The sequence below is a fragment of the Chlorocebus sabaeus genome, chromosome 6 (genome assembly GCF_047675955.1).
Source record: "Chlorocebus sabaeus isolate Y175 chromosome 6, mChlSab1.0.hap1, whole genome shotgun sequence".
NCBI lineage: Eukaryota > Metazoa > Chordata > Mammalia > Primates > Cercopithecidae > Chlorocebus > Chlorocebus sabaeus.
This window is the reverse complement of record NC_132909.1, coordinates 17,515,663-17,645,146: the sequence shown is the minus strand read 5'-3', so window position 1 is coordinate 17,645,146 and position 129,484 is coordinate 17,515,663. Positions and strand designations below refer to the sequence as shown.

The window sequence follows — 129,484 nt, the reverse complement described above, 5'->3', positions numbered from 1 at the left end:
CATTCAGTGAGAAACACCGTGACAGATATCAGCACAGGCTTCTCTGACCCACCTCACCAATGCCCTGTGAAAAATCTCCCACTCTTGGTTTTCTCACCAGGTTCCATGCATACATGGGATCATTTCTGAGCTGAGATTTCGTCATTTCAAGCTCAAAGTGAAAAAGAGAATGCAAATGTCCCCGAAGGTCCTTTGTGTGGTCACAGCTGGACCCAGCATGTTCTCCTGGCTAATCCAGGGTGCTCAGGGCTCCCACTTCCTTCTGAACGTCCTCTCTCCTATGGGAGCTCACCACATCTGCACCTGCAGCAGCCAGGTAGCTGCACACTAACAGAAAACCCAGCAAGTCAGGAAACTTGATTTACTCCTGTAACTTTGAGGCTGGTGACCTTGTGACATTGAACTAATCCTGTAACTTCCCTGCACTTTAATTTCCATGTCTGTAAAGCAGGGCAGGTGGATTCGGTCACCCTAGGTGCAGCTGTATAGTGAGAGCTCCTCAGAGACAGCAGCACACCTGATCTCAGCCTCCACCATCTAGCAAATACCAGGCGCACACTAGGCGCTCAAAGCCTCACTGAATGTATGTGTGAATAAATGACTATATGAGAGCCATGCGGATCATGGACAAAGTCAACAAATATTTTTGAATGTCTACCAAGTACACTGTAGAATAGGGAAATAAGTAACCCAGGCAGGGCAGTGTTTTCTCCCAACTTCCCCTTACCTCCTTCCTGGGGAAGGAAGGGCCTCTGTACATCAGATAGACTCTTGACACAAATAATGTTCTCAGGATGCATTAGAAGTAGTCATGTTAACAAGAGGAAAGTCCACTTGTCTTGGGGATGTTTTAATCAATGGACCTGCGGACCCGAAGCCCACCCTCCTCGATGAGACACAGGATGTGACACCCACCCCAAGTGCATGGAGGGGAAACCAAATGGAGTGAACTGACAGGGAGCAGGACCTGGGAGAACAGAGGGGTAAAGAGACTGAGGCACCCGGAGGAAGGTCTGAGGAGGAGCTCCCGGCCCCTGCGGTGGCCTCAGTGTGGACTCATGAGAACTCAGCAGCATAAGTAAAGTGGCCGCACCAGGCTCTATGCATACATGGGATCATTTTTCAGTAAGATTTTCTTTCTGCTAATGGGCTGCGCTTTTGTACACTTTCTAACACATCAGGACAAGTTAACAGGTTACAAGCCATCATTCCATGCAACAGTCATTTATAGAATACTCCCAAAGTGCCAGGTCCTGTGTGAGTTCAGGGAATACAAAAATGAACACAAACAGCTCCTGTCCTCTAAGATCCCCATCCATTGAGCTCCAGGGGGCACCTCTCCTACAACACGCCCCTGCTCTGCATGGCCCTCCTCTCTGCCCTCCACCAACCCAAATTGTCCCCCAGCTCCAGCTCAAGTTCCACCCGACCAAGTTCCTCTCAGTCCCCCTGCACACCTGCCACTTTGAGAGATGACTGCACTCATGCTACTAGGCTTTATGAAGTGGATGTCATCTCCCTGGTTAGACATAAGCCTCCTGAAGGCAGAGACCATTTTTAGAATTTTCCAGAAAAAAAAAGCCACATCAGTAATTTGCATCAGAAAAAGCTTAGACTCTGCTTGAGCCTTCAACTTAGAGGCTCCACTGCCTAGCACAGTCCCTGGCCCCTGCAGTGCTTTATAAACCCTGCAGTAGCAAAGTCTACAATCAACTCTGTGTCAGTCAACAGGCTGGGATAATTTGAAAATGCAGAGAGAGAAGAACAGTCCAACAAAAATCAAAGGGCTTTGACTCATGCCTTGCCTCTTCCCTTTTCTCAGGGAAACGGTCATGTCACCTGTTCTCACTCCTGCCTGGAGGCTTCCAAAAAAGGGCTCCCTTGTTAGCCTTCCCTTCAGCACCCACGAATATCATCCAGCGTTCAAGCCCAGCATCTCCTCTCCCTTTGAGCACATTTCCTGAAGTCTCAAATAACTGTCAAGTTTAGTGAATGCTGATATTCTATGCCCCTAATGTTTACTTAAAGTATTATTACCTTTCTTCTTTTCCCTGGGGCCATTTCCAAACAAGGGCTGGAGCCAGGCACCCCAGCAGCTGGGCAAACACCCTTCAGGGCTCCTTCCTTCCTGTCGCTCCTGTTTCTCAGACCCTCTGGGACCTGCAGCTCTGGGTCTCTTCCCCTAACTCAGGTTCCTCTCCCTTGGACCAGAACGACTAAGCCAGACAACGGAAAGGAATTGTGAACAGAGCCGGAACAAGGCAACTTTCCAGGTAACAACACTACTATTGCCAATATTTTGCCAAAGATGGGAGCAGGAGCATAGAAGGGAAACAGACCTTGTCAATGTCTCTTCTACCAATACATAGCATCACTTTCCTGCCAAATACTCAGCTAGAAAGGGTCATTGAAAGGTATAAGGTGGGACCGGACACAGGGACTCATGCCTGTACCCAGCACTTTGAGAGGCCGAGGTGGGTGGATCATGAGGTCAGGAGTTCAAGAGCAGCCTGGCCAATATGGTGAAACCCTGTGTCTACTAAAAATACAAAAATTAGCCAGGCGTGAGGGCCTGTACCTATAATCCCAGCTACTTGGGAGGCCGAGGTAGGAGAATTGCTAGAACCCAGGAGGAGGAGGTTGCAGTGAGCCAAGATGGCACCATGGCACTCCAGCCTGGGTGACAGAGCAAGACTCTGTCAAAGAAAGAAAGAAAAGAAAGAAAGAAAGGAAGGAAGGAAGGAAGGAAGGAAGGAAGGAAGGAAGGAAGGAAGGAAGGAAGGAAGGAAGGAAGGAAGGGGCCAGGCGCGGTGGCTCAAGCCTGTAATCCCAGCACTTTGGGAGGCCGAGACGGGCGGATCACGTGGTCAGGAGATCGAGACCATCCTGGCTAACACGGTGAAACCCCGTCTCTACTAAAAAAATACAAAAATTAGCTGGGCGCGGTGGCGGGCGCCTGTAGTCCCAGCTACTCAGGAGGCTGAGGCAGGAGAATGGCGTGAACCCGGGAGGCAGAGCTTGCAGTGAGCTGAGATCTGGCCACTGCACTCCAGCCTGGGGGACAGAGCGAGACTCTGTCTCAAAAAAGAAAAGAAAAGAAAAGAAAAGAAAAGAAAAGAAAAGAAAAGAAAAGAAAAGAAAAGAAAGAAGGAAGGAAGGAAAGAAAGAAGGAGGGAGGGAGGGAGGGAGGGAGGGAGGGAAGGAAGGAAGGAAGGAAGGAAGGAAGGAAGGAAGGAAGGAAGGAGGAGAAAGAAAGAAAGGAGGAAGGGAGGAAGGGAGGAAAGGAGGAAGGAAGGAAATCCAAATGAGAAAAAAGACTTGAGGAAGAAATCATGAGGCACCGGGGTGTGGGGAGGTGGGAAGGAGTACAGGGAGGAAACTGGCACGGCTGCCAAGTTAGTCACCTTATTTCTTAAGAATGCTTCATTTCTTTTGTTTAACAAGTTTCACCTCCCAGATTTTCATAAAGTACACAGTCTAACCTGTTACCTAACAGCAAGACAGCGTCACTTCACTGCTTTTGCCCTCACATGAAAACAGTGTTGTGGGACTAAAGCACAGACTACCAGGCCATGTACACTGGCTTCAGCCATCCCCAGAGATCAGGAGCCTCCAACTGGACAGCTTCCATACAATCTCCAAGCGACGTACAGCTGCACCAACAGTCACAATTAAAGTTCTAATCTCGGCTGGGCATGGTGGCTTACGCCTATAATACCAGCACTTTGGGAGGCTGAGGTGGGCAGATCATGAGGTCAGGAGCTCGAGACCAGCCTGACCAAAGTGGTGAAACCCCATCTCTACTAAAAATGCAAACATTAGCCGGGCATGGTGGCATGTGCCTGTAATCCCAGCTACTCAGGGGCTGAGGCAGGAGAATCGCTTGAACCCAGGAGGCGGAGGATGCAGTGAGCCGAGGTCGCACCACTGCACTCCAGCCTGGGTAACAGAGTGAGACTCTGTCTCAAAAAAAGTAAAATAAAAATTAAAAAATAAAGTTCTAATCTCTTCCCTCCTTCTGTTGCTGCTACTAATGCTGATGTCCATGGTCTCTAGCAGCCTGAATCCAGGGAAATAAGACTGTCTGTGAAGGGGAAACTGGGGGAGAAAATGGGGCAAAACAGGCCACATGTGCACCAAAATGTAGCCCTTTCAGCTACAGGGATCTGGAGCAAGTGAGCCTCTCTCAGTGCCCGTTTCCTCACTTACTAAAAGAAGCAAACTGTACTTACATCCAGGGTTGCGAGGGTTGAATGAGATATTGTATGTGACAGTGTCTGCAACTACAGTTGGCAAATATAGTACATACTGGTTCAACAAAGATTTGCTTCCTTGCCTTCTCCCCCCAGCTTTTCCCAGAAGAGTAATGCATTTCCCCAGGGTCAAACTTGGTGGCAGTTGTGGGAGGATGTTAAAGGCAACTGCACATTCATTAAAGAAAAGGAACTCTTTGCTTTCATTCCCTTTTTGTAAAGACAGGATCTCAGTCTGTCACCCAGGCAGGAGTACAGTGGTGCCATCACAGCTCACTGCAGCCTCAAGCAGCCTTCCTGCCTCAGTCTCGCAAGTATGTGTAATTAGAAGTGTACCCTACATGCTTGGCTAATATTTTTTTTCTGTAGAGATGGGGTCTCACTAAGTTGCTCAGGCAGATCTCAAACTTTGCATATATATATATATATATATATATATTTTTTTTTTTTTTTTTTTTTTTTTTTTTTTTTTTTGAGACAGAGTCTCGTTCTGTCACCCAGGCTAAAGTACAGTGGCGCAATCTCGGCTCACCACAACATCCGCCTCCCAGGTTCAAGTGATTCTCCTGCTTCAGCCTCCTGAGTAGCTGGGATTACAGGTATGCGCCACCATGCCCAGCTAATTTTTGTATTTTTAGTAGAGACAGGGTTTCACCATGTTGGTCTGGCTGGTCTAAAACTCCTGACCTTGTGATCCACCTGCCTCGGCCTCCCAGCTGGGATTACAGGCATGAGCCACCGCGCCTGGCCCACTTGAATTCTTTAGAGTGTGCCAAGCATGCGCACATTTTAATGCTATTTGAAGGTAATGTAATAAACTGAAGAAAATCCTATCACCAGATGGTGTCCATATTTGAAGCTTTTGCCACACCAAACCCGGCTGCAACAGCTCACCCTTTGGGAAGCAGACTTTTGCTAAAAGGTTTTGAATCTACTCCAGTTTTCACTACAAGCAAAGTGGCCCAGACCTTTGCAAAGAAACCACCTAGAAGAGAGCTCAGCCCGCCAGGTACAGAGGCTCACACCTGTAATCCCAGCACTTTGGGAGGCCAAGACAGGCAGACGATTTGAGGTCAGGAATTCGGGACCAACCTGATTAACGTGGTGAAACCACATCTCTACTAAAAATACAAAAAAATTAGCCAGGCATGGTGGCGCATGCCTGTAGTCCCAGTTACGTGGGAGGCTGAGTCAGGAGAATAGCTTGAACCCATGAGGCAGCGATTGCAGTGAGCCAAGATCACGTGCCACTGTACTTCAGCCTGGGCAGCACAGCAAGACTCCATCTCAGAGAGACAGAGAGAGCTCCGTGTATATTTCCACTTGGGAGCACCATCTCCCCAAAGGCCACTTTGAGGTGAAGTGGCTTTCTTACATACTCTGCATCAATTTGGTCCTAAAATCAGGAGACATTCACCCTTCTCCACCCCAATTTCCAACATTCCCTCCTTTGTAGAAAGAGCACTCTGGAAGCTGCTGAGCCCCACAGCCCTAGGGCCTAGACCACTCTTCCAAAAGGGAAGACTCTTCCATCACTTTGACAGACACCCAGGCTAGAGTCCTCAGATTAAACTCAAAGCTCTAACTGCAACCTCTTTTTCCAGTGCAAGCCCTTCTACTCATTAAAAATTTCTCTCCACTCAAACTAGCCTGTTTGCCCTTCCCTGAATGAGGTTTGTGTTTTCCCATCAGCTCAACTTTGCTCACACACCCAGCTCAAAACCACCTTCCCACAGGCCAGACAACTGCTCCATTCTTCCCACAGTCAGATGAGCGCTCTCCCTCCTGAAAGCCTGCTTAGCCCTACTGGACGCTGTCTTGTTGCACTTACCGTCTGCTGCCTTATATTGAAGGCTTTCATATGACTCTCCTGCCTCCACCCCCTGCCCTTCTAAACTTCACACTCCTTGGCAGCACAGACTGGTGCACTGTTTCTACATCCCTCACGCTATCCACTCAGCATTTGGCAAACATTAGCTAACCGCAAGAATGCATCCTCAGGTTTCTAAGTCAGACCAGGGCTTCATAGCAGTTCTGTTGACATTGGGGCTGAACAGTTCCTTGTGGTGGGGGCTGTTCTGTGCATTGTGAGATGTTCAGCAGCATCCACGTGGCCTCTTTCCACTAGATGCCAAAAGCAGCCTTCCCTCTCTCCCGTCCCCACCCCGGTATGAAAACCAAAAATATCTCCAAATATTGCCAAATGTCCCCTGCGGGGAAACCACCCTCTGTCGACAACCACTACTCTATACCAACAGTTCTCCACCTGGCCACACATTCAGACTCACCTGAACATTTACAATCAGCCTGGAAGTCAGGGGGACCTAGATCCAAATCCTGGCCCTGTCGTTCCCTTTGCAACCCTGGACAAGTCGCTTCACTTTTTTCATCCTGTCTTATCGTCTTAAGATGAATAAATACCCCTTCTCACACCGACTTGTTGTGAAGATTAAATGATCCGCAGCGTGACCTAGAAAGGGTTTAATAAATAAACTGTGTAGAATTTCTAAGTCGCTCCTAAAGCACGAGGGTGAGGAACTGGGGAAAGCTCACTGTGCCGCCAGGGGGCGCCATCACAAACCATGTCGGTGGGCGGCGGCCAGGCTCAAGCCTTGTTTCCCAGCCAAGCAAAGTTTGCAATGCGGGCCTGAGTCTGAGCTACTCAGTGGCTGGAGGAAATAATAGCTCCTCCTCATCCCCGACAATAATTCTGAAAATAAAATCGAATCCTATTTTATCTTTTCATGACATACATGCTCAATATGCTTTTCAAAGGGGAGAGGGAAAAAAAAGAAATGGGTGAAAATATATGAGGATATTATGAAATAAATCGTATTTTATATGATTTATAATAGATGACTCATTACTTATAATATTACTTGTTAATCATAAAATTACTTATAATAATAGCTGATATGTTTTAAGAACTCTTGTGTCTCAGGCATTGTTCTAAGCACTTCACATTTATCTCATCTTATCCTCACAAAAATCTTATGCATTTTACATTTTTTTAGTTTTCATTTTTCAAATGTTCAAAAATACTGTAAAAACAGTCAGAGTTTCAGTATATCCTTCATCCAGCTTTTTCAAATAACCTGAACTCTAATGCAATTATCAAAATCAGTCAACTAGCGTTGATACAATAAATTTAAAAATACAGAAATATGGGGCCGGGCGCGGTGGCTTACGCCTTTAATCTAGCACTTTGGGAGGCTAAAGCAGGCGGATCACAAGGTGAGGAGATAGAGACCATCCTGACTAACACGATGAAACCCCGTCTCTACTAAAAATACAAAAAATCATCCGGGCGTGGTGGCGGGCACCTGTAGACCCAGCTACTCGGGAGACTGAGGCAGGAGAATGGCATGAACCCGGGAGGCGGAGCTTGCAGTGAGCGGAGATCATGCCACTGCACTCCAGCCTGGGCGACAGAGCAAGACTCTGTCTCAAAAAAAAAAACACACACATATTTATACATACGTGTGTGTGTGTGTGTGTGTGTGTGTGTGTGTGTGTGTGTGTGGAGAGAGAGAGAGAGAGAGAGAGTGTAATATTAAAATTTTGGACCGGGCATGGTGGCTCACGCCTGTAATCCCAGTACTTTGGGAGGCCCAGGCAGGCAGATCACCTGAGGTCAGGAGTTGGAGATCAGCCTGGCCAACATGATGAAACCCCATCTCTACTAAAAATACAAAAATTAGCCAGGCGTGGTGGTGGGGACCTGTAATCCCAGCTACTCGGGAGGCTGAGGCAGGAGAATCGCTTGAACACGGGAGGCAAGTGTTGTAGTGAGAGTGAGACTCTGTCTCCAAAAAAATAAATAAATAAAATAAAATAAAATTTTCCTAATTATCCTAGTCCTGTCCTTTTTCTGCTCCAGAGTCCAACCCTGGATCCCACACTGAGTAACATTATCACATCTCCCAGGTCCCTCCAGCCTCGGGGAGGTTCCCACTCTTTCCCTCTCTCAGGACCTTGACGCTTTTAAGGAGGTCTGGTCTGTTGTTTCATAGAATGCCCCTCAATTTGTGTTTGTCTCATGTTCCCTTGGGATGTTTCAGGTTGCGTATTTTGGGCAAGATTGGCACAGAAGTGATGTGTCTTTCTCAGGACATCCCAGCCAGAGCCCCAGGATGTCGGTATCTCTCATTACTGATGGGGTTCACTTTAAGCCCTTGGTTCAGGTGGTGTCTGCCAGGTTCCTCTACTGTAAAGTTACTATTCATCTCATTGTAATTAATAAGCATCTTGTGGACAGATACTTTGGAAATACACAAACAGCCTGTTTGTTCTCAGCATACTTTTACCAATTAATTTCTAGAATCCAGAGATAATTGTAGCCGATAAACAATTCTTACTGTAGTGTTAGCCAAACAGTGATTTTCTATTTCCATCATTGCTTCTACATTGATTAACTGGAAAGCTGCTGTAAGAAAGAGCTATTTTTTCTTTCTCATTTATGTATGTATTCACTTATTTATATATATCAGCATGGACTCTCAAGTATTTATTGGTTGGACTACATTACTATTATTATTGATTATATTGCTGTATTGTCCCCAAATTGGCCATTGGGAGCTTCTTCTAGTTGGCATTTGTGATATTTTCCACACATCTCCATCATTTTTCAAGCTGTGCCTTACTCTCAGGCCCCGCAAGATGCTCCAGTCTCCTCTTGTACTTTCCTGCCCTAGCCCTGGAATCGGCCATTTCTCTGGGGAACCCTGGTTCCTTTCGTGGGAGAATGATGTTTACAGATCATAGGCACCTATATGCCCATTGCTAGTAGGTGCCGGTGCTTCTATGCCCTCTAGTGGTCAGAGCTGGGAAATCACACACACACACTAGTGTATTGTTACCCACATTTCACAAATTAGGTAAATGAGGCAAAAGAAAACTTAGGCAACTTGACTAACATCACAGAGAAAATAGGTAGCGGAACTGGGAAATGAAAATAATGACAGATACAGCACAAATCCTAACAAGCAAAAGTAGCTTTTTCACACATCCACATCAGCAGAAAGCCACAAGCTCAATATTCCAGCGTAGACACTCTCTTTGAAAACTAGAATTCCACAGCAATAATCACAATGATAACCATCATGTACTCAACATCCGCCTGGGCACTGGGCTCCCACAGCAGCTCACTTATTCCCAACAACTCTGCAAGGAGGATTTTACCATCCTCCTTTTACAAATCAGGGAATCGAGAATCATAGAAGCCAAATGACTTGTCCAAGTCGACATAGTTAAGTGACAGAACCATAAGCTGTCCCCAGGTACATCTAGACAAAAAGTCCATGCTTATGCCACTGTGTCAGCATTTCCAAAAACTGATTTTAGGGGAAATGTAAGTAAGCTTTTTAAAGCCTTTAATACTTATGTGCTTATTTTAATACACGTTGAGAAAAAAATTAAGCACAGATCAAATCTGTAACTTCATGGACAATATTGCATAAGACAAGGATGTTTTGTCTCCATCTCCTGGCCTCAAGCCATCCTCCCACCTTAGCCTCTTGAGTAGCTTCAATCACAGATCTGAGTCACCGATCCCTACTAGGACAGGAGGTTTTGTAAACTAAATGTATTTAGAAAAAATTATGAAATATATAATAATAAAGGTGGTACAAGCTGGAGAGAAAATCATAAAGTCAGCCTAGAAATGTCTGGTGTGTGGATGACATAAAGCTACAGCACCGTGCAGCTTCATTCTCGGTTACTCCAAAGAAATTAGAGTCACATAGCTCTGCAGAAAGAACAACTCAGAATCTTAGACCCGGGCTTCAGCCCTAGATGGGTCAATTTCTAGGACCCCGGACGTCTCTGTGACCTCCTTGCTGGGAGTAAATCCAATCTTCCCAGACATGTGAGAAGACCCTGCACACATAAAGGGGTTTCTCTGTCACTGAGAAAATAACACCACGTTCAGGGACCCCAGGGACTCTCCATGGTGCTGACAGACCCACAGTCAAGGCATAGCAGAGGTCCACGCTGGGGAGGGAGGATCGTCCTGTTACGAGACAGGGGTCCAAATAAGCCTTGCTTCTCAGAGCCTGATCTGAGGGGAACTCAAATGTAGACAGAAGGGAAAAAGGAAGAACAGAAAAGGAGGCAAAACTGAGACGGGAGGGGACAGAGAAGTGACCGGGGCAGAGCTTCACCCATGACCCTGGAAAGTACTCCTGCCCTGGGAGGAGGCTCAGCACAGAAAGAGGAAGGAAAGCAGAGCCTACAGTCACAGCAGCCCTGACGGAGCATTCCTGGAGCCCAGGCTCTTTTCCACAGAGGAGGAAAGAGCAGGCAGCAGAGATCATGGGGCCCTCCTCGGCTCCTCCCCACAGAGAATGCATCCCCTGGCAGGGGCTTCTGCTCGCAGGTGAGTGGAGGATTCCTGGGAGTGGGCAGGAGGAGGGATCACAGAGAATGGCTGGGGTCTCCTGGGGAGGACGAGGCTCTGAAAGGGGACAGAGGGCTTCTGCTGGAGCCTCAGGGGAGAGAACATCAGAGAGGGACACGGGTCACAACAAGACAATCACATTGAACTGGGATTGATAAGACGGAGGAAAATCAATTGATCATGTTTTCCAAGTTAATCATGACTGGTCACTACCAGTAGAAAATGATGAGAATAAGAATTACATCAGGGTGACACTTTAAATAAAAATATAATCAGGGCACTAAACCCTGCCCTTGACCACCAACCACAAGTTGCAAAATAACCACCACTCATTATCTCACCCGCGAGTATCTGCAATCAAATTTTAGGCACTGGCATACAACAAATATCAGACAAGTCTCTGTTCAAAGAGCTCACACTCTCACGGGGATGAAGATAGACACCCAGAGAGATCTAGAATGTGAGGTCAGGTGTTGACAAGAGCCCTGGAGGGAACAGAGCAGAAAAAGGTCAGAAAGGGAAGACCCAGGGTCTCTAGAGGAGGTGTCAGGGGAGGGGTCTCCCTAAGATGCCCTGATGTGAGCAGGACCTAAGGGAGTGGGGAGGGAGCCATGCAGACCCCTGGGGAAGGGGATTCCAAACAGGAAAATGCCAAGGTCAGAGGTGCTGAAGGAAGAAAGGTCACACTACTGACCTGGACCAAGTGGACACACGCACTCTCCTCAAGGCTGAGGGGTGAAGGGACTCTCTCAGGACTCAGGGCCCCATCTTTCCATCCCAATACGTAGGTCCTAATACTGACCGAGGCTTTCTCCCTCCTAGCCTCACTTCTAACCTTCTGGAACCCGCCCACCACTGCCCAGCTCACTATTGAATCCAGGCCGTTCAGTGTCACAGAGGGGAAGGAGGTTCTTCTACTTGCCCACAATCTGTCCCAGAATCTTGTTGGCTACATCTGGTACAAGGGAGAAAGAGTGGATGCCAACTGTCGAATTGGATCACATGTAATAGGAACTCAACAAACTATCCCAGGGCCTGCGTACAGCGGTCGAGAGACAATAGACTCCAATGCATCCCTGCTGATCCAGAACGTCACCCAGAATGACACAGGATCCTACACCCTACAAGCCATAAAGGAAGATCTTGTGACTGAAGAAGCAACTGGCCAGTTCCGGGTATATCGTGAGTGATTCCCCATGACCGCTGGGTATTGGGGTCAGTTCTACTTCCCACATACGGGATTGTCAGGCCTGGGCTGTGCCTGTATCCCCTCTGCATTACATCCTGTGTTGGGGTTTGGGCATTTAGTGCAGAACACACACAGGGGAGATAAACTTCAACAGATCAGAATTCTTTTCCTGCATCCAGACCCTGCAGACACTCGGGGCAGAAGAAGGACAGTCTGATGGGGGGACTCAGCAGGGGGAGGTCAGTGTCAGCCAAGCACCCCGTGCCCTCTCCATGAACCTGACCCTAGGAAAGACCCTGGAGAACTGGGTCAGGGCCTGGCCTACGGGGCCCCCTAGGATTGTCACAGGGAAGCTCAGCTCTTCCCAGAGCTGAGACCCTGTGCAAATCCCTGTCCCAGATTCCTGACTCCAGGTGACCCTGGGAACTCTAGAGATCCTGCGCCAGGGCTGGGTGAGACCTCCTGGGCAGGACTGACTGGGAGCAAGATTTTACCACCTGTCTGAGGGTCGTGGCTCCTGGAGTTGGTCACCAGCCAGGGTCCCGCCCCAAGAACCTCTTCTGGGCAAGGACAGGGCCTCATCCTTCACCTTAGACTCAGCATGGAGTGAACAGATGGACAAGATGACTAGGGCATGAGCCCACTGCCCAGGGGAACTTAAGTGACTCCATGGGAAGTTCAATATCCCCAGGGGGAGAAAAAGAAGAGAGAAGATGCTCCCAGCAGCTCCTTTTCCACAAGGGATCAGGCCCAGGGACCTCTCTTTTGGAGGCAAATAAGCATAGATGCTGTTCATTTGGGCAGCTCCTCTATACACAGCTGAGGTCAAGTAATTCTAAATATTTTGAGATTAATTCACAAACAACCTCACAGTCAAATAGCACTTATCCTACTTATTGAAAAAAAATTGAGGAACAGGGAGACACAGTCACCGACTAGGGTCACACAAGTCATAGGTGTCAGATTAGAGTCACACGAGGTCTCTCTGCAGCCACAGCTGCCCCTTCTCCACCAGGGGATGGCTGGAGCTATCGTTAGACATCTGCAGACCTGAGACCTGTCATAAGTCCTCTTTCTTTTTTCTTGGGCATCCACAACTCAGAGGGGGAGATTTTGGTCTGGAGAGTGAGGGGCAAGTGGAAAATTAATCAGTTTTTCCTGATATAGTTTGGATGTTTATCCCCTCCAAATCTCACATTGAAATGTGATCCCCAACATTGGAGGTGAGGATGTTTATCTCTTCCAAATCTCATGTTGAAATGTGATCCCCAACATTGGAGGTGAGGATGTTTATCTCCTCCAAATCTCACGTTGAAATGTGATCGCCAACGTTGGAGGTGAGGATGTTTATCTCCTCCAAGTCTCACGTTGAAATGTGATCCCCAACGTTGGAGGTGAGGATGTTTATCTCCTCCAAATCTCACGTTGAAATGTGATCCCCAGCGTTGGAGGTGAGAATGTTTATCTTTTCCAAATTTCACGTTGAAATGTGATCGCCAGCATTGGAGGTGAGAATGTTTATCTCCTCCAAGTCTCACGTTGAAATGTGATCGCCAACGTTGGAGGTGAGGATGTTTATCTCCTCCAAATCTCACGTTGAAATGTGATCGCCAACGTTGGAGGTGAGGATGTTTATCTCCTCCAAATCTCACGTTGAAATGTGATCGCCAACGTTGGAGGTGAGGATGTTTATCTCCTCCAAGTCTCACGTTGAAATGTGATCCCCAGCGTTGGAGGTGAGGATGTTTATCTCCTCCAAGTCTCACGTTGAAATGTGATCGCCAGCGTTGGAGGTGAGGATGTTTATCTCCTCCAAGTCTCACGTTGAAATGTGATCCCCAGCGTTGGAGGTGAGGATGTTTATCTCCTCCAAGTCTCACGTTGAAATGTGATCCCCAGCGTTGGAGGTGAGGATGTTTATCTCCTCCAAACCTCACGTTGAAATGTGATCCCCAGCGTTGGAGGTGAGGATGTTTATCTCCTCCAAACCTCACGTTGAAATGTGATCCCCAGCGTTGGAGGTGAGGATGTTTATCTCCTCCAAACCTCACGTTGAAATGTGATCCCCAGCGTTGGAGGTGAGGATGTTTATCTCCTCCAAACCTCACGTTGAAATGTGATCCCCAGCGTTGGAGGTGAGAATGTTTATCTCCTCCAAGTCTCACGTTGAAATGTGATCCCCAGCATTGGAGGTGAGGCCTGGTGGGAGGCGCTCAGATCATGGGGGCTGTTTCTCACCATCCCCTTGGTGACAAGTCAGTTCTCACTCTGAGTTCACAGATCTGGTTCTTTAAAAGTGTGTGGCACCTCCACACTCTCTCTTACTCCTGCTTTTGCCACATGACACCACCTGCTCCCCCTTGTCCTTTCACCATGATTGTAAGCTTGCTGGGCCTCACCAGAAGCCAAGCAGATGCTGGTGCCATGCCTGTACAGCCTGCAGATCCCTGCCCCAGTTAAATCTCTTTTCCTTATAAATTACCCAGCCTCAGACATTTCCTTATAGTAACGAAAAGTATCCTAACACATTAGCCTAACCTGGAACTAAATCCCTTGTGTCAACAGAGTCAGTGCCAGGAATGTCCGGGCCTCCCTCTCAGATGCGCACCACTGCCCTCACTCGACCCGAAATCCTGTGTTTCCTGATGTGTCAGTGTCACTCCTATGAGAGGATAAAAGAAACAACCTTGCTTTCACTCCCCACTCACACCCTGCACCAGCGCAGGGCCCAGTGAGAGACACACACTCAGTAGTTCTCTGATGAAGGAGGGAAGGAATGAATGATGAATAATTCATAAACTCTTCAGAGACTGGATCTTGGATGCAGAATCCTAGAAGGTTCTGGCCACACCTGTTTCCTGTCCCTCCAGGGGCCAGGATCCTTGTTGCATTCCTCTAACCCCTGCCCCTAAATCTACCCCAAGAACCACATCTCATGGGACTCTGGCACAGCTCATCTGTGGGAAGGTTTTCAGGGCTTCCTGGTCCTGGTTCCAGAATCACCAGGGGTCTCCTGGCCCCTGGGGTCCGTGAGGTCACTGTAGTCCTCACAGCTCACTGCCATGTAATCTCTGACTCTCTCTGCTCCCCCTTGTCCCTTATCTTCATCCCCCTTCACAACAGTGAGGATACCCCTGCCCTGCGCAGCTTCCTCCACCATTAGGTATTCCCCAGTAACTCCCTCTAACAAGACTGGCTGTTCTGTTCCCTTCCCACTCACACTATGGCCTGGCCCAACTCCGGGACAATAAAAAAAAAAAAAAAAAAAGGCACAGAAATCAGCTGGATCAGAGCCCCTGCCAGGCTTCATCATGAGCCAGTGTCCCCAGGTCACCAGGAGAACGAGCTTCCACTGTGTCCCCACCCAGGGCTCCATGAGGCCAACACATGGAACAGGCCACAGGACAGGGACGAGTGACTCCTCCACCTACTCTTGTAATTGCCCAGCAGGTTCTTCCTGCCACTGCACTGACAAAACCAATTCACCGAGACCACGATATTGCAGTCAAGATAGAGTTTAATTAATGCTAAGTGAGCCAAACAGCAAGACAGGAGTTTATTATTACTTAAATCAGCCTCCCTGGAGGCTTGAGGTTAGAGTTTTTCATGGATAGTTTGATGGCAGGGGACTAGGGAATGGGGAATGCTGATTGGTTGGGGATAAAATCATAGGGATGTGGCAACTGATCCCGGTGTGCTGAAACTGCCTCTGAGTGGGGGCCACAAGACCACTGACTGAATCATGGGTCTTGGTCCAGGTGGAGTCAGTCCGTTGCCAGAATGCAAAAGTCTGAGAAACATCTCAAAAGACCAATCTCAGGTTCTACAATAGTGATGTTATCTATGGGAGCAATTAGGGAAGTCACAAATCTTGTGACTTCTGGACACATGCGTCCTGAGGAATTAGGGACCGCAGAAACTATGCCTACATTTTAGCACAATTCGGGCCCCTCCCATAATGCTAATCTCGTAATGTTTCATTAGTTTTACAAAGGCAATCCCTGACAAAGAGGGAGTTAGTTTTAGGGAGGGACTATAATCATCCTTGCTTCAAAGTTTCACCGTGTTGGCCAGGATGGTCTTGATCTCCTAACCTTATGATCCACCCACCTCGGCCTCCCAAAGTGCTGGGGTTACAGGCATGAGCCACCATGCCCGGCCTGAAACAGCAAAGTTTTAAAAGAGTGGGAAAAGGCCAGGCGTGGTGGCTCATGCCTGTAATCCCTGCACTTTGGAAGGGTGAGGCAGGTGGATCACCTGAGGTTGGAAGTTTGAGACCAGCCTGGCCAACATGATGATACCCCATCTCTACAAAAAATACAAAAAATTAGCCAGGCATGATGGCAGGCGCATGTAATCCCACCTACTCAGGAGGCCGAAGCAGGAGAATCGCTTGAAACCAGGAGGTAGAGGTTGCAGTGAGCCAAGATCGTGCGATTTCACTCCAGCCTGGGCGGCAAAAGCGAAACTCTGTCTCCAAAAAAAAAAAAAAAAAAAAAAGAGTGGGGAAAAAATGTGGAACAGCATATCCAACTTCATATTCAATATTTTGTATTGACAATGGCATGTTTTATATTTTGTAGTTGTGGGACAACTATAAAAGCTGTAACATACATGTAATGGGATACTGGTGGTTCCTGGGACCAGGTGGAGCTGGCCAGCCCTGTGCTGTCTGATGGGCTGTGTCCACACACACCTGTGTCCCTCATAATGATGCCATTATCATAAGATGGGGTCTTCATGTGGGGAGATGCACAAGCCGCTGGCATCGTACTTAGACTCTGCCCAATTCAAGATAATTTAATCAAACTCTAGTTGTGTTTCCTGTGGTCTAGAGAAAAGGAGGAAGGCGTTTCATATGACTGTTTTGGACGCCTTCCCATTTTGCCTAACTCTGCACAGGAAACTGAGATGAGTGTTCTTTCTAAATTTACTGACATAACACACATCACATCTCCTAATTTGGGATTATTCTTCTCTATGTATTATTGAGATATCTCAGACGTTCCCTCTGACCAGTTCTGTCTTCCTAACAGGACTCACAATTCTCTCTCTACCCAGAGAGTCACTGATTTCAAACCAAAGTCAGCATCTTTCTTTGAGCTTAACATGATTATGCTGGTCTTCAGCGTTTAGCAGACCAAAACCTTACTGTGTTATCAAGAGAAATACTATAGCCAGCAATTGCCTTAGATCTTTAGACCGTTAATTTCCACTGATAGGTAAAAGTTTAATGTTTCCCCCAAATTTCTTTTTTTTCACTACAGTAAGAACATAACTCCTTTGTTTAAACTCCTGACAAATTTTTAAGGGCAAAATGGACTATTACAGATGGGGAATCCCAAATCCAAAAATCCAAAATGCAAAATGCTCCAATATCCAAAACTTTTTGACCACTGGCATGATGTTCAAAGGAAGTGCTCACTGGAGCATTTTGAAATTTTGGATTTTCAGATTTGAGATGATAAACTGATACTTGTAATACAAATATTCCAAAATAAAAAATAATCAGAAATCCAAAGCACTTTTGCTCTTCTGCATAAGAGATACCCAAACTCTATTAACTATAGACACCAAGGTGTACAGCAGATCTCCAGAACCTCCATATCTTACATAGCTGAAACTGCACACCCAAGGAACAACTTCCGCCCAGCCCTTGGAAATCACCATTCTGCTCTTTTATTTTTTTCTCTTTTCTTTTTTATTTTTTATTTTTTTTAATTTTTTTTTTTTTTGAGATAGAGTTTTACTCTTGTCACCCAGGCTGGAGCACAATGGTGTGATCTAGGCTCACTGCAACCTCCGCCTCCCAGGTCCAAGCAATTCTCCCTTGCCTCTTAAGTAGCTGGGATTACAGGCATGCCACCACATCCAGGCAATTTTTGTATTTTTAGTAGAGACAGGGTTTCACCATGTTGGCCAGGCTGGTCTCGAACTCCTGACCTCAGGTGATCTGCCCACCTCAGCCTCCCAAAGTGCTGGGATTACAGGCATGAGCCACCGTGCCCAGCCTTCTACTATAACTTTTATTTACTCACTGTATCATCTCGGTCACCATGACACACCTGGAAGGAACAACCTCACCTTGTAATTCTGAGACCTCAGCACCTGTGTGTTCCAGGTGAGGACCCCAAGGTCAGCCAGGCAGTCAGCCATCAGGGAAGGAACAGGAGAGGTGCCAGGGGATGTGACTCCTGGTCCTTGTCTGTCCCCCACCCAGTGCTGCTGCTCAATTCACAACTGGGAAAGTCTCTGCTGCTTTCACGGGCAGGCAGCCTCACAGGTTCTGAGCCCTCAGACACTCATGCATCTGTCTGTGACACACATGTCTGTCTTGGTCTTTTTTGTTGTTGTTTCTTTGTTTTGTTTGTTTTGAGAGACAGAGTCTCGCTCTGTCACCCAGGCTGGAGTGCAGTGATGCAATCGCATCTCACTGCAAGCTCTGCCTCCTGGGTTCACGCCATTCTCCTGCCTCAGCCTCCCAAGTAGCTGGGACTACAGGCACCCGCCACCACGCCTGGCTAATTTTTTCTATTTTTAGGAAAGATGGGATTTCAGCATGTTAGCCAGGATGGTCTCGATCTCATGACCTCGTGATCCACCCGCCTCAGCCTCCCAAAGTCCTGGGATTACAGATGTGAGCCACCGACCCAGCCCTGTCTTGGTCTTTTAAGGAGTGGGGTTGGCCGAAGAATAGGAGATGTTGATTCTGATTAAAATATGCCTGTGGAGGAATCACGGGTGCCACACAGGGCAATCTTCTCTCTGTTGTCTGCACAGCGGAGCTGCCCAAGCCCTACATCTCCAGCAACAACTCCAACCCCGTGGAGGACAAGGATGCTGTAGCCTTCACCTGTGGATCTGAGGCTCAGGACCCAACCTACCTGTGGTGGGTAAATGGTCAGAGCCTCCCGGTCAGTCCCAGGCTGCAGCTCTCCAATGGCAACAGGACCCTCACTCTACTCAGTGTCACAAGGAATGACACAGGACCCTATGAGTGTGAAATACAGAACCCAGCGAGTGTTAACTTCAGTGAGCCAGTCACCCTGGATGTCCTCTGTGAGCATCTTCTGTTCCTCTGTGGCCCGGGCCACCAGCCCAAATCCACACAGCCAGAGGTCAGGCCTCTCAGTCCCTCTCAGCTCCAAGGACTCAGACTCTCACCCAGGTTGGCCATGACTTCCTGTCCCGAGTAAACCTGGGCAGACCCAGCCTTGACCAAGAATAGGAGAGGAGGGGCTACTCCTGTCCTGGGAGGCTCAGGGTCCACAGCCTGTGATGGGAGAAACAGGTGAATGTCTCAGACCCAGATTCAGTGGATACAGTGGGTTTCATTAGGACTTCAAGGTTGTGACTTGGCTCAGAGGGACACTGTGGCTCTTCCACAGACCAGCAGCTTCCCCTTCCCTCTGATGATATCGTCTATGGCTTTATTCTCTTTGCTCCAGATGGACCAGGCATTCCCACCATTTCCCCCCCAGACTCCTATTACCACCCAGGGGCAAATCTCAACCTCTCCTGCCACGTGGCCTCTAACCCACCCACACAGTATTCCTGGTTTGTCAGTGGAATGCTCCAGCAACACACACAAAATCTCCTTATCGCCAACATCACAGTGGATAATAGCGGATCCTATGCTTGCCTCGCCCATAACTCAGCCACTGGCCTCAGTACAATCACAGTCAAGACAATCACAGTCTCTGGTAAGTGGATCCCTGGAGCACAGGCCCTAGGCCCTTGGTAGAGGCAGTCAGCTTTCTGAAAGAGCCTGGAAGCTTATTTCCTAGCCCATGTCTTGGACACAAGCAAATTCCAAACTCTACCCTGAGCCCTCTCACTCCATCTCTGCAGGACCCCTCCTCCCCTTGTTGTTCTGATTTCTCACAGCTGACCTTGGGGCCAGCCTGGAATGCTGTACAAATTTTGTTGTATCACTTACAAGTTCTGTGACCTTCCTTGACTTACTGAGGTGCTATAAGTCTCAGATGCTAACTCTGCAGCTGGGGGTGATGCTCCTCTCCCTCAAGGTGATGGGAAGATGAGATGAGCTGTAGGTACGTTGGTACCCACTGTGCGTGGTACATGGAATTCCCCCAAAAACAGTCAATGAACATCATCCCCACTCATCAGCATTGAGTTGATGGCGAGGGCCTGCCCTTTGTGAGTGTTATGGGATGGAAAAGGAAAAACAGAGGGAAGAGGCATGATGCGAGAAGAAGGAGGGACTAAAAGGCACAGGAGCAGGGTGAGGTGTAAGCACATCTGGGAGAATGTATGAGTTGGTGCTGCCCAGTGTGTGAAGCCCGCTGAAAATTGTGCCACTGTGGAAAGCAAGGGAATCCGTGATGAGGACAACACAACAGACCGCACTCAGGCCCCGTGGCATCTCCTTCTCCCCTGATCGCACACCTTCCCCGCAAGGCCCCTGTGGTTTCCTCTGGGATAGACTTTGCCTTCTTCTTTCTGCAGAAGAAAATGCCCCAGGCCTTCCTGTGGGGGCCGTCGCCGGCATGATGACCGGGGTCCTGGTCGGAGTGGCGCTGGTGGCCGCCCTGGTGTGTTTCCTGCTCCTCGCCAAAACTAGAAGGTACCACAGCTTTTTCCCATCCTCTTCCCACCCCCTAGGCTGACTCTAGGCCAGGAGAAAGGAGACCTTGTCCTGTATTCACGACCAGGCTCTCCATGGCCTCCCAAGTCCCCAGGGATCCTTCCCTGTTATTCCACAGCTCCCCCCTCGTCAGCTCCTGACCCTAGGTTGCTGCCTCGACAGCTTCCTCCTCTGTGAATTCGGCCTAGTTAAGGCCCCACCCCTGAGTGTGGCCCTAGTTCCCTCACACAGCAAAGCCACAGCTGCCTGGAGGGAGGGAGAGAAGGAGGGAGGGAGGAAGGGGGGGCTCTGTAATTGGTACCTCCCGCTGTTCATTGAATCCACCCACACAGTGAGGGGGATTTCCTGGTTCCAGATCCTGGGCATCGTCACACAATGGGGAGTGGACCAGCCTGGACAGGCTGGGTGGGGTCAGTGCCCCCCATGGCTGATGTGGTAACCATAGGCCCTGAGGTGTGAGATGGGAGAATCTGGGTCTCACACCAGCATGTCCTGGAGCGTCCTTTGTGTCTCTTGCCAAGCGGTTGAGAGAGAGGACAAGGACACTGTCCCATTTCAGTATCACCACTCAGGACACTGAGTTCCAGGAGAATCCAAGACACTTGCAGTCCCCTCCGTGTCCTGCACAACTGGCCCTGTTTTCCCTCTGGGGCCTTGACCCTTCCTCCCAGGCCAACCCTCATGGTCTGGTTCCTTCCTTGGGTCCTCAGTCCCTTTCCTGGGTCCCTGGGTCAATGTTCTCCTGGCCCAGCATCTGCCTGAGGGTCCTTCCCCTCTGCTCAGGACAGACGTGGCTTCCTAAAGCCTCTCCTCAGCTACCCTCTGCTAGGCTCCTCCTAACACAAACCTGAGGGAGACAGGAGGTCTCCATGCCCGTCCTTGAAAATGGGGTTCCCTTCTTGTCCCCTGTTCTAACTCCAAAATTGTGGCTTTTAACCCGGCACCCTCCCAAAGGACCCTGACCTTTCCTAGAACCAGCATCCAGCACGACCTCAAGGAGCAGCAGCCCCAAGTCCTTGCCCCTGGTGAGTGTCCTCTCAGCCCAGGTGTGGCTAGGAACCCCTAGGTCAACCCCACAGTGTCCGCTCCTGCCAGTCACTCCCAGGGAGGCTCTGATCCTTTCCCGGGGGCTGCAAAGAGGATCTCATAAAACATCAAACAGGGGGCCCCAACTGGCCGGGTCAGCCCTGACCTGTGGGCTCTGGGTCAGGGGTCACCTCCCCAACCTCAGCTGCTCAGGTATCTTAGAGCTGAGGACACCCCACGCCTTCCTGGAGAGGGGGAAAGGCTCTCCTCCCACCCTGCTGCTCACGCCTGTCTCTGTTTCCAGGCCGTGGTCCCTCCCACAGCTCTGCCTTCTTGGTAAGCCTGTCCCCTCCCAGCCCCTTTCTACTGGGGTCCCAGCTGTGCAGGCTCTGGGCAGAGGAACCATCAGCCCCCGAGCACAGCACAGACCCACCTTCCCCAGAACACACAGGGCAAGGCTAGCCCTGCCCTGCCCAGGAGCTCGGCCTCCCTATAGGGCCGGGACCACCCACGCCCTGTGCTGACCCCTCCCTGGGACCCTCCATCGCCTGAGGAGACCCCTGGAGTCTGGCAGGTGCAGAGTGGACACTGGGACCGTCAGTCAGGGGCCCACATTAACAAGGGTGCGGGGTGGGCCCAGCCAGGAAAAGGGTCAGGGTGCTGTGTCCACACTAGGAGGCTGAGCTCAGGGGCAGAGCTGGTCACTCCTGAGGGGAAATGACCAGAAATAGACACAGGGAAGTAAATCCTGGTCAATCAGAGACAGGAAACTTGCAGGCTTGGCCTCCATGACCCTCCATCCCTGTCCACAGATGTCCTCTCTCTCCGCTGCCCAGGCCCCCCGACCTGGCCCCAGGACAGCCGCTCCCATCTATGAGGTGAGTGTGGGCCACGGATGTTCTGGTCCCACAGGCCCCAGGGGACCCAGGATCTGTCCCGACTGGCACCGGCTGAGCTCTGAGATCTAGGAAACTGCTGTGAAAATAAGAACAGGGGGTGGTGAGCAGAAGAGGGAGGGGCCTGGGAGCAGGAATCCCCTGAGCACAGCCAGGTTCAGCCCCAGAGCAGCCCTGGCTGGGCCCAGAGCCTGGGAGACACCAGACCCTGTTCTGAGAAGGCTACAGGGGTTTAGGCCTCTTCTCTGTTTTTGCAGGAAATGCTAAAACATGACACAAACGTTTACTGCCGGATGGACCGAAAAGGAGATGTGGCTTCTTAGGTTCCTTTGGGAGCTGCTCCTGTGGGTTGATGGAGCATCCCGACCCCCCAGCCCTGGGGATGGGGAAGGACATGGAGCCTGAGTCAGAGAACCAGCTCTGAGTCCTGAAAAGACACTGGGGCCTGGGGACAGGGAGGGATGGAGGATCCCTGTTGAATATCCGAGGACCCCGACAGGCTGCCCTGGGCTCTGGGTGGGCCAGGACAAAGGCCTCCCATCACCACAGGAAGCAGAGGCTTGCAGAGAAAGTGAATGGGCCTGTGGCCCACCTGGGGTCACCTGGAAAGGATCTCAATAAACAAGACCCTTCCTCTCATTGGCTCTTTTTCTGCTCATGGGAACTTTGCAAAAATTCACCTGAAACTCCATATCTATTCTCTCCTGGTCACATGTCATCTCCAACTTATTTCAATCCCAGTCTCTCTTTCCCTAGGAGGCAGAAATAGGGGGTTGGGAGTCAGAATGGGGGGGACCCTACACAGGAAAGGGCGGGATTCACAGGAGCACTGCCCAGCCAGCCGAGCTCTCGGCTGTCCTCACACTGCCCCAGGGACCTACAGTGCCTAGCCCTGGCCACTGGGTTTACTCTCTGTCAAAAAGGCCAGCGCTCAGGACATCTTTACTCATATTAGGGGATACACAGAGGGGCTGTCAGAGTAATCAAGGGGAGGACAGACCCAGAATTTAGTCCTGGAGTAAGATCCAGACACTACCTGGGACTCTAGCCCATCATTTCCCATCGGTTCCCACTTTACCCCCTGGCATGGATCTCACTGAACAATCCTCCTGTCCACACAGGAGCTTCCAGGTCAGAGACACAGGGCTGTCTCACCTAAAGCTCACGCAGTCTCCTGTGGCAATGGGACCACCTGTCTCCTCTTCTCCTTGGCCTGCAGGGCCCTCCACTCAGGCCTCACCTGCAGCTCCACCACATACCTGGGCCAGAGGTTCTCTGTCCTTCCTGAGGGCCCCGGGGAGTGTAATGATCTCATGGAGGTTCACTCAGACCAGGTGCCACCTTCCCACAATCAGGCTGGTCCCTGCACTAAAGCACAGAGCCATGGTTCCTGAGGATGTTCTGCCACTGCCCAGGATTGTTTGCCATGAGATGGGAAAAGGAAAAACAACCTGTAAATTTACATGAGGATTTAGCTCTAAATGATTCCTTAGCCCGCCTGCACACGTCGTCAGATGAGACAAGGTGACATCTCTTGTGTCAGTTTCCTGTTGATGCTGTGACAAATTCCCACAGGCCAGGCATGTTGGTGTGTGCCTTGGTCCCAACTACTCAGGAGGTTGAAGCGGGAGGATCGCTTGAGCCCAGGAGGTTGAGGCTGCAATGAGCTCTGATCACACCACTGCATGCCGGCCTGGGCAACAGAGATGACAACTCCATTGCTAAACTTAGTGGCATAAAACAACAACAATGTGTCCACTTGGCTGTGTTCTTCCTGGCAGCTCCAGGGAAAAGTCTGCTCCCTCACCTTTTCCAATTACTAGAGGCTGCCTGCATCCTTAACTTTGGCCCCTTCCTCCATCTTCAAAGCGAGAAGTACAGCATCTTGAAACCTCTCTGTGCTGTGCCTCCATCCTCACTGACTTCCCTGCCTCCCTCTCTCGTAAGGAAGGGACTTGTGGTTATTTTGGACCCACCTGGATAAACCGCAATAATCTCCCCATGTCATTATCCTTCATTTATCTGCTAAGTGTCTTTTACCATGTGCCGTATTCACACATCTTGGGATGAGGATGTGTGCATCTTTGAGAGGTGCTTGTTCTATCCTTCACTCCTCTCAAGGCCATTTTATCATGATTGTTCACTACAAACTACACATGGGCACCTGGATAGGGTTATCCTGACTGTGGCGTCAGTTTTTGTAGTGACATCCCCAGCACCATCCAAGTCCTGAGAGAGGGAGACAGAGGGCTCTCCATGCCCCTAGTACCTCTCCACCTTCTCCTCAGTGACAAGCTCAGTTGTTAAGAATGAGAGATGTGGCCAGGTGTGATGTCTCACACCTGTAATCCCAGCACTTTGGGAGGCCGACGGGAGTGGATCACCTGAGGTCAGGAGTTTGAGACCAGCCTGACCAACATGCCGAAACACCGTCTCTACTAAAAATACAAAAATTAGCCAGGCATGGTGGCACATGCCTGTAATCCCAGCTACTCGGGAGGCTGAGGCAGGAGAATCACTTGAACCTGGGAGGTGGAGGTTGCAGTAAGCCAAAATCATGCCACTACACTTCAACCTGGTTGACAGAGTGAGACTCCATCTCAGAAAAAAAAAAAAAAAAAGGAAAAGAAAAAAGAAAACAAAAGAAAAGAAAAACAAACAATAAAAGAGATGTGACTGGAAGATCACAACTCACCAGCCCTTCAATAGTTCATGGACATCAGCACCATGGATAGTGACCCTGGAAGGGTCATCTGCAAACACTGCTGCAGGGAGCACACAGATGGGAAGAAGAAACTGCCAGGAAAAGCCACCCAGTCTGTTCTGCCTGAGAAAGACGCAATGAGGGAGAACCTGATTCTTTTATAATGTGTTTGTCGTGAGCCCTGTGCACATGACTAAATGTTAGGGTTGTTGGCGAGGGTTGTTGACACCCCTGGCAGGACTGTTTTCTGTAGCCAAAGTATGACCTTGGAGAGGCTGAGTCTGCTCCAGCTTCACAGTGAATGTCCCTACCTCTAAGACTCAAGCCACTGTCTCTGCCTACAACACAGTGGGAAAAAGCAAGTTACTCCTGATGCTCCATTTCTTGGGCTAGGTGATGAGTCCTTGGGATTTGTTAAATCACACTCTATATCCAATATTTTTGTTACATATAACCCTTTGTATGTAGTTAATATGTCCTGTCCCTGGTATCAGGATTAAGCCGTCCATTTGGGACACGTAGGACACCATTTCCTTTGACTTGTCCATTCCCTTTGAAGATCATTGATGTCTTCAACCACCTTGGCTAGTGGGTTGAAGACAATCTGTGAAAGTATACCTTGGCCCACCCAGGCCTCAGCTCAGCCTTCTAAAACTAACAGGCCAGTTGGTCAGATGTTAGGAAGAGGTGGGCGAAGCCTGCTGATAAAACTCATCTACTAAAACCTCCCTCTGTGACCTAAGGCCTCTTGTCATAGGCTCACTGGTCTCCACCCAGCCCTATCCCACTTGCTGTGACTATTCTGGCTTCCTAACCACCCCTTCCAGAACCTAGATTGGTCATGGGGGTCATGGAGGTCCATGGTAACCAAAACCTCATACCAGTTCCACTTCTGAGGCCAGGTGCAGGCCACCTGTGCTTCAGACCCCACTTGCTCAAGCCACTAACAAAGGTGGGCTTCGTGGCCTTGAGGGGTTAAGCCTGTGTCCTCGCCTGTAAAATGCAAACACAGAGGCGACAACATCTATTTAATAAGGTTGTAGTAAGGATGAATGAGGTAATGCACAGAAAATGCCTAACCCACAGTAAAGGTACCCTAAGTCACCGCCTTTAAACCTCACAAGATAGTAGAGAGAAATAAACTGAGTTTCCACACATAAATGGCCTGACACAGAGACTCTGCATTCCCTACTTCCCACCCCTAAACACACAAACTCACACACACACACACACACACACACACTCACACACTCATTAAAAGGCATGAAGTTGCAGGGTGAGTGTATCTGCTGCCCCCTTACGGCCAGAGACAAGAATCACACTGTTCTCCTTTCCTAGGAGCCCAGAACCTGAACTCCGGGTAAAAAACAACCACGCCAGCCCTGCTCTTTCCTCTCTCTTCCATATTTCCCAACTTACCAAAAAAAAAAACTACTGAGCAGATAAAATCATCTCAGTTCTCCAATCTCTCAACGAAATTCCCTCAGCAGGGACAGAAATCTGCAGGGGAGGTAAGGGAGATGCTACTTTGAGCAGGTTTCACCTCCTAGAGCCAGTTTCCTCTTTGCAAAATAGAGATAAAAGCTGCCTCACGGAGGTCTTGTGAGGATTAAATGATATCCTGTATGTAAAACACTAGCACAGATACTAGCACAGTGTCTGGCATACAGAGTAGCTACTCAATAAGTAATCCCAGATAATAATCACCCTGGTGGCCAAACACAGTAGCTCCCATGTGAAATCCCAGCTACCAAGGAGGCTGAGGCAGGAGGATCACTTGAGGCCAAAGATTCGAGACCGGACCAGGCAACATAGTGAGACAGACCCCCATCTCAAAAAAAGGAAGAAAAAAAAATTGGCCTGAGGAGACTCTTCTCTAACTCATAAGACCCTTTCTTTTAAAGAGGAGGAAACTGAGGCCCATAAAAAGGGAGAGATTTGGCCAGGGTCTCAGAAATCAGACCTTGATCAGTAGCTGAACCCAGGCTGGAGCGCAAGCCTCCAGAGGAAGGGGAAGGAGAAAAGGACTATTTCAGCTCCCCTAGCTGCTGGGCAGGACACTGTCACTTTGCCAGGCTCCTCTTCCTGGGTCCCCAACTCCCTGGACATGCTTGGCCTTCCTCACACCTTCCTCACCTCTGCACTCTCATGGACCACAGGACAACGCAGAAAGGGAACTCTGCTATTTTATTTGTTATGTGAAAGAGTCTGTGTGCTTGTCGGGTGCAGTTAGATGGTCAGTCCCTGAAGGCAAACAGGAGGCCTAAGAGGACACCCCAAGCAGGACCTTGCCTGGAGGATGCTGCACCAACAATCTGAGACTTCTCTAAGATGTTGAGGACCTCGGTCACTTTGATGCTCCCAATATGATGAAAATCCGCTAAAAGCTGGTTATGTTCACGAGCACAGCCCATGAGGAGGAAGGTGGTATTGAGAAACCCTGTAAGGAAGAGAGGGAGAAGTCAGGAACACTTTCAAGACTTAAGAGCCCTGCCTTTAGCCAGGTGCAGTGGCTCACCCTGTAATCCCAGCACTTTGGGAGGCCGAGGCAGGTGGATCACTCGAGGACTTGAGGCCAGGAGGTCCCGACTAGCCTGGCCAACATGGCAAAACCCCATCTCCCTTAAAAATACAAAAATTAGCCAGGCATGGTGGCACATGCCTATAATCACAGCTACTTAGGAGGCTGGGGTGTGAGAATCACTTGAACCTGGGAGGCAGAGGTTGCAGTGGGCCGAGATCAGACCACTGCACTCCAACCTGGGCAACAGAGCAAGACTCCATCTCAAAAATAAATAAATAAATAAATAAATAAATAAATAAATAAATAAAAGACCCCTGCCTTCTTCCCAGAGGCCCCTCACAAACCAGAACACCTGCTCTCCCATCAGAGACTTAGGCACCAGGCACCTTCCCCTTCTTCCTTGGAATTCATACGCCCTGTCCCTTGCAACCCCAATCCCACCTCCGGATCCCACCAGCCTCTCTGAGATGTGAAGGTGCTGGACAGCACCTGGCAGAGTAGGCATTTGATAAACAAAATTCCTTTCCTCTCACCTGCCTGAAGTTTTAAGGTGGAACTGTAACACGTAGAGGCAGCCAAGGGGCAAGAATCAGTGGTGACAAAATTTGGGAGGCAATCCCTCGTGTGCTCGCCCACACAGGTCGGGCAGCTACGGGAAGCAGATATGATAGACTTAGGAGCGCTGGCCTTGAGTTTCACAAAAGGCTGCAAACTGGTGAGGTTGTTGCAGAGATAAGACCGGCAGACGCGACTATAGGAGGCAATGGACACTCCGGGTGGGGAGACAAGGTAGGAGATTTGTGCAGGGTAAGACGAAGATGAGCTGCAGCCTTTAAAGCCCACAACTCCCCTTGCAGTCCCTGAGGAGCAGAGGATTAAGAGAGCTCGGATTAGTGTCACTGGCCTCACCCAGAGTCCTCCCTCCCCCCAGCTCTTTCTGCACCCACCCTGCCTGTCACAATCTTTGCCTCCTTCCCCAACCCGTGTTCACTCAGTGCAGCTGCACAGGGCTCAGATGCTGGGGTCTCCATCTGGATCTCCTCATTCTTCCTGTGCAGGACCACCCCCCCCCACTCCTCTCTCCCTTGTGCCCTCCTCCAGGGATCTGTTCACCTCCACTCTACCCACTTATCCAGTCCACACCACAACCAGTGGAGCTGTGCTCCTCTCCTGCCAGTGTCTGACATTATCCAGAACATAAATAATGGCCAGGCACAGTGGCTCATGCCTGTAATCCTGACACTTTGGGAGGCCAAAGTGGGCAGATCACTTGAGCTCAGGAGTTTTGAGACCAGCCTGGGCAACATAGTAAGACTCCCCATCTCAAAAAAAAATTGTTTATATATTTAGTAACTATGTGGAATTCCAGTCTAGAGTCCCTGGGTGCTGGGAGCAGAGCTGGGGGTCAGAAGAGCAAGCAAAAGGAAATGGATCAAACTTAACCTGCTTCACCTGTCTCAATGAACACTAGCGTCTCCTCGCAGCCCTCTTGCAGCTTACACACCATGTTCCTCATCAGAAGCCACTTCCAGTTATGGAAAGCAACAGCTCTGAATCTTGAGGCTGTTGCTTCATAGCACAAAAGAGCTCCAACCCCTAAAAAGAGAATGCTCTCCCAGTCATTGGCCCCTCACATCACCTTCTGAGCCCTTGAACTGCCAACCAAGAGTTCAGTCCCCATAGGTCCTGTCCCCATCGAAACCTAGATACCCAGCCCTCCTTCCACCAGTGACATGAATCCAGCCTCCCACCTTTCTGGGTCTTATAGCATCCAGCCCCACAGGACATACGAGGCAGAGTGGAGATGGCCCCCAGAAGGCAGAACACAAGTCTCAAATGCTGGGGTCCCATGGTCCTGTGTCTGGGTCCTGGGTGCTAGAGGTCAGTCTGAAATCAGTTTCAGTCTGGATCCCAAGCTCAGTTCCTGTCAGTCCCCAAATTCTTTGTCCACCTGTCTCTGGGTCACTGTTGCTGGAGCAGAAAGTTGATTGCGTCAGCTTCTGGGATATAGGCTCCCTCAGACCTTCTGGATCACAGGTCTTCCCATCTCCACTATCCGCCCTCCAGTCTAACCTGCACCACCCACCATGTTAGCTTCTCAAAGCAGGACTCTCACTCTCCCACTTACGTCCTCCCATTGGACAAGGTGCTGAGCAGAGAATCCTGGCTTATTGATAATGCAGGCTGTTCTCCAGCCAGAGGCAATGAGATCAGAGCAACAAATAGATGCTTCAAACTCGTGTGTGTGTGTGTGTGTGTGTGTGTGTGTGTGTGTGTGTGTGTAAGTTAACATATCACTAAATAACCCTTGGTTCAATATGGAAATTTAAAAGTATTTAGAACTGAGGTCAGGAGCGGTGGCTCACACCTGTAATCCCGTCACTTTGGGAGGCTGAGGCAGGCGGATCACCTGAGGTCAGGAGTCCAAGACCAGCCTGCCAACAAGGTAAAACCCCATCTCTACTATAAAATATAAATTATCCAGGGGTGGTGGCACGAGCCTATAGTGCCAGCTACTCAGGAGGCTGAAGCACGAGAATCGCTTGAACCCAGGAGGCGGGGGTTGCAGTGAACTGAGATCGCGCCACTGCACTCCAGCCTGGGCAGCAGATAGGGACTCCGTTTTTTTTAAAAAAAGTATTTAGAACTTAATAATAATAAACATACTACATAACACACACATTCACACACAGACATAGACACAGACACACACACACACAGACACACACACACACAGACACACACACACACATACACACACATAAGTGCATGTAAAATCTGCTGAAAACTGAATAAGGTCTGAAGTCTAGTTAAAGAGTACTGTACACCAGCCCAGGCATCACGACAAAAGGCCATCTTTACAAAATATACAAAAATTGGCCAGGCGTGGTGGCATGCACCTGTGGTCCCAGCCACTTGGGAGGCTGAGGTGGGAGGACCACTTGAGCCCCGGGGATGGAGGTTGCAGTGAGTAGAGATTGTACAAACAGTATTGTACAAATGTCAATTTCTTGCTTGTATACTATGGTTATATAAGATGCCCCTATAGGAAAGCTGGAGGAAGGACTCAAGGGACTCTATGTACCACTTTTGCAACTTCCTGTAAGCCAATAATCATTTCAAAATTAAAGGGTTTTTAAAATATATACATCAAAATTTGAGACACAGCAGCTAATGCAGTATTTAGAAGTAAATTTATACTTTTAAATACATGTATCAGGAAATATGAAGCATTAAAAAATAAATACGTTCACGAATTAGTTCAAGAAATTGTATAAGGAGCAACAAAGCAAATCTCTCCTACCCGAAAAAATAATGGAAATAAGGATGATAGCAGAAATCAATGAAATAGTAAACAACAACAAACATCATTACAAAAAAGATCCATTTTATGAAAAGATTGAGTTAGTTCCCTGGCAAATCTGATCAAGGGAGACGATGCAAGCTGGCACAGTGGCTCATGCCTCTAATCCCAGTGCTTTGGGAGGCTGAGCCAGGAGGATCCCTTGAGGTCAGGAGTTCAAGACCAGCCTGGGCAACACAGTGGCTCATGCCAGTAATTCCAGTGTTTTGGGAGGCTGAGCCAGGAGGATTGCTCGAGGTCAGTAGTTTGAGACCAGCCTGGGCAACACCCTGTCTACACCAAAAAAAAAAAAAGTTTAAAAATTAGCCAAGCATGGAGGTGCCTGTATTCCCAGCTACTCAGGAGGCTAATGTTCAAGGATCGCTTTAGCCTCAGATCACAAGGTCAGGAGTTCGAGACCAGCCTGGCCAACAAGTTGAAACACTCTCTCTACTAAAAATACAAAAATTAGCCAGGCATGGTGGTGCGTGCCTGTAGTCCCAGCTACCATGGAGGCTAAGGCGGGAGGATCGCTTGAACCCGGAAGCTGGAGGTTGCAGTGAGCCGAGATCATGCCACTGCACTCCAGCCCAGGCAACAGAACAAGACCCTGTCTCAAAAAAAAACAAAACAAACAAAGTGAAGAAATGCACAAACCCAACAATAACCAGAGAAATGCAATCCATCAAGTTGTACGTCTATCATACTGCTAAGGATCAGAAAGCTGGGAAAAAACAAGTGTTGGCAGGAATGTGGAGATAAAGCAATCCTTGGCCCCTGCTGCTCATGGGATTATGTGGAGGGCTGGGGAATAAGACACTATTTCTGGACTCTGAGAAACACAGGAGCTGAGAGTTCTGACCAGGATCTCGGGCCCAAAGCAGCATTGTAGGGGTCTGACACTACATGGTCAAATTGGGTTTATGAATACCCATTTCTAGTATACCCTACATAGGTATTACAAAAATTTCCACCTTCATCTACAAAGGAACATGCACAATAATGGAGCATTTTCTTTTTTCTGAGACAGGGTCTCGCTCTGTTGCCCAAGCTGGAGGGCAGTTGTGCTCACTGCAGCCCCTACCTGCCAGGTTCAAGCAATCCTCTCACATCAGCCACCCAAATAGCTGGGACCACAGGTGTGCGCCAACACGCCTAGCTTTGTAGAGATGGGGTTTTTCCACGTTGCCCCAGCTGTTATCAAACTCCTGGGCTCAAGCAATCCACCCACCTAGGCCTCCCAAAGTTCTGGGATTACAGGCATGAGCTCCTGTGCCCAGTGAATGCAGCATTATTGTGGTGATGGTAGGTTGAGACAATGGGAGCTTCCCTCTCTGAGACCAAGTGGATGCAAAACATGCTGGGGATGTACACTATGGAATATCACACAGGAGTTGGAAGCAGTTGATTAGATGTACACAGGATGTAAGGCAGGACGCAGCGGCTCACGCCTGTAATCCCAGCACTTTGGGAGGCTGAGGTGGGCCGATCACTTGAGGTCAGGAGTTCAAGACCAGCCTGGTCAACATGGCAAAACCCCGACTACTAAAAATACAAAAATTAGTCGAGTGTGGTGGTGGGAGCCTGTAATCCCAGCTACTCAAGAGGCTGTAGCAGCAGGAGAATCACTTGAACCCGGGAGGTGGAGGGTGCAGTGAGCCGAGATCACACCATCACACCCCAGCCTGGGCAGTAAGAGTGAAACTCTATCTTAAAAAAAAAAAAAAAAAAAGTACGCATAATGACAGAATGACAGAATGTATACATGGATAGATTGTAAAAGCAGAGTGCTGATTATTTTAAATAGTAGATAACACAGTATCACTTGCATAAATTAAAAACTCAAACACAGGTTGGGTGTGGTGGTTCATGCCTGTGATCCCAGCACTTTGGGAGGCCGAGGCAGGCAGTTCACTTCAGGCCAGGAGTTTGGGGCCAGACTGGCCAATATGGGAAAACCCCATCTCTTAAAAAAAAAAAACACTACAAGCATCCTGGGAGAACACACACATAAACCAAAAGATACATATTATTAACCACCTCAGAATGAGAACTGCCTATAAGAAGGTTAGGGAATGAAAGCGGGGAATTGGTGGAAAGTAACAGTGCAGGAGGGGGTACAAAGATCATAGACCTTGGCCTCGGAGACCCAGGTTGGAATCTTTACTCACTTCCCTTACTAGCTGTCCAATTTGTTGAACTCAGAGCCTACTACCTTGTTTATAAAATGGAGTATAATACATTTCATAGGGTCATTGTGAAGATCAATAAAATTATTATCATAAGTGTTAGGCAAATGCTAAGCTCTTTATAATTGTTGGTTACCCTGTTCCTCCACCACCATCCCTCCCTCCCACACCCACTTCCTCTCACTCTCTCTCCACTACCTAAAGGATCAAGTTCATCCTCTTTAGCTGGCCTTTAAGCCTCCCCCGACGCCACCCCACCCCAGATCAGCGCCACCCAACCTTTCCAATTTTATATAGGACAGCTCCCCTGCCCAGCAGTCCAGCTAGAGGTCACGTCGGCCACCCTTTTCTGTCTGCAACGCCTCAGACACACGTGCTCTGTAACCCAGAAATCTGTGGCCAAGAAAGGTGCTAAGACCCACAGAAAAGCTGGGACACAGGTAAGAGAAACGAAGGCTGACAAAGGATCTCACGGCGGCGGGGACTAGGCCAATCAGAGAAGATGGCACACGCCAGCCTGAGATGCAAAACAACTGGACTCAACGAGCTGAGTACAAGTGGAGACGCAACCAGAAAAGACTGAAATGAAATTCTCAAGCAAAAAAAATAAAAATAAAAAAAAGGATGGAGCAGTAGTCAAGAGGGGATGCCACCCCTACAAAAGACAAACAAATTGATGGAATGAAACCTTGCAGGGAGACAGAGGACCAGCAGAGAGAGGGAGGCGTAGGAAAATGAGGAGTGGGGCACAAAGGCGGGGTTCTCAGGGAGAAGAGGAGTCGATCTCAGAGGGGGGAAAAAGGGACACAGAGCGGGCTGCACAGAGAAAAGGGGCCAAGGCAGAGAAGATGGCGGGATGGCGTGAGACGGAGCTCACAGAGATACCCAGAGAAGGCGACGATTACACAGAGGAGCCCCTAGAGGGGTGAACTCTTGAGGAAGATGAACGCGGAGGGTGGAGCCAGCCAGAAATTCAGAAAAACTAGAGGCGTCCCGGGTAGCGAAGGAAGCGGGGAAGGGGCCAGGCTATCAGGGAATGAAGCACGGGAGAAAATAGGTCCGAGAGAAACGGAAAATCAGAGATTGGGAAAATCAGAGATTAGGAAAATCACAACTGACACAAAGGCAGCGTGGGAGACACAAGGAAAGGGGTGCAATCTGAGGAAGGAGGGCCTGCTAAGCAAGCAGGGAAATCACAGGGCTGGGAGAGAACGCATAAAAGAAGGGTAGCTCAGGAGTTGTGGGACACCAGAAGAGAAATAACAGAAAACGCGGGAGTCCACGCAGCAAAAACAAGCCACTCGCGAAGTCAAGGTAGAAGGCACGCAAAGGCCAGAAGCGAGGCTACCCGTGGGCAGACCGGGCTTAGTCAACGCCCCGGGGGCGGGGCCAGGCGGGCCGTTCCTGGGGGGCGGGGCCAGCCTCGGTCCAAGAAGGGGTACTCGACGCCCCATTGGCCACCTGCCTTGAAAGAGGAAAGACAGTCTGGCCAGGCATGACGTGCGGAGGGAGGGGCAGGGGTGGTGCGAGGCTCAACTCGAAGCGCTATTGGCAGGACTGATAGTCTTGCGCGCCAAGAAGCTGGCAGAAGGGAAGGGGCGGGACATCAGTTCAGGATCTCAAACCGCATTGGTCCTCTGCCTGGGCGGACAGAGGCGATGCTTGAAGTTCATTGGTCCTTGTGAGATAGGGCAAGAAAAGCAGCGCGAGCTTGGCCGTTCCTCTGGCCACTTTCTCGCAGTGTCCTTGGCGTCTTCTTGACTGAATCTGACTCCATTGGAGGCTGTGGTAACCGTGAACCAGCTGCACGAACACGGCCCCTCCTGCCTTTCCATCCTCCTCCCTCTTAGCTGGACTCCCTACCCCAGGCATCCCCTCGCCTCCTCCTCGCGCCCCTCCCGCCCTCGCGCCCCCTCTCCCCTTCCCCGCCTCGCGGGCCCCTTGGCGCGTTCCCCGTGCTCCACTCGTTCCCTGGGGCACAGGAAGGGGGGAGGGGGAAATGCATGAAATTAATTGTTGGGAGTGGGCACAGGAGCAGGAAGTGCTGGACACAGCAACCGCACGGGTTTACGCAAAAACCTGAATAATGTGTGGGCGCAAGAGAGACATTAGTGCCCCGAGGAGAAGGTTTTTGGCCCAGATCAGGGCCTAGCACATGACAGGGGCTCAGTAACCATTTGTGGAATTAATGAAGGAATGAAGGAAAATAACTCGAAAGTGGGGCAGGTGGCGGGTGTGGTGGCTCACGCCTGTAATCCCAACACTTTGGGAGGCCGAAGCAGACAGGTCACTTGAGGTCAGGAATTCAAGACCAGCCTGGCCAACATGGTGAAACCCTGTCTCTACTAAAAATACAAAAATTAGATGGGCATGGTGGTCCAGGCCTGTAATCCCAGATACTTGGGAGGCTGAGGCAGAATTGCTTGAACCCAGGAGGCGGAGGTTGCAGTGAGCCGGGATCGCACCACTGCACTCCAGCCTGGGCTACAGAGCAAGACTCCATCTCAAAACAAAAAAAAAGAAAGTGGGACAGGGGAGCCGAGCGCAGTGGCTCCAGCCTGTGGTCCCAGCTACTCAGGAGGCTGCGGCGGGAGGATTGCTTGAGCTCAGGAGGTACAGGCTGCAGTGAGCCATGATCACGCCACTGCGCTCCAGCCTGGGCAACAGAGCGAGACCCTGTCAATTAAAAAAAAAAAAAAAAAAAGACAGTGGAGCAGGGAATCCATGAGAATAATGTAATTATTGGGGGTGTAAGAGAGGGTTCTGATTTAAAGGGGTACAAGAACAAAAGACTGAAGGAATGCAAGGAGGCAGTTGCTTTGCAGGGCATAGATGAGACTAAGAATTGAAATTGAACTAAGAATTGAAAGGGGCATAAAACTATTGGTAGGCATTGGATAAATGCATGACAGTGGGGTGAGCGTTATTGAAGAGGATGCCAGGAAACACTGTTGGGATGGAACAGGGTGCTTGTGAAAAGGGGGTGTAGTACTCGCTGAAGCGGTATGGGAGGACATGAGTAGGCCAGAACCTGGGATGTGTGTGTGGGTGGGAAGGTGTTTGGACTGAAAGAAAAGAATGTTTGAATTGAAAGAATACAGAAGGCCAGGCACAGCAGCTCGTGCCTGTGATCCTAGCACTGTGAGAGGCCAAGGCAGGAGGATCACTTGAGCCCAGGAGTTCGAGACCAGCCTGGGAAACATAGTGAGACCTTGTCTCTATGAAAATAAAAATAAACAATTAAAAAAAAAAAAAATTTTTTTGAGACGGAATCTTGCTCTGTCACCGAGGCTAGAGTGCAGTGGCACAATCACGGCTCACTGCCAGCTCCGCCTCCCGGGTTCATGCCATTCTCCTGCCTCAGCCTCCCAAGTAGCTGGGACTACAGGCGCCCGCCACTGCCACGCCCAGCTAATTTTTTGTATTTTTAGTAGAGACGGGGTTTCACCGTGTTAGCCAGGATGATCTTGATCTCCTGACCTCGTGATCCGCCTGCCTCAGCCTCCCAAAGTGCTGGGATTACAGGCTTGAGCCACCGCTCCCGGCCTAAAAAATTTTTAATTTAAAAAAGGGGGAGGCGAGTGCAGTGGCTGTAATTCCAGCACTTTGGGAGGCCGAGACAGGCAGATCACTTGAGGCCAGGAATTCAAGACCAGCCTGGCCGACATGGTGAAACACCATCTCTACTAAACATACAAAAAAAAGAAAAAAATAGCCGGGCATGGTGGCTCATGCCTGTAATCCCAGCTACTCAGGAGGCTGAGGCAGGAGAATCGCTTGAACGGGGTGGTGGAGGTTGCAGCGAGCCAAGATGATGGTGCCACTGCACTCCAGCCTGGGAGACAGAGTGAGACTCCATCTCAAAAAAAAAAAAAAAGAGGAAGAGGAGAAGGGTTTCTGAAGAAGGAAGATACCTGAGAAAGGTCATGGGGTAAAGAGGGGAGAAAGCCGGGGAAGAAGCCAGGATCAGGGCGGGGTCTAAAGAGGGGCAGGATGGAGACCTGCAGGTGTGGTCTCCAAGGCAGGAGGGTTGTTGGGGCGGGCCCACCTGGCTATGCTCACCCTCCACTCCTGCCCCTAGATCCATGGAACCCAGTGACATGCCTGCTGGCTACCACTGCCCGTCAGACTCTGCCCCCCGGAATGAGACCAGAGACCCCCAGGGCACAGAGCTGATCCCCAGGAGAGCCATCAGCCGCTCTCCAACCTGCGCCCGCTGCCGCAACCACGGTGTCACCGCCCACCTCAAGGGCCACAAGCGCCTCTGCCTCTTCCAGGCTTGCGAGTGTCACAAATGTGTCCTCATCCTGTGAGTATGAGGTCTGGGAGGGGAGGAGGATGGGCCTCCTCCAAAGGGTGACTGACCTTTGACTCACAACTCCCCACTTTTAGGGAGCGCCGCAGGGTCATGGCTGCCCAGGTGGCCTTGCGTAGGCAGCAGGAGGCGCAGCTAAAGAAGCAGCTGCTGAGGAGAGGGGAAGCCTCTCCCAAAGCTCCCAACCACTTCAGAAAGGGAACTACTCGACCACAGGTCCCCTGTGAGTGTCTCTGGCCAGCGACGGGGCAGGGGTTTGGGTGTAGGAGGCAGATGTGGGAAAAAGAGGCCCAGCCCCGCCGCTGAATTAGTGTGCGACCTTGAACTAAGGGTTTCTACTCCCTCAGCCTCGGCTGTCCCAGCATTGAGAGAATGCAGCAAGTTCTGTGGGTCAAAAATGAGCTAGAGGCCAGGCGCAGTGGCTCACGCCTGTAATCCCAGCACTTTGGGAGGCTAAGGCAGGCAGACCACGAGGTCAAGAGATCGAGACCATCCTGGCCAATATGGTGAAACCCCGTCTCTACTAAAATTCAAAACTTAGCTGGGCTTAGTGGCGCACACCTGTAGTCCCAGCTACTCAGGAGGCTGAAGCAGGAGAATCACTTGAACCTGGGAGGTGGAAGTTGTAGTGAACCAAGATCGCGCCACTGCACTCCAGCCTGGGCAACAGAGCAAGACTCCATCTCAAAAAAAAAAAAAAGGGCTAAATGGGGAAGATGAGAACTGTCTGGGGTAGGATAGGAGTCAGGAGAAAGGGCTTATTAGAGCTCTCCCTGGTCCTTCACAGCTGGAAAGGAGAACATAGCACCCCAGCCTCAGACCCCCCATGGGGCAGTCCTGCTGGCACCAACACCTCCTGGGAAGGTAAGGAGAGGCTGGGGCCTGAGAAAGTATCCCCCACCCTAGTTCCTACCCAGACCCTTTCTTCTGTGCCCTCAACACCTGGGTTCTAGCCCCAGCCCTGGTTTGCCGTGTAATCTGGTCAAATCACTGCTCTTCTCTAGGCAAAATGAGGGGAAAATGAGGGCCTCCCAGCTCTAAAGTTTTGGGGTTCTGCCCGCATCCCAGAATACACTCAATCCTTCTTCAGCCTTGTACCCAACTCCAGCGTGTGCCCTCTGCCCCTACAGAACTCCTGTGGGCCTCTGCTGCTCAGCCATCCCCCGGAAGCCTTGCCCTTGTCCTGGACTCCGGTGCCTCCTGGCCCTTGGGTTCCTGGACACTGGCTGCCTCCAGGCCTCTCCATGCCACCACCAGTGGTGTGCCGCTTGCTATACCAAGAACCTGCTCTCTCTCTGCCTCCCTTCCCTGGTAAGATGATAATTCAACATTCATTCAACAGATATTTGAGTGCCAATCTGCTACTTATTGGAGAGGGAAGAGGAAGAAAGCACACATGGGAAGAGGGAGGAAAGAAACTATGACCTTGACCCCTATACACTCTGTGTTCTTTTATTCTCATTAGGCTTTGACCCTGGCACTTCCCTCCAGCTGCCCACTCATGGGCCCTTCACCACCTGCCCAGGATCTCACCCAGTACTGACAGCTCCTCTTTCTGGAGAGCCCCAAGGGCCCCCTAGCCAACCCCGCACGTGAGTAGGGAGAGAAGGATGTGTATCATGAGCCTAAGCCTGTGCTGTGTCCAACCACAGTGCTGGTGTCCAACCACAGTGGATAATAAAGATGAAAAGGTCTCTGACTAATAGGCAAGGCAGAGCTCTCCTAGTACTGCCATTTCCTAGCCATGATGCTTTGGACAATTATCTTTACCTCTCTGAGCCTATTTTTCTATCAGTAAATTGGAGACACTATTACTTACCTCTCTGGTTGTTGTAAGAATTAGCAGTAATGGACTGCGCTCGGTGGCTCAAGCCTTTGTAATCTTTGTAAAGTAATCCCAGCACTTTGGGAGGCTGAGGTGGGCAGATCATGAGGTCAGGAGATCCAGACCATCATGGCTAACATGATGGAACCCTGTCTCTACTAAAAATACAAAAAAAAATTAGCCAGGCGTGGTGGCGGGTGCCTGTAGTCCCAGCTGCTCGGGAGGCTGAGGCAGGAGAATAGCGTGAACCCAGGAGGTGGAGCTTATAGTGAGCTGAGATTGCCACCTGCACTCCAGGGTGGGCGACAGAGCAAGACTCCATCTCAAAAAACAAAACAAAACAAAAGAATTAGCAATAATGTATGGAATAGACCCTTTAATGGTAGCTGTTATATCTGCTTAGACAGATTTGATGGGGTAAGATTGCCTCCTGATATGGGGGCGCAGTGATGACGAGAGCCTCAGAGACCCAGGAGAGGGGCCAGAGGACATTAGGGAAAGCTTCCCAAAGGTGAGCCAAGCTCTCCTTCAAGTTCTGTGGGGATTGGGGAACTGGGGGAATGGGACCCAGACTCTGATAGGGCAGGGACAGTAATCCCAGTCTTCTAGGTGTTTTTTAAAAACTGACATCAGGTGGGGAGTGAGCCAAAGTTTCATCATATGGAAATGTTAGATGGGGTGGGTAGGTCAATGAGGGAGTGGTTGATTATTTTTATAAGTGGGTTGGATTTGGGTGTTGCGGTCATTAGTGTTTTTGTAGTTGAAATACAACGGGGCCTAGTGGCTCACACCTATAATCCCAACACTTTGGGAGACTGAGGTGGGAGGATTGCTTGAGGCCAAGAGTTTGAGACCACCTGAGTAACTGCGTGAGACCTCGTCTCTACCAAAAAAGTAAAACAGCCAGGAATGGTGGTGCACACCTGTTTTCCTAGCTGCTTAGGAGGCTGAGGTGGGAAGATGGTGTAGGCCCAGGAATTCAAGCTTATGGTGAGCTATGATCACACCGCTACTGCACTCCAGCCTAGGTAACAGAGCAAGACCTTGTCTCAAAAGAAAAAAGAAAAAAAGACACCAGTGATTTCCCATAATCGTCACAGTAGCCCTGGGAGGAAAAAGCTGGCAAGGATTTTTACTTTACTGAAAATAAAATAAATCAAGACACAGCTTAATGGCCCAGCAGGCTCTCAAATTCCCAGATAAAAACATGGCAAAACCCTGCCCCTCTTTCAATGTGTGCATGTCTGTTCATGTGTTTAACCACCCTGGCATCTTCTCTCCTTGTTTCTAGACACTCAACTCTGATACTCCAGCCCTGTGGCACCCCAGACCCTCTTCAGCTACAGCCACAGGTCCTGGGAAAGAAGTGGGATCTAGGGTCCTGGGAGGAGGTTGAGCCTGGGGAAGGGAAAAGCAGGAAACTGAAGGAAGCAGGGGCTGAGGAACACTTAGAGGGTAGGCAGAAGGTGGGGTTCCCAGTCTGCTTGTCTCCCTTTCCCTTGCAGGCCTCTGGAGCCTCTCGCCTGGCCCGGACATCTGCCCCCTCAGAGCGGCAGCTGCAGCAAGAGGCAGCTGAAGCCCTCGTGGGGCTGAAAGATTCATCCCAGGCTCCTCGTGTGACCCCTTCTGTGCCCCCTAACCCTGCCTGGATCTCCCTGCTTCACCCCTGTGGCCCACCAGGTAATGTGTTCCATGAAAGGAGAGGATGGGATAGGGATGGCTGGGAAATGGAGGTCACTGAAGTACACAGGGACTAACCAAGGAGATGAGGGGGTCAGCAGGTTGAACGTCTTCAGGCCCAGGACCCCAACCAAGCTCCTCAGCATGGCCCCTGGGATTGCAGTTGAGAGTTATTCAGCGAATCAATTTTATCAGTTTGGCACTTGACAGCAAATTTCTTGATATCAAGGAAAGTGGGGCCCTGAGAAAGGCAGGGACTTGCCTAAGGGCATACAGCGAGACAGTGGTAGGGAACCCAACACTCTGTCTCTGGACCCAGGCTGCCTGCTGAAGTCTGGAGTGGGGTCTGGCCTGGGAGGAGGTCTGATAAATGCCTTCAAGGAGCTTCCGTTCTAGTTGGGGAACCTGGATGCCTTCACAAGGCTCAGTGACAAACCTGGAGAAGACTGGAGGAACCTTGAAGAGTGAGAAACACCTAGGGGGACAGACAGGGAAAGCTGCGAATTCTCCTGTCCAAATAGTGAATTGGACAAACTGGCTTGGAGCAACTGCTAGAACAGAGGGAAAGGAGGCTGGAGAGGCTTCTGATATTGGAGACCCGGCATGCCAGGCTTAGGTGTCTAGACCAGCAACTGTACATGAAGGGGAGCCAGGGAACATTTCTGAACTAAGCAAGGACAAACTCAGAGACCCTGAGCTTTAGAAAGACAAGCAGATGGCTTTGATGAAGGGTTTGGAGGAGGCAAGACTAGAGGTGGAAAAATTAGCAAGGAGGTCTGTGAAATCATCCAGGAGAACAATGATGAGGCCTGGATTGGATTCGGTAAAAAGAGGGGGTTGCTAGGAGGAAAAACGGATGTGACCTCATCCTGCCCGTTCCTTCTTGCCTGTAGCTCCTGCTGGAGGAAGAGGATTCCAGCCTGTTGGCCCCTGTCTTCGACCCAGCCCAGCCCCCTCCGTTGCTCTGCATATTGGCCGTCTGGGGTCCATCTCCCTCCTGAGCTAGAAACCTGGAGATGGAGGCTGCCTTGCTGTGGCAGGGAGGTGACAGCCTGCTGGCACTGTATATTTAGTGCTTTACTTAGAGATTTATGCATGGAATTTAATGTAGTACAAGCTTCGGGCTTTTTTGTTTATTTAAGCTTTCAGGTGCTTCATTAGCTTTCAGTTCCTTTGGTAGTGTGGGCATTTCCTTGGCTGATGGTGGATATTCTTGTACCCTTCTTGGGTCCTGGGATCTCTTGAAATCCCCAATAAAGAGAGAGTTGTGCTATTTAGGCTGACCAGTATCTATAAACGTGTTTGCATGAGTTTATATCCCAGGATTCCATGATTCTGTACGTACCTATGCACTCATGTCTGTCTCCATGCATGTGAAAACAGTAGAGTGTTTTCATTTTGTGTCTAGGTTTGTGTGAGTAAGCAAGAAATAAACCTTTGTTGTTTTAAGCCACTGAGATTTGGGGATTGTTACCACAGCCTAACCTAGTCTATCCAGACTGACAGAAAGGACTTGTTCAATTCACTTCTCAAAGTGAAAAATCAGTTATCCAATAGCTACCATAGATAAAGGCAAACTTGGATTTTTTTCTTTGTCCAAATAAGAAAAAATGATGTAAAGAAATAGCGGGGGATTCACTGATTAATTTCTAGTTCTGTGCCAGGCATAGACAGTTTCCAGCTGTCTAGAGGGGCTACAAATCGAAATGCCTACAGGGCTAAGCAGATCAAATAAATGAGTAAAGAAGGCCAGATGGACCCTGGCAAACTGAGAATGGATGCCTTGACTAAGGAGCACCCTCCATTTGGCCCTAGCAGATTACTGCCAGGCGGGAATGTGGGCTCAGTGTTGTTCCATCTTCTGATTTTTTCAAGAGAAACCGGAAAACTAGATTTCCATGTAAAACATCTTAATTTTCAAATGTGGGCTCAGTTTTCTTCTTTAAATTCTGTACGTGGCAAATAAAACATATTTTCAGGCTAGCTTTGGCCAATGGAATACCAACTTGATACTAATCTAACATGACATTTTCTGGATGGGGAAATTGAGGCTAACCAGAATAGAAAGAACGAAGTTAGTCTTTATCACAAGTTTTTCCTCAACTAGGGAGGTTCATGTGTCTTAAGTTTCGAAGGATCCATAAAAGGTTAAGAAACACTTACTACCATTTATTGAGCACCCACTCTATTTGATTCACATATCTTCACAGCAACCCTGGAAGCTATGCATGATGTTCCCATTTTACAAGTGAAGAAACAAGCTTAAAGAGGCAAAGTGACTTGCCCAAGTGTTTTAGGGGAAATTTCTAGGCAGAGATCGGAGGAGTGTTCCTTCTCTTTGCCAGGTTCCAAATTAGTTAATAATGTTTATAAAGCTCTGGGCCGGGTGTGGGCTCACACCTGTAATCCCAGCACTCTGGGAGGCTGAGGCCCGAGGATCGCTTGAGCCCAGGAGTTTGAGACCAGCCTGAGTAACACGGGGAGACCCTGTCTCTATAAAATAAATAAATAAAAGCATAGAGTGAAAGATACACCACTCCTTTCCCCAATCAGGACTCCAGAAGACAGATACAAGTCAAGAGTTTTTCAAAAAAGTCTTTCACTTTTCTCCTCAAGGATATATGAAGAATAAGATCTTACCTGCATTTGTTTCTTAGTCCTCTGGTATCAAGTCCTTCTCCTTGAACCATTCCGTACACAGGAAAACCAGTTGAGCTATTCCAAAGATGTGAAGACCTGGAGACCCCCTTCCCACCCTTAGAAGGGGCTCAAGGGATGTGCTTGATCACTGATTCGTTTTCCTGATGTTACCTACACCCCTTGTTTTACTCAAGATGATTGATGGTGATGACATCCAATTACAACTTGTTCTTTCTTGTTTGGGATTTTGAGAGGGTGAGTTTCTTCTCCCTAACAGATTACAGAGTAACAAACCTGCAGCGCTTCTCAGGAGGTACTGAGATATCAGGAGACCAAAGTCGTCTTCACACCCTTCTTCCCTCCCCTTAGCTGTAACTTAGACATATGATTGCTCCTTAATAGACCTGCCTAAGACTTGGTGTCCCATGCTTTCCTAGTGACAGATGACCAAGGCTACAAAGTCACAGAGAAAGGAAGCACTGGAACATGCAACATGGTTGAGACTCTGCTACTCAGCACTGACCAAAGGTCCTCTGTACACCAAGGTCACACAGCTGAGAAGGGTAAAAGAGAAAGTATAATTTGGGGTTAAAGGATGGCATGAAAAGGGGAGGAAAAGAGGAAGTGATGGAGATTGTGGGAAGGAGTAGACTAGAGAGCAGGCCCCTCTTTACAGGCCCTTCTCATTTCTCTGCAGTCCACCTCTCCTTCAGTACCTGGTCTGGGCAAGGCTTTTCACACCACTGGCCAGGCCAACTTTGTCTTTCAAATTGTTAGGGACCCCCATTAGTGCCCGAGGGAAAGGACCAGAGCTTCTGCAGATGTCAGTCTTAGGGAAAGGGGCAGATTTAAGAGTTGCTCATGCTTCTAAGCTGTTGCCTGTTCAAGTGCAGCACTCTTCACCTGTGGTTGTAGGGAGCCAGTAGGCTCCTGGCCTCTTCTCAGCTCTGAGAGATTACAGATAATAGACTGTGAGCACTGTTTCCTATATCGCCCCCTTTCCCACTTCCCAGTGCCAGGCAGGGAAAGGTATTGCCATGGTCCAATAAAGCACTGAGTAAATCATCTCCCTCCTAAGCCTTCTTTGTGTACCCTCTTGGCACTCTGCAGACTTAACCAATGAGGTCCCAAATATGAAGCACCGTCCCTGTTGCTCTCTCTCCTCACAAGACTCCTCCCCACAGCCACCCAGGTTTTATTTCAGGAGCTTATTTCACATTCTGCCCTTTGGGAGTCCATGCGCCTATCACTTCAGCCCTATGTTAACTTGCTCCATTCCTGACCTCAATTCTAGTCCAACGTTGAACTGACATCATACACTTATCCCCATCCAGCCTATACGTAGACCCTCATTGCTTGGTCCACATAGGCCTCATTCTGCACCCCTGTTCCATTGCGTAGCTGGCTTTGCAGCCCTGACACATTTGCATAAATACAGTCCTATAAACCCTACCCTGCATGGGCCTTCACAAGATCCTGAACTCTTCACAAAAGCAAGGTTCATCCTTTTCATCCAACTCAAAATAATATGTTAACCCTCTCAGGCAGAGTTCCCTATGTTCCCAAGAGGCCATTGGTCCCTACTTCATAGCCCTGATCACCCTGAGCTGTACCTATCTATGTCTATCTATGTCTCCCCCTCAGAGAATAAGCACTCTCAGATCAGAGGGCCTGCCTGCAGCTCCTCCCTGGGAGCTCAGAATAAATGACTGAGTAAAATACATTGTCTGATTCCTTAGGAATTGTTTTTTTCCTCCTGAGTTAACACACTCCAATGCTGCCCCTCTGCTCATCAAAATGTGAACTTTCTGACCTCAAACCATTTTTTCTAAGACAGTCTCTGTCACCCAGGCTGGAGTACAGTGGCACAGTCATGGCTCACTGCAGCCTCAACCTCCCAGGCTCAAGTGACCCTCCAGCCTCAACCTCCTGAGTAGCTGCGACTACAGGCATACACCTCTATGTGAGGCTAATTTTTATTTTTTGTAGAGACAGTGTCTCACTATGTTGCCCAGGCTGGTCTTGAATGTCTGAGCTCAAGCGATCCTCCTGCCTCAGCCTCCCAAAGTGCTGGGATTAGAGTTGTTTTGTTTGTGTGCGTGTGTTTTTGTTTCTTGTTGTTATATTAGGATTAGAGTTGTGAGCCACTGTACCCAACCAAAAAAAAAAAAACTTTATTAAAAACAACGGGGGCCAGATGCAGTGGCTCACACCTCTAATCGCAGAACTTTGGGAGGCCAAAGTGGGAGGATTGCTTGAGCTCAGGAGTTTGAGACCAGCGTGGGCAATGTGGCGAAACCCCTCTCTGCAAAAAATACAAAACTTAGCCAGGCATGGTGGCATGCACCTGTAGTCCCAGCTACTCAGGAGGCTGAGGTTGGAGAATAGCTTGAGCCCAGGAGGTTGAGGATGCAGTGAGCCATGATTATACCACTGCACTCCAGCCTGGGTGACAGAGCAAGACTGTCTCATATATATGTGTGTGTGTGTATATGTGTGGAATACATATAAACACACACATATACGTGTGTGTGTGTGTGTGTGTGTATATATTACATATGTTCATAGCAAAATTTAGTGGAAAGTACAGAATTTCCATATTCCCCATGCCGACACACAGGGATGGCCTCCCTTTCTATCAACATTCCACACCAGAGTGGTACCTTTGCTACAATCAAGGAACACAATATTATCACCCAAAGTCTGCAGTGTACATCAATGTTCACTCTTGTTGTATGTTCTGCAAGTTTTGGCATATATGTAATGACACGTAGCCACCATTACAGTTTCACAGAGAATAGTTTCATTGCCCTAAACAACACCCATTCATCTCTCCATCCCTCCAACCCGACAATCAACTATCATTTTATCATTTTATTGTCATCACAATTTTGCCTGTTTCCACAATGTCATATAGTTGGAATCATACATTTGGATTGGCTTCTTTCACTTCGTAAGGCATTTGAGGTTCCACCATATCTTTTTTTTGGCGGGGTGGTGGGGAGGGGAGGCGGACAGGGTCCTGCTCTGGAGTACAGTGTACTTGGCTCACTGCAACCTCTGCCTCCCAGGTTCAAGCGATTCTTGTGCCTCATCTTCCTGAGTAGCCGGGATTTCAGGCGTGCACCACCACACCTAGCTAATTTTTGTATCTTCTTAGTAGAGACGGGATTTCATCATGTTGGCCAGGATGGTCTCTAACTTCTGACCTCAAGTGATCTGCCCACCTCGGCCTCCCAAATCCACCATATCATTTCATGGCTTAATAGCTTCTTTTTTTTTTTTTTTTTTTTTTTTTTTTTGCAATGGAGTCTCACTGTGTCACCCAGGCTGCAGTGCCGTGGCGCGATCTCAGCTCACTGCAACCTCCGCCTCCCGGGTTTAAGCGATTCTTCTGCCTCAGTCTCTGGAGTAGCTGGGACTGCAGGCACAGGCCACCACACCTGGCTAATTTTTTGTATTTTAGTGGAGACAGGGTTTCACCATGTTGCCCAGGCTGTTCAAGAACTCCTAAGCTCAGGCAATCCACCCGTCTCAGTCTCCCAAAGTGCTGGGATTACAGGCATAAACCACTGCTCCCGACCAGTTCATTTCTTTTCAGTGCTGAATGATATCCCACTGTTTGTAGGTACTACAACCTCAACCCATTTTTAAAACTGTGTTTAAAGAGTTTATTGAGGCCGGGCGCGGTGGCTTACACCTGTAATCTCAGCACTTTGAGAGGCCGAGGTGGGCGGATCACAAGTTCAGGAGATCAAGACCATCCTGGCTAACACGGTGAAATCCCGTCTCTACTAAAAATACAAAAAATTAACCAGGCATGGTGGCAGGCGCCTGTGGTGCCAGCTACTAGGGAGGCTGAGGCAGGAGAATGGCATGAAACCGGGAGGCAGAGCTTGCAGTGAGCTGAGATCACGCCACTGTACTCCAGCCTGGGCGACAGAGCGAGACTCTGTCTCAAAAAAAAAAAAAGTTTATTGAAAGAGCTTGAGCATCTTCAGTTGTGGCTTCAAATTCGAGCTCAGGCTTTAACCTTATGTGACCCTGGACAAATGACTTGATTCTAAGGCTCAGCTGACTGGTCTATAACCACCTTACAGAGTTGTCAAATTATGAACCTGTAAAAACTAACATACAAAAATTAACACCAGGGACACAGTGCTGAGAAATTGTGTTCTCTAAAATCACAGACTGCCAGAATTTTGCTCTTTAAAATCATAACAATAGTGAGAATGGGACATCTCATTCTTACCTGGAAAGTCTAAGTCACTTTGACACAGAGAAGCAATCATGATCTCTAACTCGGGTGAGAGCTTCAGAGAAGTGGTTTTTGGAAACGACATTGTACATTTATCTAAACTTTCTAATGTCCAAGGAAACAGAATCCTGGGTCTGCTCCTAGCCCAGGCATGATGTTAACTCCATTCCATAAATACATGCCTGCTTTGCCTTATGTCCATCAAAACTGTGCTTTATATAAATTTTACTTCACTCTTCCCAAAATCTTGTATTCACCGTCTCTTCCCTTGGTCAGGCACTCCAGAGTTCCTCTGGAGAGCTTTAAAAAAAAAAAAAAAAAAAGGCCGGGCGCGGTGGCTCAAGCCTGTAATCCCAGCACTTTGGGAGGCCGAGACGGGCGGATCACGAGGTCAGGAGATCGAGACCATCCTGGCGAACACGGTGAAACCCCGTCTCTACTAAAAAAAATACAAAAAACTAGCCGGGCGAGGTGGCGGGCGCCTGTAGTCCCAGCTACTCAGGAGGCTGAGGCAGGAGAATGGCGTAAACCTGGGAGATGGAGCTTGCAGTGAGCTGAGGTCCAGCCACTGCACTCCAGCCTGGGCGACAGAGCAAGACTCCGTCTCAAAAAAAAAAAAAAAAAATTAATGAAATGACTCAAATGAATTATGTGTAAATGATTCAGAACTGACATTAGAAATTATTAAAAGTGGGGGCCAGGCACAGTGGCTCACACCTGTCATCCCAGCACTTTGGGAGGCCGACGCAGGTGGATCACCTGACGTCAGGAGTTCTAGACCAGCCTGGCCAACATGATGAAAAACAGTCTCTATAAAAATACAAAAACTAGCCAGGTGTGGTGGCAGGCACCTGTAATCCCAGCTACTTGGGAGCCTGAGACCAGAGAATCGCTTGAACCTGGGAGGCAGAGGTTGCAGTGAACCAAGATCACATCATTGCACTCTGGCCTGGGCGACAGAGCAAGACGCCATCTCCAAAAAAAATTAAATAATAATTAAATTATAAAAAGTGAATATAAATTACCCAAGTACATGGAGATTTCTAGTTAGACATGCATATATTACCCACTTTGAATACATATGCAAATACGTATGTGCTGGTTCTGGAAAAATAATTGAGATAATGAAAATATTTTCTCGGTTTTAGAAACAGTATGTGATAGGTTTCAACAACAGTCTACATGAATGTAAAACTCTGATTTAAATATATGATCTTATGCTAGAAGCATGGTTGGTTTTAATTTTTCTAATAGATATGAGTATTGGCTTATTAATAATTAACACATTTTGCAGCCACAGTATCAGTGTGGGGGAAAATTCTAATATTTGCTCTGATGTTTTAAATTCTCAAAGTCTTTCCAACATAAGAAAATAGCTACACATTTCAGTGTTTCCTTCGTGCAACAAGTTAACATAATTTTATTGGACTACATGTTATTTATTTGTTGGGCCTTGTAAGGATTAAATGAGATCATGCATGTAGCACTACGGGAACAGCCACATGATAAATGTCCCAATAATATGTACCTGTGCCTGGCACTGAACAGGCACTCAAAAAATATTTGTTAGAGCATGTGATGCGCCATGAACCAGAGCAGCGACTTTAAATGGGCAAATGGGGATCTCCCTCTTTTTTTTTTTTTTAATGGTGAGGCAAGCCGAGAGGGCAAATGGACCACCTAAAGCTACACAGGTCAGCAGCAGGGCAGGTAAATCTAAATTGGCAAAGTTAGACTAACGGCTGAGCGAACAGACTCCGACACTAGAAGGCAGAGCTGAACTAACTTCTGCTAAGGTCCCGCCTCTGCCACTTTGTCCCGCCCTTATCTGCTCCCCCAGTCCAGCGCCTCATTCCCCTTTCGCTCGCCTCGGCCGTGCTGAAGCAACTTCCGCCCTGAGAAAGGTGGGGCTTCCGTCTCCCGCTCTCGCGACTCCTGGCGGTGAAGGATGGAAGATGACAGCCACATTTCTTCCTCGCCCTTTCCCTAGGTTCCTTGTCACAGTTCCGCCCTTACTACTCCCACTTCCGGCCGGGGAACAGCCACTTCCACCCGGAAAAGGGGTTGTTCCTCTGGGGGCGCTGGCTGTGGCCCACCCAACCTGCGCCGTATTTTCGCCTTCATAGTCTTCTCCACCATTGTTCCTTCCAGCCACGAACGACGCAAACGAAGCCAAGTTCCCCCAGCTCCGAACAGGAGCTCTCTATCCTCTCTCTATTACACTCCTGGAGAAGGAAAGGCGGGAGGAAACCCAGGCCTCCACGCCCGACCCCTTGGCCCTCCCCTTTACCTCTCCACCTCTCACTACACACCCTCTCCTCTAGGCTGGGACGAATCCACATTCGCCCTGAGAGAGGCGGAGCCTCAGCTTCTACTCCCACCACCCCCGCTCTCGCGAGCTTTCGGAACTCTCGCGAGATCCGACGCCCGACTTGTGCGCCCGGGAAACCCCGTCGCTCCCTTTCCCCTGGCTGGCAGCGCGGAGGCCGCACGGTAAGCGGGTGCTCCGAGTTGGACCGGGTGCGAGGCGTCAGGGCCGGACGCCGCAGTCTCAGAGCGCGTGCCTGAGGGCCCGGAGGCGCCCGGCGCGGGCCCGTCCCGCCCCCTGGAGCCGCGGCCACGTGCGAGCGGCAGGCCCGGACATGCCCGGTCAGCGCCGTCCGGGAACCGAGCGTGGGCCCTGGGGGGCAACGGCGGGGTGCGTGAGGCGTGCGGAGTCCCGGGGCTGGAGAGTGGGTTCGCGCAGGATCCTCACACGTAGGGGCTGGGCTTTGTTAGTGCGATCCAGAGCGGCCGTGGGCGTCGGTGAGCTCCTTCGGACCCGCAGGAGCCGGGGCCCGGCGTTGAGGGGGCTGTGGGAAGTGACGGGGGTACCCCGGTTTAAGATGCCTTGGAGCGAAAGGAGTGAGGTGGGGTCGGGTCCGGGTCCTTGGCAGTCGTCTCCGCCAGGCTTGTGTTCACATGCTTGACCTTCTCCCGCAGATGCCTGGAGTTACTGTAAAAGACGTGAACCAGCAGGAGTTCGTCAGAGCTCTGGCAGCCTTCCTCAAAAAGTGAGTTTGGGGATTGAGGTTCAAAGCGGGTGGAGGCTATCGCCTTGGCCCTGCCCGTCGGGCCCCAGTGTTTGCCGGTCCTGGCAGGGGAGGCTTGTTTGGGGCCTCCGTGGCTCATTTCAGTTTCAGGCCTGGCTTGTGTTCCGGTTCCAGCCTCTCTTTGTACTCTGGACACACCATAGTTGTGTTGAGGGGAGGGCGTTTGAGATACAGGGTAGTTTGTGGAGATGACTGAGTCGTGCTTTTTCTCGCTGTTTTGGTCTTAGGTCCGGGAAGCTGAAAGTCCCCGAATGGGTGGACACCGTCAAGCTAGCCAAGCACAAAGAGCTTGCTCCCTACGATGAGAACTGGTTCTACACACGAGCTGGTGAGGAACTTGGGTCTTTGGCTGGAGAGTGGGGAGCTGGGTGACCCCTGGCAGAAACCATACTTCCCTGTCTCCTCTGTTCTTTCCTGCCCCAGGAGGGAGAGAAACCCTTGGTTGGGTCGTCACTTGCTTTGTGTGATATGACATTCAGTAACTTGATGACTCCAAGTTTCTATTACATTCTAAGAGCTTTGTTAGAGGAGGACCTGTGGCTTTGAGCTTCAGGGAAATCCAGAGACAGATGAGTGTTCATATTTTGCTTATAGATGGTTTAATCTTTCCTATATACGTGGAGTCAGACTCCCTGGGTGTGGGTCCGTCTTTTACATCTGGCTGTGTGACCTCTGGCAAGTTGGTTAACCTACCTGTGCCTCCACTTTCTCATCCCCAAAATGGGACTAATTATTGTACCAGTAAGAGAGTATTGCGAGGATTGAGTGAATTTAAAGCAGAGTGTTTAGAACGTGTCTGTTGCATAGCAGTTATTCAGGAAAAAGTCATTTATCTTTACTATTGCTCATATCATCAAGTTGGCCTTCTCCATGTCTCGAACAGGTTGTTGCTAACTAAATGGTTGGAGATCTGGCCGGGTCAGTCTTCGCTTTAAATCTTGATTTCTGACCTTATGGACACCCTGCGCTTTAAATCTTGATTTCTGACCTTATGGACACCCTGCCACCTCGTGCCAGCCCCGTCTCTTTTCGATCTTCCAATAATAACACTAGTCCTTGACTAGTGTTAGTTTTCACGTGTCTTGACATTTCACTACTCACTAAATCTTAACTCTCAGGAGGACCCAACAGCGTGGGCAGTGGTAGTGCTGTGTTATGTCAAAGTGACAGCTTCAGCGCGGACCTCCACTGAGGGGCCTCCACCTCTGCAATCTTAAACCCCTCTCTGTGAAGTGGGGGCTCCATCCTGACCACGGCTTGTCTCTAGATAGGTGGAAGCAGGGTTTGGAAGGAGGAGTAGGTGAGAAGCAGGGTTTGGAAGTCCTCAGTGACCCTGAAGAGTTGGCCTTGGTACAGGTTGCTTGGCCCCTCAGAATATGAAGCATTTTGTAGATTGGTGGTACACTTGTGCCTCAAATGGCCATGCAGCCCACTCTTTCAGGCAATGGAGTGGGCACAGAGGACCAGCATAACTTAGCCACGGTCTCTGAGGACTGAAAGATGAACTTGCTGAGGTGGGTAGGGTTGCTGGCATATCACCTACCCACCGTTCTTTTCAGACAGAAAATGGGGCTGATGAAGAGAAGCTGACTTTCCTGGGCACACAGCAGTGACAAGGCCTGGAAGAGACATATCCCTTCCACCTGTCCCCTCATCTTGCTTTGGCACGGCCTCAAGGGTCAGTAGGTCATAGCAGCTTTGGATCTAGGATTAGGAAAAATAATCTCATAGCATTTCTCATTTGCTGGGATGAAGACACATTCTGCACATACCAAATACCTCCATAGTAGGACTGCATATGTCTTTTGTACTTTTTTTTTTTTTTAAACCTGGGGAGGGATTAACAAGAGATGGGATTAAGACCTTGGATAGTAAACATAGTTGTATCTGCTGGTCATGGTAGAGTTGCTGTGGTCTATTGCAGCCCACAGTGGCCCTGCCTGGAAACTTCAGGCAGGATGTGCATCTTCTGCCTGCCTACTAGTCTCTGTTACTTGGAGTACCCCAAAGGCCCCTTTTTCACCTCACTTGCCCAAGCTGTCCTAGCAGCATAGGATGGTTGTGTGGTAGACCAGAGGCTTATCATATATATTTTTGTTGGGATATAGCCACCCCCGTGTATTTATATACACAAAGGTAGAATTGTTGTTGTGGCAGAAGCTGTAGCCTACAAAGCCTGAAATATTTCCTACCCGACCCTTTATATTTTCAGGGACAGGGTCTAGCCCTGTCACCCAGGTTGGAGTGCAGTGGCACAGTTATAGCTCACTGCAGCCTCCTGGGCTCAAGTGATCCTCCTGCCCCACCCTCCTAAGTAGCTGGGGCTGTAGGTGCCTACCAGTCACCATGCCTAGCTAATTTTTTTTATTTGTAGAGATGGAGTCTCAGTATGTTGAACTCCCAAGCTCAAGTAGTCCTCCCGCCTCAGCCTCCCAAAGCACTGGGATTACAGGCAGTTTACCAGCCTCTATTCTAGAGTTTAACATGTTCCACCCAGTTTGGCAGTCAGCTTATACTAGTCGTGGGAGTGATCCGTTTTACCAAAGAGGAAGGTGAGGTGCAGACAGGCAAAGTGACTTGCTGCAAGTTACCCTGGGAGGGCTTGGCAGGGCGACTCTGTCCAAAACTAGGTTCCCTGCTATATTCCCTTTTTTTCTACTTACAGAGTCTGGCTCCCTCAGATTTGAGGCTAAAGTGTGTGAAAGCTGTGGCCCTGCTGAGCAGGGCCAAATTATATAGACCTGTAGGAATGAGTGTGAGGTAGACAGGTCTTAATCCTGGGGTTTGGGGGTAAAGAGGCCCATGGCAGAAGATGGGGCCCTCCTGAGGGTGGTCTGGATATGGAGCAGAGCTGTAGGGGCAGGGCAAGGTAGAGGAAGAACCGCAAAGACTTCCTCTCACTGGACGTTCAAGGGATGGCCGCCATGGGTCTTTATGAAGGGGGTGGTGCAGTGTAGCCCTGGGATAGCCTTTTTTGAGAGAGAGAGTGTCTTGCTCTGTCACCAGACTAGAGTACAGTGGCGCCGTCTCGGCTCACTGCAACCTCTTCCTCCCAGGTTCAAGCAATTCTCCTGCCTCAGCCTCCTAAGTAGCCGGGACTACAGGCGCCCACCACCACACCCAACTAATTTTTGTATTTTTAGTAGAGGCGGAGTTTCACCATGTTGGCCAGGATGCTCTCGATCTCTTGACCTTGTGATCCGCCTGCCTCTGCGTCCCAAAGTGCTGGGATTACAGGCATGAGCTCCCACATCTGGCTGGACAAGCCTCTTGCTATCTTAATTCTCTGAAGGACCTGCTGAAGATGGAGACGTTTGGTGTCCTGGTGTGCGTCTGAGAGCAGCCACTGAATTGGGATGCCTGAAAATATTTCTTGTAGGTTGGAGGCTGGTCCATCTCTGGCTTCTGCATGGAGCTGGACACCCACTTGTGCTGTGATAGTAGAAATAATGAGATCTGGAAGGCATCGCAGAAGTGAGTTAGGAGGTGAATCAAGGTCAGGAAAGTGGTTTCTTACAAGTCTGGCAGAGAAGGGTCAGCTAGACTGTGCTGGGGGAGTTCTTCCCTGCGTTTGACTCAGTAGGTCGGGATGGGACCACGGTCTGGACTTTGCTGAGCTGTGATGACTCCTGAGAAGCTGTGCTTGGTGGTTGCCCCATGCTCAAGTCCAGAGGGACCCTCCCTCTTGGTCTAGCAGGAACACAACTGCTCTCCCTCGACCGTGAACTCACAGTAGAATGGAGAGGGGCGACCTCCTTTACAGTTCCAGGTAGGGGGTGATTCCTGGACAGGGGTTCCTGAGAGGAGTGGGTTGCCATCCCAAGAATGCACACTGCAGAGGAGCAGAAGGCCTCTAGTGTGACGGAACTGGAGGAGAACCTATTTGTGACAGCACCTTGCTCACAGTTGGCCCTCATGAGTACCAGCTAGGGTGGCCTGGATTTGTGCAGCTCCACTTCAAAAGGTGGTGCTGGAATCTGGGTCTCTAGGGGTTGAGGAAAAAGGTCAGTGTTTTAATAGAACGCAGCATTTCAACTCTTACATTTTCCAATTTGTGAAGTTAATAACCCTTCCTCTCCCTTCTAGTGGGTCAGAAAAAAATAATTAGCATGAACTGGGATAGCAAGGGAGGAGCTTGTACTATCTGACCAAGGTTCTCCGTGCTAAAAGGTTTTTATACAGCCTTAAGAAAAATTTAAGCCTCCATTAAGGAACCTGATAGGCCTTTGGGAGGCCGAGGCCAGCGGAGCACTTGAGGTCAGGAGATCAAGACCCTCCTGGACAACATGGTGAAAGCCCATCTCTGCTAAAAATACAAAATTTAGCCGGGTGTGGTGTTAGGCGCCTGTAGCCCCAGCTACTCGGGAGGCTGAGATAGAAGAATTGCTTGAACCCCGGAGGCAGAGGTTGCAATGAGCCTGAGATCGCACCACTGCACTCCAGCCTGGGCAACAGAGCCAGACTCTGTCTCCAAAAAAAAAAAAAAAAACCTAATAGGCTTTATGAGAGCTTATTCTCTGCCAGTCACTATGCTCAAGCTTTAAGTAAAGTGTCTCCTTTAGTACCACAACACAAACCACCTGGAGGATGGGTGGGTCCTGTGTCCCTCCTGAGGAGGAACAGTATTAGTATTCAAGCCCCTGTCTGACAGCTCTGGATGCTGTTCCAACCCAACAAGACTGAGGGTGAGTGTCCCATTTCTGGTGCACAGCTTCTTTGGGCATCTCTGTGTTTAAGAGTGTGTGCCTTACTCTTAAAAAGCAAGATAACGGGCCAGGTGTGGTGGTTCATGCCTGTAATCCCAGCACTTTGGGAGACCAAGGCAGGAAGATCATGAGGTCAGGAGATGGAGACCATCCTGGCTAACATGGTGAAACCCCATCTCTATTAAAACTACAAAAAAAAAAAATCAGCCGGCCGTGGTGGCAGGCACCTGTAGTCCCAGCTACTCAGGAGGCTGAGGCAAGAGAATGATGTGAACCCAGGAGGCGGAACTTGCAGTGAGCCTAGATCATGCCACTGCACTCCAGCCTGGGCAACAGAGCAAGACTCCGTCTCCAAAAAAAAGGGGGGGGGGGGGGGCAAGATAACAGGAAAAGTTATCCTGCTTTCCCCAGTCCTGGGTACTGTAGTTCAAATGGGAGAGCAGCTCTCCACCCAGAGCCCCAGGGCACAGTCAACCAACTACAGGGCCCAGAGGGATGGCAGCAGCTGCTGGGCATTTGAGCTGGTCTGAAAGGGTGGAGGTTTCCAGTGATGTCACTCTGTGGCAGAAAGATTGTGGGGGGTGGCTTATACCAAGTGAATCTGTCTATTGGTCCTGGCGATGGGCACTTACTACCAGGCAGTGGCATAGGGAGTAGGTCCTGGAAGGGAGGTGGGGATTTTAAAGTGAGCAGATGCTAGAGATAGTGAGACAGCAGCAGGGCTGTGCTCTTGGCCCCCAGCAGAGCATGGTTGTACTGTCTCAGCTGGGGCTTGGTTCCAGGATGAACCCCAGTACCCAAGTCCACTGATGCTCATTCTTAATACAAAATGGTATAATATCAGGGTTGGAGGCCGGGTGCGGTGGTTCACGCCTATATTCCCAGCACTTTAGGAGGCTGAGGTGGGCGGATCACGAGTTCAGGAGATCGAGACCATCCTGGCTAATACGATGAAATCCTGTCTCTACTAAAAATACAAAAAAATTAGCCAGGCATGGTGGCGGGCGCCAGCTACTCTGGAGGCTGAGGCAGGAGAATGGCGTGAACCCAGGAGGCGGAGCTTGCAGTGAGCCAAGATGGCACCACTGCACTCCAGCCTGGGCAAGAGAGCGAGACTCCATCTCAAAAAAATGATATCGGGGCCGGCACAGTGACACACACCTGTAATCCCAGCACTTTGGGAGGCCAAGATGGGCAGATCACTTGACTCCAGGAGTTCAGCCAGAGCAACATAGCAGAACCGGGTCTCTTCAAAAATTAGCTGCGCATGGTGGCGGCCCTGTAGTCCCGACTATTCAGGAGGTCAAAACTGCAGTGAGCTATTATGACTGCACTCCAGCCTGGGTGACAGAATGATGCCCTGTCTCAAGAAAAAAAGTGTATAATATTTGCATATATCCTATGTAGATGTTTTACTTCTGAGACAGAGTCTCACTCTGTCGCCCAGGCTGGAGTGCAGTGGCATGATCTTGGCTAACTGCAACCTTTGCCTCTCAGGTTCAAGTGATTCTCCTGCCTCAGCCTCCCAAGTAGCTGGGGTTACAGGGGGTATGCCACCACACTTGGCTAATTTTCTTGTAATTTCAGTAGAGATGGGGTTTCACCATGTTGGCCAGGCTGGTCTTGAATTCCTGACCTCAGGTGATTCTCCCGCCTCAGCCTCCCAAAGTGCTGGGATTACAGGCATGAGCCACTGCGCCCGGCCTGGTCCCATATATTTTAAATCATCTGTAGATTACTTACAGATTAATACAGGCCAGACATGGCACACACTTGTAGTCCCAGCTACTTAGGAGGCTGAGGCAAGAGGATTACTTAAGCCCAGGAGTTCGAGGCTGCAGTGAGCTATGATCACACCGTAACACTCCAGCCTGGGTGACAGAATGAGGCCCTTTTTTTTTTTTTTTTTAATTTAAGAAATAAAAAGCGCCGGGCGCGGTGGCTCACGCCTGTAATCCCAGCACTTTGGGAGGCCGAGGCGGGCGGATCACAAGGTCAGGAGATCGAGACCATGGTGAAACCCCGTCTCTACTAAAAAATAGAAAAAAATTAGCCGGGCGCAGTGGCGGGCGCCTGTAGTCCCAGCTACTCGGGAGGCTGAGGTAGGAGAATGGCGTGAACCCGGGAGGCGGAGCTTGCAGTGAGCCGAGATTGCGCCACAGCACTCCAGCCTGGGCAAAAGAGCGAGACTCTGTCTCAAAAAAGAAAAAAAAAAGAAATAAAAAGCACTAATGCCGTGTAAATAATTGTTACACTGTTTTTAATTGTAGTGTTTTTCCCCTGAATATTTTTGATCCACCCTTGGTTGAGTCTGTGGATATGGAGGGCTGGCCATATCTGGACCTGATCTCAGGGCAGGAGGCGGCTGGGAACAAGCGGTGTGCAAGAACCGTTTCTGGGCAGGAGCAGCCCACCCCACACAGAATACTGCCTGGCACTTGGCAATTATGGAAGCACCCCCAATTTCCCCCACTTGATCTTTAGAACTAGAGGACAGAAGTCACTTGAGCAGACTCAGACCAACTTGCCTGATCTCTGGGTCCCAGGAACAAACCAGACTGCTCTGAGCTCCAGACCTAGGCAGGACCATGTGATGGCTGAAATCTGGATGCTTCCTGCATGTGGGCCCCAGTGCCATCACAGTGGCAGGACAGGGCAGTGCCTCCAGAGCTGTGTGACATGGAGCCAGTGAGTACCCTCTGGCGCCTTGGTTTCCATCTTTAAAGGAGAGAGAGTAGCAGTTGACACACCCGTTGAGTCCTCACGGTAACCTCCTGGCCCTCAGGTGAAGCGGAGTGGAGAGATTGAAAAGCACTTGGCACGGGGCCTGGCAGATGTGTGCTCCAATTAATAGAAGCTTGCAAGCGTTTCTGAGGGGGCTGGTGTCTCAACTGGATTTTACAGAGCTTTTTTTGCAGGCAAGGAGGCTGGCTGGGGTGGACCAGGGACTTGCCCAAGCCAGCTTTCCCTGTGTCCACAGAGGGGCTGGTACACATTCCAAGCTGGGGATATCCACTGCACGGAGTGTCTGCCCTGCCCTTGTTATCTTGAGCTCTCCAGACTGAGGTGGCCCAGAGAGTGGCCATAGATCCCTTCACTCCTGCTTCTCTGGGGCCCATGGAGATGATCACAGCTAGGCTCCACCCCTACATAACCTCAGGTTCAATTCAATAGCTGTGCTGCTGGGACAGTAACCACTAAAGAAGTTGGTCCTGGAGATGGTGGGAGTGCCCGCCCAGGGTGCAGGGCTGCTTGTCAAGGAAGAACTAGCTGGGGGGTGGGTGAGGAGAGGGAGCTGTCAGTTTCTGGGTGTTAGTGTGTGTCTTCAGTTTCTCTTCTTATAAAACAGTGAGAATTAGCTGTTTATACACAAGGAATTGTTTACTTGAGACCTTGATCAAGACCCTTAACTCAGATCTGTCTCTCACACTACCCCCAGCTTCCACAGCGCGGCACCTGTACCTCCGGGGTGGCGCTGGGGTTGGCTCCATGACCAAGATCTATGGGGGACGTCAGAGAAACGGCGTCATGCCCAGCCACTTCAGCCGAGGCTCCAAGAGTGTGGCTCGCCGGGTCCTCCAAGCCCTGGAGGGGCTGAAAATGGTGGAAAAGGACCAAGATGGGTAAGCAGGGTGGGGAGGGCTACACTGATGGAGCAGCCTTGGGGCCCGGTCATCACTTCCCCAACGAATGGTCCTGCATAGTCTGCCCAGCCCCTCAGGCCTCTCCTATCAGAGGCTGGCAGCAGGGGATTCTGCAGAAAAGCGAACAGCGAGGGGCCTCACCCAGACCTCTCTGGCTGACTAGCCCAGGCTCCAGGAAGGTAATTTAGCGACTGTCTGCTTTCATTAGCCTGCTCGTTAACTTTTCCCAATTGATTTTTCGGGGCTTTTGATCTAATGCTTGCACAAACGACACCCCGTCAGCTCCCAGGGGGGCTCCTACTACTGCCCCCAGCTCGTTAGAATGCACTTGACTAGGGCCCTCACTGGGACTTGGCTGGCGGCAGGTGGCTTCTTGAGAAGCCTGGCTCACAACCAGGAGGGAGAGGGCTGAAAACAGGACCTGTGCTCACGGGGGCCTGCATGACCCTTCCCTCCCCACAGGGGCCGCAAACTGACACCTCAGGGACAGAGAGATCTGGACAGAATCGCCGGACAGGTGAGGCTTACGTTTGGGGCGGGGTTGGGTCCCTTAGTCGCTGCCCAAGCGTTTCCAAAGCCCATGCTTTGTCAGATAGACTCCTCCGGAGGGCACTGCCCAAAGACAGGAGGAGAAAGGAGAGTTCTGACTTTCCTGCTGGTGCTGCTTAGAAACTTGGCGGCAGGCTGGCTGCGGTGTCTCACCCCTGTAATCCCAGCACTTTGGGAGGCCGAGGCAGGTGAATTATCTGAGGTCAGGAGTTCAAGACCATTCTGACCAACATGGAGAAACCCCGTCTCTAGTAAAAATACAAAATTAGCCGGGCATAGTGGCACACGCCTGTAATCCCAACTACTTGGGAGGCTGAGGCACAAGAATCGCTTGAACCCAGGAGGCGGAGGTTGCGGTGAGCCAAGATCACGCCATTGCTCCCCAGCCTGGGCAACAAGAGCAAAACTCCGTCTCAAAAAAACAAAAAGAAAAAGGAACTCGGAGGGAACTCCAGCCGAGGTGCCACTGGGCATAGCTGTACCCGCAGATGACTCCCCCTCCCTGGGTCAGCCTGCGATGTTTCCCCTTAGTCCTCATGCATACTGAGCATCACATGGGCTGCTTGGGAGAGATGGAGATAGTGGGGCAGGTTCAGAACCCAGGTCTCCATTCAGATCCTGGCTGGCTGACACACTGGGGCAGAGTGGCCACACCCCGGTGCCACAGTCTCTGTCTTGGCCTCCCTGCGGCCAAAATCTACCCTTGGCTGCCTCAAGCATGGTAGTGAGGAGTCAGCGAGGTATAGTACAGCAGGAGTACCCAGAGCCTGGCATGAGCTCAATTCTGTATCACTGACTCAGGCATGCTACAAGCCTTGGAGTATTTTAGTCAGTCAGGTGTCACAAAAGAATGGAAGCTGTCAGCTCTCTAGGAGTTGGGGGTGGCCTAGAAGGAGAAAGCTCTCCCAGTGGACTCCACTCCGCTACTCCCTTCTCTTTTGAGACAGAATCTTGCTCTGTCGCCCAGGCTGGAGTGCGGTGGCGCGATCTCAGCTCACTGCAACCTCTGCCACCCAGGTTCAAGCAGTTCTGTCTCAGCTTCCCGAGTAGCTGGGACTACAGGCACACGCCACCACACCCAGCTAGTTTTTATATTTTTAGCAGAGAGGGTTTCACCATATTGGTCAGGCTGGTCTTGAACCCTAGACCTCAGGTGATCCACCTGCCTTAGCCTTCCAGAGTGCTGGGATTAAAGGTGTGAGCCACTGTGCCCAGCCACTCCCTTGAGACCCAGTTTCCGTGTCTGTGAAATGGGGAAATACCCACAGTGAGAATTAGATGACATAGATGCATTTGAAACCACAAATCGGGGTGCCCACCTCTGGTGGGTAGTAGGTAGCTGTTACAGAGTGCCCCAGCAGAGACCCCCTTGACTATTATTCTTCCATCTTTTCCCACAGGTGGCAGCTGCCAACAAGAAGCATTAGAACAAACCATGCTGGGTTAATAAATTGCCTCATTCGTAGTCCTGGTCTGGGTGTCTTTTTTGAGTCTCTTGCTCTATTGCCCAGGCTGGAGTGCAGTGATGCCATCCTCAGCTCACTGTAATCTCCACTTTCCGGGTTCAAGTGATTCTCCTGCCTCCGCCTCCCAAAGTGCTGGGATTACAGGTGTGAGCCACTGCGCCTGGTCTGGTTTGGGTCTTTTGATTGTTCTTCAGGGGCATGAGGAAGAGGCGCCTCCTCCCTTCCCTTGGGTGAGAGGGTGCAGGGTGATTGGGTGGCTGTGTACCCGGCAGCCAGTAGGGCCTTCCCAGGTCAAACAGTTCCCATCTGGGTTTGGAGGAAGGACTCAGAGGCCTTTGTGGCTCACTCCCCCACATCCTGTCTTTGCAATTCTCAGAAAGTGAGAAACGAAAGGATGGCTGTGTAAGCTGTGACCTCAGCTGGGCCTGGGCTGCAGAGGTGGCTTCCGCTGGAGTAAAGCAAGAGAGCCCAGGGTTCATGTTCTTCCCTGGGAGGTGGAAAAGGACAGACCACCAGGGAGCCTCTACTGCAAACTGACCTGCGCTACCTGCACACTAACTTTCCTGGGCCTGCACTGGCTGGATGTTCCTTGAGCTTTCACCCTGCATCTCAGCGGTCTTCCGGCCCCCTGAGAGTGGCAGTGGTAGGATGCTGGTGGAAGCTGATCCCTGTGCATCAGTTGAGTTCCTAGGGCGGCCACACGGGGGCTGCCCAACCTTGGCAGTCCTGCACGCAAGTGGGATGTGGCCTCCGCCCGTGATTGGGCACCTAGTCAGGCTGGCAGATCCAAATGGTGCCCAGTGGGCAGCTGTCCAACCCCTGGGGGGACAAGCCAGGAAAGAACCTCTTAGGGCCCGCTGTGACCAGATGTCCCTCCCAGCTGGGAAGACTAAACTGGTTTGGCCAATATCTCCCAGGATTCCCCTGTCCAAATTATTCCTGGGATCTGACCCATTTCCTGAAAAGGGCCGAGCCTGGGTTTTAAAGTTCAAACTACTTGAGTTTAAATCACAACTCTGCCCCTAATCCCATGTAACCCTGTGCACCTTACTCCCCCCTAAGCCTTCCTCTCATGTGTAACCCTGCTAACTCCTGAGAGACTGGACAAGATGCCATGGAGAGCTTTGGCTCTGAGTAGCTCTGCTGCTGGACAGTCAGTTGGCAGTCCCCAAATGTAAGGCGTAAGAGTTTAAGAAGTATTGGCCAGGCAGTGGCTCACACCTGTAATCCCAGCACTTTGGGATGCTGCGACGGGCCGATCGCCTGAGGTTGGGAGCTTGAGAACTGCCTGAACAACATGGAGAAACCCCGTCTCTACTAAAAATACAAAATTAGTTGGGCATGGTGGTGCGCGCCTGTAATCCCAGTTACTCAGGAGGCTGAGGCAGGAGAATCGCTTGAACCCGGGAGGCGGAGGTTGCGTTGGGCTGAGATAGTGCAATTGCACCCCAGCCTGGGCAACAAGAGTGAAACTTGTCTCCAAATAAAAAAAAAATACAAAAAATAAATTAGCTGGGTATGGTGGTGCACGCCTGTAGTCCCAGCTACAGGGACTGCAGGAGGATCAATTGAATCTGGGAGGTGGAAGTTGCAGTGAGCAGAGAGAACGCCACTGAAAAAGAAAAATGTTGAAAGCATCGTTGTTTACACTCAGCAACTCTGTGAAGTAAGTGCCTAAAAGTGCTTTGGAGGTAGGTAAAGTAAGCCATAGGCTGGGTAGCTTGCCAGATGTCCCACAGCTGCAGCAGCCATCGTTTGAACCCAAGCAACGCAGCTGCAGCCTGGACCTAGCCACTCCAGGGCTCTGTGCCTCAGAAAAGAGGCCCAAAGGGTTGCACTGTAGCTGCAGGCCAGTCACTCCTCTTTCTGGGCTCTAGTTTCCTCTTTTGACCATTAAGGATGAAAACATTTCCCAGAATTGACATGAGAACTCAATGCCAAGCGTCCGATTTGCGCAGCAGCGGGCACTGCGCATCCCAGGTAGGTAGCAGGGTGGAGGTGTCCGCAGCAGGCCTGCAATCCCGCAGCCGCACCGCTCCAGCCACTGGGGGGCAGTCGAGGGCCTAGAAAGGCTCAGCCACCTAAGGCTCTTGAAGGTGAATTCCTAGGGCTTCCAGGTCTGGAGCCAGGCTTATTCCTGGGAGGGGGTGGTAACGGGGAATTGAAGTGCAGAGGGTCTAGTGACCCCAGCAGAACACCTGGGGTCCTGGTCCCCAGGGCTACTGTGCCAAATGCACTGCAGAATATTCTTACAGTCTTACCAAGTGGGGGGGTTGTACCCACGTTACAGGAGAAGAAACTGAGTTTCAGATGATCAGTCAGTTGGCAGAGCTGAGATGTAAAAGAATCCTGGAATCTTGAGGCCCAGGCTCTTCTGCGTGGGTGGCAATTGCACCTTTTTAAAATTCTGCACTCTAGGAAGCTGAGGTGGGCAGATCATTTGAGGTCAAGAGTTCGAGACTTTGGCCTGGATCGGTGGCTCACACCTGCAATCCCAACACTTGGAGAGGCCAAGGCAGGTGGATCACCTAAGGTCAGAAGTTCAAGACCAGCCTGTCCAACATGGTGAAACCCCATCTGTACTAAAAAATACAAAAATTAGCCGGGTGTAGTGGCAGGTGCCTGTAATCCCAGCTACTTCGGAGGCTGAGGCAGGAGAATCGCTTGAATGCAGGAGACGGAGGTCACAGAGAGATTGCACCATCACACTCCGGTCTGGACGACAAGAGTGAAACACCATCTCAAAAAAAAAAAAAAAAAGAGTTCAAGACTAGCCTGGCCAACATGGTGAAACCCTGTGTCTATTAAAAATACAAAAAAAAAAAAAAAATTGGCTGGGCATGGTGGTGCACACCTGTAATCCCAGCTACTTGGGAAGCTGAGGCAGGAGAACAGCTTGAACCTAGGAGGCGGAAGTTGCAGTGAGCCAAGATTGCACCGCCACTGCACTTCACCCTGGGCAACACAGCAAGACTCTGTCTCAAAAAAAAAAAAAAATTCTGAAATACTTCAGGCATGCAAGTATTCAGCATTCAGTATTCATAATGTAACAAAAACCTATGAAGCACCACCCAGTTTAAGTAACACGGGCAGGGCAGGGTGCAGTGCCTGTAATCCCAGCACTTCTGAGGCCAAGCCGGGAGAATCACTTGAGGTTAGGAGTTTCAGGCCAACCTGGGCAACACAGACCCTATCTTTACAAAAAATTTAAAAAATACTCCGGGCGCAGTGGATCATGCCTGTAATCCCAGCACTTTGGGAGGCCGAGGTGAGCGGATCATGAGATCAGGAGATCGAGACCATCCTGGCTAACACAGTGAAACCCCGTCTCTGCTAACAATACAAAAATCAGCTGAGCGTGGTGGCATGTGCTACTCAGGAGGCTGAGGCAGGAGAATCGCTTGAACCCGGGAGGCGGAGGTTGCAGTAAGCCAAGATTGTGCCATCGCACTCCAGCCTGGGCTACACAGTGAGACTCTGTCTCAAAAGAAAAAAAATTAAAAAAATAGCCGGGCATGGTGGTTGGTGTGCACCTGTAATCCCAGCTACTTGGGAAGCTGAGGCAAGAGAATCACTTGAGCCCAGGAGTTTAAGGTTATGATTGTGCCACTGCACACCAGCCTTGGCGACAGAGAGAGGCCCTATCTCTTAAAAAAAAAAAAAAAAAAAGGCCGGGCGCGGTGGTTCACACCTGTAATCCCAGCACTTTGGGAGGCCGAGGCGGGTGGATTGCGAGGTCAGGAGATAGAGACCATCCTGGCTAACATGGTGAAACCCTGTCTCTATTAAAAATACAAAAAATTAGCCAGGCGTGGTGGCGGGCGCCTGTAGTCTCAGCTACTCGAGAGGCTGAGGCAGGAGAATGGCGTGAACCCGGGAGGCAGAGCTTGCAGTGAGCCAAGATTGCGCCATTGCACTCCAGCCTGGGCAACAGAGCGAGACTCTGTCTCAAAAAAAAAAAAAAAAAAGTGGCCAGCCACAGTGGCTCCCACCTGTAATCCCAGCACTTTGGGAGGCTGAGGTGGATGGATTACCTGAGGTCAGGAGTTCGAGACCAGCCTGCCCAACATGGTGAAACCCGGTCTCTACAAAATTTAGCCAAGCGTGGTAGTGGCCGCCTGTAATCCCAGCTACTCAGGCTGAGGCAGGAGAATCGCTTGAACCCGGGAGGCGGAGGTTGCGGTGAACCAAGATCACACCACTGCACTTTACCCTGGGTGACAGAGTAAGACTCCGTCTCAAAAAAAAAAAAAAAAAAAAAAAGTAACACAGGAAATAAAACCAAGACAAGATGAGCTCTCTGTGTGTCCCTCCCCAGACCCAACCCTGGCGTCCCCCAGAGGTAACCCCTCCCAGGAACTGGGCGTTTGCCACTCCCCTGCACGGGTCTACACCTCTACTACAAACGTGTGTCCCTAAGCAGCGCATGCCTTTTGAAAACAACTCAACTGTATCATGCTACAATATTTTTTCTGATGTTTGTGCTGTTTCTGAGACAGCCTTATGACGCCTTCCCCTATTCTGTAGCATTCTGTTGGCTCACTTTGCCACAGTGTATGCACCCATTCTCCCATGAATGGACTTTTCATTTGCTTCTCAATGTTTGCTACCAAAAATCTCCCTGCAATGAATTTATTTTATATATCCCTCGTAAGTGTGTGTGAGGGTCCCCTAACTGCTCACAAATATCTCAGCAACTCCGCCCTCCCCACTCAGACCTCATTTCCCTCCTACCAGACATGCTCAAAGGAAACTGGGAGCAACACAAAGACGACTTTGAATCTCTGTTCACCACCCTTAGACTGTATGACAACAGCAAGTAACAACCTCCCCTCTCTGGCCTCAGTTTCCCCCTCTGTAAATGGGGGATGGCCTACCTTGCCCAGTCATGGCAGGTCAATATAAAACAACTTCTGGCTGTGCACAGTGGCACACGCCTGTAATCCCAGCACTTTGGGAAGCCGAGGCAGGAGGATTGCTTGAGGACAGGAGTTCAAGACCAGCCTGGGCAATATAGCAAGATTCCATCTCTCTAAAAAAAAAGAAGAAAAATATATGTTATTATTATTATTATTTGAGATGGAGTTTCACTCTTGTCACCCAGGCTAGAGTACAATGGTGTGATCTCAGCTCACTGCAACCTCCACCTCCTGGGTTCAACTGATTCTCCTGCCTCAGCCTCCTGAGTAGCTGGGATAACAGGCATGTGCTGCTACATCCAGCTAATTTTTGTATTTTTAATAGAGATGGGGTTTCACCATGTTGGCCAGGCTGGTCTCAAACTCTTGACTTCAGGTGGTTCTCCCACCTCAGCCTCCCAAAGTGACTCTTGCTCCTGCCTGCCTCTGTGAGGCTGTAGACGCCCCTTCTCCTTCGCTGGGCTCCCTACAGTCCCACGTTGGCCCAGCTTGGCACAGATACGATTTATATAGGCATCTTCCCTGGCTCCCCTACCCTCTGCCTCCTCTTCCCTTTCCCTGAGCCCCCTTCCCTCTGCCTGTGCCCTCTCTGCAGCCTCCACATCTCTCCCCACCTCCCGCCACCATACCTGGCCTGAGCGTGAGCCACCATACCTGGCCTGTTTTCTTAACAAAGAATTCCAATAAAGAGCTGATCGTGGCTCTAACTCCTTGAATACCAGAAACACCATCTCATATCACATAATGAGACAGGGAGACATTCTGGTCCTCATCTCACAGATGAAAAATGTCAAGGTTCAAAGGATCAAAGTGCCCACCTAGTCACACGGGTACTCAGCCACAGGTCAGCCTGCCTTATTTATTCTTCATGAGCATTTATAGTGACTAACATTTACTGAGCGCCTACTATGGGCCATTTCTGTGCATGCAACAACCCCTTTAAGTCCTTGTTTCTAATCAAGAAGCAAGGAAATGGGGTCAGGGAAGGGACAAGGTTTCCCCAAGTCCAGGCAGGGGCAGAGGTCAAGCTCAGAACCATCACCTGCCCACGGCACATGCCCAGGACTCAGGTTCCCTAGGCTTCCTTCCAAAGGCTCAGCAGTGACGAGCCAGCCCTTGAACCAGCCTCTTCCCCCACCCAAGCAGCCACCTCTCAGGGGAATTGTGGCCACCACAGGTGCAGGGAGCAGTTCCTCTCCACTCACAGCCTGAAGCCTACCCGGCAGGGGCTGTCCCCAGGCCCAACAAGCAAAGGGCCCAGCAGCGAGGGCCACTGGAGCCCATCTCCGGGGGGCTGGGCAGGAAGTAGGGTGGGGTTTGGGGTAGGGATCTGGTACCCCGGGACTGCTGCAACTCAAACTAACCAACCCACTGAGAGAAGATGCCTGGGGGTCCAGGAGTCCTCCAAGCTCTGCCTGCCACCATCTTCCTCTTCTTCCTGCTGTCTGCTGCCTACCTGGGTATGTGGCCAAAGGGCAGGAACTGGTGGGAGGCGGGGGAAGATGTGGAGGCTGCAGAGAGGGCCCAGGCAGAGGGAAGGGGGCTCAGGGAAAGGGGAAGAGGAGGCAGAGGGTAGGGGAGCCAGGGAAGATGCCTATATAAATCGTATCTGTGCCAAGCTGGGCCAATGTGGGGCTGGAGAGAGCCCAGTGAAGGAGAAGGGGCGTCCACAGCCTCACGGAGGCAGGCAGGAGCAAGAGTCACCTCCCCCACCTCCTGCTCCCCACAGGCCAAAATAAGGAACTAAAGTTGCTCTTGACTGAGCACCAGGGCTGGGGGCAGGAAGGGGACTTGAGGGTAGTAGCATTCAATGTCTGTCAAGGGGAGAAAAAGCTTTATCTGCCTTAAACCTCAGGTGCCTCTCTGTGTTGGGAATCCCTTCTGAGCACTGGGGGAACAGATGTCTCATAGACTCCTCCTCACCCACTCAAGGACAGCTGGCAGGGGCTGTGGCCACGCTAACCCAGGAGTTCAGAGAAAAAGTTTCCCCACCCAAGCGGACACTGGGAGCAAGGATTGGAGTTCACGTCTGAGTCTTAAGCCCATGATGATGAGGGTGCTCGGCCCCTCTCCCCACCTCTTCCTCCTTCTCTCTTCCTCACTTCCCTCCTCCGCCTACCTCCAGAAGAGGGGGCCAGCCATGTGGGAGGCCTGGCTGAGAGCTGGGACTTCCCAGAGGAGCCCAGATTGCACACTGCAGCCAGCCTGAGCAGCCCGGTCTCACTCAGAGACACCCCCAGTCTCCACCCCGCTCTGAACCCCTTCGCTCACCAGCAATCCAGCCCAAGAACTGAACTCACCCCTGACCCCTAGGTTGACACATACAACTTACAGAGAATGAGGGCCAGGCACAGGGTCACAGGCCAGGGCAGGCCACAGACTGGCTCCTCAGCCCAGGCAGGGAGAGGCCAGGGAGCCATGAGTTTGAACCCAGTGCCACTCCTGACTGTCTGGTGATGCTGGCAAACCGCCAGCCCTCCCAGGGCCTCAGCCATCCCTCCTGTAAAATGGGGCTAAGGAGATAACCTACTTCTAGGGTTCTGTGAATGATTACACAAGAAAAAGTGCCAGGTGCAGGGCCTGGCTGAGGCTGGGGTGCAAAAATAGACTGGGAAGGCTGCGGGAGGAGGGGATGCCTGCACTGCTTCTGGAAGGAGCTGTCTGGACAGCGGTCCTCCAGTGCCTTGAACAAACATCCAAAATCCAGAGAGTTCACAGGGCCCAGAGCACAAAGTGGGTATGTGGGAAGAGGGCAAGAGATGGCGCTGCAGAGGTGAGAAGGGCCTCCCAGGGGTCTCACCATCCCAGGGAGTCTCATTCTCCTCCCCCAGGATGTCCTCACCCACCCCAACCAGTTCTGTCCTCTCTCCCTCCCCAGGGGCCTCTTCACTTTCCCGCATCCCCCTCTCCCCAGGATGCATCAGCCCCTGTCAAGGGCTGTCCCTCTCCCTCCCCACCCAAGAGAGTTCTCACCCTCCTCCCCTCCCCACCCAGAATAGTCCTCACCCTCCTCCCCTCCCCACCCAGAATAGTCCTCACCCTCCTCCCCTCCCCACCCAGGAGAGTCCTCACCCTCCTCCCCTCCCCACCCAGGAGAGTCCTCACCCTCCTCCCCTCCCCACCTAGGAGAGTCCTCACCCTCCTCTCCCCCCACCCAGGAGAGTCCTCACCCTCCTCCCCTCCGCACCCAGAAGAGTCCTCACCCTCCTCTCCCGCCACCCAGGAGAGTCCTCACCCTCCTCCCCTCCCCACCCAGGAGAGTCCTCACCCTCCTCCCCTCCTCACCCAGGCATGTCCTCACCCTCTTCCCAGGAGTGCTGGAGCTGCAGGGGCCACGGCTGGAGGCATGTGTCGCCATCCCTAGTCCCTGACCCACCCACCCTGCCTCTCCACAGGCCCTGGGTGCCAGGCCCTGTGGGTAGATGGGGGCCCAACATCATTGATGGTGAGCCTGGGGGAAGAGGCCCACTTCCAATGCCTGCACAATGGCAGCAACGCCAATGTCACCTGGTGGCGCATCCTCCATGGCAACTACACGTGGCCCCCTCAGTTCGTGGGCGAGGGCCAGGGCTACAATGGGACGCTGACCATCCAGAACGTGAACAAGAGCCACGGGGGCATATACCTGTGCCGGGTCCAGGAGGGCAATAAGCCACACCAGCAGTCCTGCGGCACCTACCTCCGTGTGCGCCGTGAGTGGCCCAGCCCTGGCCCCTATTCCCACTTTCCCACTGGGGACACTCGGTTTCTCTTTGAAGTGGGGATAGAGCCAGTACCTTCATTGTGGGTTTCAAACCGGCTTGGACAGAGGGACTGAAGTTCTCCTCTGCAGAGTCGGGGGTCTGAGGGGTCTGGGGCCTTGCAGGGGGTGGCGGGTCCAGGAGGCTAGGGAGAACAGGAGGTGCCAGGGCTTTGAGCCACACCACCCCCTTGCAGATCCGCCCCCCAGGCCCTTCCTGGACATGGGGGAGGGCACCAAGAACCGAATCATCACAGCCGAGGGGATCATCCTCCTGTTTTGCGCGGTGGTGCCTGGGACGCTGCTGCTGTTCAGGGTGAGCCTCCTCGGACCCCCGAGTCAACCGGGCAAGGGCCTGGACTGAGGGACCCCCCGATGCCCAGGTAGCCCTCTAGAGCCTGAGGTTCCCATCCAAAACTTGGGAGAATGAAAGCACCCACCACATAGGGGCTACGGAAGTTAAATGAATGAATATAAAGAAGGGACCTGAACTGGCGCTGGACCCAGGGGGTGTCTTCAATTTAGTTCCCCTTCTGGGCTGTCCTCACGTCCACCTCCCTGCAAAAAGAGTCTCATTCTTCCCCCTAAGAGTGTCCTCACTCTCCTCCTGCCCTCACCCCGGAGTGTGGTTACCCTCCAGGTATAGCCAAGACCAGGGAAGGTGGGGCCTGGGGGTCCTCCCAGAATCTGTGATCTATACCGGCCTCTCCTCAGCCCCCACAGAAAGTGTGACTGTTACTGTTATTATTCATGGAAAATAGTAAGGGAGTGGAGAGTCAAGAAGACGCTAACTTGGGAGGCCGAGGCAAGAGGATCACTTGAGGCCACAAGTTTGAGACCAGTCTGGGCAACACAGCAAGACCCTATCTCTATCAAAAAAAAAAAAAAAGTCTTAAAAAAAAGTTAGCCAGGCATGGCTAACCTCTAGTCCCAGCTACTCAGGAGGCTGAGGTGGGAGGATCACTTGAACCTAGAAGTTCAAGGCTGCAGTGAAATATGATGTTGCCACACCACTCCAGCCTGGGCAGCTGAGGGAGAAGAAAGAAAGAGAGAAAGAGAGAGGGAGGAAGGGATGGAGGGAGGAAAGGAAGGAAGGAAGGAAGGAAGGAAGGAAGGAAGGAAGGAAGGAAGGAAGGAAGGAAGGAAGGGAGGGAGGGAGGGAGGGAGGGAGGGAGGGAAGGAAGGAAAGGAAGGAAGAGAAAGGAAAGGGAAGGGAAGGAGAAGGGAAGGGAGAAAGAGGAAAGAAAAGAGAGAGAGAAAGAAAGAGGAAGGAAGGAAAGAAGGAAGGAAGGAAGGAAGGAAGGAAGGAAGGAAGGAAGGAAGGAAGGAAGGAAGGAAGGACACTGGTTGTAGACTCACAGAGAACTGCTACCAGTATGTGGCCTTGGGGACATCTCTTACCCTTTCTGGAAAAGCACTTCCTGGCATCTAGGAGGGTCTGAAAGATATTCATCTCCCCCCGCTCACTGAGGCACCCACCCCACACACCCCCACAGAAACGATGGCAGAATGAGAAGCTCGGGTTGGATGCCGGGGATGAATATGAAGATGAAAACCTTTATGAAGTGAGTGAAGGGTGGCAACGGGGTGGGGCAGTTGTGTTAGGGGTGGGGGCGTTCCCTCTGGGGGTGGCTGGGGACAGGGACCCCAGGTGTCAGGGTGCTGATGTTCGCTGCCTTGTTTCCACCCCAGGGCCTGAACCTGGACGACTGCTCCATGTATGAGGACATCTCCCGGGGCCTCCAGGGCACCTACCAGGATGTGGGCAGCCTCAACATAGGAGATGTCCAGCTGGAGAAGCCATGACACCCCTACTCCTGCCGGGCTGCCCCTGCCTGCTGTGGACCCAGCTCCAGTGTCTCAGTTCACTTCCCTGGGACATTCTCCCTTCAGCCCTTCTGGGGGCTTCCTTAGTCATCTTCCCTCGGTGGGGAGTGGGGGGTAATCTCACTCTTCTCCAGGCCAGGCCTCCTTGGACTCCCCCGGGGCTGTCCCACTCTTCTTCCCTCTAAACTGCCCCATCTCCTAACCTAATCCCCCCCTGCTGCCTTTCCCAGGCTCCCCTCACCCCAGTGGGTAATCAGCCCTTAATCACTGCCTCCAGGGGAGCTGATTGTAGCAGCTCCCCTGTCACCCCCTCCTCCATGATCTGTCAGTGTCACCCCCTTCTCCATGATCTGTCAGGGCCACTTAGTAATAATAAATTCTTCCCAACTGCAGACCTTGGCAGGAGTCGTGGATCTTATGGGAACTGCCTCTCCCACCTGCCCCTCAGACCCAGGAGTCCCAGCCCAAGCCACCCCCTATCCACTCCCCACACCTGAAACCAGGCAGCCAGTCTGGGCTGCCTTCCTGGGAGAACAGGATGTCTCTTGGGAAGGTCCCCAGCCCAGCTGAAGGACTGGTTTGGCCCTCTTTGCAAGGCCTCACCCTAGGGTCATGTCCTTAAGCAAGAAGGGGACAAGATCAAGATAGGTGTGACTACCAAATTATTTATGCTTTTTTTTAAGATAGAGTCTCACTCTGTCACCCAGGTTGATATGCTCACTGCAACCTCCACCTCCTGGGTTCAAGCAATTCTCCTGCCTCAGCCTCCCAAGTAGCTGGGATTATAGGCACCTGCCACCATGCCCAGCTAATCTTTGTATTTTTAGTAGAGGTGGGGTTTCACCATGTTGGCCAGGCAGGTCTTGAACTCCCGACCTCAGGTTATCTGCCCGCCTTAGCCTCCCAAAATGCTGGGATTACAGGCGTGAGCCACTGCGCCTGGCCGCTTTTTTTTTTTTTCTTTGAGACAGAGTCTGACTCTGTCGCCCAGGCTGGAGTGCAGTGGCGCAATCTCAGCCCACTTCATCCTCCACCTCTCAAGCTCAAGCGATTCTTGTACCTCAGGCTCCTGAATAGCTGGGATGACAGGCATGTGCCACCACGCCCAGCTAATTTTTGTATTAGTAGTGACAGGGTTTCGCCATGTTGACCAGGCTGGTCTCGAACTCCTGACCTCAAGTGATCCACCATGCTTCGGTCTCCCAAAGTGCTGGGACTACAGGCGTGAGGCACTTTATGCGTATTTAAGCCTTGGAAACACAGGGACTATCTTGCGGGGCTAGTACAGAATTCAGACTGCAGCCTTTTCCCGATGGGTTGACTTACAGAAGGGGCATTTTGGAGGGTCTGTAGTCCTAACCTGGGGATAGCAGGAAGATCCAGGGGCAATGACAGAGAGGCACAGAGACACGGATTTCCTGAGAAAGGGAGAGGAGAGAGGTTGAGACCCAGGGATCGTGAAGGGGACGAGCAAGTGAAGGAAGAGAGGATGAGACCCTGGGAATCCGGCAGAGAGACAGGGACGTGGAGAGAAAGAGGGACAGAGACAGAGCGAGAAGGAAAGGAAGAAACACAAGGGAGAAGGGGCAACCGAAAATGGGCACGAAGAGGCCCAGGCACAGCAACAGCTGGGGAAATGACAGAGACTGAGACGGAGATGCAGAAAGATACAGAGAGACCCGGAGAGGGTAGAGAAGAGCTCTCGGGGAGAAAGTGATGAAGGGACAGAGAGGAGAGGTGGAGGCCAAGGAGGGAAAGACCCCAATAGAGAAAGACAGAGGGACAGAGAAGGGGACGCAGACGCAGGCGGGAGCATACCCACAGAGGCGAAGGAAGGGCGCAAGACCAAGAGAACCACAGACGCGGAAAGCCGGGGAGGTCGGTGTGGCTCGGTGTGGGGCGCATGGGGAGCAGGGCTTGCCCCCCAGCACCTCCGGGGAGGTGACCCCAGCCAGGAGATGCGAGCCCCGCGGAGCCCGCGCCCGGCGGACGGACCGATGGACAAAGCCGGGGAGAGCCCGGGCGCGGCCGGGGCGGGGCCGGTGCCTGCGGGGACCCGGGCGCAGCGGGGAAGGAGGGGCGGGCAAGCGGCGAGAAGGGGAAGGAAGCGGAGGTGCCGGGCGGGCGCGGGGCGCGGGCAGGAAGCGGGGAGGGGCGGCGGGGCGGGGGCCTCCGGAAAAACGCCCCGACTTCCTGCCCCGCCAGAGCCAGGAAGCGGGAGCCGGGACCCAGGGCCCGGGATTGCCGAGCCCGACCTCGGGCGCCCCGCCGGTCACCTCCGCGCGGACACCAGGTACTCGGTCTCCGGCCCCGCCCGGCTTCCTCCCCTCGGCTGCTGGGGGAAGTGGGGTGGAGGAGGGAGGGGCTGGGGCGCTGCCGCCAGCGGAGGGGCCTCCTTCGGACCCCACGGAGCCAGCGGCCGCACCTCCTCGGGCCTCAGTTTTCCCATCTGTTAAAGGGAGCAAAGAGGGGAGAACTCACACTTGACGAGTACCCCCTAGGTGGGGACGAACGGTGCGAGGCCGGGGCCAAGGCCTCCCATCTGCTCAGTGGAGGACAGACGATCACTCCCATTGTACGGGTGGGGAAACCGAGGCCCGGGGAGCCAAACCGACTCGTCCCAGGGAACGCACATCGTGAGACAGTGTGGAGTTGGGATTTGAACTCGCACGTGCTTTCCGCAAAGCGCCATCCTCCAACCTCCGCATGCTTTAGGGCCACCTAAAAAAGAAAAACAACAATAACAACGACGAGGGCCGCTGTGAAGCTGAAAGTTGCAGAGTGCATTTGAAAGAGTTTTAGGAAAGCTCTTTTCTAGGTCATTAATTATACCGTGGGAGACAAGTGTAGGGAGAGAGCTGGAGGCCTTCTCCCATTGTACAGATGGGAAGACTGAGGCCTGCATAGTAGTCATTACTTTTTGCAGATTACACTGCATGTCAGAGGGAAAGATGTGCTGGAACTCAAGACTTTTGCTTTTCCAGTTCCAAAGGAAGGGGGGTGGGGTGGGGGACGGAGGGGATTGATGTACAAGCGTTGGAAATTCAGCGGGTCCCCTAAGTGGGGAGACTAATAGGACGGGGAGCCCCAATCCGCGGTCCCAGTGCTCAGCGCCGGGGTGACTCGGAGATCTCGGATCGAACTCGGGAGGAGTTGCACTCATCTGCACCTCCGGGCGCGGGGCGGGGCCCGGGGAGTGACGGGGGCAGTCGAGATACGGAAACGCCGGCCCTCCAAGACAGGCCAGAGCGGCCCTATCTGGCCTGCGTGGCGCAATGCAGCGCTAGAGCGGCCGGAGGGAGGAGTAGAGTCGTCGGGGCCGGAGCCTGGCAGGAGCCGGGCTAGAGCGGCTGGCAGGAGGAGTGGAGCTGGGCGCAAAGGTGGACTCAGGGCGGCTAGAGCGACGCGGCGGCAGGGGTGGGGAGAGTGCGGAGCCGGCGCGCGGAGGCTTCGGTTCCGGTGGCGGTGGTGGCTTCTCTTTCCACCTGGAGCAGGTGAGGGACGCGGTCCCCAGCGGGCGTCAGACCCTGACTCTGCACGTCCTCTCCGGCATCCCTAGCCGTGCACACTGCCACGTCCCCCGTAGGATTTAGGGCCCGCGTAAGACCGGCCACGTCCATGTAAGATTTGGGGCTCGTGTAGACCAGCCACATTCCGTATAGATTACAAAGTCTTTCAGACCCTCCAGGTTCCTGCAAGCCCCCCATGGATAACTGGTTTCTCATAGACGTGGGGTCCTCATAGATAAGGAGCATCCCCTGGAATCCGGGGCTCTACAGACCATGGGTCTCGGGACCCACCACGCACCCCTATGGAATTCTGAGCCCCTTTTAAGTCTCCGGAGGTTCCACAGACTGGCAGTTGTCCCTACAGAATCATGATGCTGTATGATCCCTGGATCCTTTAGACCCACTATGTGTCAAATAGAATCTGGGGAGTTACACATTCCAATGACTCCTTTTAGGTTCTTTAAGGCTCCCAGAAGTTCTTGGAGACCCCGAGTCACCTGCTCAACACCTTATAGACCCTGAGCCCTCCATAGAACTCAAGCACCCATGTAGCCCCCCAACCCATGGACCTTCTAAACCAGCCCTAACCCCCCAGCGCCCAATGCACGTAGTGCTCCCTCTGCTGGACCCGCCACCCCCCACCCCCAGGCCTTGTCAGTTGCCTGTAGAGATCCATGTATTCTCTGACAGCTTCACCTATAATTCTCCAGCCTTTGTGGGACCCCCCCAACCCCTCGTCCTAAACAAGCAACACTCCTCGCCTCCATCATCTCCAGCCCCCAGGCCTCTGTGGAGCAGCCGTATCCAACTTGCACTCCTGCCTAGGCCACAGTGACCACATACCCGTGGCTTTTCCAGGCATCCATAAGAAGACGTGATTTGTCTCAGAGCTTTGATTCACATTTTAGTTTGTGAAGGGTAGGGTGGGGACTCCCCATGCTCTGAAGCAATGCCCTCTGTTTTGTTTTATTTTGTCTTATTTATTTATTTATTGAGACGAAGTCTCACTTCTGTCACCAGGCTGGAGTGCAGTGGCGCGATCTCAGCTCACTGCAAGCTCCGCCTCCCGGGTTCAAGCGATTCTCCTGCCTCAGCCTCCGGAGTAGCTGGGACTACAGGCTCGCGCCACCATGCCCAGCTAATTTTTGTATTTTTAGTAGAGACAGGGTTTCACTGTGTTGGCCAGGATGGTGTTGATCTCTTGACTTCGTGATCCGCCTGCTTCGGTCTCCCAAAGTGCTGGGATTACAGGCGAGAGCCACCACGCCCGGCCTGTTTTATTTTAAGACAAAGTCTCACTCTGTTGCCCAGGCTGGAGGGCAGTGGCCCAATCTTGGCTCACTGCAACGTCTGCCTCCTGGGCTCAAGCGATCCTCTCACCTTAGCCTCCCAAGTAGCTGGGACTGCAGGCATGAGCCACCACACCTGGCTATCTTTTGTAGAGACAGGGTTTCACCATATTAGCCAGACTGGTCTTGAACTCCTGAGCTCAAGTGATCCACCCGCCTTGGTCTTCCAAACTGCTGGGATTACAGATGTGAGCTACTGGGCCCACCAAATGCAGTTTATTTTAAATGCATAAACTCTGTAGCCCGATTGCCTAGGTCTGAGTCCTGGTTCTGCTTCATATGAGCTGTGCCTCAGTTTCCTTCTTTGTTAAATGGAGATGAGAATAATAATAATCTCTTGGAGTCACTGAGAGGATTAAATGAGTTATTACCTGTAAACCAGCGATGTCATGCCTGGCACTTACTAAGTGTCTCTTATGTGTCAGCTATCATTTCATTATCATTGTGATAAGGAATAAGGAGGCCGGGCCCGGTGGCTCAAGCCTGTAATCCCAGCACTTTGGGAGGCCGAGACGGGTGGATTATGAGGTCAGGAGATTGAGACCATCCTGGCTAACACGGTGAAACCCCGTCTCTACTAAAAAAAAAAAAATACAAAAAACTAGCCGGGCGAGGTGGCAGGCATCTGTAATCCCAGCTACTCGGGAGGCTGAGGCAGGAGAATGGCGTAAACCCGGGAGGCAGAACTTGCAGTGAGCTGAGATCCACCACCACTGCACTCCAGCCTGGGGGACAGAGCGAGACTCCGTCTCAAAAAAAAAAAAAAAGGAATAAGGAGATAAGAACTTGGCAAGCACACAGTTCCAGACCTGGCACCAAGCACTTGCAGAGATAATGAGCATCCCCTCCTTTGCCTTTTGTTTTGTTTTGTTTTGTTTTTGAGACCGAGTCTTGCTCTGTCACCCAGGCTGGAGTGCAGTGGCGCATGGTCTCTGCTCACTGCAAGCTCCGCCTCCCGGGTTCATGCCATTCTCCTGCCTCAGCCTCCCAAGTAGCTGGGACTACAGGCACCCACCACCATGCCCAGCTAATTTTTTGTATTTTTTTTAGTAGAGACGGGGTTTCACCATGTTAGCCAGGATGGTTTCGATCTCCTGACCTCGTGATCCGCCCACCTCAGCCTCCCAAAGTGCTGGGATTACAGGCGTGAGCCACCGCGCCCAGCCTCCTTTGCCTTTTTTTAATCTCCCTGCCTCAGTTGAGCATTTCTGCCTGTGAGTGGGATGAGCATGCACCCTCCACGTCCGTGGTCATGTTTCATAGTGAGACAGGGTCTCACTGTGTTGCCCAGGCTGGTCTCGAACTCCTGAGCTCAAGCGATCTTCCCACCTTGGCCTCCCAAAGTGCTGGGGTTACAGGCATGAACCACCTCGCCTGGCCAGTTTGCAAATTTATTAAAGTGAATGTTTAGCAGTGCTTGAATCTTGAATTGCCCGAGCTTAGATATTGGACAAATACTCTTTATGGGAAAGAATAAAAATGATGCCTTCCCCAGGTGGACCCTCAGGGTGGCATTTGGGCACTCCAGAAAGCATCATTGTTTAATCATCAAAATCCTGGTTACCATTTACTGGGGAGCTAGGGAGGAGGCCCATAAAGCAGGAGAAGGGCGGGTCTCTGCCAGCTAGGGTTATAAATAGCTTTGGGCTGTGGGGAGCCCCCCCACTGGTCCACCCCACCCCTCTTTCCACAGCTCCTTCCCGCCTGACACGGGCTCCGTGGCATTAGTCAGACTAATTAAGGACACAGAAGATGTCGGTGGAAAGACTCAGAGAGAAGTGGAGACTCAAGGAGAGACAAAGATGGGAAAGACAGCAAGAGATGGGGGAGAAAAAGGGATGGAGAGAGATGAGAGACAGCACTTGAGACCGTGACTCAGAGAGGTGTGAGGATGGTAGCTGCAGAAACCAGATGTGGGAGGACAGAGGCACAGAGACAGGGACAGGACAGACAGAGCTACAGAAGCAGGAAGGGGGTGTCACCTCTGAGAAGGACAGATGGAAGGAGGGGAGGCAGGGACGGTGGGGAAAATGAGACAGTTCTGGAGGAAGGCAAAGAGAAAAATCAGGAAACAGGGTGAAGAGAGACCAAGACATGAGACAGATTCGAGGGACAGACAGCCAAGGAGAGCCGGCTGCAGACAGACCAAGGTGCACGTAGGGTGGAGGAGACAGACGCACCTTGGAGATGGGCTGTCTGAGGTCCCATCACTTATTTTCCAGGACTGGAAGCCTGGGAAGAGAAGAGGTCCCTGGGGGAAAGAACTGGGTTTGGGGACTCCTGGTCCCTGAGGGAGGAGGGTTCTGAGTTTTGTTTTCTTATGTGGAGAGTTGGGGGTTGGGGGTTTGTCATTGTGACTTCCTGTCACAGGAAGTGGGGCTGGTGGGTTCCAAGCAACATCCTGCCCCAGGCCTGTCACAGATCAGAGGAGACCCCTGCACCCCACTTCTCTCCCGCCTCTCCTCTAACGCTCCCATCCCAGCTTGCCTCTAGGCTGTGCTCTCAGGAATTAGCCCCCAGGCCTCTGATCCCTCCAACCTGGGAGTCCAGTCCCCCAGCCCCCTCTTCCATGAGAGTGTTAGGGACTCCAGATTGCAGGCTCTCAGACTCAGCCTTCCCATGGACCCAGGCTCCTGAGCCTCCAATGCCTGCCCCCGCAAGTCTCCCGTCCTTGGGCTCCCGCCCCCTGGCGGGTCTCTGAAGGGCTCTTTGTGGCCACACAGAGGCCCCATTGAGCTGCGGAGGCCGGGATGGGGGAGGCTGTTTACTCACCTTCACACCTGGGCCAGGAATCTGTGAGTAACCACCCTGGGCCACCTCCTCCCACCCTCCTAACCGCAGCCCCTCCTCTTCCCCCAGCCCTGCAGAGCCCAGGGAGATGGAAGACGTAGCCCGAGGGGCGGTGAGTGGACAGAGCAAGGGGTGAGGGGACTCTGGGGCTGTGGGTGGGGAGTTCTGTGGACTGAAGCTGCCCTCCCCTTCCACAGGCCTCCCCAGGCCCCTCCCGGCCTGGCCTGGTTCCCGTCAGCATCATCGGGGCAGAGGATGAGGATTTTGAGAACGAGCTGGAGACGGTGAGTGGGAGATAGGGTGGAAAGCTCTGTCCCAGGCTCAGCATCCTGCCCCGGGTCCTCTCCCACCCGCAGATGTGTCTTCTCGGCCTCTTCCCACGGTCTGTCCCATCCTCTCATCTCCGTGGTACCTCCCTCCTCACCTCGCCGACCCCATACTCGGAGCCCACACAGCAGCATGGATGCCCACCCTTCTTACTCTTAACCCCATTTCTTATCATTGCTCTCTCCTCCCCCAGCAGGGACCCCAATTTTTTCTCTCCTAATTTCTGTCCTCATCATCCACCATTATAATATTAAGTCTCATCCATTCTCCCTGACCACCTGCCCTTGCTGTCATCATTATTTCATGGACACTGTCACCACTCCCCACTTCCCAGGAGCTAACCCTGGCTTGGATCCCTTGTGAAGTACCAGGAATGGGTAGGGTCAACCCCAAGGCCCCTCCTCTTCTCCCCATTGTACTCACCCCTGCCTGAACCCCCAGAACTCAGAAGAGCAAAACAGCCAGTTCCAGAGCCTGGAGCAGGTGAAGCGGCGCCCAGCCCACCTCATGGCCCTCCTGCAGCACGTGGCCCTGCAGTTTGAGCCAGGACCCCTGGTGAGGGCAGGGCTGGGTGGGCACAGGGAGGGGTGGGGCTGGGACAGGCACAGCTTTTGGCGAATTAAACCAGCGAGCTAGTGCTGGGAGGGTCTGGAAAAGCAGATCTAGAAAACAGAGTGCCAGATCTAGAAAGAGAGAATGCCTTAGACAAGAGCCAGAAAGCACGCCATGTGACCTCAACAGGCTTACAGGTGCCCAGGGTAGATCTCAGTGCACAGCGGGCAGGGTACACATGGCAGGACCCCGCAGAGCCACAGAGAGTCCAGCAGCCTGGCAGAAACCACATCCCGTCCCACTTTTTGCCTGTGGCAGCGCTCCCCATCAGCCTGTGGCAGTGCCCTTCCGTGGACTCTGGGGTACCAAATCCTTCTCTCCAAAGCCTTCTCGGCAGATGCCAGCACGCAGTCATTCAGGGTTGGTGCTTGGGGGAAGGCTGTTAGCCATCCCAGGTGTAGGGGGCACAGCAGGCCCTGATCCAGAAACAAGAAAACTACCACACACAGCTCACAAAGGAGACCACAAAATTGTGGATCCAGAAGCCTCCGTATGAGGCGGAAGATACCTGGGAGATGTGGATGGACAACTGTGCCATCCAGAAACACCTGCAGAGTCTAGAAAAACCAGCAGGTGATTTAGAAAGGAAGAGGCCACAGTGCTGGCGGGCAGTGGATCTGCAGACAAGGGTCTCGTCCCAAGAAGACCCGGTCCAGCCCAGCACAGCATAGGAGCTGGAGACAGCCAGGGCACTGCACCATGTGGACATGCGTAGTAGACCCCTCCAGAAAACGAGAAAATCGATAGAGTGGGGAGAAGCGCCCAAGGCATGCGGAAAGAAGAATACGTTAGCTGCAAGACCAGAGGCTGGTCATCCTGATACCAAAGCATCAGATATGCAGAAATTTAGGAAATTGCAGTCTTTCCCCCGTCTGCATTCTCTTTCCAGAAGAGTGGCTCCCCGCACAACCACATGCATGGAGACTGGCCCTCTGAGCAAGGGGGTCCCCCATTCAAGCCTTGGGGTTTCTAGAACACCAGATCATGGACATCAGCCCAGGGATCGTGCTGACTACCATGTTCTTTTACAGATGTGGAAACAGGCCTAGAGAGGGTCAGGGACTTGCCCGAGGTGACCCCGGCAGCCTCTGGGCATTTTGAGGTTTATCACACAGCTCCCTCACCTCATCAGCTTGTGGGGAGCCGATCAGAGATAGCTGTGGTCCCCTGGGCTCTGGTAGCTGAGGTCCTGTTGGCCTCTCTTAGAATTTTGCTGTATTTGGGGAGTGTGGAGCGTGGATATAGATTTGTTAAAACTGTTGAAAGTGGAGAAGGAGGACCAGGCCTGGTGGTTCATGGCTGTAGTCCCAGCGCTTTGGGAGGCTGAGGCAGGAGGATGGCTTGAGCCTGGGAGGTCGAGGCTGCAGTGACTGCACCACTGCACTCCAGCCTGGGCGACAGAGTGAGACCCTGTCTTGAAATAAATAAATAAAAGGTGGGGCCGGGCACGGTGGCTCGTGCCTGTAATCCCAGAACTTTGGGAGGCTGAGGCGGGTAGATCACTTGAGATCAGGAGTTTGAGACTAGCCTGGCCAACATGGTAAACCCTGTCTCTACTAAAAATATGAAAATGGGGCAGGCGCAGTGGCTCACGCCTATAATCCCAGCACTTTGGGAGGCCGAGGCAGGTGGATCACGTGATGTCAGGAGTTCAAAACCAGCCTCATGGTGAAATCCCATCTCTACTAAAATACGAAAATTAGCCGGGCACAGTGGTACACGCCTGTAATCCCAGCTACTCGAGAGGCTGAGGCAGGAGAATCACTTGATCTTGGGAGGTAGAGGTTGTGATGAGCCAAGATTGCACCACTGCACTCCAGCCTAGGCGAAAAAAAAAAAACAAAGAAATTAGCCAGGCATGATGGTAGGCACCTGTAATCCAAACTACTCCAGAGGCTGAGGCAGGAGAATTGCTTGAACCCAGGAAGAGGTTGCAGTGAGCCGAGATCCGTGCCACTGCACTCCAGCCTGGTGACACAGCAAGACTCCATCTCAAAAAAGAAAAAGGAGAAAAAGTCCCACTCCCATTGGAGTGAGTTCATTTCCCAGATGAGAGCCCCCAGGAGCCAGGGCAGGTTGGAGTCCCCACTGTCACCCAGCACAGGGGCTGGCACTCAGGAAACGTGTGACGAATGACACAGTGAGCCCCACTTGTCCACCTGTGCTTTACAAGCCCTCAGTAGGCACAGGGCACCATCTGGGACACAGATGGATCAACCTACAACACCCCTCAACACACACAAACCCTTGAGCTGCTCAGTCTTTCTAGGCAGCAGAGTGTAGTGGAGACAGGCTGCCTGGATTCGAATCCTAACTTTGCCACTTAGTAGCTGTGTGATTTTGGGTTTTATTTATTTATTTATTTCTGAAACAGTCTCGCTCTGTCACCCAGGCTGGAGTGCAGTGGCACAATCTCCACTCACTGCAACCTCTATCTCCTGGGTTCAAGCAGTTCTCCCTGCCTCAGCCTCCCAAGCAGCTGTGATTACAGGTGCCCACCACCACACGTGGCTAATTTTTTAATTGTTTTATTTTACTAAAAATAAAAAAGACAGGGTTTTGCCATGTTGGCCAGGCTGGTCACAAATTCCTGACCTCATGTGAGCCACCTGCCTCGGCCTCCCAAAGTGCTGGGATTGCAGGTGTGAGCCACCATGCCCGGCCTAGCTGTGTCACTAAGCTTGAATAAACTTCTTGAGCTCCGTTTTCTCATCTGTAAAATGGGGATACTCACGGTCCCTACACTTGAACATGTTAATGCACGTAGAGGGTGTAGAGCAGCGTCTGGTATACAGTAAGCCCTCAGTATAGACAGTAGTAGTAGGTGTCATTATTGCCAGGAGGAGACCATGATGAAGAACCACAAAGGACCACAGCACAGGATGGAAAATTAGAAAATGTGAATGGCGGCCCCAGGGAGGCTGCAGGGGAACCCAGGGCCTGGTGTTAGGGGTGGAGGTCAGGGAGTACTTCCCGGAGGAGGTGGCAATTGAGTCCCTTAACCATGGGGTGGTCAGGAGGCGAGGAAGGCCCTCTTCAAAGGGAGACTGTGGTTTGAGGCGGGGTGGGGGAGCAGAGAGTCACACTGTGTGTCTCCCTCAGCTTTGCTGTCTGCATGCCGACATGCTGGGCTCACTGGGCCCCAAGGAGGCCAAGAAGGCCTTCCTGGACTTCTATCACAGCTTCCTGGAGAAGACAGCGGTGAGAGATCTTCAAGCTGCCCCAACCCCGCAATCCCTGTTTGGGCCTGCAGAGTCACCATGAGGTCCCCAACCTCTGCCCTGAGGGCAGCTGCTGACCCAGGCTTTCCCCAGCACCCTCACTTACGTCAGGGTTCCTGGCAGTCCTCCCAGTCTGCGTCTCAGCACACCAAGTGCTCCTCTTCACCCCATTCTCTCTCTTGAGCAGGTTCTGCGGGTGCCGGTTCCTCCCAATGTCGCCTTTGAACTTGGTAAGGAGAAGGATGGGATGAGGGAGAGGTGTCTAGCAGGGACTACACCTCCCAGGAGGCCAAGGGGAGGGAGGCCGCACTCCCATGCTCTGCTCGTACAGCCGAGATTCATTCATTCCTTCCTGGCAGCGGCCTCAGGAAGAGTGGCTGTTGGAGTCCAAAGGTGGGTGGGGGCCGTGGTCCAAGCCACCAGGAAGTGGACCCTAGCCCCCCACGTGTGTCCCTGCAGACCGCACTCGGGCTGACCTGATCTCCGAGGATGTCCAGCGGCGGTTCGTGCAGGAGGTGGTGCAAAGCCAGCAGACAGCCGTGGGCCGGCAGCTGGAGGACTTCCGCTCCAAGCGGCTCATGGGCATGACGCCCTGGGAGCAGGAGCTGGCCCAGCTGGAGGCTTGGGTTGGGCGAGACCGAGCCAGCTACGAGGCCCGGGAGCGGCACGTGGCGGAGCGGCTGCTCATGCACCTGGAGGAGATGCAGTGAGTGGGCCAGCCCTGGTGGGAGCGTTGCCCCTCCCTAGCACCGGGGCACCCCTGCTACCTCTGGCATGTTCCATCCCATTTGCGGGTTCCCTCTTCAGCGTCAGGGTTCATTTCTTGGCACTGGGGCTCTTCCTCTGCCCTGGCGTTTTAACTCACCTTGGATCTGAGTCTTCCCTTTCCAACTTTGGGGTTCCCTTGTCATTTCTGGGTCTTGTCCATGATCTGGCCCTTGGATCCCGTCCTCCTGGATGAGAGACCTCCCTCCCTCTTGTGACGGTCCTTCCCGATCCCTTCCGCAGTGTCCCCTCTCTGTCTCTCTTCCCCCTGCCTATCCCAGGACAACAACCCTGAGATGTGTCCTGGCTGGGCAGGGACCCCAGACCTAGCAAATACGTCACAAACATCTCTCTTCCTCCTACAGACATACCATCTCTACCGATGAAGAAAAGAGGTGAGGGGGGCAGGGAGGGCGGCAGGGAGAGGTGTGCAGCCTCCTGGGTTTGAGGGAGGAGGGGGCTGAGGGTCTGGATTCCTGGGTCTAAGGGAGGAGAGGGCTGGGGACTTGGACTTCTGGGTCTGAGGGAGGAGGGGGCTGGGGGCCTGGACTCCTGGGTTGAGAGAGAAGGAGGAGGCTGGAGCCCTGGACTCCTGGGTCTGAGGGAGGAGGAGGCTGGGGGCCTGGACACCTGGGTCTGAGGGAGGAGGAGGCTGGAGCCCTGGACTCCTGGGTCTGAGGGAGGAGGAGGCTGGGGGCCTGGACTCCTGGATTGAGAGAGGAGGAGGCTGGGGACCTGGACACCTGGGTCCTGGGTATTGGGTAACAGCCCTTGCCCCTGTCCTTTTGAACCCTCTCATCTCTCCTGAGAGTCTCATGGGAAGTAGTTGTGGGGTCAGGATGGGAAGGCTGGGCCTCTGCCTCTAGTGGCTGTGTGTGTGTGTGTGTGTCTCTTTGTGTGTGTTGAGCCCTCACTGTCTCCTCCCTACAGTGCTGCCGTGGTCAACGCCATTGGCGTGTACATGCGCCACCTTGGGGTGCGGACCAAGAGTGGGGACAAGAAGTCAGGGAGGAACTTCTTCCGGAAAAAGGTGCTTCCCTCAGTGCCCTGTCCTGACCCTTTCCTCTCCAGAGACACCCTGGGAGCCCCATGACTCTGGACACCTGGCGTCAAATTCTGCTTGGTTGTCTCAGAGATGCTCAGCCTGGTCTTCCTCCCCGCCTCTTGCAGGTGATGGGGAACCGGCGGTCGGACGAGCCTGCTAAGACCAAGAAGGGGCTGAGCAGCATCCTGGATGCCGCCCGCTGGAACCGGGGAGAGCCCCAGGGTAAAGCAGCTCTGGCCTCTGCCCTCCCCTGTCTTCCCCAGCTCTTCCCACTCACTGTCTCACTCTCTCTCATTTCAGTTCCAGATTTTCGACACCTCAAAGCAGAGGTTGATGGTAATGGACCTGTAGCCAGAGCATCCATCCCTGGGGCCTGTGGGGGAGGGGGCTGGGGCCTGGACTCCTGGGTCTGAGGGAGGAGAGGCTGGGGACCTGGATTCCTGGGTCTGAGGGAGGAGGAGCTGGGCCTGGACCCCTGGATCTGAGGGAGGAGGGGCTGGGGGAGTTCCTGGGTCTGAGGGAGGAAAGGCTGGGCCTGAACCCCTGGGTCTGAGGGAAGAGGGACTGGGCCTGCACTTGGCTGGGGAAGTTCCTGGGTCTGAGGAAAGAGGGGCTGGGGGCTCAGACTCCTGGTTCTGAGGGAGGAAGGGCTGGGGGCCCGGACCCCTGAGTCTGAGGGAAGAGGGGCTGGGGGAGCTCCTGGGTCTGAGGGAGGGAGGCCTGGGGCCTGGACCCCTGGGTCTGAGGGAGGAGGATTGGGCCTGGACCCCTGGGTCTGAGGGAGGAGGGGCTGGGGGCTGGGACTCTTGGGTCTGAGGGAGGAAGGGCTGGGCCTAGACCCCTGGGTGTGAGGAGGAGGGGCTGGGCCTGAATCCCTGGGTCTGAGGGAGGAGGGGCTGGGAGAGTTCCTGGGTCTGAGGGAGAAAGGCCTGGGGCCTGGACCTCTGGGTCTGAGGGAGGAGGGGCTGGGGGCCTGGACTCCTGGGTCTGAGGGCAGAGGGTATGGGGGACTCCTGGGTCTGAGGGAGGAGGGGATGGGGGCTCCTGGGTCTGAGGCAGGAGGGCCTCCTAGTCATGGTGGGGAAGGGCCTGAGCACAGCCTCTTGCATCCCCTGGTTGTTGTAGATTTGAGTTACTGTTCTCTCATCTCCCTCTTTCTCCCTCACCGTCTCCCCAGCTGAGAAGCCAGGTGCTACAGACCGGAAGGGAGGCCTGGGGATTCCCTCTCGGGACCGGAATGTTGGGGCTCCTGGGCAGGACACCCCTGGAGTCTCTCTGCACCCTCTGTCCCTGGACAGCCCAGACCGGGAACCAGGTGAGAGTTTCCTGGGCCAGGGCTCTGTGAGGCCCGGGGATCCAGGGTGGGGGTGCTGCCTGCCCCCTTGGCACCCCCAGATGGAAGCTACTCCTCAGCAACACCTCCCCTTTGCTCTTAGCATCCGCTCCTCCCTGCTCCTGGTCACCACTGTCATGCGTAACTTTCCCCTTCCCTCAGTTTGCCCTTTCCACGACTTTCCTCCCAGGCTCTGACCTCTCTGCTGGTGCCATGTCTCCCACCCCCCTGGACTACGTTTTCCATCAGCCCTTCATTTTCCAGAACCTTCCCTGAGTACATGACCAATCCCCCCTCTGACCTGCATTGCTGGCCCCCTAGGTGGGGAGCCCGCCAGCCCTATGAGCTTCATCCCTCACCGTCCTTACACCTCTGTGGCCTCAGGCCCTTGGATCTCTGCATGGCCAGGCCCAGGCTCACACACCGGCTCTGCTGACTCCTCGTGTTTATTTAGTGTTTTGGATAAGACTCCCGTTTATTAGCCTCCGTTTCCTTGTCTCTAAAGGAGTATGAGAGGGTGGGGAGGATGAATGGATGTGGAGGCAGCACAGAATTCAGACCCTCCTGACCTCAGGAGGCTGCAGTCTGGTTGGGTGGGAGAGATGTTTGTGACTTATTTGCTAGGCCTGGGGTCGCCATCCCCCCAGGACACAGAAGGGCACCCACTTCTGTTGCATCTTCACACCCCTGACCCTAGTGGCCCACGGTCATGTTCTCAGAGGTCTTAACATCTTTCTGTCCCGTGCTGAAGTACATTGCAGCCTCGTGGTGTCTGCCAGGCACTGGGTAGCTTTAGCCCCCACATTTCCAGCCCCCAGAGTGTGGGTCTTGTGGCCTCAGAGGCCCTCCAGCCAGCCCTGCTCCCTCCACCCCACAGGTGCTGACGCCCCCCTGGAGCTGGGGGACTTATCCCCGCAGGGCCCAATGAGCCTGGAGCCCCCGGCGCCCCCAGAGAGTACCGATGAGGGGGCCGAAACCGAGAGGTGCCCAGGCTGGGGTGCAGGGGTGGGGGCCGTGGCTTACTGGGCGCTGGTGGGTGGGTGCAGGGTCGCCACTGCCATCTGCGCCTGCCTGTCCCAGCCTCTCGCTCCGCCTGCTCCTCTGCTGCTCTCTGGGTCTCGCCATTCCTCTCCCTTCTTCTTTCCTTTTCTCATCTCCCTCCTGCTTCCTCATTGCCCCCCTTTCCTTTATCCTTACTTTTTCCTGTCCTCCTTCCTCTCCTTCCTTTTTTCACTGATCTTTCTCCTCCTCCCTTCCTCTCCACCTCTCCTTCCATCTCCTTTATTTCCCCCCTCCTTTCTCACCTGGATTTTCTTTCCCCACTTTCCATCCCCCTCCGATCTCCCTGCCACTTTCCATTTTTTCAGCCCTTCCTCCCCTTCTCTTTCAAGCCCCCCCACCCCACCCCGCCTCGCTCCTGCCTCCTGGTACCCGTCCCTCAACCCCCCACCCCTCTGCTCTGTGCCCCGGGGGCCCTGTCCCCCTTACAGCTGGGGGGCAGGCTCTGCCCCCTGCCCGTCCTTGTGCCGCTGCTTTGGGGACCCCTTGGTGGGTGTGGGGAGGTGGGTCGGGTGCCATTTGGGCCCACCTCTGACCCTGTGCCCCTCTCTCCCCAGAAGGTGGAAGAGGTGGGTGCCTGGGCCCTGGGTGGGGGAAGGGCTAGCCCCTCCCCCATTTCTCCCAGCCCCTCCCCTCTCCCCATGGCCACTCCCTCCCCTTCACTCCCTGTGAGGGGTGGGTGGGGACATCACCCTCCCAGTTGAAGAGCTAAGTATGGAAATCCTCCCCACCCCATAAACACCCCTCTGTTGCCATCCCCCTACCTCAGGGAAGGGAGGGGGTCAGTCCTACGCTCCATCCTGGGTTCCCCATCCCTTCCCCCATCAAATTTCAGTATCCCCCCACCGACACCCCCTACTACCCCAGCGCCCCTAAAATCCCACCACTCCTCTGACTCTCTCCTCTCTCTTCTGTTGCATGTTTGATCCCTGTCCTGGTCACCCCTGCTCCCGTCCTGGTCTCTCCCCGTCTCTGTCTCTCTCCTGGTCTCTCCCCGTCTCTGTCCCTGTCCTGGTCTCTCCTTGTCTCTCCCTGTCCTGGTCTCTCCCTGTCTCTGTCCCTGTCTTCTTCTCTCCTCAATCTCTGTCCCTGTCCTGGCCTCTCCCCATCTCTGTCCCTACCCTGGTCTCTCCCCGTCTCTGTCCCTGTCCTGGTTTCTCTTCGTCTCTGTCCTTGTCTTGGTCTCTCCTTGTCTCTGTACCCGGCCTCTGCCTGACTCTGTCCTTGGCCTCGGGGTCCAGGCTATCAGGGCGTCTGGGGCGCTCAGAGAGCCTGCGGGTGAGTGACCGCCGCCGGCCTTCCCGGGGCAGCCTCGGGGCTAAGGGCCGGGGTGGGGGCCGCTCCAGGAGCGACGTGGACATGGACCCCAGTTCCGCCACGGCAGTGCTTGGCCCTGCCCGACGAGCCACGTATGTCAACCCTCTCCCTTCCCCCATCCACTGAGGCAGCCTGGAGAACCAGGGAGGGATTGTTATCAGAGTCACAGGAATGGGCGTTGGAGGCTGAGGTCATTGAGGCCAACTGTGGTCACAGACCTTGGAGGAGGAGGGGTAGAATGCTTCTAGAGATCTGGGGACTCTAGTGTAGTCAGATCTAGAGATCCTGGTCTGCTGCACGGGCCACCCTGGGGGCATCGAATGCCAAGGCCACTGACCGGGGTTGAATGCTCTAAGAGGCTGAAGGCTGCTTCCTGGGATGGCCCAAGCTGGGGCCCTAACAAGGCCTCCGTCCACAGCCCTGAGCCTGGAGATGAGGGGGAGCCGGGGCGGTCAGGACTGGAGCTTGAACCAGAAGAGCCTCCCGGCTGGCGGGAACTTGTCCCACCAGACACCCTGCAGAGCCTGCCCAAGAGCCAGGTGAAGCGGCAGGAGGTCATCAGCGGTGAGTACCGCCCCCGTCTGCCCCACTGTGACCAAGGACACAGTCCAGCTCTGGCAAAGACAGGTGCAGAGACATGTTCATCTTGGTGTTATTTATCATAGGCAGAACTTGAAGGCAGCTTCAAATTCCCTCTTGTTCCAAGTTCAGATTGTTCCAACAGAGACCACTCCGATGGAATGTGAATGCCACTGTGGAAGGGACGTTTCCAAAAATTTTGAGTAGTGCAAGACAGTGCTGATGTTAAGAACACTGCATTTCTGGTGCAAGCCTTTATTTCCTTACTTGCGAAATGTGGGTACTAATAGTTCCTACCTCAGATATTGTCATGAAGATGAGACGATTTGTGTGAAATGTTTAGCATAGTGCTGGGCACAGAGGAAGAGCATTTTTTTTTTTTTTTTTTTTGGTCATTTTTATTTGGGCAGGGTCTTAGTTGGTCTCTAGGCTGGAGTGCAGTGGTGCAGTCACGGCTCACTACAGCCTTACCCTCCCAGGCTCAACTGATTCTCCCACCGCAGCCTCCCAAGCAGCTGAGACCACAGGCATGTACCACCGTGCCTGGCTAATTTTTGTATTCTTTGTATTCTAATTTTGTATTCTTTGTAGAGATGGGGGTTTCACCATGTTGGCCAGGCTGGTCTCGAACTCTTGGGCTCAAGTGATCCTCCTACCTCAGCCTCCCAAAGGCTTGGGATTACAAGTGTGAGCCAGCAGGCCCAGTCAAGGAAGAGCATTTTAATGAGATTGTTGTTACTAGTTTGATCTTAATTGCTTAGGGGAGAAAAGATCCCCACAGGGGAAAGTTTGGGAGAATGATCAGTATATTCACAGTGCTTGCTTCTGCATGGAGACATGATGAGTGTATCATTTTTGTCTTTTTCCTTTTTTCCTGTGCTAATTGTGTGGTGGCTGGGGAGGCTGGTGGCAAAAAGAGAAAGCTTTTTTTTTTTTTTTTTTTTTTTTTGAGACAGAGTTTTGCTCTTGTTGCCCAGGCTGGAGTGCAATGGCACAATCTCGGCTCACCGCAACCTCCACCTCCCAGGTTCAAGTGATTCTCCTGCCTCAGCCTCCTGAGCAGCTGGGATTACAGGCATGCGCCACCATGCCCGGCTAATTTTGTATTTTTAGTAGAGACGGGGTTTCTCCATGTTGGTCAGGCTGGTCTCGAACCCCCGACCTCAGGTGATCTGCCCGCCTCAGCCTCCCAAAGTGCTGGGATTACAGGCGTGAGCCACTGTGCCCGGCCCAAGAGAAAGCTTTTGGACTTGATTGAAAGCTTATTTACAGATTACTTCATAGTAAAAAAGGTACTTACTCAAAAATTTTAGGGGAGTAGTTGAGTACTTTTTGAGTCACAGATCCTTCTAAGGACATGATAAAAATTAAAAAAAAAAAAAAAAAAAAAAAACATGAGCCATGTGCTATCCATTAGGACTTTCTGGAAGATGGAAATGTGCTGTATTTGTGTTGCTCACCATGGGGACCACTGGTCACCTGTGGCTGGTGAGCACTCGAAATGCACTAGGCTGGGCACAGTGGCTCATGCCTGTAATCCCAGCACTTTGGGAAGTCGAGGTGGGCAAATCACTTGAGGTCAGGAGTTCAAGACCAGCCTGGCCAACATGGTGAAACCCCATGTCTACTAAACATACAAAAATTAGTCAAGCGGACCGGGCGCGGTGGCTCAAGCCTGTAATCCCAGCACATTGGGAGGCCGAGACGGGTGGATCACGAGGTCAGGAGATCGAGACCATCCTGGCTAACAGGGGGAAACCTCGTCTCTACTAAAAAAATACAAAAAACTAGCTGGGCGAGGTGGCGGGCGCTTGTAGTCCCAGCTACTCGGGAGGCTGAGGCAGGAGAATGGCGTGAACCTGGGAGGCGGAGCTTGCAGTGAGCTGAGATCCGGCCACTGCACTCCAGCCTGGGCGACAGAGCCAGACTCCGTCTCAAAAAAAAAAAAAAAAAATTAGTCAAGCGTAGTGGCACATGCCTCTAATCCCAGATACTCGGGAGGGTAAGGCAGGAGAATTGCTTGAACCCAGGAAGCAGGAGGCAGAGGTTTCAGTGAGCCCAGATCACTCCACCACACTCCAATCTGGGTGACAGAGCAAGACTCTGTCTCAAAAAAAAAAAAAAAGAAAAAAAAAAAGCACTAAATACAACTGAGCACTGACTTTTAAAATTTCGTTTCAATTAACGAAAATGTAAAGAGTTGGACGTGGCTGGTGACTATCATGTTGGACAGGATAGCAGTTTCTCTCCCCAGAAAGAATATGCGTAACATACAAAATTGTGCACTTAGACTCAGGGGATTTCTAGGACCCCTGAAACTCACACATATGCCCTCTGCGGGGGTCCCTGGATCTGAGGCTGTCAACCACTGTATAATGTGGCTTGATGGTTAGACACTAAACACAGCTGCAAGCTTGCCGGTGGGCGGGATGACCAGCTTGTCCCCATTTGCTAAGGATATTCCCAGTTTTATTACTGAAAGCCCGTGCAGGCAAACGGGGACCATTGGTCGTTCTGGCTGGCTGGCACAGCAAAAGGGGAAAGGCAAGGCGGTGGGTTGAGGACTCCTCAATGGCCTTTTTTTTTTTTTGAGACGGAGTCTCGCCCTGTCGCCAGGTTGGAGTGCAGTGGCGCGATCTCGGCACACTGCAACCTCTGCCTCCCAGGTTCAAGGGATTGTCCTGCCTCAGCCTCCCGAGTAGCTGGGACTACAGGCGCCTGCCACCACGCCCGGCTAATTTTTGCATTTTTAGTAGAGATGGGGTTTCACCGTGTTGGCCAGGATGGTCTCAATCTCTTGACCTCGTGATCTGACCACCTCGGCCTCCCAAAGTGCTAGAATTACAGGCATGAGCCACCGCGCCTGGCCCCTCAATGGCTTTTAAGAGGGCAAATGACTCCACCAAGAGAAGTTTTTTTTATTTGTTTGTTTTCTTTTGTTTTTTTGAGATGGAGTCTCGCTCTGTCACCAGGCTGGAGTGCAGTGGCATGATCTTGGCTCACTGCAACCTCCACCTCCCGGGTTCAAGTGATTCTCCTGCCTCAGCCTCCCAAGTCGCTGGGACTACGGGAGCCTGCCCCCACACCCGGCTAATTTTTGTGTTTTTTTAGTAGAGATGGGGTTTCACCATATTGGCCAGGCTGCTCTCGAACTCCTGACCTTGTGATCCACCCTCCTCGGCCTCCCAAAATGCTGGGATTATAGGTGTGAGCCACTGTGCCCAGCCGTTTTGTTTTGAGACAGGGTCTCGCTCTGTTGCCCAGGCTGGAGTGCAGTAATGCCCTTATAGCTCACTGCAGCCTCAACCTCCTGGGCTCAAGGGATCTTCCTATTTGAGCCTCCGAAGTAGCTGGGACCACAGGCACACACCACCACACTCAGGCTTTTTTTTTTTTTTTTTTTTTAATTTTTGGTAGAAACAGGGTTTCACCATGTTGCCCAGGCTGATCTTGGACTCCTGGGTTCAAGCAGTCCTCCTGCCTTGGCCTCCCAAAGTGCTGGCATTACAAGTGTGAACCACCGTGGCTAGCCAGAGAGAGTTTTTTCCCACCAACCTAGGAAGCGTTCCTCCCTGCTCTGCCTCATTCCTCTAGCCTGCCCCTGAGGTCATGCCCCGTAGTCTGCACCCTCCCCAACGTGCTTCCTGCTTTGGTGGCCCTGCAGAGCTGCTGGTGACAGAAGCGGCCCACGTGCGCATGCTGCGGGTGCTGCACGACCTCTTCTTCCAGCCCATGGCGGACGGCCTCTTCTTCTCCCTGGAGGAGCTGCAGAACATCTTCCCCAGCCTGGACGAGCTCATCGAGGTGCATTGTGAGTGCAGGGCCAGGGTCCCTCTGTGTACCCCACTGCCCCACGGGCAGCTCTGTTCTAGCCCTGGGTTCAACCTGCTCGGGAACCCCAGGGTTCACATAGGGTGGGGGCAGATACGCCATCCGGCCCTGAAGAGCAGACACAGATACACCTGCAGCCCTATTCCCACCATGCCGCAGCAGGCCCCGCACGGCATATTCCAGGCCCTGATGGAGGATCCCTTTCCTCCTGCCCCCACAGCCCTGTTCCTCGATCGCCTGATGAAGCGGAGGCAGGAGAGTGGCTACCTCATCGAGGAGATCGGAGACGTGCTGCTGGCCCGGGTGAGATGCCCAGCCCTCCCCCTCCTCCCAGCCAGACACTTGGAATCCAGGCCCGGAGCGGGTCCTGAGCCCACCCTAATCCAGTCCCAGGGTCTGGGCTTCCAGCGTGTCGTACTTTAGGCCTGTTCTTGCCCATCCCCACTGAGACACCTGCCTGGCCTGAATCTCACTGTAGTTTGATGGTGCTGAGGGCTCCTGGTTCCAGAAAATCTCCTCCCGCTTCTGCAGCCGCCAGTCGTTTGCCTTAGAGCAGCTCAAAGCCAAGCAACGCAAGGAGCCTCGGTTCTGTGCCTTCGTGCAGGTGAGGCGGGGTCTGGACTCCAGCTTCCCGGGGAGGAGGGGCCTGGAAACCCAGACTCCTAGGTGCCTGCGCCCTGGGGTGAGCCCGAAGCCTGGGCCATCACAGCGCCAGCACCAGTTTCCTGCAGGAAGCTGAGAGCCGCCCACGGTGCCGCCGTCTGCAGCTGAAGGACATGATTCCCACGGAGATGCAGCGGCTGACCAAGTACCCCCTGCTCCTGCAGAGCATCGGGCAGAACACAGGTACCACAGGCCCACCTCTCTGGGCCTCAGCTCTCCTCTTTTTTTCTTTTTAATTTTTTTTCTCACTCATTTTCATCAGTGATACCATCACGGCTCACTGCAGCCTCGACCTCCCAGGCTCTAGCCATCCTCCCACCTCAGCTTCCCGAGTAACTGGGACCCCAGGGGCACACCACCGTGCCTGGCTAATTTTTTTTATTTTTTTGTAGTGACAGGGTCTCGCCATGTTGCCCAGGCTGGCTTTGAACTCCTGGTCTCAAGCGATCCTCCTGCCTCAGCCTCCCAAAGTGCTTGGATTACAGGCATGAGCCACCATGCCCAGCCAGCTGTCCTTTGTCTAACTTTGGCTGCTGAATCTGGAGCCTCCAGGACAGGGGTTCACCAGAGCTGCTCTCTCCCTTGCCTGCAGAAGAGCCCACGGAACGGGAGAAAGTAGAGCTGGCAGCCGAGTGCTGCCGGGAAATTCTGCACCACGTCAACCAAGCCGTGCGTGACATGGAGGACCTGCTGGTGAGCCTGGGCTGACCCCACACCTGGGACAGTGGGTGGTATGAGAGCAGGGGGTGGACCCTACCTCAGCCTGTCCAGAAGGCACACCCTACCCCTTGGCTTGTCTCCCTCGAGGGTCACTGTTGTCTGGGGGTTGGCTTGGCCCTCAGCGCCTCCCTCTGAGGGTCATTGGAGGTCAGGTCCGACCCTCAGCTTGCTCCCATCAGAAGTTGGTCTTGGCTCTCGCCTTACCAATGTGGGTCACTGCGAGTCAGCCCCAGCACTTAGCTTGTCCCCATAACGCTCCCGTCTCTGCCCCAGAGGCTCAAGGACTATCAGCGGCGCCTGGACTTGTCCCACCTTCGGCAGAGCAGCGACCCCATGCTAAGCGAGTTCAAGGTGTGACCTTACCCTCCTGCCTCCCCTGCCCCGCTACTCTACTTGGCCCAGGGGATTCTGTGATACAGTCCCCAGCCTGTCCTCCCAATCCCATACTATACCCAGGGATCGAGAGCTTTGGCCCCCACCTCATGCCAATCCCATGATCCCCAGCCTATGGTCATCCCTGGTCACTGCCCTGCCCTTCCCTTCCCTTCCCCACCAACCCCAATCACCCCCCGCCAACCTGCACGAACCATCACCCCCTCCTGCCTCAGAACCTGGACATCACCAAGAAGAAATTGGTCCACGAGGGCCCACTGACGTGGCGGGTGACAAAGGACAAGGCTGTGGGTGAGTGCCAGGGAAGCCACCTAGTGCAGGGTGTGGGGGCAGTGAGCCAAGGGCAGGGAGGGGGTTGCATGAGGGCACTGTGTGAGCACTGCTCGCCCCGTAGAGGTGCATGTGCTGCTGCTGGATGACCTGCTGCTGCTGCTCCAGCGCCAGGATGAGCGGCTGCTGCTCAAGTCCCATAGCCGGACGCTGACGCCCACGCCCGACGGCAAGACCATGCTGCGGCCTGTGCTGCGGCTCACCTCTGCCATGACCCGCGAGGTGGCCACCGGTGAGCGCAGCCACTGTATGGCCCAGGGCAAAGGGTGTCTCTTTTGGGCAGAGCTGCCTGTGGAGTGGGGAGCAGAACCCTCTACAGAGCCAGGGAGTCAGCATTCTGGCAAAGAAGTTGGGAAGTGGGTGGAGGTGGGCAGGGCAGGGCTAGGCCTAGTAGGTTTTATAAGTGAGGTAGGAACTGCTGCAGGTGTTTGCACAGAGGCGTGTCTTGTATAAATGAGAAGAAAGGCCAGGAGCCCAGTGAGGAGGGATTTGTAAACACACAGTTGGGAAGTTGCACCAGGGCCACAAACACTGGGAGCAGCTGGAGGGTGGGAGTGGCTGGCAGGGTTTTGTTAGGTAGGCCAGGGGACTTGCCTGGTTCCCTAAGGAGGTGTGAGGGGGGAGCTCAGGAGGACACATCAGGTCCTGGATATTAGTGGACAGTGAGTGGTGAGTTGAGTAATGGGAGCCCTGAGAGCAGCGCTACTGTGAGTGACTTCCCCAGCTTGTGCTCAGGAAGGGGCACGCACTGGGGGGACCTGGGCTCTGAGTCCCATCTCCCCCTCTCCCTGCAGATCACAAAGCCTTCTACGTCCTTTTTACCTGGGACCAGGAGGCCCAGATATACGAGCTGGTGGCACAGACTGTGTCGGAGCGGAAGAAGTGAGGGGGGGTCTGAGTTCTGAGTGTGGGTTGAGGAGGCCCAAGCCTCTGGGTTCCCGGGTACAGAAGGGCTGTGGGGAGGCCCCGGCATAGGGTCTGGGGGCTCTGACTGCCCAGGGGTTTGGCCTTTCTCCCCAGCTGGTGTGCCCTCATCACCGAGACTGCCGGATCCCTGAAAGTCCCTGCCCCTGCCTCTCGCCCTAAGCCCCGGCCCAGCCCGAGCAGGTGAGGGGGGCCATGGAGAGAGCTGGAGGTTCAGGGAGGGGGGCCGGAAGGCAGGGCTGGCTTCCCTCCACAGCTCCAGAATGCAAACCCCAGTCCTGTCGAGTGTGCGTGTGTGTGAGCGTGCGCATGTGTGAATGCATGCGTGTACATACATGTGTGCCTGTACGCAAGCATGTGACTGTGTGTGCATGTGTAGTATATGCATGCATATGTGTGTGTACGTGTGTGCATGTATGGTGTGTGTGCGTGAGAGCATGTGCATGCATGTGTGTGCATGTGTGTGTGCCGACCCCACCACTGCCCCGTCTGTCTCCTGTCTCCAGGCCTCTGTGTCTTCCATTGTCTGGGCCTCTCTGTCTCCCTGTCTCCCGGCCTCGACCTCTGTCTCTCTCTCCGGACCTCCCTGCCTCCCCACCTCCAGCTCTCTGTCTCCCTGCCCCTGTGGCCCCCCAGGGCCAGGAGTGTGGGGTCACCCAGCACTTCCTCCCCTCAGCACCCGAGAACCCCTCCTCAGCAGCTCTGAGAACGGCAATGGTGGCCGAGAGACGTCTCCGGCTGATGGTGAGACCAGAGGGATGCTGGGTGAGGGGCCAGGTTGGGGCTCACGGGTGAAGAGGGGCATCCATAGGAGGCCCGGCAGGATCTGAGCGCCCTCCCTGTTCCCCCACCCAGCCCGGACCGAGAGAATCCTCAGTGACCTCCTGCCCTTCTGCAGACCAGGCCCCGAGGGCCAGCTCGCTGCCACGGCCCTTCGGAAAGGTAGCCCAGCCCTGCCCCTCCAGGGTGGCCACCGGCCCAAACAGTGCCTCTGTTCCAACTAGAACAAGGCTCTCCCTGTCAAAAATTTCCTTACGCCCAGCTGCCAGAAAACAAATGCTCCAAACCCACCCGGCCTGCACCACTGTCCTGGGTGCCCACGTCCTTCTTCTGCAGCCGCCATCCCTTCCTTGACTCTATATTCACCCTCTGCCTGACCATATCTCTGTCTTCAGTACCTTCCTGCCCTGTCCCAACCCTAAACCCAGCCTCACTTCACCTCCCTTTGGATCCCCCAACCCCATCCACTCAGCCTTGCCTGGCACCCACCCTCACCTCCAGCCCCTACACATGCCGTTTGGAATCCCCCATCCCAGATCCCATCCTGGCCCCCTGGTCTCCTGACTCCGCCCCCCTTGCCCCTGGCCAGTGCTGTCCCTGAAGCAGCTTCTGTTTCCTGCGGAGGAAGACAATGGGGCGGGGCCTCCTCGAGATGGGGATGGGGTCCCAGGGGGCGGCCCCCTGAGCCCAGCACGGACCCAGGAAATCCAGGAGAACCTGCTCAGCTTGGAGGAGACCATGAAGCAGCTGGAGGTAGGGCGGGGTGGACCAGGGGTGCCCTGAATGGGTCGGGGAAGGAGGGGGCCCCCCTCATCCATGACCCCCATGCCACCAGGAGTTGGAGGAGGAATTTTGCCGCCTGCGACCCCTCCTGTCTCAGCTTGGGGGGAACTCTGTCCCCCAGCCTGGCTGCACTTGAGGTCCTTGCCCAGGAAGGTGAGTGGGGGATCTGGGGGCCAGGGCACTGTCCTGAAAGGAGGGTCCCCCTCCAGAGCTCGCATCCCTGCAGCCCCTTCTGTCCATCTCCCTCTTTGTCTTTTCTGAATCTCCCCACTCCACCTCGTGTTTCTCATCTCTGTGTCTCTGTTTCTGATAATCTCTGTTTCCGTCTCTGTGCCTGCCTGCCTCTCCCCACCTCCCCTTCTCTCTCCGCTCTCCCTGTCTTGTCTCTGTCTGTCTCTCCCTGTCTCTCTCTCCATCTCTCCCAATCTCCCCTCTTCTCCTACATCCCCCAGGCCTTTTGCAAGAAGGAGAGGAATGGGGGAGAGGACATGAGGGACCACCCCCACCCACACAGCTGCCGCAGCATCTCACACCCTGAGGGCCTGAGGAGAGGGAGCTGTGGGCCACGCCTGGGAGGGGCCCAGCTGGGGTCACTGGCCCTGCATGAGCCTCGGCCATCTCTCCCTCCTGCCCTCTGCTTGGGGGACTCAGGGCTTCATTCCGGAGGGCACCACGGTGACCCGGGCCATCTCAGTATTGCCTGTGGGGGCCACCCCTCCACTCCCCACCCCCAAGTGCCTTCGCTCTGTTTTTATACCCTGAATTGGAGGTTTATTTTTTAATATATATTATCTAAGAAGAGATCTGTGTGTGTGAGGGTGTGGTGAGGCCTGGCGTGGCATCTGGAACTCTCTCTGTCTGGCGTCGACTTCCTGGGTCTGTGCCTCTGCGCCTGCCTCTAGTTGTTCATTCATTCATTCATTTCTTTGTTTGAACCGTTACTCCCCAGGCACTCCGCACACACACTGGGTATGAGGCATCCCCCTGACACTGCCCTCCAGCTCCCACCCCCAATCCCCCATGCTCAGCACCCGGCACCCCGAGTCTCACTCTCTGTTCTTTTATTTCTGTAGTAAACTCTCTGGAGGTGACTGTCGGGATCATGGGGAGCTGGTGGGAAGGGGGCCCCTCCTGGGTGGGGGCTGGGGGCGGGGTTATTGCTCTGAGCTCCCTGTCCCCAGGGGGGCCTATGTGGGGGGTGTCAGGACTGGGGCCAGCACAGGGGGGTTGGAGACACGGCCACACAAACACTTGGGGCACAGCACAGGGGTGGGCGGGTGGGGAAGGCTGGGCGCCATATTGCACTTTGGGAGTGGGGCCAGGCGGGGACCCCCCTCAAACTGGAGCCTGGGGAGGAGGCTGGAGGCCATCACATTCCCTCTGTCCTCTGTGGAGGGGGAAGTGAGACCCCACCTCTGGGGCTGGGGAAGGAGACTGGGGCAGCAACATGCCCAGACCCGGGAGGTGCTGAGGGCTGGTCCTGGGCCTTGGGCCAGGCATCAAGGGCAGAGGGGCGGCTGCCCTGGTCCCTGCCTCAGCGGAATCCATTGCCCCCTGCCGACTCAGCTGCCAGTCCCCCCTTTGCCTGCCTTTGCCTTGGGGGGCACCAGGAGACCCTCATCGCCCTCGCTGTCAGAGCTGCAGCCGCTGACGTCGGTGATCTCCAGCTCCGAGTCGCTGTCCTCCTTCCCACCAAGGGCAGCCTCTGGACCCCCAGCCCCTGGCAGTGCCAGGCGAGGGGCCGCTGCCAGGCCCGAGGGGCGCTCGGGGCCCAGGCCCTCCCCTGTCGAGGCCAGCAGGGGCACGGCTGTGGGGCCTCCCCCTGCCCCTGCCGAGGGCAGGTGGCTCAGGGAACTGGCCAGAGGGTTGGGGTAGAAGTGCGGGGGATAGAGAGAGGGAGGCAGCTTGGGGAAGGGGCCCGTGAGGTACGGGTTAAAGTTCCAGGGGTACTCAGGGAAGGCGCGGCCATAAGGACCCAGCAGGCCGGGGGGCTTGGAATAGCTGGTGGCACCTGGGGGGCACAGGGGTAGGTCAGGCTGGGGTGCCTGCCTACCTGGGGACCAGCAAAGGGGGCTGCCTCCCTGCCATATCCCCCCCCATCTCCCTGCGTCCCTCCTACATGGCATCTCACCCCCTCACACAGCTTCCCCCAACTCCACCTCCTCCCACTCCCCCACTTGTCTTCCCATTCCTTAAGCACCCCTGAAAGCCCTTGTCCCCCTCTCATTTCCCCTCCCTCACCTCACATCCTTTTCTGGGTTTTACACACGCGCGCACACACACGCATGCACACACACACACACATCCTACAGCCTGGCTCTGGGCCCCCTTCCCCATCCTTTCTCTTGTCTTTTCTCATCCTCTTCCCTCAAACCTGCAGCTTCTCCCACCATGCCCCCAGCACCCCACAACCTCCAGGCTCTTACCAGAGCCCAGGAACGGGAAAGGGCTGTCCAGACGCAGTTTATCTGTCTCAGAGGTGAACAGGGGTGTCCGGGTCCCTGGCTCTCCCAGGCGTGGAGCAGAGAACAGGGTTTGCAGGGTCTAGAGAGGGAGTGGGGGAAGCCGCCCTGCTCAGACTGTCCCCTCCCCAGAGTGGGCACCAAGTGCCTCGGTTCCAGGACCCCAATACCCAGACTCACCTCAGGGGTGAGGGGAGGAGCATCTGGCCCTGGGGCCCCCCCAAAGGGACTGGGGGTCAGCAAGAGTGGGGAGCCGGTGGCAGCTGCCGCCATGTCCAGCAGCGGGTAATTGACAAGCACAACTTTGCTGAAGTTGAACTTGTAGGTGAACCTCTTCCCTTTGGTCTTGTGGAGAATCCGCTTGTTGTAGTAGTAACTGTGGGGAGAGCGGTGGTGCTGGGGAGGTGCAGGGGGAGCCTTGGGGCGGGATCTGGGGTTTCCTAATGCGTGTGCTGTCCCAGGCACGATGCACAGAGCACTAGAACTTGGGGAAACTGAGGCTCACAGAAGTCCCTTAACAGGGATCACAAGGCAAGGAAGGGTTGAGGCAGGAGCGGGGACCCTGCCCTGCGAGACTCCAAAGCCCAGGTTTAGGGGTCCTTCCTCCTTGCCTCCCTTCCACTCACAAGTAGCTATGGTGGCTACTCACACACAGCCCTGTGCCTTGTGGGATCCAGCAGGAACCTGCCCCAGGATGCAGAGGGGTCACCAGAGGGACAGCGGGGGGGGAAAAGGACAAGTTGGGATCCAGCCCCCAGCCCTTCCTCACCGCAGGGCCCGGCTCAGCTTGTCGTAATTCATGTGGGGCTTGCATTTGCGAATGCCCCACAGCCGGGCCACCTCGTCAGGGTCTTTGATGACAAATTCCCCGTAGTCCCCCTGCCAGGCGATGACGCCCTGGTACTCCTCCTTCTGCAGCAGCTCCAGGATAAAGTGCCACAGCTGGATCTGCCTCGAGCCAGGGGATGACTCTGGCTTGTAGGCCCAATCCGGGAAGGCAAACCCTGGGGACGGGAGAGAGGGAGTGGCCTGGAGTCAGGATGCCAAGTCCAGGGCTCTGGGTCCTGCTGGACTCAGTAACCTGAGAGGCATCTAGTTCTCCTCCAGCCTCAGGCATCTTCAGGGACCTGGTTTCCACTCTCCAAACCTCCTCCCCTGGTGTCTGGTCCCCAAATTATCCAAATATGGGCAAGAACCCAGTCATCCAGGGACGCTGTGTTGGTACCAGTCTGATCCCCTACCTTAGCATAGCTCCCCCAGGCTCAGCATCCGGAGATGGAGGTAGGAGGGATTGGCTTCCTGCACCCATGACAGTTAGGAGGAATGGGAGAGAGGGGCACCCCCTCCCCAACAGCGTTAGTCTTCCCACTGCCCCCAGCCAGCCCCAGGAGGTCTCTGGTCTCTCTTGTACCCTGCACTGCCCCCAGCTCTTGCTGTCTCCGTTCCCCATTCCCTGTCCCCTGCTCCACCTTTTGGCATTCCCCAGAGCCCCCCACTGACCCACCCTGGCATATCCAGGCTGGGGCTGTGTGCACGTCTGTACCTGCCTGTGTATTTGTACCTTTCCCATCCCTGTGTCCCCTCCACCCCATATCCATGCCCATGCCTGTCCAAGAGCAGTCCAGAACAGGGTGTGTGTGCGCATGCACACATGTATGCCCACGGAGGACGTGTCACACAGACATCAGTTCACTTGCCTGAGACACAGCCACACTGGGACACAGGCACACCGGAGTGCCATACGCATGCTGGGGGCCACCAAGGCTGACATGGCAGACATGGGCTGCCCAAGACTCAAGGTCACGTCATCTCAACAACCCCACAGTGCACACCCAGCACAACACACAATTACACATCTCAAGACTGGAACCTGCTAACAACACAGATGCATGAAAAGACACACACAGGACCCCAAATACCCAAAGAACACACTGTACAATGGAGACGGTGAACACAGCACCAAGATATTCATGTCCCCAGACACACAGGGTGACAGCGTGTCAGTAGAGCAACTTCCCAAACCCGCACACAGAAGTACCCATGTGTCAGCACTGACACCCACGGCTCACATCATGTCTCCATGCAGAGGGGGGTACCCCACTGTCCACATACCCCCAGGAGCTGGGCACCCCAAAATCTCGCCTCCCATGCAGAAGGCCCCAAGTCCTGGGTCCAAATTCTGTGCTCACTCCTATGCCACATCCTATGCCCCCTTCCCCCTCCTTAGAGACCCCAGACCCAGGCATGAAAATAGAAGGCAGAGTGAGTCCATACAAAGCTGGCAGCAGTGCAGAGAGGGGAGGCTGCGGTGCGCCAGGGCAGGCGAGACCAGCATCGCCGTGTCCACTTGCTGTGTGATTACGGGCAGGTCCTTACCCTCTCTGGTTTAGAAGTTCAGAAGTGGAAGGCAAGGGGGCGTAGGGTCACACGCAGGCTGCCTGGTGTATAAAAGTGGGTGCTTGTTCCTCCCGGGGAGCTCCAGGTAGTCTCCTTCTTGAGGGATAATTTTTATCTCAATTCATTTTTGGGTCTTTCTCAGCTCCCATGACAGGGCTGGATCCAGACTCCAGCTCTGACCCATTCCACACCCAGAACACGTCCTACTGGGGAGGCAACTGCATCACAGACACACCCACAGGACCCCAAGGTGACAACGGGACACCCAACCCGGACACTCCATTTGTCTCTGAATGCACACCCTCAAATATGTCGTACCTGTGAGGCACAGGCACAGCTAGAGAGAAGACCCCCAAACTCAGTAGGCAGACACACACATGTGACAGACAAACCCCCAGAATTCACTCATGCACACATGGACCCTACACTGAGAACCAGACACAGCCCCCAACAGAGGCCCATGGACACATCCCCCCACAGCACCAAATGCACCAAGACATCCATTCGGAATGCCATACACCATGAGACAGACCGCAAGAAACAGGCAAAGGCTCCTCACCCCACTCAGTCAGAGGTACAGTCGCGAGCCGGCAGACACCCCTGTCCCAAAATGCAGACACGCCCAGCCCAGAGGAGACACTCCAGTAGCCTCAGATGGGCACGTACAAGCAAATACACAAGCTCACACAAAGGCTGTGCAGACACATTCTCCCAGTGTGACCCCTTCTAAAAACACTCAAGTGTGACACAGGGACACACTCTGAAATGAGACCCCAAATAACCAAGCGCAGTTTCTCTCTCTCACACACACACCCCTCCCGCTGCACATCAGCATGGTGTCTGACCAGCCTCACCGTCCACCACCCCCAGTTTCAAACCTCCACTCTGAGCAAGCTGTCCTCTCTCCTGGGTCTCGGGCTGGCTGGGTCATGCCTGCACGTCCCCCTGACTGGGCAGTGCCATCTGTCCATCTGTCCATCCATGCTCCCCCTCCCCGGAAACCCCTCAGTGCCCCCTCCAGCCCAGTCCCTGCTCTCTTTCCCCGCAGGTCTTGCGTGGGAGCAGGCTGAGAGGTGCATGGCAGGGATGCCCGGGCCTCGGGCCCCTCTGTCCTCACCCCTCACTCACCTCCTTACCTTGCCCACCCTCCCAGAAGACCCACATATCCCAGCAGGCAGGTGGCAGGGTAATCTGGCTGCGAAGTTTTTAGCCAAGTTTCTCCGAAGGGGTTTGATTTGGGGGACTCTGACCAAGACTGAGAGAGAAGGACCCACGGACTAGAGTGAGACACGTGGAGACACGGAGAGAAGGGGGTGCGGCTCACTGGGGAGGCCTGAGGGGTGGGGGAAGGAATGGGGGAGGTCCGGGCCAGTTACCGGGGGTCCAGAGAGCCGGCAGGGCGGGCGGGGCGAAGAGAAGGTCGGAGACGCAGCTACAGTCCATGGCGGAGCCGGCCCTGCAGAGGCCGGGACGGACACACGGGGACGGGGTAGGCAGGAGAGACAGACACAGGTCAGCCAGCAGTGCGCTGCCCGGGGCCTCCCCCTCTCCCATGTCCCCACCCCAGCCCTCTGCCCTCTCCCCGCAATCCCTTCTGCCCACTCCCTCCCGCAGGCACCGCTCTGTCACCAGCCGCTCCCAGCCCCGAGCCCCCAGCACCCCGTTCCTTCCCTCCCAGCCTCTCCTCCCGCAGCCTCCTCCTCACTCGGTGCCTCCATCACTAACCACGCCGCTCCCAGCCTCCCTCCCCGCTCCCCGCCACTCGCTCACGCTCTCACACTCGCTGGCTCTCACGCCCGCCTGCCCAGTCTCTGCTGCCGTCTTCCGTCCCCGCTCTCCCGCCTGACCTCCCGGGTCGGTCCCTGCGTCTCTGGGTCTCCCTCTGTCTCTCTCTCTGGCTGCCCCAGATTTATCTTGCTCTGAAACTTGCCCCCACACCCACCCCACCCGGACGACCCGCAGGCGGGCTCTTCCAGCCCTTGCGCAGCCCCGACCCGCAGCGGCCCAGGACAGGCTGCAGGGGGCAGGCCCAGCCCCGCCTCCTCCAGTCCCCTACCCCACAGGGCAGCCCCCAGCGCCCCGCAGGAGGCCTCCACAGACCCCAGACCTGCTGCTCACCCTGAAGACCCCTGCCACTTGGATCTGCCTCCCTCCTCAGACACCCCTTCCCCTCGCATCTGCCTCCCCCTCAGACCCCCTCCCTCAGACACTCCCTCTCCCTAGATCTCTTACGCCCCTAAGATACTCCATCCCCTCCTCACTCCAGTCTCCCCGCACCTTTCCCCCTCATACGGCGTCGCCTCCCCTCCACACACACACCCTTGGAATCCACTCCCTCTCACACCCCTCCGCAGACACACGCTGCCCTCGAGCTCCCGAGACCCCTCCCCCCAGGCACTTCAGCCCCTCACTGCCACCCTCAGACCCCACCTCTGGAGCACCTTCTTCCTGGACACCCCCAGATGCTCTCAAAAACCCACTTCTCTTAGACACCCTGACACTCCCCACTTGCTCCCATGCCCTCCCCAAACCCCTCAGACCCTGGCAGCCCACACTGTGCTCCCCCGTGAGCCCCACCTACCCCCTGGACACGACAAGACTTTTCAGACACCCCACGTCCCCTCAGACTCGCCCGGTCTCCCCACAGAGGCCCCAACCCCAGATGCCCCCACCTCCCATCTGCCTCCTGGAGCCTCCCCTGTCCCAGGTCCCCTCTGTTCTCACACCTGTCTCCCCATCTTTCTCCATCTGCCCCTGTCTCTCGGTATCTCTCCCTCTCCATCTCTGTCTCTCCCCATCACTTGGTCTCTTCTGCCTTCGGTCTCCTCCCACCATCTCCCTTCCATTTCTGACTCTCTCCTCCACCTAGGGGGTCTCTCTCCCCACCTCACTGCCCTCTCCCCCTCTCTCCATCTCCTCCTCCACCACTCAGTCTCTTCCCCATTTCTACGTCTCCCACCCCTGCTTCTTTCCCGTCTGTCTCTCCGTCTTCCCAGGGTGTCCATCTCTCTCTCTATGACTTTCTCCCCATCTCTGCTGTCCGTCTCTCCCTCCCTTTCCACCATCTCTGTCTCTCCCTCCCCTTCCACCATCTCTGTCTCTGTCTCTCCCTCCCTTTCCACCATCTCTGTCTCTCCCTCCCCTTCCACCATCTCTGTCTCTGTCTCTGTCTCTCCCTCCCTTTCCACCATCTCTGTCTCTCCCTCCCCTTCCACCATCTCTGTCTCTGTCTCTCCCTCCCCCTCCACCATCTCTGTCTCTCCTGTCTCTGCCCCCACCCTTTCCCTGTCCCGCGTCGTCTCTCCAGCAGCCCCGCTCCCCCACACCTCTCCCCCACCCAACGCTCTCCCACCTCCCCGCTCTCTCTGCCTCTCAGGGTCCCCTCCTTCCTCCCCCCACCCCCACCCCCTATTGGCCCCTCTCATTTCCGTGTTGGTTTTGATTTCTCTTCCCGACGCTTTCAACTCCCCGCCGCCTCCTCCGGACACGTTATAACGAGGAGCCGTGGGATCGGCGCTCCGGGCCCTGCTCCCACGCTCCCCCCGCCATGTCTCACACGCATCTCTGCCATCTCGCGGTCTCTGTGGCCACTTCTCCCCGTCTCTGTGCCCAGCCTTGGTCCTGTGTCAGGCCCCACAGGGACCTGGACCCCTTGCCCATGTCCATCACCTCTGCCGCCTTGTCCCTGTCCATCTGTCTCTCCCGTCTCTGGGTCTCCATGCCTCCCTGTCTCTCGGTTCCCACGTCGTCTCCACTTCTGTGTCCTCACGTCTCTGGGTCCCCACGTCTCTGGGTCTCCGCATGGCTCTGTTTTGATATCTAGAGTCTCCACACCCCGTCTCTGTCTCCACGTCTCCATATCTCCTCCTCCTCAAGTCTCTGTCCTGTCCCCATGTCCCCCATCTCTCTCTCATCTGTCTCCATGCCCCATCTTCCTGTCTCTGTGTCTCTGTCTCCATGTCTCCATCTCCATGTCTCTGTCTCTGTTTCTGTCCCGGTGTCCGTCTCTTGGGGTCCCTTTGATCTCACCCTGCCCCTGGCGCCCCCCTGGCCCCATTGATCGCTGATCGACCGATGGAGGGAGCAGGGCCTGCGGGGCCTGGGGCTGCAGGGCCAAACAGGGCCTGGTAGGACGGCCAGACAGATGGACAAACGGCCCCAGCCCCAGTGGCTGTGGAGGGGGAGCAGCCACAACCCCCCGCCCCTCCCCGCCGGCCGGCGCGGTGCGGATGGGGACTCCAGGCAAGCTTTAATTTTTAATTTTATTTTGCTTCCTCCACCCCCCCTTCACCCCCCATCTCTACCGCCCGCAGCCATGGCACCGAATGTGTGTGCGCATGTGAGCGAAGCGGTGTGCAGAGGCGCTGGGCAGGCGAGGGCCCTCCTCCCTTCTCTCCCTGCCAAGCACAACCACACAGACCCACACACCAACCCAGGCACGAACACCGCCACGTCCCACACAGCACATATCGCACAGATGCACACACCAGCACAGCCACACACACACCATCACACATCACACACCGCAGGAGCCCACATGTCAACAAAGTCACAGACAGCACCACATCCCACACAACACATCACAGAGACACACACCACCATTGCCACACACAACCCACATCACAGTTGCATGTGTCAGTAAAGTCACACACCAACATTGTCACACAGTCACACACAGCATAGTCACAGACACACAGAAACAGACACACAATTTTACACAAATACACATGACACACACCAATTCAAACTCACACAGAAACAAAGACACACAATCACAAATCCTAGACACACTGTGTAGACACATACACACACACTGAGGCTCGCAATCAAATACGGAAACCCAGATTCCCAAGCACACAATCACACACTAAGACAACAGCACACAGAAACAGACACACAGTCACACAAACAAGCACCACCGACCCTCCAGCACATACATATGTACTTGGTCATGCATGGAGCCGTAGAGATACACACACCAGCACCAACCCAGAGAGCCAGCGCACACAGCCACACACACAGCCATTCACAGACACAGTCACAATCACACACACCAAGATCACGGACCCAAACCCACGACCGACACAGCGGCCCCTGCAGAGGTACCCACAGACACACCCAGACACACTGGGTAGGGTGGGCACTCAGTGGTGACCCCAACCCAAGGCCCCTTCCAGTCCTACTCCCACCATCCCCATCTGTCTGCCTGTCCCTCCGTCTGTGGACTTCCCAAGCATGTCTCCGCATGGGTCCGTGATCTGTGTGTGTGTGTGCGTGTATGTGACACGTGCCCTTGTCTCAGACCCGCTTCTGTGGCTGTCTCTCGAGACAAAGGTCTCCCGGTCTCTCTCAGCTTCTTCGGGTGTTGGCGTGTCTTTCTGTCTGTCTCTGTCACTGAGGGTCTCTGTCTCTGTCACCGAGGGTCTCTGTCTCTGTCACTGAGGGTCTTTGCTGCTCATCTCGGCCTGCCTCTCTTTCTAAATATCTCCATCTGAGTGTCTCTGTTTCCCCCATCTCTCTCTCTGGGTGCCTCTCTCTGTCTCTGTCTGTCTCTGTCCCTCTATGTCTCTGGGCTCTCTGTCATCTCTCTCTGCCTCTGTCTCCTAACCCCCCATCACCCCGGCCCCCCGGGCTGGGGTTTAACCAGTTGTTTTGATTTCTCTAAGCTGCGCCGGCGGCCTCGGGAGCCGCCTCGGGCCTCGCACCGCCCCCCAGCCCCTTCATCCCTCACGCAGGCCCCCCATCCCCACCTCCCCTTAACACAATCTGCACAAGTGGAATGAAAATTGATTTTTTTTTTAAATTTCATATCTTCTCCGGGGCTCTGTCTAAAGAGGAGAGAGACGCGGCCCAAGACCCTTCTCCCACCGCCACCCCCGCATGCACACACCATGACCTGACACACACGCGCACGCACACACCCCGCCTGCACCCACCATGCATGGCCACACATTCAGGCACAATCTGGGGACATATCCCTCCTTACGCCACACACCCATGTAGGACACATCTGTGCACATGGTAGAGACCCACAGCGACACCCTCTAGTAGGCACACACACACCATGCACAGCCCCAGCCATGGGCCCGCTGCCAGCCCCACCCATCTCTTGCCACACAAACGAGCCCCCAACACCCTGTCCCATCTGGGTGCACGAAGCCGGCTCTCTGTGGTCACAGACTGTGTGTGTGCTCACACACCTGTCCGTCCAGACTATGGCCACGTCCATGCGAACACAGAGCAGGCTCAGGGGCCGGCCCTCGACAGGTACCAGGAGACCCTGTGCCTGTCCTGGAGAGGAGGGGGTTCAGGGGTGAGTGGGGTTTCCTGCATGGGCATGCCCCCCTCATCCCGGACCCATTCCCACACTGCCCACATCAAATACTCTGGCCTGACCCTGGTTGGGGGTGACTTTGTGCCTGGGGTGTACACACACCCCACAAGTATACACCACATATACACCACACATACCACATACACACACCACAAACACACTATACATACACACCCCCACCACACACATACCCACCACATACACCACACACACACCTAACCCCACACACCACATACACACACACGGTATACACCACATACACCACGCACACGATATCACACACACACCACACACACCCCACACACCACATACACCACACACACCATATCACACACACACCACACACACCCCACACACCACATACACCACACACACATCACACACACACACCATATACTCACCATACACACACACATCACTACCCCTCACATACATGACATATACTACATACACTACCCATCACATACACACCACACACCACATACACACCACACACACACCCCACACATATACACACCATACACATCCACACCACATATACCACGTCCACCACACACATACCACACACTGCATACACAACTCACACACACCACATCACTCTCACATACACCACACACACTACATACACTACCCATCAGACATACCACACACCACATATCCACCACACACCACATACACATACACAACACACACATCATACACACCACATACACTGCTCACCATACACACCACACACCACACACACACCCCATACACACCACACACATCACATACACACCATACCACAGACACTATTATACATCACACCACATACACAACACACACACCCGCACACATCACACCACACCACATGCCACACACAACACACATACCACACACATCACCCACATACCACACACCACACTCACACACCACTCGCAGCTTACTACTTCTCTCAATACCACACATTGTAATCCCCACATGGACACACACAAAACCACAGTCGCCCTTAACACAGAGAACCACAGAAAACACACAGAAGCAGACAGGGTGACACCAGAAACACAGCTTCACACACAGACTTGGATTCAAGTTCATACAAGTTGCACACACATGCGCCATCCAACAGCCACACAGAAACATGCAACCACACAAACATACACAAACAGTCATCAGTGCTCTTCAGGGCTGGACACACAGTATCACTCAATTGTTATGAACCAACACTCAAGCTGGTACATTCAGCTCCCGCAAATTGCCACGCAGGCACACACACGCACACACACACACACACACGCACACACGTCCACATCTGAACCCAGACTCAGACACAAGCCCACAAGTTCAGAGACGCAACAGCAACCCCCGAACACCAACACAGCGCCACACAAACACACAGCTGGTCTGTGACACATAAGATCTGGGGGGCTCTTAGCTGCATCCCTCACACCCACACTCACCAGCCCAGCTGCCAGGGTCCTCTCAGGGGCGCACGCACTCGGTCCTTCCACCCTGTTTCTCTGGGACTGAACCTCCTCATCTTGCCCTCAGAGATGAGAGCTGCCCCAGGTCCCCGGGGCCCACCCTGCACAGCCACACCATGTGAAAACACCAGACACGGCACAGCTCCAGAGCTTTGGACGGTCGCACCAGACACAGCTGAACACCACACACGTGTCACACAGACATGACACACGTCACACAGACATGACACACAGACATGACACGCTCACAGACAGGATATGTGTGGTTCCACTCAGCACCCATACTTAGTCACCTGTGCCCAGGAACATGCATGGCTACAGGTCACATTCACACTGTGACACAAGTCACACAGTCATGTGCACCTGCGCACGCGCACACACACACACATACACACGGTCTTCTGCCTCGACTGCACTGTGCAGGACACACAGAGGGACAGAATGGCAGACAGGGCTGGCTTCCCAGGCTGGGGAAGGTGTGTCTGTGACCCTCACTTGAGAGGTGAGGAGGCTCCAGGCCAGAGACAGAGAGGCCTGTGGGTGAGGGCAAGGGCAGAGAGCCGCACCCCACTCCCTCTCCCTCTCCCTCTCTGTCTCTGTCTCTGCCTCGGGCCCTGTGTGTGTGTCTCTGCATCTCTGTCTGTCTCCCTGAATCTGTCTCTGCCTGATGTCCCTGGGGCTGCGGACAGCACTCCGAACGGTGTCAGTTGCGGGGTGGCGAGGGAGCGTCCCCGGGGAGGGGGAGGTGGGAGCCGCAGTGCCACGCACCCCGCCTACCAAACAGCTCTGGGGGAGGGGAAAGGGAGGGCAGAGGCGCCACCACCAGGCGGAGGGAGCTCTGGCTGCTCCCCGACCCCACCCATGGACCCTGCCTCCCCTCAGAGACCCAGAGAGATGGAGGAGCTGGAGGCTGGGGTGGGGGGCACAGAGAAGGGGAGACATGCAGGGAGGAAGAGAGACCGAGGGGGTGGAGCGTGATACATGGAGAACAGAGAGGAAGCAGGAGCGAGACTCGGAGGGAGATGGAGGGGGATAGGCGGGAACCCCACGGGGGAGGCACAGAGACGGAAAGAGACACAGAGGACGAGGACAGGTCCCACAGAAACAGGAAGTGGACTGGGAGCCACATGCACACGCAGAGAGAAGAGAGAGACAGAGACAGAGAGACAGGCAGGGGAGATCGAGGTGGGGAAACACGGCAGAAAGAGCGAACCAGAGAGTCTGAAACAAAGTCGATTAGAAAGCTGGAGGTCACGGGAGAGCGAGGGCTGCGCCCGAGACCCCGGGTTGGGAGGAAGGAGAGGAGGGGGCAGAGATGCGGAAAATTGAGGGATTAGGGCAGAGGCAGGAGAGGGGCTCACAGGAGGTAGGAGCAGAAGGTTCAGGTGTGGGCCCGGTGGCGGGCAGATCTAAGGTGTGGATTCCTTGTCCTCTGCCCCACCTCACCCTTCTTCAGTCCTGGGAGGTTGGTGTCCCCTGGGATTCCGACCCACCCCAACTCCAAAGCCCACCCTACCCCTCCTCCTCCTCACCTCCACCAGGTCCCACCCCACCCAGACCCCAGCTCCATCCTCTACCTCTCCTCCTGGTCCTCATCCCCAACTCCCGCCCCTTCCCCACCCTTGCCTTCATTCTACCTCCACCCCCAGCCTCACTCCACACGGGCCCCACCCCTCTATCAGAGTGACAGACAGGAGGGAAATGACCGTTATTTGGTGATGCTGGAGGGGTGTGGGCAGAGAGCTGAAGCGGGGTGTGGTGTACACCAGAACCAGCTACTCAGGGAGCCCAGAGACCCAGAATCCTTCTAGACGGCAACCACCAAGAACCAGGGCTCAGGCATCCCAACAGAGGCTGGGGCTTGGCACCAAGAGTACTGAGGAAATGGTGTTGAGGTGGAATCCAGATGAAACTGTGCTCAGCAGGGAATCGGAGAGGCAGAGATAGCAGATCAAAGGGACAGAAAGCAGGAGATCAAGGCACAGAAATGAGGAGGGCAAAGAGGCAGGGTCAGAGGGCTGGGGAAATAGGGATGGAGCCGAGAGCTAGAGGGGCAGATGGATGGGACTGAGACACGGGAGCAGACAGGGACAGGGAATCAGATGACAAGGAACTGAGGACAAAAATGGGGAGAAGTGGGTGATCCTGGGTCAGAGAAAAGGAGGAACAGAGAAATGGGGTCAAAGACCCAGGAGGGCAAACATGAGGGGCAGAGAACTGGGAACCGGAGAGACCGAGGGACAAGGGACCGGACAAGGGACCGGAGGCAGTGGGGCAGGCCTGAGGGCCCGGGCGAGGGGCGGGGCCTGGGCGGGCTGAGGCTGGAGCTGGGTGCCAGGCCACCGGGGATCCCACAAGGGCCGGGGTCCAGCCGAGCTGCGGGGGGAACTTAGGGCTCCAGGGGCATCAGGCGCGGCGCTAATTCAACGCCATCGATCAGACGGGATGAGAGCAATAAATTATTGTGACAAGATGCAATCCTGGCCCGCGCACTGCCGCCGAGGCGGATCGATCCCTGTCCCCAGCCCCACACCGGGTCCCATGCCCAGGCCTGGGCTGGCAGGGATGCCTCTGCCCACCTCTCCCTCCATTCTCCACCCTGCGCACACTCACTCCCACTGACAGCCAGGTGAAGGGAATGTGAGGAGCAGCCTAGGGGAGAGACAGGAGAGGGCAGGGGGAACCCACAGAAGGAAGTTCAGTGCCCCCTCTGACCCAGGCCTTTTGCTTCCCTCAGCACCCCATCCTCGCCACCACCTGTGAGGTAGGAACTGTCACGATGGATGCCCATTTCACAGATGTGGAAACTGAGGCTCTGACAGGAAAAGTAACTTGGCCAAAGTCCCACAGGGGTGAAGTGAGCCTGGACTTGAATGCAGGTCAGTATGACACCGCCCCCCAATATTTGTACTGTCAGAGGACAGGGCAAGGGCCAGAGACAGAAAAGGAGGAAAGAGACGAGACAAGAAGACAGACACAGAGTCCAGGATATGGAGAAACTGAGAGAGAGCTGTAAAGACCCTGTACGGAGAGAAACAGACATAGACAAAGACAACCAGAGAAATTCAGAGAACAAAGAGAGACTGGGAGACAGACAGAGACAAAGACAGGGCGGGACAGAGGGGTGGAGAGGCCAGAAACCAAGAGAGACAGAGAGACTCAGAATCAGACTGGCAGACATGGACAGGGACAAGGAGATAGGGGCAGGTGGTGGCAAAAGTGGAAATGGAGAAAGGAAATGAAAGTGAGGGTGTGTGGAAAGGAAAGGCCAGCATGCAGGGAGGGGCACGGCAGGGGTGTGTCTGGGGAGGCAAGGGTGCTGGGAGGGGGCTGTGCTGGGGGTATGTCTGGGGAGGTGGGGGTGCACTGGGAGGGGGCTGTGCTGGGGGTATATCTGGGGAGGTGGGGGTGCACTGGGAGGGGGCTGTGCTGGGGGTATGTCTGGGGAGGTGGGGGTGCACTGGGAGGGGGCTGTGCTGGGGGTATGTCTGGGGAGGTGGGGGTGCACTGGGAGGGGGCTGTGCTGGGGCTATATCTGGGGAGGTGGGGGTGCTGGGAGGGGGCTGTGCTGGGGGTATGTCTGGGGAGGTGGGGGTGCGCTGGGAGAGGGCTGTGCTGGGGCTATATCTGGGGAGGTGGGGGTGCACTGGGAGGGGGCTATGCTGGGGGTATGTCTGGGGAGGTGGGGGTGCTGGGAGGGGGCTGTGCTGGGGCTATATCTGGGGAGGTGGGGGTGCACTGGGAGGGGGCTATGCTGGGGGTATGTCTGGGGAGGTGGGGGTGCTGGGAGGGGGCTGTGCTGGGGGTATGTCTGGGGAGGTGGGGGTGCTGGGAGGGGGCTGTGCTGGGGCTATATCTGGGGAGGTGGGGGTGCACTGGGAGGGGGCTGTGCTGGGGGTATGTCTGGGGAGGTGGGGGTGCTGGGAGGGGGCTGTGCTGGGGGTATGTCTGGGGAGGTGGGGGTGCTGGGAGGGGGCTGTGCTGGGGGTATGTCTGGGGAGGTGGGGGTGCTGGGAGGGGGCTGTGCTGGGGGTATGTCTGGGGAGGTGGGGGTGCTGGGAGGGGGCTGTGCTGGGGCTATATCTGGGGAGGTGGGGGTGCACTGGGAGGGGGCTGTGCTGGGGGTATGTCTGGGGAGGTGGGGGTGCTGGGAGGGGGCTGTGCTGGGGGTATGTCTGGGGAGGTGGGGGTGCACTGGGAGGGGGCTGTGCTGGGGGTATGTCTGGGGAGGTGGGGGTGCTGGGAGGGGGCTGTGCTGGGGGTATGTCTGGGGAGGTGGGGGTGCGCTGGGAGGGGGCTGTGCTGGCCCCAAACAGCTTGTGGGGGAGGTGGGGGTGAGCATGTGGAATGACAGCCTTAGCCCCAGGAGTCAATGGAGGGTGAGAAAATGAGCCTGGAGTGTAGGGGAGATGGGGTTGGGAGGTAACGGAGAAGCAAGTGTCACCAAAGTCACTAGGTGGATAGGTGTGTCTGTGGAGGGAGGAGGTCACCTTAGGGGCAGATGGGAGAGGCAAGGACACCTGGATGGCTAGGAGGGCAGTCTCTGAAGTCAGACAGCCTTGATTTGACTCAAATCTCTAACATCTACCTGTTTCTGGGACCTCAAAGAAACTCTGTAGACTCAGTTTCCTTCTCTGTAAAATGGGGACAAGAGGCAAGTACCTGCCTCATGAGGGCCCTGTGAGGACAAATGAGACAATGGGTGTGAAGAAGTTAGTGTCTGCCACAGAGATGGATGGTGGCCTTAGTAATCGGGATTTGTCGTCACCATCACCCTCATCCTCATCCTCGTGTTGCCATCAGTATATATGGGGAGGCCGCAGGTGTTACGTGGTAGAACAGGTGGGGCACACATTACAAGCACCTGCTACTCAGACCAGGTGTTTCTGATGCACACTGAAGTCAGAGAGCCTCGGACTTAAGATGCTGTGCAGTGCAGGGAGCAGGTGTGGGGGTGGCTGGGAACAGGTGACACGTGTCTAACACATGCTACAGGTGTTATGCACACGAAGGAAGGCGCTCCTCGAGGAGAGAGCTGGTTAGAGACACGTGCTAACAAAGGGGACCGGTGTTTCTGGAGAGAAGCAGGTTGGAGACAGGTGTGAGGGATCTGAAAGTTTGTTCCTAAAGATGTGGGGGTGATAGGCTGCAGGGACAGGTAGCGAAAGTGAATGTAGCAGAGAATGAGGCAGAGGTGTGCAGTGGGTTCACAATGCTTGCAAAAGGTGCAAAGGGACTCCGGTCACATGGATGTTTGGGGGGAGGAAAAGGAGAGAGGTGGCTGGAGTGTGGGGAGCCAGGTGCATGTCCACGGGACAGGGCTGTGTCCAGGAGAAGGCATCCCCTAGACCCAGCTGAAGACATGTGAAGCAAAGAGAGATTAGGTGGGGGTATGCGTAGGGGGTGTGAAGGCCTCGGTACCTGTTTGCTGAGGAAATGATTGAATGTGTTACCAGGACAGAGGATTCCCCAGGATAAACAGGTGAGGAACAGCAGGTGTAGGGGGTTACTGGTGTGACCTTGTGCAGCAAAAGAGAGAGAGAGAGAGAGAAACATGAGAAATTAGGTATGTGGGAAAGAAGAGAAGTGGATAGAGAGTACCTGAGGGACAGGTGTGGGAAAACAGGTATACAGGTGACGCAGATACCTGTGGCCAAGGACAGATTCCTGCCCCAAACCTGTGTCTGTGTGAAGTAGTGGTGTGTATAGTGAGAGACAGTGAGAGACCAAGAGAGGCAGAGACAGCGCTAGGAGTGAGATACAGGTGAGCAAGTGTGCAGGTGAGACAGGGAAACTGAGGGGACAAGGGCTTGGAGGAAGGCATGATGGCAGGGACGGCCATGAGGAGGGCACCAGTGTGTGGGTTGGAGATCAGGTGGTGCTCGGGGTTAGGACACAGGTGGGGAAGGTGAAGTGCTTCTGTTGTCTGTGATGAGTAACCTGAAATGACAAGTAGGAAAGACAGGTACGGGGGAGTCCTTGGAAGTCAGTGACGGTGTCAGGTACAGGTAGAGAGGGGTGTGAGCGGCAGTTGTGCTCTCAGGTGACCTGTCTGTGGCCAGCTCTTCCAGGAGGGCAGGTGTTGGGGTGTTGGGCAGGTGCAGCACTGTCACGGAGGAGGATGGGTGAGGGCCAGGAGGCTGGGGACTGGCGGGGGCAGGCCTTACCTGAGGGGACAGGTTAGCAGGTTGCACGTGTGAGTGCTTGTTTGCAAAGGAAGGAATGTGTGTGTGAGTGCGTGCACGTGTGGTGGCTCGGTACTGCTTGAGAGGAGGAAGAGGTGAAGAAATACGAATGTGTGAGGAACAGGTGAGTTTAGAGCTTTAGGGGACAGGTGGGATGGCTCATTTACAGGTAGGAAGGGGCCAGTGTGGCATGAAATGAGAAAAAATGCAGGGATTCCAGTGGAAGGGGCAGATTTTAGAGAACAGGTGTTACCTGGAGGGGCAGGTAAGAAAGGACATATGCTCCCCCGAGAGATCAGACATCTTAAGGGCAGGTGTGAGGGGGACAAGTGTTACCTGGAGGGGCAGGTGAGAGGAAATAGGTGTTACCTCCAGGGCAGATGAGGTATGGAGGACAGGTGTTGCGCACAGGCAGCTATGAGGAGACAGATGTTACCTGGAAGTCCAGATTTGGGGAGTGGAAGGGGGAACATGGGTGTGACAGGTGCATTGATAGACAGGTGTGAGTGAAAGGTTAGTTACCTGAGGCCACAGGTGGGTGCAGTGTGACTCTGCCAGATGGTCTGCTGCCTCGATTTCTCTCGCTCCCCTGCCCTCCCCTCCCTGGGGAGCCAGTTCTGGTTCTTGGGTCCCTCCCATGGCTCTGGCCCTCGGCAGGGCACACAGTTAGCTCTGGGCTGGTCGAGGCCCGGCCTGCCGGGGCTCCTGAGGCTGCTTGGCGATGCGGAGCGCGTCTGGGCCTCGGCGGGCCGGCCGGGCGGGGGGAGCGGGCGGGGGGGCCGTTTAGCCGTGATAGATCCGCGCGCCGCTTGTCTCTTAATCTCCGGAGCGACCGATCGATTCGCTATTTCCCTTTGTTGCCAGAAAATTCGATCCTGGGCCTGGAATTAGGTCCCCGGCTTAATCTGAGCGGAAACCAGTGAGGGGGAGACAGAGATGCTGGGAGAGACAGAGATGGAGAGACAGTAAGAGACAGAGAGAGACAGACAGAGATGCTGAGAGAGAAAGAGACACAGGGAGAGATAAGCACAGAGATTTAGAGAGAGAGAGGCTAAGAGTTGGACCCAAAAAGGAAGAGAGAGATGCTGCGAGAGACAGAGATAGAAAGACAGATCCTGGGAGAGTTAGAAGTGGACACAGAGATGCTGTGAGAGACAGAGACAGAGAGACAGTGAGGAGAGACCCAGCCAGGGGAGAGATGACAGAAGTGGCCCAGCAGGGCCCTGCGACAGTGGTGGAACGATAGATAGAAAAGGTGTCCCAGAGGGCCCCAGCCCCACGAAGGTCAAGGCCAGGCCAGTACTCCCTGCCCCGAAGTGTGCAGACCCCAGAATTGACCCAAATGTCCTTCCCACAGACCCTGTGACCCTTCACACCAAATATCCAGACCCCAGATATCCAGATCCAAATTACCAGGCCCTCAGCCTTGAACTCCAACTCCAAATCCAGACTTCTGGCCCCCTCAAGTCCAAACTCCTGTATTGATCCCCAGTCCCAGATATCCACACCCCCAGTCCTGACTCCCAGCCCGTCAGCTCCCAACCTCAAATATCTAGATCTTCCGCCCCAAGTGTCCAGTCTCTTGGCTTTGAGCCCCTAGGTCCCAAATATTCAAGCCCTCAGCCCTGACCTCTAAACCCCACTCAGAATCTAGCCCCAAATATCCAGACTCCTCAGCCCCAAACATCCAAATCCACCTTCAGGTCGGACACCAACCCCCGTTCCCAGATTTTCAGTCCAGTCTCTCGCAGACCCCATCTCCGTGTCTCTCACTCGCTCTCCCTCCCCGCCCCCAAATCTCGCACCCCTGTCCCTAGGCCGCACCTCCAGTGCTACCCGCCTCCCACCTTCCCAGAGTTGGGCGCAGCCCCACCTGCCTCCCACAGCTGGGACGGATGACCCCATCAGCCTGCCCCTCCACGGGCTCGGAGGCCCAGCTTTGCAGGCCTCCCAGGACCACCCCCGCGCCCGCCCCCTCCTCGGGCGGGAATCCCCGCCCCCTCCCCCTCCCCCTCCCCGCCCTTGCGCCGGCCGCCGCACTCACTCACTTTCTGGGCTTTGCGCGTCCGCTCCGGTCCAGGGAGAAGTGTTTAAAGTTCGGATCCCGCAGCCATGGCCCCCGCGGCGTCCTGGGGAGGGGGCACCGGGGCGAGGGGCGGGATGGGGGGAGATGCCCAGAGCCCCAGGGAGGCAGAGACCCAGAGGACGAGGAGAGGTAGTCTCTGAGACGCCGGGACTGGAGAGACTCAGAGACGGAAAGACAGCTAGGGAAACAGAGACGGGGAGACGAGCAGAGACGGGGAGATGCAGAGAGGGAGACAGACAGCGAGACAGACGCGCAAAGAGAGCAGAGACGCGGAGAGCTGAGGACGGAGCTCCCGGCGGGAGCGCAGCGCAGCGAGCGCGGGTGGGCGCGCGCCGGGGACAGCCTGGCCGGCTGGGGGCGCGGGGCGGCCCTGCCTCCTGCGCCTTCTCCTCGTCCTCCTCTTCCTCCTGCTCCTCCTCCTCCTCGTCCTCCTCCCTCCACTCCTCCTCTGCGCGCCGCGCGCCTCCCGCCCTCGCGGCCGCCCGGCCGGGCTCGGCGCGCAGATATATGGAGGCGGCCGCGGCGGCGCGGGGGAGGGGGCGGGGGCGCGATCGATGGAATATAATTTTCCTCAAACTCGGAAAATAAAGTTCAGAGCTGATCAAATTTGAAAACAGATGTCGAATCGCGACTCTAAATAAGGTTCGATCCCGGGACTGAGGGAGTGGGGGTGGGGCGGGGGTGGGTGGAGAGGTAGAGAGACCCCCTCCTCTCCCCTTTCCTTCCCCTCCGTCCCGCTCCTCCCTAGGAGGACGCGCGGACAAACGGACAGGCGCGAGGTGGAGGTGGGGACGATGCGGCCAGGACCTCTGCTGGGCACGCAAACCTGGACCCGGACTGGAACACGGACCCGCACACACGCAGCCTGGATAGGAGACACACGGACAGAGGGACATATGGATACAGTAAGACAGTGCAAACACACACTCAGGGACACACAGCCCTACAGAGAGACGGACACAGACACACATGCACAGACCTGCCCTCTGTACACGCAGCACACACATGCCTACCGTCATACAGGAAGTGGAAACACAACCCGTACACGGAGACATTCAGGCACACACACAGAAACATATGCACAAACACAGCCTGCACACCACACCTTCTCCAACCCACAGCCGCTCCCTGATCCACTGACCCACAAACTGGACACAAAGACACCCAGATGCACGGTGACACACAGCCACACTCCACTCCCAAAACACAGCCTGGACACACAAGCCCTCACTGACACATAGGCAGAACCCAGGGCTGGCACACTGACACTCCCCTTCACACGCCCACAAGGTCACCGGCACCCACATGCACACCTGCAGTGACAGGGAACGGCCCTGCCCAGCCAGATCTGTTCCCATTGAAATAACAAGTCAATATCGACCAGCCTAAGGGCAGGTCAGACCCACAGTTCAGCTCCTGGCCGGACCTCCTCCTCCTGGCCCAACCTGACCCTCACCCTCACTGTCAACCTTCCTATCTCCTCCTTGCCCCTTACCCCTCACCCTGCCCTCTCCCCCGCTGCCACTGCCCTGCAACCACTTTTACGTCCCATTCCCAGGTCAGGCTCCACCCCACCAAGCCCCACACCAGCTTCTCTGGAGAAAGGCAGCTCTCACCAGGGCAGCCCCTGGAGGCTCCTACCCCCAGAGGAGAAAGTAGGTCTCACGGCAAGACAGCAGTCTCCAGGTGGATATGTGGGGGCCAGGACAGCTCTGTGGGATCTCACCAACCCCACCAGCGCCCAGGTGCTGAGACCAAGGTGCTGAGAGGCTAGAAGAGAACTTCAGCCCTGCCTGACAGACAGGGTTCAGCCTCACTCCCACTCACCACTCACTCAGGCAAGTCGCCAAACATCCCCAGCCTCAAGTTTCCTCATCTGCAAAATGGGACAATAATGACCTCCCTCCTAGAGTGGTTGGGAGGGTTAAACCGCAGGGCGCGTGGAGCACAGCTGGTACCGCACCAAGTACCAAATAAACACACATTTGCTGTGAACTTGCTGCTTCTGAATAATCCCATTAAAATATTAAGAATTTTACCAGAAAACAAGAATTCCTTCACTTGTCTGTACCTTTTCTGCAGTTGGACTGTAGGGAACATTCTTTCAAGGAGCCAACAGGCTTCACTGGGCTCCATTTACGACCCTTTCCCCCAGGGCCATGGTCCTCTGCGTGTCCACAACAGCCCCGGGACTGTCCACAGCCTACTTGAACACAGCTCCCCAGCTCCAGTGTTTGTGCATATGTTTCTGTGCGTGTGCCTGAATGTCTCCATGTACGGGTCGTGTGTTCCCACTTCCTGTATTACGGTACGTACGTGTGTGCCGCGTGTGCAGATGGCAGGTCTGTGTATGTGTATCTGTGTCTGTCTCTGAGTGTGTGTGTAACACCCAGCATACTACAGAGAGCATTCCTCCTCTACCTATGCCCAGTGCCTGGCTCTGAATGCCAAGGAGGAGGTTCCAGAACACCCCCTGTGGGGCAGGACTCCTCCCACACAGGACACCCTTTGGGAGAAAGGTGACACCCTCTGGGTAGATATGACTCCCTTGGCTACACCCTTCAAGAGAGCTGGGACACCATCAAGGCCTCAAGTCCACCAACTGGAATGCATTTCATGACCATTAAACCCCTGTGAAGAGGGACGGAACACCTAAGCAGAAAGAGCTCAATTGACTGTAGATAACACCCTTCAGTAAGATTGGACACCCTCTGGAGAGATACAGTTTATCACACCATACACGACACCCTATTGGAAAACAGAACATCTTTGGAATGTGAGGGACACCCTTAAGATAGCGAAGACCATCAGTCAAGAGGGCTTTAAGACTTTATCTCGAGGCCGAGACGGGCGGATCACGAGGTCAGGAGATCGAGACCATCCTGGCTAACACGGTGAAACCCCGTCTCTACTAAAAAATACAAAAAAAAAAAACTAGCCGGGTGAGATGGCGGGCGCCTGTAGTCCCAGCTACTCGGGAGGCTGAGGCAGGAGAATGGCGTAAACCCGGGAGGCGGAGCTTGCAGTGAGCTGAGATCCGGCCACTGCACTCCAGCCTGGGCGACAGAGCAAGACTCCGTCTCAAAAAAAAAAAAAAAAAAAAAAAAAAAAAGACTTTATCTCTAAACCACGCCCCTCTGGGAGACAGGAAAATGTCCCAGACTGTAATGTTAACACCTTTGAGGGGCTTGCAGTCCCAATCAGAGGGTGGGGAGGACCCCTCAAGGAGAGCTCTGATGCTCTGGGTGGGGAGGGGCCAGGACCCATTGCCCTGTGCATCCTACACACCGGTGGGAATAGGAACAGCACCGTCTGACTGTTCAGAACACCCTCAGCATCCCCCACCCCCAGAAGACACCGTCTGGATTTCTGGAACACCTTTTGGGGCTGTGCATTTTGGAAAATTGATGCTCCCTCTCTGAGTCCTAGGGTTCGGAAGGATTCATGAGAAGAAGACGTCGGAGCGTGCAGTGCCGCGTTAGGCACATAGTAGGTGCTCAGTGAAAGAGACCCCTCGCTGCACAGCATCCCCGCGGCCGGCAGGGGCACACGTTCCCTCGTTAGCAGTGTTGCCAACACTGCCTGCTTGGCTGAAGGAAGCGTCTCACAGGAGGGGGATCATTAAGCTGTACTTAACATCCCCAGGGAGGCTGCAGCAGCAGAAGACTGTAGTTAATACCCCACTGAGAGAGGACGCCCTCAGGGTGTTTAATGCCCCCTAGGAGAGGGGGAGACAGGGAGAGAGGGAGCAGGAGAATACCCTCACCAGCCTGTAACACCCAGTGGACTGAATTTATTACCCATGAAGGAGAGAGCATACCTCTGGGGTCTGTAATATCCGCTAGACTCTCGAAAACCCCAGGAGCAAGAGGACCCCTCCATGAGGGCTGTCGGCTTTCTCGAGATTGCTTTTAACAAAGATGCCTCCTGGTGCAGTGACAGCACTAAAGGTGACAGAGGGTGAAACCAGGAGCCCCCCACCCCAAGTTTCCATCTCCTTAACTCCCTCCCCACCACTGCAGCCCTCCCGGAACCACAAGAGCAAAAGGGGAGGTGGGGGTGGTGTGGGTGGGGGAGGCTGCATGGGGCCCAAATCCCAGCATGTCAGTAGTCATGACAATGACCGTTTAATGGGATTTGCCTGGTGCCCGGCACTGCCTAAACTCTATACACAGATGAACTCAAGCAAGTCTCACGGCACAACTCTAAGAGGTAGGTGCTCTTATAAGTGTCACCCCCACTTTACTGATGAGGAAACAGCCACAGAATCACTTGCCAATTGTCACACAGCTAGTTAGTATTAGAAGGGGACCTGGAGCCAAGCAGCCTGGCCAAGGGCTCTGTGTTCTTAACCACCAGGCTGCCCTGCCCTCCCCCCTGCCCCCATATTAGACTAGGAGCTTGTGCAGACAAGCGCGCTGCCCACACAGCTCTTCGTCCTCCCAGAGCAGGGCCCACCCTACCACTGTGTCCTCTGGCTCAGTATGACCGCCGGCCATCCCCCATCCCTCGGGGCTTGAGGCTCCCTGTGGGCAGGGCCTGTGCCTGATTCATCTCTGGGTCCCTGCTGAGGGCAAAGCCAAGCCCACAGGGCCTGGGGAGGAGGCAGGGAGGGAGGGAAAGGGGAGGAGGGAGGCACGGAGAGGACACTAAAGAGAGCAGGGAGGGAGGCGAGGAGAAGCTGGGCAGAGAGGGGCTGGGGAGAAGGACGGGGAGTCCCGGGGGAGATGGGGCTGGAGTTGGGCCAAGCCACGCTGCTGTGGATGTTGGGAGAGCAGAGGGAATGGGGGAGTCCAGTCAGCTGGGAAAGGGGTGCAAACAAACAGCATGGCCACCCCTCCCTCACCCCACCGCCTATCCCGGGTGGGAGAGGATGGACCGAGAGGGGCCTGGTGGGTGGAAGGATGAAGGCCCAGGATGAACGAGGTGCAAGGAGGGCAGACGGACAAACACAAGACAGATGGGAGCCAGGAGAGCAGGGGGAGGCAGCCAGCCAGCGCGTGTGCCTGGGAGTGGGAATTCAGACAGACAGACAAGGGTGAGAGAAAGGATGGGCGGCAAGGGTGTTGGAAGACTGGGGACAGATGTGGGGGCTGGTCCAGGAAAAGGACAGACAGACAGACTTAGGGCTTGGGGCTGGGGCAGGAGGGACAGACAGACAGAAGGAGGGAGGGGAGGACGGACAGAGGGCATCTGCAGAATTGGTGGGCAGATGGACGGAGGGACAGCCGTGCAGTGCGGCCGGCAGGGCCAGGGCCAGGCCGAGGGCGCGCGGTGGCGGTCGGCCTGGGGAGGCGGAGGCTGAGTGAGCGGCGGTGTTTGTGGAGCTGTCGGCTGCGGTGGAATTATGAAAAATAGCAGGCATCGGAGCCGGCCTTCAGCTTCGATTAGGGGAGATGGGACATGACAGGTGCGATCAATACGCAGCCGTTCTATAAAGTGTCAAGTAATGAATCAATTTCGACTAAATTTTCCATTTTTCAGAGGCCGTTCTCCGAGAGAAGAATATCCTCTTTTGTAAAGATATTATTATCGATTTCGGCGGCAATTTGACATCAGGGGTAGTTAATTCCACTCAGAATAAAATTGAAAACACTTGAGAGAGAAAAGAGAGAGGCGAAGAGTGAGACAGAGAGGGAGAGAGGGGGAGGGAGGGAGGGGCTGGGGGAGAGAGAGATGGATGGACAGAGAGACAGAGACAGGGAGACAGAGAAGAACAGACAGTGAGAGAGATGGGAGAGAGAAGAGAGATGCAGAGATGCAGAGACACGGAGAGAAACTTGGAGACTGCAAAGCCTAGAGTTATAGAGAGAGACAGGGACTGACAGAGACATTCCGAGAGACTCAGAGAGCAGAGACACCCTAAGAAAGGGCGACAGAGAGACAGATTGAGAGTGGCTCAGAGAGAAAGCCCCAGATGTTACTAACTGGCTACAGAGGAGCAAAGAAATGGACAAAGACAATTCAGAGAAAAAGACAGATGGAGGAGGGGGCAGGAGAAACTGATGACACACAGACAGACACACAGAAGTGAGAGGCTGAGAAACAGGAACTTAGGGAATTGGGGAGAGGGGTTGAGGGGTGTGGGGAACATGAGCAACAGAGAAAAGCGAGCCTGGCAGAGGAGAGGCCAGAGAGGCAGAGTGGAGGGGTCGGGGGCAGAGGGTAGGAGTGGAGCCAAAAGGCTGAGAACCTGCCAGGAAGCGGGGAGGAAGGGCAAGGGTGCCAGGAGAAGGGCAGAGGCTGAGGGATTGGGGCTGAGGGCAGATCTGGAGATGAGAGTTTGGGGAGACCCTCCTGTCCTACCCTGCTGTCCCCAAAGTCAGTTACCCTGAATGGGCAGAAGCTCGGTGTGTGTCCCTGAGTTCTGGTGTGCATGCATGTTGGCTGGTGTCTGTGTGTGTCCTTGTGTGTTGACTGAATCCTATATCCCATTATGTTTGTGTTTCCTGGACATGTGCACATGCGCGCACACACACACACACAATCTGTTTGTGTCCCTGTTCGTGCGCAATGGTGACAACATTTCTGGTTAGTGCCTGTCAGTCCCCAGCTGAAATCTCTATTTATCCCTAAGCAGGTCACAGGCTGCCTGGGAGGAAGAGAGAGGAAGTGGGTAGAGGATAGACCCCTGGGTTGTGAGAGAGAAGATGGCCCAGGACCTGTACTCCTGGGTCTGATGGAGGATGGTCTCAGATCCTGGGCTCCTGGGTCTGAGGGAGGAGGGGCTGGGGCCTGGACCCACTGGGTCTGAGGGAGGAGGAGCTGGGAGCCTGGACTCCTGGGTCTGAGGGAGGAGGGGCTGAGGCCTGGACCCCTGGGTCTGAGGGAGGAGGGGCTGAGGCCTGGACCCCTGGGTCTGAGGGAGGAGGGGCTGAGGCCTGGACTCCTGGGTCTGAGGGAGGAGAGGCTGGGGGCCTGGACTCCGGGGTCTGAGGGAAGAGGGGCTGGGGGGCTGGACCCCTGGGTCTGAGGGAAGAGGGGCTGGGGGCCTGGACTCCTGGGTCTGAGGGAGGAGGGCCTGGGGGCCTATACTCCGGGGTCTGAGATAGGAATATCTAGGGACCTGGACTCCTGGGTCTGAGGGAAGAGGGGCTGGGGGGCTGGACCCCTGGGTCTGAGGGAAGAGGGGCTGGGGGCCTGGACTCCTGGGTCTGAGGGAGGAGGGGCTGGGGGCCTGGACTCCTGGGTCTGAGGGAGGAGGGGGGTGGGAGCCTGGACTCCTGGGTCTGAGGGAGGAAGGGGTGGGGCTGGGACACCCCATGGGCAGGATGGTCAGCAGACAAGTAAGTAACAGGGCTGGCTGGGAAGCCCCTGAGCCATGGCCAGCCTCCCCTCCAGAAAAGCCTGTGCCTGCTGCCCCCTAGTGGACATGGAGATTAGGCCAGGCCAGGGACAGGGAACTGACAGGTCAAGGAGGGAAGCCAGAGGCACTGACCCAAGTGGGAGCAGAGACAGGGGAGAGGGAGAGAGAGAGAAGGATGGAGATGGGCGAACAGACAGGTGGACACAGACAGGGACAAAGATGAATAGAGAAGTGGGCTGGGGTCAGGCTGACAGGATTGAGGACTCAGACCTTGGTGGAGAAGAAAGAGACCGGGGCGTGAGTTCAGGGCTAGAACTGGAGATAGGGAAATCTGGAGGACAGAGGGGGTCTGCAGCAGATGGCAGGCAGAGGGTGAGGGCAACAGAGAGACTCTTGAACAGACAGAGGTTGGGCTGGCGAGACCTGGGTACGGACAATACAAGAGACAGGACGGGAGCCATATGGACAGATGGACAGTGACAGAGGGATGGGGGCTAGGTCTAAAGGGAGAAAACCCAGAGAACAGGCAGCGAGAGGACAGGTGGACAGGGACAAGGGCAGGCACTCATGGAGAGACAGACAGATATCAGAGGGAACAGCGGACACACCCAGAAGAAAGAGGTGGACAGAGAGACAGGTGGACACACACAGACAGACAGAGGGCTGCGGAGAAATCAGGGCTCCCCAAGCCAAGTGGACACCCGGAGATGAAGCAGAGAGCGGTACGTGGCGGGAGCCTGGAGCCCGGCGGGGATTCCAGGCTGAGGGGCTCCCTGTGGCAAAGCCTTGGGGAGTTGCTGGGGAACGGGCTCCCCTGGCTGGGGTCTCTGCCCGCCACCCCCTCCCAGCCTGCCCCCCCACCCGGCGGGCTGCCCGGCGGAGGCGACAGATTGAGCGATGAGACGCATTACGCACTTAATCCGCCTGATTGAATGTTTTGCTTTCGCCCAAATTGAAACATTAAACAACACGGGACGAGAAGAGGCGGCCGCAAATCACTCATGAAAGATTCATCTTCTCCCAGGCAGCCGCCACCGCCCGCCTCCGATGCTGCCCGCCCCAGCCGGGAAGCCTCAGGGTGGGGGTGGGAGTGGGGCAGCACCCCTGCCCACTCTGGGGAGCCCCAGCCCTAGTGGTCTCGGGAAGTTCTTCCCGCTGTCTCACCTCAATCCTACAGGTGGTCTCAGAGACTAGAACCCTGGATCCCAGGGCCTTCCCTGGACAGCATGACCTTGGCCCTGTCCCTGCCCGTCTCTGGCCGGAGAATCCTTCTTGCCCTCTCTGGGGTCCATCTCTCCAGCTACCTTCCTGGATCAGCCCGGACCTTTGGGGCATGGAGGGGACTGCTCAGAGTTGGGGGATGAGGTCTGAGAGGCTCCTCCCCGTGCAGCGGGGCCTTTCTGGGTTCTGGATCCAAGAGTGGGGGTGGTGTCTGGGGGCTGAGTCAGAGGGAGGTGGCTGCTGTGTCAGGATGAGTGCAGTTGGGCAAACAGGCAGTGTGTTCCCTGCCACTGGGGAGCTCAGTGTGTCTGTGTGTCTACTTGCATCCATGACTGCGTGTCTTCTGTCTCGCTCTGCCCATGTTGGTGTAACTTGCTTTGCGACTGTCCCTGTATCACTACACTCAAGTCTCAGTGATCCTGCGTGTGGTAGTAACTCTGTGGTCCTGCGGGTGTCTTTCTGTCTGCCTGTGTCTGGCACTTTCTGTATGTGTGTCCTGTGGGCAACATTTTTGTGCAATGGTATATCAGTGTGACTTTTGAGGTGTGGCTGTGCGTGACTCCCTGTGCATAAGTCTGTGGGTGACTGTGTGCCGTGTCTGTCTGTCTGTGGTTGCCTGCTCTGGGTCTGTCTGCAGGTCTGTGTTGAACTGTTTCCGTGTCTGGGTCTCTTTTCTGTGTCTGCATGTCCCTGTGTCTCTCTCAGCCTCTGTCTCTGTCTCTGCCTGAGGGGGCACCTGCTGGGGCCACTAGAGGAAGGCCTGGGTGCGGAGAAGCCGGGGAGAGAGGAGGCAAGAAAGACGGAAAGACAGGACAGCGGTGACGCCTGAGAACCAGGGAGCAGGGAGCAAGCGTGAGGGAGCTAGGGGGGCCATCGTGGGCGCCACGGCCGGAGCGGGTGATCAATATTCGATTTAGGTTTTAATTCCGGGGCTTTCGGAGCCTGTCAGCCCTGATGTATGAGCTCACACTGGGGCCGCCCAGCCAGCCACCCCACCAGTGCCCATGGCCTGGTGGCCTGTCCTGGCCTGGGCTCCCTGGCCCTGCCGGCGATGGGCTGTGGGAGTTGGGAGAAGGGGAGAGGGGCCCAGTGAACTTGAGCTTGGTCCCTCGCCCACCCAGTGCACCTGCCTGGCCTGCCGAGCAAGGGGCCCCTAGAGGTCCTCAAACACTGTCTCAGGGACACCTGGTCAGGTCCCACAGCCTACCTGTCCGCATGGACCACATGGTCAGACACACACATAGCTCTGGGCTCATACATGCCTGTGCCCATGCAAACTTTAACACATACACCCCGGGTTCAAACACACATGTGCACACACAAACCGCCATGCGTCTCCCCTGACATGCACGTGTCCACATACAAACTCTGACACACATACATGCTCCACACACATAACCCCAACACACACACACACACACAAAAGCACCACATGAACCGGAGGTGGGAACCCTGGGGACACAGCATTCTGGCAAGAGAGGCAAGAGACAGAGACATAGAAACTCAGAGACAGGCTGACAGTGAGAAATGGGAGCGACAGACCAGTGAAGAGCTCAGAGAAGAGCTTGAGAGTGGGGACAAAGGCGGAGAGCCCCAGGGGAGGTTGGAGGCCACAGGGTGGAGCAGTGGACAGGGCTCAGCAGTGAGGGGGATGGGAGCCCCCCCAAACACTGTCTCTCTCTCAGGAAGATGGATCCACCGCCCTCCCTGATGACAATGCTGTCTGCGCAAACTTTAATTAACACTTTGAGTTAATTAGTTCGAGATCATTTAGAAGTAAAATGTTTTTATTAGGGAGGCTGCGAGCCTGTTGATGGATGGGGCGCGATTCGCTCTTCCGCCTGCGGGGACAGCCGGTAAACAGAAATCAATCAGGGGCCTCCCAACCCAGCCCCCCCAGAGCCAAGCTCC

The 129,484-nt window shown here is 53.9% G+C and overlaps 7 protein-coding genes across 23 annotated transcripts; 5 read left to right on the top strand and 2 right to left on the bottom strand.

Annotated features, from left to right (window-relative positions):
• Positions 1–10,292: 10,292 nt before the first annotated feature.
• Positions 10,293–23,008, top strand: LOC103234742 (cell adhesion molecule CEACAM3-like). Of its 2 annotated transcripts, XM_007996926.3 has the most exons (9): positions 10,293–10,629; positions 11,473–11,832; positions 18,620–18,898; positions 19,288–19,542; positions 20,309–20,426; positions 21,402–21,472; positions 21,778–21,809; positions 22,286–22,351; positions 22,627–23,008. In XM_007996926.3, the coding sequence occupies exons 1-9, from the start codon at positions 10,566–10,568 to the stop codon at positions 22,690–22,692; spliced, it is 1,311 nt and encodes a 436-aa protein (XP_007995117.3). In that variant the 5' UTR covers positions 10,293–10,565; the 3' UTR covers positions 22,693–23,008. The 2 variants fall into 2 exon arrangements, with proteins under 2 accessions (XP_007995117.3, XP_072872509.1); XM_073016408.1 differs by lacking the exons at positions 18,620–18,898; positions 19,288–19,542 and having other exon boundaries at positions 10,294–10,629.
• Positions 23,009–27,241: 4,233 nt separating this feature from the next.
• On the bottom strand, positions 27,242–34,500 carry LYPD4 (LY6/PLAUR domain containing 4). Of its 2 annotated transcripts, none has more exons than XM_037991323.2 (5): positions 33,409–34,500; positions 29,388–29,568; positions 29,050–29,193; positions 28,131–28,457; positions 27,242–27,513 (listed from the first exon to the last, which is right to left on the bottom strand). In XM_037991323.2, the coding sequence occupies exons 2-5, from the start codon at positions 29,446–29,448 to the stop codon at positions 27,311–27,313; spliced, it is 735 nt and encodes a 244-aa protein (XP_037847251.2). In that variant the 5' UTR covers positions 29,449–29,568; positions 33,409–34,500; the 3' UTR covers positions 27,242–27,310. The 2 variants fall into 2 exon arrangements, with proteins under 2 accessions (XP_037847251.2, XP_072872512.1); XM_073016411.1 differs by lacking the exon at positions 29,050–29,193 and adding an exon at positions 29,671–29,746 and having other exon boundaries at positions 29,349–29,568; positions 33,409–34,471.
• A 234-nt stretch (positions 34,501–34,734) lies between these two features.
• DMRTC2 (DMRT like family C2) lies at positions 34,735–42,575 on the top strand. Of its 2 annotated transcripts, XM_007996931.3 has the most exons (9): positions 34,735–34,917; positions 37,211–37,438; positions 37,522–37,667; positions 38,232–38,308; positions 38,575–38,755; positions 38,910–39,036; positions 40,561–40,621; positions 40,775–40,949; positions 41,843–42,575. In XM_007996931.3, exons 2-9 carry the CDS (start codon positions 37,215–37,217, stop codon positions 41,953–41,955), a joined length of 1,104 nt encoding a protein of 367 aa, XP_007995122.2. In that variant the 5' UTR covers positions 34,735–34,917; positions 37,211–37,214; the 3' UTR covers positions 41,956–42,575. The 2 variants fall into 2 exon arrangements, with proteins under 2 accessions (XP_007995122.2, XP_007995119.2); XM_007996928.2 differs by lacking the exon at positions 34,735–34,917 and having other exon boundaries at positions 37,215–37,438; positions 40,561–40,949; positions 41,843–42,029.
• A 7,645-nt stretch (positions 42,576–50,220) lies between these two features.
• RPS19 (ribosomal protein S19) lies at positions 50,221–62,812 on the top strand. Of its 10 annotated transcripts, none has more exons than XM_073016415.1 (7): positions 50,221–50,340; positions 50,830–50,900; positions 51,167–51,267; positions 58,192–58,333; positions 59,085–59,268; positions 59,752–59,806; positions 61,681–62,812. In XM_073016415.1, exons 2-7 carry the CDS (start codon positions 50,830–50,832, stop codon positions 61,839–61,841), a joined length of 714 nt encoding a protein of 237 aa, XP_072872516.1. In that variant the 5' UTR covers positions 50,221–50,340; the 3' UTR covers positions 61,842–62,812. The 10 variants fall into 10 exon arrangements, with proteins under 10 accessions (XP_072872516.1, XP_007995134.1, XP_072872515.1 ...); XM_073016414.1 differs by lacking the exon at positions 61,681–62,812 and adding an exon at positions 61,239–61,303 and having other exon boundaries at positions 50,239–50,340; XM_073016413.1 differs by lacking the exon at positions 50,221–50,340 and adding an exon at positions 50,379–50,496.
• A 4,685-nt stretch (positions 62,813–67,497) lies between these two features.
• Positions 67,498–72,181, top strand: CD79A (CD79a molecule). Its single transcript, XM_007996942.3, has 5 exons — positions 67,498–67,683; positions 69,619–69,915; positions 70,160–70,278; positions 71,459–71,527; positions 71,655–72,181. The coding sequence occupies exons 1-5, from the start codon at positions 67,605–67,607 to the stop codon at positions 71,766–71,768; spliced, it is 678 nt and encodes a 225-aa protein (XP_007995133.1). The 5' UTR covers positions 67,498–67,604; the 3' UTR covers positions 71,769–72,181.
• A 1,777-nt stretch (positions 72,182–73,958) lies between these two features.
• ARHGEF1 (Rho guanine nucleotide exchange factor 1) lies at positions 73,959–98,922 on the top strand. 5 transcript variants are annotated; one of them, XM_073016389.1, is made up of 30 exons: positions 73,959–74,082; positions 79,507–79,549; positions 79,635–79,721; positions 80,206–80,319; positions 83,479–83,577; positions 83,785–83,827; positions 84,057–84,303; positions 84,728–84,757; positions 85,293–85,392; positions 85,533–85,629; positions 85,708–85,743; positions 86,585–86,722; positions 87,618–87,723; positions 89,041–89,208; positions 89,535–89,680; positions 93,360–93,506; positions 93,747–93,829; positions 94,005–94,130; positions 94,258–94,372; positions 94,782–94,882; positions 95,183–95,260; positions 95,518–95,593; positions 95,697–95,864; positions 96,427–96,514; positions 96,653–96,739; positions 97,233–97,300; positions 97,412–97,498; positions 97,926–98,089; positions 98,172–98,272; positions 98,572–98,922. In XM_073016389.1, exons 2-29 carry the CDS (start codon positions 79,526–79,528, stop codon positions 98,253–98,255), a joined length of 2,907 nt encoding a protein of 968 aa, XP_072872490.1. In that variant the 5' UTR covers positions 73,959–74,082; positions 79,507–79,525; the 3' UTR covers positions 98,256–98,272; positions 98,572–98,922. The 5 variants fall into 5 exon arrangements, with proteins under 5 accessions (XP_072872490.1, XP_007995129.1, XP_007995128.1 ...); XM_007996938.3 differs by lacking the exon at positions 89,041–89,208; XM_007996937.3 differs by lacking the exon at positions 89,041–89,208 and having other exon boundaries at positions 97,161–97,300.
• Positions 98,923–99,150: 228 nt separating this feature from the next.
• Positions 99,151–128,537, bottom strand: ERFL (ETS repressor factor like). The gene is made up of 7 exons (XM_007996944.3): positions 127,517–128,537; positions 119,009–119,911; positions 104,355–104,434; positions 101,351–101,585; positions 100,762–100,957; positions 100,546–100,663; positions 99,151–100,130 (listed from the first exon to the last, which is right to left on the bottom strand). The coding sequence occupies exons 3-7, from the start codon at positions 104,419–104,421 to the stop codon at positions 99,682–99,684; spliced, it is 1,065 nt and encodes a 354-aa protein (XP_007995135.2). The 5' UTR covers positions 104,422–104,434; positions 119,009–119,911; positions 127,517–128,537; the 3' UTR covers positions 99,151–99,681.
• Between the last annotated feature and the right edge of the window lie 947 nt (positions 128,538–129,484).

Coding starts and splice junctions, on each gene's coding strand:
- RPS19 (XM_073016415.1), top strand. CDS start 50,830: ATGCCTGGAGTTACTGTAAAAGACGTGAACCAGCAGGAGTTCGTCAGA. Junction 50,901..51,166: donor CTGGCAGCCTTCCTCAAAAA/GTGAGTTTGGGG, acceptor TTTTGGTCTTAG/GTCCGGGAAGCTGAAAGTCC. Junction 59,807..61,680: donor TGGACAGAATCGCCGGACAG/GTGAGGCTTACG, acceptor TGCAATTCTCAG/AAAGTGAGAAACGAAAGGAT.
- DMRTC2 (XM_007996928.2), top strand. CDS start 37,215: ATGGAACCCAGTGACATGCCTGCTGGCTACCACTGCCCGTCAGACTCT. Junction 39,037..40,560: donor CCCCCTAGCCAACCCCGCAC/GTGAGTAGGGAG, acceptor CCTTGTTTCTAG/ACACTCAACTCTGATACTCC. Junction 40,950..41,842: donor TCACCCCTGTGGCCCACCAG/GTAATGTGTTCC, acceptor TCTTGCCTGTAG/CTCCTGCTGGAGGAAGAGGA.
- LYPD4 (XM_037991323.2), bottom strand. CDS start 29,448: ATGGGACCCCAGCATTTGAGACTTGTGTTCTGCCTTCTGGGGGCCATC. Junction 28,458..29,049: donor GCTAGTGTTCATTGAGACAG/GTGAAGCAGGTT, acceptor TCTGCTCCTCAG/GGACTGCAAGGGGAGTTGTG. Junction 27,514..28,130: donor CACCTTAAAACTTCAGGCAG/GTGAGAGGAAAG, acceptor TCTTCCTTACAG/GGTTTCTCAATACCACCTTC.
- ARHGEF1 (XM_073016389.1), top strand. CDS start 79,526: ATGGAAGACGTAGCCCGAGGGGCG. Junction 84,304..84,727: donor ATGCACCTGGAGGAGATGCA/GTGAGTGGGCCA, acceptor TTCCTCCTACAG/ACATACCATCTCTACCGATG. Junction 96,740..97,232: donor CCCCGGCCCAGCCCGAGCAG/GTGAGGGGGGCC, acceptor TCCTCCCCTCAG/CACCCGAGAACCCCTCCTCA.
- CD79A (XM_007996942.3), top strand. CDS start 67,605: ATGCCTGGGGGTCCAGGAGTCCTCCAAGCTCTGCCTGCCACCATCTTC. Junction 67,684..69,618: donor GCTGTCTGCTGCCTACCTGG/GTATGTGGCCAA, acceptor GCCTCTCCACAG/GCCCTGGGTGCCAGGCCCTG. Junction 70,279..71,458: donor GGACGCTGCTGCTGTTCAGG/GTGAGCCTCCTC, acceptor ACACCCCCACAG/AAACGATGGCAGAATGAGAA.
- LOC103234742 (XM_007996926.3), top strand. CDS start 10,566: ATGGGGCCCTCCTCGGCTCCTCCCCACAGAGAATGCATCCCCTGGCAG. Junction 18,899..19,287: donor AGTCACCCTGGATGTCCTCT/GTGAGCATCTTC, acceptor TCTTTGCTCCAG/ATGGACCAGGCATTCCCACC. Junction 22,352..22,626: donor CAGCCGCTCCCATCTATGAG/GTGAGTGTGGGC, acceptor CTGTTTTTGCAG/GAAATGCTAAAACATGACAC.
- ERFL (XM_007996944.3), bottom strand. CDS start 104,421: ATGGACTGTAGCTGCGTCTCCGACCTTCTCTTCGCCCCGCCCGCCCTG. Junction 101,586..104,354: donor GCCGGCTCTCTGGACCCCCG/GTAACTGGCCCG, acceptor TCCCGTCCCCAG/GGTTTGCCTTCCCGGATTGG. Junction 100,664..100,761: donor CTCCTCCCCTCACCCCTGAG/GTGAGTCTGGGT, acceptor CTCCCTCTCTAG/ACCCTGCAAACCCTGTTCTC.